General features: G+C 42.1%; 7 protein-coding genes across 10 annotated transcripts in view; 1 reads left to right on the forward strand and 6 right to left on the reverse strand.

Moving 5' to 3' along the window:
• pias1b (protein inhibitor of activated STAT, 1b) overlaps window positions 1-5,823 on the reverse strand; it is a 10,946-nt gene extending 5,123 nt beyond the window's left edge. The window contains exons 1-8 of the mRNA XM_070972664.1: window positions 5,777-5,823; window positions 3,046-3,478; window positions 2,749-2,833; window positions 2,531-2,578; window positions 1,595-1,685; window positions 1,362-1,496; window positions 1,129-1,234; window positions 826-899 (exon numbers count right to left, since the gene is read on the reverse strand). Of these exons, the coding sequence (XP_070828765.1) occupies window positions 826-899; window positions 1,129-1,234; window positions 1,362-1,496; window positions 1,595-1,685; window positions 2,531-2,578; window positions 2,749-2,833; window positions 3,046-3,478; window positions 5,777-5,800 (996 nt within the window). The 5' untranslated portion in view covers window positions 5,801-5,823. The remainder of the gene's footprint in view (window positions 1-825; window positions 900-1,128; window positions 1,235-1,361; window positions 1,497-1,594; window positions 1,686-2,530; window positions 2,579-2,748; window positions 2,834-3,045; window positions 3,479-5,776) is intronic.
• A 1,000-nt stretch (window positions 5,824-6,823) lies between these two features.
• skor1b (SKI family transcriptional corepressor 1b) lies at window positions 6,824-14,253 on the reverse strand. Of its 2 annotated transcripts, none has more exons than XM_070972232.1 (8): window positions 14,143-14,253; window positions 11,903-13,644; window positions 11,456-11,549; window positions 11,254-11,358; window positions 11,067-11,126; window positions 10,605-10,679; window positions 8,124-8,198; window positions 6,824-7,446 (listed from the first exon to the last, which is right to left on the reverse strand). In XM_070972232.1, exons 2-8 carry the CDS (start codon window positions 13,625-13,627, stop codon window positions 7,352-7,354), a joined length of 2,229 nt encoding a protein of 742 aa, XP_070828333.1. In that variant the 5' UTR covers window positions 13,628-13,644; window positions 14,143-14,253; the 3' UTR covers window positions 6,824-7,351. The 2 variants fall into 2 exon arrangements, with proteins under 2 accessions (XP_070828333.1, XP_070828332.1); XM_070972231.1 differs by having other exon boundaries at window positions 6,824-7,449.
• A 31,503-nt stretch (window positions 14,254-45,756) lies between these two features.
• c10h15orf61 (chromosome 10 C15orf61 homolog) lies at window positions 45,757-50,527 on the reverse strand. Its single transcript, XM_070972234.1, has 2 exons — window positions 49,828-50,527; window positions 45,757-49,736 (listed from the first exon to the last, which is right to left on the reverse strand). Exons 1-2 carry the CDS (start codon window positions 50,168-50,170, stop codon window positions 49,609-49,611), a joined length of 471 nt encoding a protein of 156 aa, XP_070828335.1. The 5' UTR covers window positions 50,171-50,527; the 3' UTR covers window positions 45,757-49,608.
• A 1,302-nt stretch (window positions 50,528-51,829) lies between these two features.
• iqch (IQ motif containing H) lies at window positions 51,830-72,784 on the reverse strand. Of its 3 annotated transcripts, XM_070972447.1 has the most exons (21): window positions 72,734-72,784; window positions 72,016-72,138; window positions 71,814-71,911; window positions 71,587-71,662; window positions 71,326-71,445; window positions 69,162-69,241; window positions 68,888-68,994; window positions 68,508-68,704; window positions 67,826-68,365; window positions 66,165-66,231; window positions 65,156-65,239; window positions 64,861-65,042; window positions 63,634-63,906; window positions 63,335-63,523; window positions 58,562-58,682; window positions 58,037-58,323; window positions 54,673-54,831; window positions 53,264-53,386; window positions 52,734-52,795; window positions 52,170-52,278; window positions 51,830-52,030 (listed from the first exon to the last, which is right to left on the reverse strand). In XM_070972447.1, exons 1-21 carry the CDS (start codon window positions 72,782-72,784, stop codon window positions 51,947-51,949), a joined length of 3,132 nt encoding a protein of 1,043 aa, XP_070828548.1. In that variant the 3' UTR covers window positions 51,830-51,946. The 3 variants fall into 3 exon arrangements, with proteins under 3 accessions (XP_070828548.1, XP_070828549.1, XP_070828550.1); XM_070972448.1 differs by lacking the exon at window positions 65,156-65,239; XM_070972449.1 differs by lacking the exon at window positions 54,673-54,831.
• A 606-nt stretch (window positions 72,785-73,390) lies between these two features.
• aagab (alpha and gamma adaptin binding protein) lies at window positions 73,391-76,502 on the forward strand. Its single transcript, XM_070972206.1, has 10 exons — window positions 73,391-73,562; window positions 73,888-74,078; window positions 74,174-74,270; window positions 74,363-74,452; window positions 74,546-74,629; window positions 74,732-74,817; window positions 74,983-75,079; window positions 75,198-75,302; window positions 75,491-75,540; window positions 75,731-76,502. The coding sequence occupies exons 1-10, from the start codon at window positions 73,469-73,471 to the stop codon at window positions 75,806-75,808; spliced, it is 972 nt and encodes a 323-aa protein (XP_070828307.1). The 5' UTR covers window positions 73,391-73,468; the 3' UTR covers window positions 75,809-76,502.
• A 175-nt stretch (window positions 76,503-76,677) lies between these two features.
• smad3b (SMAD family member 3b) lies at window positions 76,678-88,076 on the reverse strand. The gene is made up of 9 exons (XM_070972125.1): window positions 87,606-88,076; window positions 82,511-82,704; window positions 82,286-82,420; window positions 81,869-81,943; window positions 81,721-81,771; window positions 80,225-80,437; window positions 79,991-80,128; window positions 79,745-79,889; window positions 76,678-78,431 (listed from the first exon to the last, which is right to left on the reverse strand). The coding sequence occupies exons 1-9, from the start codon at window positions 87,806-87,808 to the stop codon at window positions 78,308-78,310; spliced, it is 1,278 nt and encodes a 425-aa protein (XP_070828226.1). The 5' UTR covers window positions 87,809-88,076; the 3' UTR covers window positions 76,678-78,307.
• A 25,215-nt stretch (window positions 88,077-113,291) lies between these two features.
• Window positions 113,292-133,804, reverse strand: smad6b (SMAD family member 6b). Its single transcript, XM_070972245.1, has 4 exons — window positions 132,310-133,804; window positions 129,199-129,255; window positions 128,431-128,508; window positions 113,292-114,182 (listed from the first exon to the last, which is right to left on the reverse strand). Exons 1-4 carry the CDS (start codon window positions 133,106-133,108, stop codon window positions 113,641-113,643), a joined length of 1,476 nt encoding a protein of 491 aa, XP_070828346.1. The 5' UTR covers window positions 133,109-133,804; the 3' UTR covers window positions 113,292-113,640.
• Window positions 133,805-144,179: the final 10,375 nt, after the last annotated feature.

Here is a 144,179-nt window from a genome sequence, read left to right on the forward strand (position 1 = left end):
AGGGACAGGAGGGAGGAGAGTTAAAGGGAGTCATACAGACTGTTCCCAGCAGTCCAACAGGGCTGACTATGTGACACGTCCCCCACGCTCTCGCTGCCTGGTTGATTGCAACCTCCCTTCACACAAGGTAAACAATTAAGTTATTATGTTTTTTTCTGACTCTCAGTTAATCCCTGCTGTGAGACTTAACAACAGAGTTTTGTTGCTGTGGCGTAGGTTTACTTTCTCTCTGTCCCAGCGGCAGCACAGCCATACCAGAACTTAAACCTCTGTAACTCTTTACTTGCTTCAGGAACGACAATCTAGGAGTTAAAATATAATACAGCGAAATGAGCAGGAACAAAACTACTTACTGTTGGGCATACTCATTTCAGTCACAGGTACTTTTTTTAGCCAGCAGCAACACACTATCAACATGATCTCATGTCGGAAACGCAGCTGAAGATGAGGGAAAAAAAACAGACTCCCTGTAGTGACAAGGTTGTTTCGGCAAAGAAATTCAGCTCAACTAAAACGTCTGACGTGTTGTTAAAAAACTGAAATGGACACGGTGACAGATAACGATCGTTAGCCTACTGTATATGCACTGTTTGCTGTTGCACTTAGATGGGAACGGTAACAGAAACGTGCCATGGGCATTTCAAAATAAATGCACATCTTAGAGATGATGATATGGATCGATGTATTCATTTTGCATTGATGATATTAGATCACTGATCACTGAACGGATACATCAATATAGAGATTATACCCATGCTGATTGACATAACTAGTCACAGTAACACAGGCCTTTTCTTAAATCAAGTAGAACAGTGGGGTATTTACAGGACACAGGAGAGAGACTCGTAGACTGGTGGTGGCGATCTCACTCTCTGGATCGGCTGTTAATTTCTCCTTGACTGTGAGAAAGAAAGAACAACACACAAAGATTAAGCGCAACAATTACAACAGTGAACTTCAAGTGTGAGGTGTGTCGATTTGTTTAACAAGATCACAAACTTCTTCAAAAATAATCCTGGATTACTGTATGAAAGACGCTAATTTGTGTGATAGTCTTCTCCATTTCCTGCTCCCTTATAGATGTTTACATGTTCCACGTTTTTACAACAAAATCTGGAAGCAACTTACTCAGAGCTCTTGAGTGGTCAGGGTTTCTAATTCCTTTGGCCCGTAGTCTTTGCAACAGCACTGCAGACGACTGCTGTCTTACCAAATAAACAGCCATGGAAAAACTCTGACAAAACAAAGGTTAAAATAATGAGCGCAACAAGTCACAGCGAGGTGACTAATGTTCTTTTTACAGCATCACTATGAATGGGCTATGACACTTGATTCACACAGCTTTGCCTGGATCTTCTTACCCTTCCAATTTCTGAAGTCCATGACACCACAATTGCATTGGGGACTGTGGTGGACAGGCGGACAAGAGAGGTTATGTTGATGGGGCGACTGGGCCTTTTTGGTTCGACTCCATTTTTGGTTGGAGGAAGATATCCCTGCAGATGACACATCAAGCATCAGTGTCTCAGTAACTGTTGGTACAATACACAGAAAATATGACAGAACGGACTAACCATAAACTCTCTGGACTCACCGGGAGATTACAGGGTTTGCTGTTGACCTTCACACACAGATTAGGGGGGAAGTGATCCTCCTGGGGACAACTTGTCTCTGATAAACAAAATCTGAAAATGAAGAAAAAAGCGTTGAGGGAGCCCCTACATTGAGCAATTTGTTTCTGTTAAGTTGCCACTTAAACAAGGTTAGCTTGCTTGCTTATTTTATCATTTCAGTTCTGTCAAGTACAGCCATCTCCATCTATGATATAGAAGAGCACTTCTTAAAGGATGGCATTCATCCATACAGTGAATAATTAATTAGACAACTAAGGAAAAACTGTTTTTATGTATAAGTATACTTTCTGAAGTAAAATAATGGCAACAAAGTGTGCCTTTTAGGCTGTAAGGTTTTACAAGAGGTACATGATGCACTTCAACTTGATCTGCAAAAATATTTTCAAACATATTGGAGAAACCGGCACAACTGCTTTGAATCAATGTTTTGCCAATGCTGCACTTTGCCTGTATTTTCCAGCAAAATATCCACATTTCCATCTCAAGTTCATTGTGAATAAAAGCATCCAAGAGACAAGTGTCCCCTGCTGCATCCTTCATTCCACAATTCAGAACATGTTCACGTGGTAATTCAAGTCCTATCTTTATCATCCTTTATAACTGTAAGGAAATAACTCAATTAGGTTTAAGTTAAAACTATGGCAATTGTTTTAATTTTGTAAGTCTGAATCTGAAAGCCAGACTAAACCATAGAGGAGGTTCTACAACATGCAGATATGTTTCAGGACTAAAGAAAAAAGGAAACGACAAGATCTTGACAAGAGACATGGCTATTTCTAGTTCCTTCAGAACCGAGAGGAGCTAAACACAGAGCTAACAGTCATTCTATGCAAATATGCTTCTTGGCTAAAACAAAAGAGTTTTTTCTGCTCTGAAGAAAAGTATGTCAGGCATACCTTAACTGGACTTGAACAGCAAAATCACATTTGGTCCCAGATATGTCCCTAAAAATGAAGAGAGGTCAGGCCAGGCTGGTCAAAACAGTCTATGACACATGTCAACAGTGCACTGAAAAATGATTTGGTAGTTGCAGTGCTTTCACAGTATTATTGCTTCTCCCTCTCATCTCTTTGACAGCTGAAGACTGTGTCCACAAGAGAGCTTTCACACTTACATTGAGCTGCTGATCTGTTGAACTTGCTGTGGTGTTAATGCAAAGGCATAACATGCTTCCTGGAACCGCTGACTGTTGTCTGAGGCTACGAAAAAAGAAACCAAAAACAGTACACGACAGTCAGAGGGGCACCTACACAAATCACTAGGCACTCGTCACTGACTTATGACCTTTAACCGAGCAAGGTTTTGACAAGTCATGGTACAGATATCTGTGGTGGCAATGCTCCATCAGTATGTGCACCAGGGACAAGTGTTATCACTACACACACAGCTAAGCAGGAAGGGGTGGACTTACCCAGGCTGGTTGGCTTAATGAGCTCATCCAGCACGTCATAGAATGGCAATCTCTGGAGCTTGACATCAGGGTGTACAGGGTGCAGGGCGGAGGGGAGGTGAGGCAGACTCAGCTCATGCTTTGGCCCAAGTAAGGAAACAGGCAGCAGAGGCGACGGGGAACCATGGCTGTCAAATCCCAGCTGGGCTAGGCCAGCAGGCAGACTGGAGGCAGAGTGAACACCGGGCAGAGCCAGGTCCACTGGCGAAACCATTTTGATTGGGAAGCGCCGTCTGTAGAGCTCTTTGATCTTCATTTGCACAGCAGGACTGCAACCAACCTTGAGTAGCTGGAGAGCTTTGCTCAAAAGTTCGTGTTTACGGCCGTGCTTATTCCGTCCTGCATATCCCAACAACACTTGGAGCTCCGAAACTCGAAGGCTCATTACCATTTGCTGGTGAAAATTGAATAGAGGGAAAAAATGCTTTATTACACTTTGGAAAACACATTTTCCTGTTCAGATGTTAAGAAATAAGTTTTCTTTCGCATATTGACTTCAGGGTTGAAAACATTGTTATTAAAGCCTGCCTGCTTAATTTCTTTAAATCATGAAAGTCCTTCATTAGCTTGCTAACTGTCCACACCCATAACATTTTCATTTCTGAGATATGCTCTGAGCAGGAACATTAACATAATTTCTTTGGCCTTCGTTCTATTTAACAAACACAGCCACTCTTGGATGACTTTGGGAGAGCTAGTCTTTTGGCTGGAAGCAGACACCGCATATCCATAAAGGATCCCAACATGCTGCAAGCGGTAATACAGGGTGTGGACACAAAACCCATGCATGCATCTGTACTAAATAATGGAATACAATATACTGAAGGCATTTTCTTGATGCAGCTTCAGAGAAGTGTTCATTCAAATCTGGCAAATTTTGAGAAAATTGTTTATATTGAATTAAACTGCATTATGCAATAAGATGGTCATGTTACTTTGTAGTAGGAAATTACAACATAACAGAAACATCTTACAACATAATACAATCATATGAGAATTAGGGTTTTTTTTTTTCTCAGCAAAATAACAACCATTATACATTGCAATGCAGTCAAATACAGCGACACTGCAATCCTTACTACATTAGCACTGGATCGACTCTGACAGAGAGAATTGAGCTGAGCAAGTAATTGAAATATTATCAGAATTGCAATATGATCAACTAAGGGCAATAGCCAAATCGTAGAAGCTGCAGGTTCTTGTAGATAAAAATAAAATGTGTGACACAAGAGCGTTATAATGAAGCATTGTAGTGCTGTGGAGATGCCCTGGCCAATAAATCCTGCTCTCCAGATGTAAGGAAACATTTTTGTTTGGTACAGACCCCAACAAACGTGATATCATTATGATTCCAAAAGTTTTGCCAGTGAAAATCAAATTTGTGATGAAAAAAATAAATAAATAAATAAATTCACCATCATACTGCAATTCCAGCATTTGTCAAAAGAATTACAATATCTCATAACTCTACAAAGGAAGTGTTTCTTCTACCATTGCATTATGTCACATTATACTATGCAGATAATCATGTCCTTATGTTCACCATATGTACAGTAATCACTTGTGAATAACTGTTTAAAGGGGCTATGTGGCATCACACGAAAATTAAACACTCAATTTGGGCATTAAAAAGACAATCTGAATTATTAAGGCATATGAAAATGTACCTGGCAACCCACTTTGATTTTCAATCAAGGTCATCTGTGTGTTTATTGACAATGAGCACTCTGTGGAGCCGCAAAAAGTAAACCTTAAATTAACTGTCCTGACAGCCCTGACGACGCTTGAAATCTGGCCTGAATAATAAAATGCAGCGGCTCATACCGCCGGATATAAGTGGTACATTGAGCTAACCTGTAGTGAGTATGTGTTAAATTCCTTTTATACTGTGCAACACTCAAATGTGTCCACTGTCGAGAAATAATACGGTTCATATGAGTGGGCAAAGCAGGTGGGTAAACAGGGCAGAGATTGGTTTATGGAAGGGCCAAGTAAACGAAAGCGTTTCACAGCAAATTCTGCCAACTAAAAAGTAGTTATCGACATGAGTGGAAGGACACAGCGTAGATTTAGCATAAGCTAGCTAACAGCGCCTGTACTATGCTGTAGTATGACTGAAAGAAAAGTTCATGTTGCAGTAACTATACTTTTACATGTGTTTGAACAATAGTCGCCCAGATTAGTTACATTAGAGTTAACCACACTTTGAATACTGACTATATTTCGTTGACTACCGTCTCACCTACTCAGAAATAACGCTAATGGAAGCTAAACTGCGCTTTCTTTCCAGGGAATAGACAGAGCCCATTTTTAAACATACATTTCTGTCTGCCCGGCGAGCTGCTGATAATGTCAGGTTTCTATCGCTACAGTACTGTAGGGTTCAAAACGTTGACATGATTGTCGTTTTCATCTTTTATAGAAAGCATTATCTGGCCTTATCTGCAGGTGAGCCGCACAGTAGAGGCACCCTAACGGAACGTCGGCAACAATAACAAAGCTAGTGCTACCGAGCTAGCCAACCAGCTAACAGTTTGTCTGGTCTCCGCTGCTCTGCTTTTTTATGTTAAATACCTTGATAGCAACACTGATGGGGTCTCTACTGTCAAGTAACAAGGGTGCTATGATTTGAAATTCAAATCTCACTGTGTGAAACGTCTATTTGTCAAGCTAATGTAGGGGCTCGCTTTACCTTCAGTTCCGCACACTCCGCCATCTTGTTACATTAGGTGCGCAGGCGCAACAGCCATCCTCAGGGGACAGTCAATTCAAAATTGTCTGACGCTACTTCACCGATGACAGCAGGGGGCGCTGTCGCAACACAGAAGATTTCGTCAAGAGAACGTTAAGGCGACATACTGTAGTCAGGCTACCACTTACACCACATTTCATTTGTTTGAGGGATTTTGTTCTGCTCGGAAAAACACACAAAAATAAAAGGTTACGAAGACTCCAGATATAGTGTGTCTTCCTGTTTGTTTATATTCTTCCTCGGGCTGTAATAATTAATTGATTGATTTGTTAGTTGACAAAAAAAATAATGACCAATTATTTTGCTAATCAATTAATCGTTTGTCATTTACCAAGCACAAATGGCAAACAGTTGTTGTTTCCTTAAATTTGAGGATCTGATTATGTTGTTTTATGTCACTGGACATTAAAAATATAGGGTATTTGTGTTGTGGACTTTTGGTCGGACAAAACGCACAATTTGAAGATGTCGCCTTGGGCTCTGGGAACTTGTGTTGAATTATTTCCCACCATTTCTGACAGTAATCAAATAAATGTTAGACAGAGAAAATAATCATGAGTTGCATCTTTCAGGAAAGTTAAATTAAGGCGTTTTCTCGTCGATATATTCTTCTTTTTGCGTCTAATCCAAAGAGCAAAATAGTCACAGCCCTCAAACACACAAAGGTGAAAGTTGCACTCATAAATTAAAAGGCGCAGCAAACTGTTTGCTTCTCCCATAAATGTGTAAAATGAAGAGCTCTGTGAATATAATTCATAAGAAGGAAATTATTCTGAAACACTGAGGGCAACAATCCACATTTCTTTTAATAAAATGATTTATTCATTAGCGATGGAAACAAATATTACATGGACAAATAGGCTACTCTTAATAGAATATGTCGGTACTTACAAGGTCGCGGGTGTACTAATTTAGCCTACTAACTTCTGTGTTTTGTTTTGTTTTGTTTTTTGTTTTTTGTTTTTTTTTTTGTAAGTCTTCAAAAAGGAATAGGCATGGTTTGACGGCTACAAGTAATTATATTGTAGGCCTATTTCGACACACAAGCTGTTTATGTTAATTCCCATCACTCGTTTAAAGTGCAAAACATCCAAAATAAGCTGTTGGCCTGCAAAGACAAACCCAGCCAAAGTAGTAGGCTAATTCACAATATTGAGAGGATAAGGAGCAATGAATTGGCTAGTCAATGCTGCTATTATTGATAACAAAAAAGAAAAGAAAGAACGAAATAACAACCTATAACTATTACAAGATACATACGCTTTCATTGCACTTTGCCACAAATAATAAATATCATCAATGGTATCATTTCAGTAAAACAAATTTCACCGTATGCAGGATGGTTACGTAAATGGTGAGGGTGGGGGGGATACACATTTTAAAATATTACAAGTAATTACAAGTTTAGTCTTCTTTCATGTGGGTTTCAACAGCGTCCCAGGAGCTTTTCCGCGGTTTGACAGAAGCTGATGCGTCCATTGTTTCTCTGTCCTAGAAATGTGCTGTGATTATGGTTCAGGGTGGCAGCAGAGGGGATTTGAAGGAGCAGGATCCGGTGCAGTGGCGAGGGGTCAACATCTTACACGAGAAATGGTGTAAAGCGTCGTGAGCTTCTATGAAGAAGGAGGTAAATCAATCATAGTGCACCTGATTGCAAAAAGGACTTCTTTTTTTTTTTTTTTGAAAATGATTTGCCGTACAAATATAATATTCTACACAGTACATCACACGATAGACTTAAGTACATCAGACATGTTTGAGATCAACGGATGAAGGCCATGCTCAAAAAGAAATGTGACACAGATTTGGATTTACGTTGTATCGTCTGGATGTATGACAGCTAATTGTCTGTTTATGAGCATCTGGGTGCAGAGATATTATTTTCACATCATCTTAGCTGCTGTTTCACACTTTACCACAATGACTTCTGCAGAAAACTGGTAATCAAGTCAAACAGCTGAAAAATATTTGCAATTTCCACTCTGTTACAGGTCCATGACTGCGTTTAATTAATATGTGAAAAATAATAAATTGATCACAAGTAAATGGTGGGAAAATCAGGTCCAATTTGAAGCGTTTCCCAAAGTGGTTCACGTGAATTTGACAGGTTATATTATAGCTGACAGAAAACCCAGACAAATCCTCGATATCTTGTGTGCACAGACCATTTTGAGCATCATCCATCACGTCGGGAAATGAAGCGACAGTAAATGTGTAAATCCGCGGCGGAAAGTGAGGGCATGCCGCAGCGCTGCTGTATCCGCTCCCTCTGCTTTATTAGTCTCACCTCTGACGATGTGGAGCTGCTGAACCATCTCCTCCCTATAGGAAAGTTCCCTTTTCATTTGATCCTGAAAATTATCTGAGGAACAAATGGCAGGCAAAGATTTGAGTCAGTTATGCGGTAAGTGAGCCTCTGTTTAAAAAAAGAAAAGAAAAGAAAGAAGCCGTTTCTATAAAAACTTCATTTCACAATCAAAAAAGCATTAATTTAGCCCGTTTAACTCCACAAAAGACAGAAAATACTTTGTGATTTACATGTGATGGTTGTTCTGATATTTGGCATGAATATTCATTTGAAGGTACAAAACAAGCAAAAAGCTTAAAGTGAGGTTAAGATGAAATTCTTCCCCCTCATTCAGTGCTTTGGGGGGTCGATAACGCATGAATTAAACTCGTCAGGTCATAAAGTCGGCGGCATCTAGAGGGCGCTGTTCTCAAGCTAAAGCGATAAACCAGGTGCCGGCTGGAACACAGACTCCAAAACGCCGTCATACCGCCGTGAGGTTACACTTAAATTCATATTTTATGGTACAGATTAAGAATTAATTTTTTTTTGTAATTCTGTGTAAATTATCTATGACTCTTACAAAATTCAGTCTCACTGCTGGTTTTCAGAAAATTTGAATGAATGAGAGTTTCAATGTGTAAATGAAAAAATAGTTTTCAAAAGCAGCCTGATTCCTTTGTATTTAAACTAAACCACGTGAGAAAAATCTACTTGTCAGGACTTGTATTTTTGTTTTTCCCAATCCCCGGGCTTTCCTTGGTATTTTAATTGTGTCTTGTTTGCAGGCAGAGATTGGTCATGATCCTTCAACAGCCCGCTTTACTGGTAATTAACAGTGTATCAACTAGAATAAAAGTGGACTAAATGAAGAATGAAGGCATTTGCACCAGGTGTCCAATGCTATGGATAAACCAGTTGTGCTCTCTTCTCATACTTTGTGTTCATGAAACTCCCAACAGCTGGATCCAAATACCACCAATGAATGCGTAAAGAAAAATGTGCATTTGTACATTCAAGTTAAGTCCAAGCTAAGATTTAAGTAAGAGGAATCACTGGAACTGACATCAGATTTGTTAGAGAGTGATGGGAGGATAATACCCAGAACCCCAAAATAATCTGAAAGAGTGAAATGTTGAATCATTTTCTACTAATGTACATTTCTAGAGAACCCAATGATGTGCACAATTTACGCTGATTTTATAGTTATGAATTGATTTCTAAGCCATCCTTCTTGACATATGTGGCACCAAATAAATATAAATTTAAGCTATTTCAGCTGGTAAAAATGTATCTGTAAAATCAGGATCCATAGTCTATTATCCACCAACAGTAGTGGAGGGGCATGAAGTTTATTTACACCCTAAACTGATTGAGACCATATGGTCTAGCAATGTAACCATTTTGATAAAGACTTCTTAATTACCGTTGTATTTCATGACAGAGTCTTATTCTTCCATTTCTGGAGATCTTTTGCACAATGAAATGAAAGTTTGAGTCTTTGGAATATACATCAGATTTTTTTCTTTTTTCATTCACTGTGTATTGCTGTTGAAGACTCCTATGCAGGGCAGACATTCTCCATTTCAATATGAGATTCTCAAATAGCTCTCTAGCAAAACAGAGTGTGAAAAGGTGGGTCAGACATTTTTAAGTCTTTTGGAGAGAACGTGAAGGATGTTTATAGGAGTCATTGCCAGCTGAAAATACAGCAGCGGTGAGAATGTGACTGACGTTTTGTCCTGCAGTTCAGCTGAGATTCACACGAGCCAGTTGCTTCTTCTAGTCAGGGATACAGTTGTATGATCTTTACAGCAGCAGTCTGGAGTTTATAGCTAAGGTCACATACACATTCTGTGTACAAAAACAGATGTTCTGAATGTGTTCGCAGCGGACGGACATTTCTGCAATATTTTTCATTGTGTTGCCATTCAAAACAGCTTCTATGACATCTAAATTTAGTTAAACTGACATACTCCTCAGCTGTTACATTGAGTATTAAACACTGACATTTCTTCACTCTAACCATTTCAATATTTCTATATGTCCATATGTATTTAAAACATGTTTGTACACTAAATTGAGCTCCAACATATCTGCAATTCCACTTTCTTTGCTGCAGAGATCTATTTTCTGAGGACGCATGGATGTTTTTGGACAGAAGGTTAAAATCATAACCCTCTCACATCGGTGTTAAAAGAGGTTTTGAAAGCACCTCTTCCCAGGGGAGCGTGTCCCTGAACCACTTCGCATTTTTTGGAGGAAAGGTGCCCTTTAACACATTTCTTACTCTGTAGAGAGAGGACATGCATGCTGCTGGTGAGCTGGATGTGGTCATGGCATGGCCAGGGGTCATGTTTTGGCCTAACTCACAAACACGCACACTTAACATGCACCAGAAAGACTTCTTAGTCTCTGTCTTTGAATTCACTGATAAAAGCTGAAACAGTGGAAAAAGCACTGCCTCAGAATTTAGCTTACCTTTCAAGTTCTGAAATTCACGTTCCAGCTTTTTCCTCAGCTCAACTTGCTCTAACAGCTGCTTCTGTAGTTCCTCTAAAAAGCAGACAGAAATAGGTGATTTTTGAGGAGGAGAGGCAGAGGCTTTCGTAGCAGCTTCCATCTAGGACACTTTTCTATTTTAATGACAGTGATGAGGACATCATCATAATTTACACTGACAATTCAGAGCAGGTCTTCCTGGGCCTGTGGTGGAAAAAAAAAAAAAAACACCTTTCCCTCATGTTTTTTGGGACAAATCCCAAAGAATCTGCCTCAAAGCAACAACAGAATTATAAAAATAGTTGAAGGCATTGTCTCATTTTGTACAAAACACATTTTCTTTATTATTATTATTATTATTATTATTATAAATAATAATTATAATAATAATAATGTTCGTGTTTTTGAGGAGCCTTGTCATCTGTTTGGCCACTGTCTTACCTTTTGCCAGACTTTCCATGTTTCTTTGTGCTGGCAGAGCTCTGCCTGGCGCGTCCTCGCCTGAATGCACAGAAAATAAATGATATTCCTCTATATGCATGTATATCTATATATCTTCAAAATGTAGAGCCGCATGTCTTAAAGCAGACCTCATATCGCTGAAGGAATCCTGACCTCGGTGACTTACCCTCATCTGGCTCCCGCTGGATCTCCTCACTGCTTTGTTCATTAAAAGCTTTCGTTTCGATCTCCTCCACTGTGGAAGACGGCTCTTCTTTACTTGAACTCTCATCTTAAGAGAAAATAAATCGATGTGATTTCTCCCCTTTTCTTTTTCTTTTTTTTTTTTCACAGCTACATGTGTTAACAAAAGCAGAAAAAAGTCTAACCATTCGTTGTAAGTACTCCAGTCTGGTAATTGGCAGGTCTGAACTGATACGGACTGCTCCTTTGTTGCAGCTCACCCCTCTCCGGTGTGTACACCTAAAGAAGAAAGAATCACCACTTCTTTGAGCTCTTAAAATTACAGGAGGATAATTATAATGAATTAAAAAGAAAGTGTAAAATTAATAATCGAAAATATACTGTAAGTTGACGTGGATATATTTTTATTTAAAGGTAATGGTGCTTTTTCTAAATGTTGTGGTCATGCTGTCTGTTGCTGCTGTTACACTGTTTTAACAAAAAAATGACAAATTTCCCCACAAGAGCACAGATGATTTATCTGTTTAAAAACACACACACAAGCCAAGGAAAAGAAGCCCATCTGCGGAAAGCTCCAGAGAAATATTACAGCTTGAATCATCGCCAGTGTTTCTCAGTTAGAAGTCACTCACTTCAGTAAAAGACGCGGCTATGTGGGTCTCTGATAACTGCTTGCTCTGCAGTTCTCTGTCAGAGCACTGGCCCACGTGTTGGCTCATTTTCTGGGAATCCACCAGGCTGCTCTCCTGCATGGCCTTGGAGTCTGAGTCGTTTGGTGAAACACTGTGAGCCAAGCCGGGAGGAGTTCGAGGACACACCGAGGGCAGAGGCCGGGAGTCCTGCTCCTCCTCCGGCGTTTTATTCGTCTCCACGTCCACGTCCGGCTCGCCCTCGCTGTCCACGCACGGGGACATGGAGCGGTAGCTTGAACTCTCGCTTAAAAAATCGGGAGACAGATAGCCGGTGCGACACCCGTTGTAAGCGCCTCTGTTGCCGTATAGCTTGGCGATACAGTCGGCGTCTTTAATGACTGGTCTGAACGCGGAGACGTAGCTGATTTTCCGGGGCGCAAGGGTCATCCCCTCCAGCGGCCTCGCCTCGTCCCCTGACTTGTCGTCGTCGTTACGCGTGGACTGCGTGCTGGAGCACCGGTCGTTTTCGACCATGCTGTCTTTTGACGTGTTGGTGCTCCGGTCGCTGTGCTCAGATATGTCCACGTCGGTCTGCCTCGGAGGACACAGCAGCTCTGTTGGGGGTTTGTGCTGAGTCTGGGGGTACGGAGGCATAGGCAGCGCGCCCGCCGCGGGCCAGAACATGGGGAAGGAGTGATAGGCGCTGTCCTTGGTGCCAGGCCACAGGACACCCGGGAGGCCCGCCTTGCTCTGCTCTCCCATCAAACCGTCTTCTTTCTTCTGGCACAGGCCGAAAGCCGGGAAGCCGTACGGATGGGGGAAGAGCGGCGGCGGGATCTTTTGCAGCATCCCGAAGCCTTTACTGGGCACGGGGATGACTGGGTAGCTGCGCGTGCTCGCCATGCTGACCCGGTTGTCCTCGCAGCTGAGGATCTTTGCAGGAATTTCGGGTGATTCTCGGGGACAGTTGGGTCCTTGCGGTTTCAACGGAGAGCTGGACTCTGACCCACTGCATGGCAGCGTCCTCTTGCGACTGCCACCATTGAACATGGCCTTCACGTCTTCCCATGCGTGCAGTATATCTATCTGGCCGTTTTTATCTGTTAGTTTGAGATGCCGCCTCCAAGAATTAAAATTAGCTGCATCTGGCTGCGTGTACTTGGACTCTGGCGTGCGATGCGAGTGAAATATGAATTTGTTTGGAGAAAAATACATGTTGCAATAGGAGCACTTGATGCACTTGGCCCTGGAGCTGTTGTATCTGGCCGGGATGAAGTTGCCTCGAGACCCCCAGGCGCATTCGTGGGACACATCAAAGGCAAAATTTTCTGGAAGTTTGGGAGGCGAATGCGCCCCTAGGAACGACTTACACAGTCTCTCGGCCTCGCGTTTAGTGATCATCCCGCAGCGCCTGGAGGAGATTGGCATCGCCCCTGCTCTCCGCAGGATCTCCAGCTGGACAGGAGTGCACTGGACGCAGGTGATCCCCAGCGCAACACGCCGGTTGTGTATCTCGTTATAGCTGTAATTCTTCAACAAGGTGTTAGATATCTGTGCCAGGCAAAGTCTCTCCTGGCCATCTATCACCAAAGACACGATCGGTATTCCGTACAGCACTGTCTCTCCGACCTGATTGGGCTTTAGGTTCTTGGTGCCCGGGTAGGAAAGTTCTTGTTTGGAGCTTGGCGAAGAGCTGGAGTCTCGCCCCGCAGGTATGGAGTCCATCCTTGGAGGCCTGGAGGCTGCAGAGATGACGTTTGACGTTATAAGCGAGTTTTTGGTCACAGAAATAGCAGCTTCAAGTAGAGCTTAATCATAAGCATTTCATATAGTGTTTTAGGCTATTATTTCACAGTTGATAGTTAAACCTGCTTAACATGGAAATAGAGAGAAGAGGCAATTACAGGCCCTCATAATAAAGTTGCAAGAAGGCGCTTTTTATTTTTAAAGACCAATCCTTCAGAATAAAATCAGACCCGCATAAATAAATATTTTTCATATAATGCTGATGTGCAAAAGATATATTCCTTGCACTTAAAGCTCCATTTAAATTATTCAAGCTCTTTCTTCACTGTTAACACGCGACTTCCCGCAGCAATAAATTCTGACTAATTCCATGTTGTAATTTCAACCGGCTGAGCGTAAAAAAAAAAACAAAAAACAAATAAAACGTTGTAACGGAGTCCGCGACACAAACACAGACTGTATCATCCTGTCGAAGTCAGTTTCCCAAAACTCACCTTTAATGTTCCCGCAGCTCCCCTCCGTCGTGAATGAGAAAGCTGTGATCAAGTGAAAGTCGAAGGGATAAGAAGTCAGCTCAGGGCTGGAGGAGGCAAAGATGTTTGCGGTTCGGAGTGGGACGCAGTTGTCCGTACTGCACCGCCTCCTTACTGCTCTCTCTCTCTCTCTCTCTCTCTCTCTCTCTCTCTCTCTCTCTCTCTCTCTCTCTCTCTCTCCTCCGCTGTCGGTGTGTGCGGATGGTTTGTGTTGCTTCGGCAGCAGCAGCGTCCACATGGCAGGCAGACTGTAGTACAGCCCCCCTCTACGACACCGACAGCAATCAAGTGACGGCGAAACTTATGGCAAGGCACTCCCACTCACACAGGCAGTCTGCATTAACTATGGATTCATGACCAATGGAGACGGTTTGAGTGTTTGGATTTCAGAGCGGCCCGCGCGTCCGCACACACGCTGTCTGCAAAAGTGGTGAAATTATGAAACAAGAAAAGCAACCATTAAATATTTCGTATAATGCAGCTTACAGGTTTAAATAAATTCTGAATTAAAAAAGAAAACATCCACATTAATCATTCATTGGCCAATTGTGTCGCCCATAATGCATTTAATTAATTCTTTTGCACTTCTCCTGTTGAAGAAATGTTTTGCATGGAGGAGGCTGCAGTGGGATTTGGCATTCTGCTAAAAAAAAAAAAAAAACAGCAGGGACCCACCGACACATTGTTATGTGCACGGAGCCGGGGCCCGCTGATGAATACGGCGTGCAAGGCCTTCAACACGTGCTGCGTTCCCACGGATTCATCGCTTACAAGCCACACATCGCCTACATGCGTTTTGACAATAACCAGCTGCTCCAAAGGTCACTCTCTGTGATCTGCGCTTAGTTTTTTCCCCTCACAGCTGAAAGAAAAAAGATCACACACAGGAACAATGCGGACAGCCTTGCGCCATAAGCGACGGGCTATTTAACTTTTTAAAGTCAATAAAGCTTTGGGTTAATGATTTTCATCTGGCACACGCGCGGCGCGCCAAGCACTGATGTAATATTGATGAAGGTAACAGGACGCGTTGCTGTTGGTCCTACTGACTGCAGTGAGACGGAGCTGTACTGACAATCTGTCCATAATGGTTCAGTTATTTTAAGAGAGGAACACGCGTTGTTAATTTCAGTACAGGCAGCATACATGTGTTTGGGGATTAATTTCCAAATGATAATAATAATGTAATAATAATAGATCAAGTTTAAAAATAAACTTGATCATAAGAGTTAAGAATAGAAATGGAATAAAAACAATATACATGTTATTAGCTTCAATTTATTTTGGTCAAAACGCATCTAAAAAATAAATTAAATTAAATCACAAATTGTAACTTTCTTCTTCAGCTGGATTATGTCCCGTCATTATCAGTATCTTACTGTATTTGTCTAAAAGACAAAAAAAAAAGTTTTTTTTTTTTAACTTTTTTTTTTTAACTGAGATCAGTGTCAGACTGCATTTTGCTTCAGAGCAGAAGTCCACAGAGGTGGACAGACGGTCGTCCAACTTGAGGCGTCCCCTCACGTCAAGTCGCTATCTCCTCCATCTGTGCTTACCTATCGATCATTGAACGGGTATGGCCTGTTAAACCTCAATTGTCATCAACATAAACATCTTAATTAAAGGCCATTGTTGTGATGGGATGCATCCAAAGCTTTATTGACACTGCGAACAACTCCAACTGGAGTGAAATGACCCAGAGTGCCTGTTAAGCTGCGAGTGAACCCTTAAAGTTGAACTGATTTATATGAAATCCACATTTTCAATTCTCATTCACTATGGTAATGAGTAATATGAGTGCGTTTCAACCAAACCTAAGAGAGGACATGAGAGGAGTAGCCAAAAAGTCGGTAAGGTCATTATCAGGCTCGTGCTTATTCTACCTTTTTGTGCAAGAGAGAACAGCTCATTTAAAAGTGTGTCTGCATTAATCACAGTGCTGCATCAAAGTATGATAATCACCTGAACACTCTATTAAAATAAAAGTGCCAGCCCAGGGGAAATCTTACCTTACTCTTTAATTGTTTTGAGGCTTTGATAGGCTTTTTAATCTAAGATTAATTTATGCATTCTTAAATAACTCTACATATGATTAATAAGCTTGAAAATTAAAAGGAGACTGAAGCAATTATAACAAGTGGTTGGTCATCACCTCATTAGATGGTATTAGAAAGATGCAGTTGTGTGTGTGTGTGTGTGTGTGTGTGTGTGTGTGTGTGTGTGTGTGTGTGTGTGTGTGTGTGTGTGTGTGTGTGTGTGTGTGATTGGGTACCACAAAAATTAACAGTAAGAGCAGAGCAAAATGTGGAGAGACTGTTTGATGACAAGCACGGGGGAAAAAAAGTGCTGCTGGCTAATTATTCTGGATGTTTCTAATATGCTCTGTGTAACTGGAAAAGTCACACTCATTTATTAGAGGCTGGTACGATACATTGCTTATTTTAATAGACTTTTTGTCAGTTATAGCAGCACAGAATCTAATCAAGATCAGCTCAGATTGTCCAAATCATTCAGCGTTGACCACAGTGTTGATCCTGAGCTGGAAAGACAACAAAAGAGAAAAGATCAGCTGTTTGTGAGGCCACCGGAGAGACTGGCGAAAACAGTGAGACTTGCTAAATGGTTGCTAATGTGTAAACAAGACATCACTCCACTCCTGCTCTGATGTTTATTTGTCTCCTAAAAGCCCACCCCTGGGTCCTGACCCCCACATCCTCCACCGCTAAACGGAACATTTCTTTTCGCAGGAGGTGGTGTTCAATGTGTGTGTGTGTGTGTGAGTGAGAGTGAGTGAGTGAGTGGGGCGGGGGGGAGTTCATCACTGCATCAAATGAGGCTGAGCACAGGGACCCTTTTGTCACAGACAGGGACTCATCTGCCAATGGTGGGCTGTGAGGTCCTAGGGGAGGGGAGGAACAAAGGTGCTAAAAGGCTGTGTGACAATGAGGGTGCGCCGAGGAGAGCCTTCAAGTGTGGGACACAGGCTGCATGGGACAAGCTGTGCCAATCACTCTGCAATTACCTTTTTGTGCAATCCAGAGGCCTTGTGTGGGCATTCATGGAGAGACGCAAGGACACGAGCAGCCATGGCGAGGTCCATGCCTCTCTGCGCTTTGCTTCTTATATAGAGTTGACCCTAAGCTCATCATGGCATAAATGTATAGTAAATCACCTGCTCCTCTGGTGATTTGACTGTGGAAAGCCAGACAAGAACATCTCTGGCAATTTTTTTTCCCTCACTGCAGACAGTACACCCATCAGAGAAGAAGAGGTGGATGATGAAATTTTGCAGAGGAAGGTTCATTGGTCACATCCATGAGTAATATCTGTAAATGTGGCATACTTCTTAAGCTGCGCTGGTGTGAAAAAGGGTAAAAATTCAAAGTAAAAATATTCTGAATCTATGCAAAAAAAAGTCAAATATGTTATAAGTGCAAATATGCAATGAGCAGGGCAATGCAAGGACGAGGACATACAGACATTCAACATCCCGATGGCTGGAGGAAAGAAGTATTTTCTGAGTCTCTCTTTTCTGTACACAAAATGACAATAAAATTTGTGTTAAATGCGAGAACTTTGTGTCACACTGTGTAAGATGAGATAAAAATATTCACATGTGTAAAACAAAATACCAGTAATTAATTTTGTGAAGATTTAAAGCTCAAGGTCCATAGTCCACTAATTTTGCTATTTTTTTTTATTACAGTTTGGTTGAAAATATTAATTAGGACAAGAGAGTTTTGCAAAAATAACAGGATAAAATTACATTGCCATGTTATGATTACATGGAAGTCTTAACTTATTATTTAGCCCTATCTACAACAAATACGCACACAACACTAAGCTGCACAGGCCTCTCTTCTGCTAATTCACAACCATTCTAATGCTTAATTGTCATTATACCAACTGCCGAGTGCCAGAGTATTTAGGGAGTTTAAGTTTTGTGTATGAACACTGTATTCTACAGTGTAATAAAGAAAGATGCAGGAATTTGTCCATATCCAACCCCGAGCAGTTTCGATGGTGTAATGAGGAGTCAAGTGAGAATGGGAATTATCGTAATGATAACAAAGGTCTATGCACCATAGCTTGGGGCTGTATTGTAGGGCATTACCATAAAGATGTGATGTGTTTGTATTGCAGGGTTTTTGTGAGGGAGCAGGCCAAAGAGATAATAACTATTAGTAGATGACAGTGCTTTGTGGGATTCCAGCTGTGGAGCCCAAATTTCCATACAGATAGAATGGCTCTGGGTGGATGATATGCACGTGTGGGGGGAAGGGCTGGGTGACTCAGTGGACTCATCTGCGCGCACACACACATATCACAGTCTGCAAGTGGCAAATCTCAGTGTTGGACTCAGTCTTGGTGTCCCCAGTCAGACTCTAGGGTGAGGTGAGAGCCCCCGCTTTGAACACTCTGCAGGTCTCTGGAGGAACTGTCCAGAGTACTGAAACAGCCCGATGCTGCTCTGCTGACAGCTCTCAAAGTCAGGAAGTGCAAATAGCTAGGGCTTTGTGTTACTGTGTGTGTGTGTGTGTGTGTGTGTGTGTGTGTGTGTGTGTGTGTGTGTGTGTGTGTGTGTGTGTGTGTGTGTGTGTGCGTGCGTGTGTGTCTGTGAACAGAAGACCAGAGATTTCCATCAAGACTACATGCAGGTGAGACTGTGTGCAACACACTTGTCGACACCAGGGATTGGAGGAAACCTTGCCTAACAAACAAATAAAAGACCCCCCTCCAAAAAAACTGCACTTTCAAGGTTACAAACTTTAAAGCACACACATCCCAGAAATACAAGGCGTGTCCAACACATATGGGAGTAAAGATGTACTGTTCGAGGGAATATCTTCAAATTCAGCATTTTGGAAAATATGCATATCTGCTTTCTTGCTGAAGGTTGGTGGATGCGTATATTTCAGTATTAACTGATGTTTGAAAATTAAGTTATTCAGCGGCATTGAGGTCTTCCCTCTTCATTATCTGATGTTTGAGTTTACTGAAGGGAATCTGGTTTGCTGCAAGACTTTAGGTTGTTTTTTCTTGTTTTCACATTTAAACATTTTTGCACTGATTGCATTCAAACCCTGGAGATGAGAGAGGGTTTTTTCCAAAAAAGATGAAGGTGAATTAATAAAGTAACATGGCAGGGTGGTTACCCTGCAACATCTGTCTCTTTGCGGTACAGTTTTATTCATTTTTCAGAGTTTTGTTATGTGTTTCATCACTAATGTAGACCAACTATCAAGGCAACAAAAAACAAGCCCACCTCTGGCTTTGTCAGTCACGTCACCTTTGCCTTTCAGGTTTTAGTGGCCTGTCACCCAACTGGAAGCAGCAGGAAACAGCTCGTCTGGCTCGGTCCACAGCTAAAAAAAAATAAAATTTGAAAATATGTGTGTTTTTGTTAGAGAGCCACTCGGAGAGCACAGATCTCTACTATAGTCCATTCTTCTATGATATGGAAATCTGTGAGTGCAAACTTTGATATTATAGCTTGCTCATGTCAAACTGAAAGTTCTTACATTTTTCCTTCATACCTCTGGTTGAGTTTATTGCAGACAGTTTCCATTTTGATGTGAGTAAGAGTATAATTAGTTGCATCATGTCTGTATTGTTTTATCACTGTCGAACTTTACTACCATCTACTGGATTTTAAGATGTGGGACATTCATTTCGCCGGGGCCAAATCTGCTTCACGATTCGTATCCTCTTTAGAATTCAGTAAGTTCCTCCTTGGGGCCCGCTACACCCTTCCATCAAGTTACATGAAAATCCAGCCAGTAAACTTTCTGTAATCCTGCTGACAAACAAACCAACAAACTGAAGACTGAAACCATAACCTCCTTGGAGGAGGTGAAATGGTTTTATGAGGGAGAAGTCACTCCAGGAAGTAAGTGTGCCTGACCAAGAATTAGTCTCTCCTAAATGTCCTGTCATTACCTCTGGATAGAGCCAAGCTAGCTGTTTCCACTCTTCATGCTAAGCCAAGCTAAACATCGCCTGGTTGTAATTTCATATTCAAAGGACAGTTGTGAGGAGGGGTATCGCTCATCTATGCTAACCTACAGCAAAAAATGTAGGTATTTCCCAAAATGTCAAACTATTCCTTTAAGGGTCTAAAGTGGAACTGGTTTTAAATAGTAATTAATTCAGCTGTGTGAACATGAAGAGCAGCTTGTGAGAGTGTGTCATTATGACCCAGAAAGGACACGTAGATGTGAGGATTCAGGGTTGAGAGAGACAGAAGAAATGAGACTGGAAGGTAACTGTGATGAATTATCTATGGGAAGAGGTTAGGTTAATAATAGTAGTAGATGTGGTGGTGGAGAATTAAAATCTGCTGTCTCCTGAGTTCCAGTCAATCCGCTGGTGTAAATAAGTCCACAAACATCTGTAAACAATGGTGCACATGTTTTCTATCAAACAAACACAGCTGCTCAAAACGGGGCCCCTGAGATCGAACAGGTATGGTGGCTGGGATCCCGGGACTGAGCGGCTTTTCTGGTCGACTTCCAGTGCCAGACATGCTGTGTGCGTTTATGTAAGGGAGAGGCTAACACAGAGGAGACAAAGATAGTGAGAGCAGAGAGCGTGAGGACACCAATCACCCTGTAATTATCCCCCTGGTGTGTGAACTGCCCAGCTCGCCGTCCTTGATAGATTCACCTGACCCAATAACACAACACACAGCCACAATGGACTGGAGGCGGGATAAAGACAACACCATAGATCAGCCAGGGATCGGCAATGAGACAAAGACCTAACATCTGGGAGCTGCAGTGAAATTAAAGAACCGAAGGACTGAACCAATCCTGTTACGGCTTTCCATTAATAGCCTAGGAGCTGCTTGAGAAACGGCACAAGTGAGGTAATGCAGGATTCAATTTCATCTGATATTAAAGAAACACCCCTTGGCATCTCTCTCCCTCTCTTTCTCATATTCTCTCCCTCTGCTGCTCACATCACTCTGTTACCTTAGAGTGATGTATTAAGCCATTTAAATTAACAATGGAATGACTTATTCTAATACAGCCGTCCTGAGGAGACCCTGGGATGCTTGGTGGAGTGGGACATCAACACCACACACCACCTCTGAACCTCAGGCTGGGCAGCGATGCATGTCGCTCCTTCCAGATAGCCCAAACAATCTGGCCAGCACTCCATCCAAAAGGCAGGCGTTCGTATGCTCATTATGATGTGGAGCGAGGGTGAATAACACCACTGAGCCGGTCTTTACTGCGCCCGAGAACTACATCTCCCAACGACGAGTGAATACATGTCGTTTCTCTGGTGGAATTTAAAGAAAAAGAAATCAGTAAATACACCCAAGTCCTTTAAAGAAAATGACTTTTTTTTTTTTTTTTTTTTTGAGTTTGAGGCAGCAAAGCAGACGCTGCAGTCTTTATGAACTTCAGCAGCTTGTGAAATCTCACTTTACTGCTTCTCATCCAGTCTATGTCTGATTCAGACTTCTAAATCATTCATAGTAAGGCCTTGGTCAGCTGAATACAAATTAGGATACAGTGGGTGCCCCGTCTGTCCCTGAGGGGGTGTACAGAAATAGATCTGAGAAAAGCACAGTTTGATTGATGCTGCTACACTCTGAATAATGATCGGTTCAGAGGTCAAACTACTTCGGTGGCAAGCATTATATCATTAATTACAGACATCAATAAACAATAGGACACTGTCCATATGTTTTAAGTGTGCTTATGCCTCCACTTTTCCCGGCTGGATCATTTCACAATTAGTAACCATTACACTGTGACCTTAAAAACACAGAAAAAAAGGACACTCATCCGCTATTGATCGTCTTATCCGAATATCACTGTAGACAAATGTGGCTTAGTAATTACACGTGATGAGAGAAGCACATTTCGAGCTCACAGTTACATATGCAATTAAAATATTATTCATTACCTCTTAAATAAAAGCCTGGTTCTGAAATCCCATTAAATTTGGGATAATTGTGTGTGTTTAATTATAAGCCATGGCAGGAAGGAAGGAAGTTTCGGAGAAAGTAGCAGAATGTGCTGTGGCCTAGATAGCGGAGGAGACATTTTGTTTTAAAAGTGACCTTGCTGTGAAACCTCAGCTCAGAATAGCTCAGATAGTTTTCCATGGACTCTCGGTGCACAGGCCTATCACTTCAGGTTCTGGTTAAACAGAGCTTTCAGCAGTGAACGGGGCCATCAAATATCTCATATTCATTTGCTGATTGAAAGCGTATAATCTCAGTCAGAAAGCAGCACTGTAATACTGTGCTAAAGTTAGAGCCTCAGTGCCTCTTTCTTACAGCTTGATGTGCTAAGAAAACAAATGCTGCTGGACTGTTGAACTGGCAGGATATAAACGACAGATCCTGGCTTTTATTCTGTGGTGGAATGTAACTCAGTGCATTTATTCAAGCGCTGTTCTTAAGTACTGTTTAGAGATCATTGTGCTCACTTATTGGAGTCCTTTACTTTTATTCTCCACATTTTTCTGACAGCTATAGCTACGAGTTACTTCACAGATTTGAATGATGCCACATTTTGGGTAATAAACTTGCGCACTTTCACACTTTCATAGAGTTAAACATGAGGATTGAGACGACTCTCATGTCTGTCCAATATGCTAATATGAAATCGAAGCTGGTTGTCTTAGTTTAGCCCATTTTAGCATATAGGCTGAAAACTCTCTGAAGGCAACAGCCACACTGCCAAGAAATATGACAGCACATAACTAATTGTAAAAACTGCAGCATTTATTATTGAGCATGATTATTTTCAAGATCTAACATGCTAATAAGTGAGCTGTAGAGAAGCTGGTCATGCTTCAGACAGAGCCAGACGAGCTGTTTCCCCCCCGTTTCCAGTTTTTATGCTAGGCTAAGCTAACCAACTGCCGGATGTGGTCTCATAGTTACCATACAGACATGACATCCTCTTATTTAACTCTTGGCCATCGAAAAAATAAGCATGTTTGCCTCACTGTCAATTTACTCCTTTAACATTTAAGAGACAGTTTATAAACCATGATGCCTGATTACAGATCAGACTACAATATAGATAAAATTAGTTTCCTTTCACCCACCTACAACATGAAAATGTCACTCACAAGGGCCAAATTCTGCATAACAAGTACTTTTGATATACAGTACATTTTGCTGATAATACTGTTGGGCATCGACTTAAAGGCCCAGTGTGTAATATTTAGGGGATCTATTGGTAGAATATGACAGAAATGGAATATAACGTTCACAAAATTTTTCATTAGAGTATAATCACTTGAAAATAAGAATTGTGTTTTTCGTTACAATAGAATGAGTGCTTTATATTTGCAGAGAGTCTGCTATGATGAACCACAACATTCCTATGGCAGTCCAGAATGGACAAACCAAATGCTGGTTGTACAGAGAACACCTTTTGCGTTTTTGTTAGGCAAGAAGTGAGGCAAGGGGTATTCAGTTGGGTGAAATATGAAACATCACAACTAGACCACCAAATCCTACACGCTGGTCCTTTCAGCAAATAAACACATTTCCCTCAAAGTCAAAGTAACCTCCTTTAACATTTAATAAAAACAAGGTGTCACTCACATATTGTACGTAATGGGTACTTCTACCTTTGATACTTTAATTCCATTTTGCCGATAATACTTTGGTACTTCTGCTTCAGTAAACACTGCTTCAGTAAAAGCTTTTGCTTCTTTTTAAATTGCTGTATTACTGTTACTATGCATATTTTGAGATTTTTGCTGTGGCCTGTGCATGAGTTCTTGTGTATGCTGTGTGCTGCCCCGGCCCAACATCCCCTGCTGGCTCCCTCAGAGCAGCTTGGCTCGGGCCGGTGGCTTCAACCTGCAGGCAGCCATAGAACAGCCCAAGCGGAGCTGTCTGCCACTCCTGTGCTTCATTAGGAAACAAAATATAAGGTTTCCACTCCATTAGGGATGACTTTAGGACTGAAAGCACATAAGACGCCGACTCACCTCATCAACAATGCATTGCAATAACGGCTGAGGATGAATGAGAGTGAGCAGAGAGGGGAGAGAGAAAACAGCATTAGCCTGTATACAATGTCTTTACAGCAGAGTGGAAAGGGAAAAAAAAATCATTAATGCAATAAAATGTGGTCAGATTAATCAAATGCCTCAAACTCTTATGAAAATATTACAGGGAGAGAATTTTCTATTACATCTAATGGTATCTAATCTAATACTGGCAGTTAAAGGCTTGGGCATCTATTTATTGTGAAACACAATTTAGGAAGTTTAAAGGGAAGCAGTGAAGCATGCGTGCAACATAGCCGTCAGGAACATAGGCACAGATCTTTTTCTGTTATTTTCTTTCCTCCAACTCATAAAAGCTTACCATTAAAGACGGTGGGTCTCTCTCAGTTTGGGGGGGAAGAATACACAAAGAGGAAAAGCAATATGTAATTAGTGTGTCATAATCAAAATGACCCACTCGGACACTTTATGATCAGCAACGCAAAATTACTGCACCACTGGTGGCAATCTGTGGGCATGTGTTAACACCATTAACATAATGAAAATACACAAATGTTAATAGCCTGCCTCTTCATACGGACGAGGAGCTGAAGCACAATGTTAATTTCACAGAGCATTTTCACTAACCTGCAGGTTGTGGGGAAACAGCGGGCTGAGAAAACATACAACCTTTTTGTAAATGGCTTGAAAGATGAAAAAAAAAAGTCTCCTTGTCTCTTAAAACAATCTGTGAAAAGTATCATTCCCCTGCTGCACATCTCCAGTGAGAGACTCTATGGAAGATCTCATTTTCAATTAAAATCTCATTTGCTCTGAAGTTGAAATGAAATCATGTTGTGAATTAGCACATGAATTTACATACTGGGACGGCTGCCAGTGTGCACAGAGACTAATTTACCTTAAAGATTGATTTTTTTTTTTAAAAGAAAAAAAAAACAACAAAAAAACAAAACAAGGATCTCGGTGATGGTGTGAGAGCAATGATGCGTAAGTGAGATCTGAGAAAACATTTACCAACATCCAGCAGCAATGAAAAACTGGATTGTAAGATGTAACTAGTGAGGAAAAGCCAATTCTGTCTCCACTGATGCACAGTTGAAGAGCTTCTCTTAAGAGAGGAAAAGAGTTTCTGCAAAGTTACAAACTTTTGAAACCTACATGAACATACATTGGTAGATTACTGCTTTACTGTTAATAGCTGCATCGAAATGGATCACTTGACAGTAGAAAGGACATGTCGTAAGTTCTCTTTGACAAATCACTCTGTCGCTCCTTCGCACTGACGCTAACCATCCATGGAAGTGCTTATCCCTGTAATTTGCTTTTAAGATACCCACCTGCATATGCCTACACTTGACGGTCTTACACCCAGACCGCACTCCTTCAATCAGCTATCCAGTGGGCCTCAGATTGTCCACAGTAAATTACTTGCTCATTTCTCAAGGCCTTCTCTGACAAAGCACTACAGCTGTTATTGATTCATTCTCTCAATTAAATAAAGCTTTGCTCTCTCTACTCCTTGTAAATACCTGGAGACCCCCTATCCAACACAATATCCATTCTTCTTACACTGGTAACATTATCAGTCTGCACGCAAAATTAATTCCCCCACTATTGCTGAAATAACTATAATTGCAAACTACACAGAGAGAGAAATTGGAAAGGGGTTTTAATATACATTTCCAGGTGTATTCTCCATTTGTTCAAGTCAATAACATTTTTCATTAACATTTGTAATAAAAAAAGCAAGTTCTGTCCCCTGCTCATTTCCTTTTTAATTCAGAGATGAATTCACGACACACTTTGCAAACTGTTATGTGCTACACTTTCTCATTTAATTTGGTTTAAGACATCCAAATGAGATTAATGTTGGCTATCAACTATAAAACATTTTAATTTACATATTTATCAGTTGAATGAGCCATGACTCACAATAGGTAAGATGTATTAACATGATTGCATGTTGATGCAACACTTTAATATAATAGAAAATCAATATGTGGATGATAATGGATAGCAACTGTAAGAGTGCAATTCTTGTCATTTAAGATATTCACTGAGTTATTTCTTTGACAGACTAAGCATTTGTAAGGGTGCCTTGAAAATTCCATTTGCTACTTTAAAAGTAGCACATGCTTATGTGAACAGCTACATTCTTTTGAGGAGGAATGAAGAAAAGCAAAGAAAAGATGGTCAGTGTGCAAGGACATTCATGTATCTCCACAGAGGCCAGGAAGAAAGGTAAAGAAGAGGAGAAAGAGGGAGAGAGACACCTGTCTGTCCCCTCGCCTTCATTGTTATCCCACTGACGATCCTGCAGGTGGGCAGAAATCGGTGTGGCTTGGCCTCAGCTGTACTGGGGTCAGCTCTCTGCTCGTCTGTGCTGGAATTATGGGCTAGCCTTTTGCTCGCGGCGCGCAGATTTAGCTGTGACCCCGAACACAGCCTCCCCCAGAGGCTGACAAATTTTATCACCACATTTTCCCAACTTTGCTCAGAAAACCAACCCAACTCACCAACCCACAGCCAATCCAGCCTCACCAGTAGCTTCCCCTAACCTCATATCTCATCTCAGACATAATGGGAAAATCAGACCTCTGTGAACAGGAATCTTTTAAGATTCATGGAAAAGAAGGGCACATGCTGGAATGACAAGGGACAGTGAGTGCTCACAGCGTTTACTGCAGAAAATTAGTAGAAAGACTAAGAATTATCATGTTGTAATTAGCCCAGTTACAGAACACTTTGGTCACTGTTATTCAAATTATTTTAGAGAAAATGTCAAAGTGGTAAAAACTTATAAATCACTTTAAATTAAAATGTGCCAGTATCTTAAATCTCGCAATAGACAAATAGTTCTACATTGATAGAACACAAAATACACAATATCTGTTTAAATAATGCAGAGAATAATGTTTGCTGAACACGTAAGGTGACTGTATGGTGAGCAGGAAACTACAGTTCCATTACAAATGTCTCAGTTTTGGATGTAAATCTAGTCTGCAGAATAATAATCATGACAAATATCTCGGGAGTCTTCACTGTGTTTGCACCTCTCCTCTCTCCAAACCATTTGAAAGCACGTAGTCCTACCCCAAGACAAGGAAGAGGGGAAAAAATGAGCTAACACAAGAGACATAATAAATCAGAAAGCTCTTTGCTAGCGGCTGCATGCACATTAGACCACATCTTCAAGATTTTCAGAGCAAACCGTAGAGCAAAACTCCATTACCTCCTGACACAGAATGCAAATGAATCACAACATGGGGTGGGATGGAATTAAAGACCCTTCTCTAATCAATGACAAGCCAGGATGAAACCCTCTCTTCCATGGCTCTGCCATAGGCAAACTTCAAGCCCCCTGAAAAAAACACACACACACACACACACACACACACACACACACACACACACACACACACACACACACACACACACACACACAAATACTCATGTGTGCATGTGTGCATGTGTGCACATGCTCAAAGACAGACTGACAGACACACACATGCTCGCATACACATTTGGCATGATATCTCTGGCTGTTTTCCAGCTTGACTTTTCCAGACTGGTAGTGAGGACGTGAGCTGTTTGCATGATGGGAGTTTTGTCTTACCCTGCCACCGCCTTTATATTTCACTGTATTTCAGACGTGTGATTTCGTCAGGTGGATGGTGCCGGACTCAGGCTGTGAGGTGAAGGGAAGAGCTGTCTCTGTTCTGTTGTGTTCTGCTCTGCTCAGACAGATGCACAGGCCTGTGTAAATGACAGCCTGAGCCCGAGGATGTCTGCTGGCTGCCGCGCGGCCTGCTACAGCCTGCAGGTGAAGTGTCTGTGGCGCCATATGGAGCAGGGAAAATTAACAACGAGAGGAAATTCTCCAGAACAGCGGGAGGCCTTGCTAGTCTCTCCTCCAAACAAAATTTAAAGACGTAGAGAAACAAGAGAGGGGGAGTGATAAAATTAATGGGGTTCAACATTTGAACACAACACCGACGGCAATGTTTGCACAGAAAAACAAGAATTCCCTTTACAGTTTAGTCACATTGCACTCCTGCATTATAAATCAGTGCCTGGCTTAAGTAGTTTGACCTGTTCTATAAATGTACATTAACCCTGCTGGTGCTCCCTCCCAGGTTCTAGCCTGCTCCACAAGCCCAACACAGTGGCTGTTAGTGCAGGTGAGCTGCCTCCGTCCCTGGTGGCTCCTTATGCTTGCTGCCATCATAGTGGAGGCGCCCCCCGTGGAGCCTCTCTTGGTTTGGGTCATTGATTACAAAGAGCCTCCTGGTTTTGTCTGACAGATGTGAATCCATGCTATTTAATTTGGAGAGTTACCCTCAAAGGGACCACCATTAGCTTTCCAATCTGACCACAAATAGTGTTCCATTAAGCCAAGAGTTTGAGAAGCTCTGGTGGTGCGTCTCCTGACAGCATGGTGGAAGCCTTGGCATATTACACTGAATGTTAAATGCTTGGTTGTTTAAACAAAAGGGAGATCTTACTTTAAAGAACGTCTTTGTTTTAGACATACATAAAGAGTCCCCTCAGCGGGATTCTTCAGGCATATTAGAGCTGAAACTGTCCTTGTTTAGTGTCTAAAGAGGGTGGGGTTGGTAGTTAAAATGTTAATAAGTGCAATTCAGTTTTAATTTAACAGCCCTCTGCATTCCTAATTACTCCACTAGCTGTGAATAAATGAGGAAGAGAGCTCATCTCTTGCCCTCTGCTTTCACCACAAAACACATTCTTACCATTTCCGATATGGAGCTAACGAGGACTGTGAGGAAAGTGATCTCAACTCATCGTCTCCTCATGAGCAAAGCAGCATGGCTCAGTCGGCGTTTTTAGCTATTATTTTCTCAGTAGGCAGAGGCCTTCAAATCATTGCCAGAGCTTTCACAGATTTTGTTGATAAAGTAAGAAGACAAGTGTGAAAAGTGCGAGAAAGCAAAACAGATTCAAAGAAGGAGAGACCATAAACGGAGTCTGATGATCATGAAATGTTCTTTTTAAAGCATTCAACAATAGGAGCACGTATCCCTGTGCAGCCATGGAATAGAACTGTGCATAAATTACTTTATGTAATCATACAATGTAGATTAGCATGATAATGGTGGGTGTTAATAGATGCCAGGAAGCAGGGAGTGACAGCACTTTGAAATGAGACATGCTTGGGGCAGTGGGCTCACACACACTCATGCATACGCGCAGCAATGGGGAATAGCCAGTGAGGCTCTCGTGCCATTACGACAAATGTGAGTGACAGGGAAGAAAGTCACATCTAGCCAGCTGCCTGAAGGCTGCTGCAGTATTTCCACAAGTCTATAGGCTCCTGGTCTCATGGGGAGCTCTATTAATTGTGAGCAAAATGGTCCACCATTAGATCTAATGCTTTTAGAGACCAGAGGACATCTTAGCCAGCCACATGGGCCAGATTCAAAAGCTTGCTGAAATAATTCCATCCTAGATTAGCCAAAATTTTTATCTTCAATTGTTTTTTCTAAAATTAAACCAAGACCAAATACATTTTCAGTGAATATTACCTTTGAATTTTGTGTGACTCTGGGGTTCGGCTTTGGAAAGAGGGAAAAACATGGAATAAAAAGTGGTGAAAGCAAAGAGGATATGCTCAAAACGCATCTTGTATAGCCTTCAGTGAGCAGATCAGGTGGACTACAGGTCTAATCTCCTCCTAGAAAGCCAAGATGAAGAGCAACCCACATGATGACAAGACTTTGAAGACAGCTCTGCAGTCATCCAAAAAACCCCATTTCTAACAACACCATAGCCATTAGTTAATCAGACTAAATTTAGCCCCCCACGGAGACAAAAGAGGGGTAACAAGACGACACGGATAAACCTAAGAATGGGTCAAGGGCACTTATTTAAAAAGCCTCCTTGAACACAGTTGGCACATTCACCAAAAATAACTAGTCCCACTTCCTTTCATCCTCCAAAGCCTCGACAGATCACAAAGCCTGGTGGGGGTGCAAGATGGAAACATAAGGACCAATAGATTTACAGACCAAGCGGGTGTGACCACTCCTGTGGATTAATCCACATCAGAATGGCTTTAAGACAACAGCAATTTGATCAACTCTGATCCGGCTTATCCACAGGCCGCCCAGATTTGTACTCGCGCATGGCGAGCGGGCGAGGGCGGCACGAAACTCTTCACTGTGGAGTCTTAATGCAACTTGAGGATGTTCCCATACATGATGTCCTCGTAAAGCTTAAGAGGTTGATTGCTTTGATGGATAACTGATGCAGTTACGATTAAGACAATTAGCAAGGCGACTGGCAAAATAAAGGCTGAACACTACGCACAGCCTTGATAGTCAGAATCAATACTGTCTATCATGTTTAGTATGCTCGTATGCAAGTCCAACCGAACTGGCCTTTCCCTCACTGACCTATTCTCAAACACATGCACCTTCCTGGTTAGGATAATGGTCACAGCCTCCTGAGTCCAATAATATAGAAAAAGGGTCTCCTGCTCAGAGAGCCTGCGCTGCTGACCTTCTGACAGCCAGGGCTGAGAAGAAAGCTACATTCATGAGCAGATCTGGGGGTCAAATCACCACACGAGCACTCCGAGGAGAGCTGACTGAAAATTAATTAAAAACGCTAGTGTGCGGTGAATGACAGGCCGCTTTTGTTGGTCGTCTGCATTGACGGAGGAGGCAGGACGGTCCCGTGTCCCTGGTGCTGGTGAGCCCCTGGTGGCCTCAGCCATTGTCTCGCTGCCAAGCTCTTGCCTTATCAGCGGCAGCATATCAATGAAGCTGCTGTCTTGTTTGTGCAAATGGTAATTACAACATCCACATTTTTGTGCATTAAGACGATCACATCTTAGTCAAGAGTAAGGAGGGTTAGTGGAGAATGGCGGACATTTAAACAGGCCTTTGGGAGACGTGCCGAGGTAAACAAAGAAATCTCATCTTTGTTTCCACCCATGCATTCAATAAAATAAATAGACATGCAAGTTGGCGACAGTTGTTAATCCACATATCATTCAAATATACAGTTCAAATGACAATCCAACAGTCTCATGGATAAACCTTCTGCAGTCTGCGGTCCTCTGACAGCAATATTGCGGAGAAGATTTAGAGTGCAAAAGCATTTAAGCAGGATGAAGCTCAGAGTTTAATGTGGTCCATCAATCCCATTCACACAGGGCTGCAGCCTCTACATCTGTCCAGTGAGACCATCAGAGTAGTTTAGTGGCATGTTGCAGTTTAAAGGTGCAACAGAAGAGTCAGGTAACAAGGGACAAAATAGTCTCGCCAACTCTCAGTTTTAACTACCCAGGTTCCCTTTGGCCCACACTCATTAAATGCAGAATGCATTTGTCCTTGTAGCTTTTCACACACGCACATACACACACACTCACACATACACTGCTGTTCACAACTCACCACATTCAAAGGCAATGGCCATTAGGTGTAAATGGATGGTGTTCTGCCCAAGTCTCAGCTGAGCACATGTTTCAGGAGCAAAGAAAATGCAAAGGCCAACGGATCCATTAAACTCCATCCAATAACACAGGGTAACGTCTCCGTCACAAAGGATACTACTTTGGCAAAATAATGCTGAAATGAGGCTCACATGAAATATCTCAACAGATGAAGGTAAAAACTAATTACTGCACCAGTGAGTACAATATTTTGGTAATTATGAGTAGAAGCACAATTTACAGTCCATGTAATCACAGCAGAAAATAACTTTTTTATTGTAGAGCTGAAACAAGTAGTCCTGCTAATCGATTATTCAATTGACCACAAATTAATAACCAACTATTTTGACAATAAATGAATGATCTATGTACAGAAATACCCACAATTGTCTAGTTCCAGCTTCCAGTGTCAGTACTTGCTGCTGCTTTTCTCTGTTTTATGTCACTGAAAATTAAATATCTTTGAGTTTTAGACTTCTGGTTGGACAAAATGGGACAGACGAATTCAAACTGGCAGCATCATCTGAAGTATGAAGAGCTGTTTCAGAGTAAGATCAGCACATTTTGGCTTGTAGCCTCAAGCAGGGTCACCGTCATCTGTGTTTGTCTCACAGTTATCTTTATAAGTTTTGCTGGAGTTTTGAGCAAAGCTGTGCCAGATATCTCTACAGAAAACACAAACATGACATTTTAAGATGCCACCTTGGTCTCTGGAACATCATGATGAGCATTTTTCGCCATTTTCTGCCATTTTATAGATGATTAATCAATAACTAGCAGAAAATCCTGGCAGGTGATTCAATAATAAAAATAATTGTTTGTTGCTGCTCTATTTAAATGTGCAACTTACATTTCTATTGACGAGACAGATAAGAGGGGAGCACGGGAATTGGATTGATGAATTATTTAGCAAGATACTAAATAGGGCTATCAGGCCGCGGCGCCAAGGAGATCGTTGATACATTAAGATGTACAAACAGAGCAGATTTTAGACGAACTACAGGACACGTGCACAGATTCTATATGTCTGCTGTCTGGAAAACTTGCAGCAAATCCTTGACCTGTAGAATGATTTTGAAGGGTCATTCTCAAGAAAAGTCATGCTGCACTCACAGATCTGTAAACCCATCTCAGACCTAAGACCTGAGCACAAAGAACTAATAAACAAGAGATTAATGTCCTTTGGATGGCACAATAAAAACAGAGGGAGGAGAGCGCTCTGCTGCCGACACCGGGGCAGGCTGCAGGGTCAAAAGAGCCACAGTAAGCTCTATAGGCACAGTCAAGTGACTCAATTACCACATTTGCTCTTTGTGTTGACCCTTCAATTAGTGTGGAACTGTAACAATCTGCCCACCAAATACAGTCATTCATCACCAACTGCCCAAACCACCACGCTGCTTCTCTGAGCCACCTCACCAGAGAAGAGGGCAGGCAGAGGTCAAATTAAAGTCTGGCCTTTGCAACTACCCCCTTTAATATCCTTTGTTCAACAGGATAAGCTCTGCTAGGTCCACAGTCATTACACACGTGGTGCAACAAGCCACTAGGCATTAGGGGAACATAGAGGAGACATGACTGCATGACTTCAGGAAAGGCACTACATCTTGGAGGTTGGGGATTTAAGATAATTCGCTGTCTGTCAGCAATATAAAGGCTTACATAGGTTTAAGGATATGAAGGTAATGTGCAGGTTAATAACTATATTTGCACCCTCCCTCTCAAAGGTAATGAAGAATGTTTAAAAGGAGTGCGGTAAGTAAGGGTAATGTAGGAGTAACTAAAAGAGAGATAGCACAGATATCCAGATAAGGTCTAAGTGGGTGTTAGGTGGGTGGCTGTTGCCCCACCAGCTCCTGCCATGCTAGACCATTCAGAGAGGCTCTCAGCTCTTGGTATCACTGTCATCACTGGCCAGCGGAGCCGCGCTCCTCTTACCCCTCTCCTGCTGTGGTTAGGGTTGCAGACGCAGCAAAAGCGAAGCGCTGATGATTTAATTATGATACTGGTTCATTCAGTCACAGAGGTTAGGTTTCCTGTCAAGGGTGAGCTGATATGAGCCAAGTTTGGTTTACGTTTACAGGAGGACATGTTGGATCCTAAGCAGACAACATTTAATCTCACTGGGAAGGCCAGCCAGAGGGTGTGGGGTCTCCGGGGGGAAACGTCCCATCCTGGCGCCCCACTCAGCTCTGTGCTGTGTGCTAAGCCTGTCGCTCTGCTCTCGGAGGCCTTGTTTATTCATGATATATAACTATCCGCTTTCTTGGTACCTGCACCGGTTCATCCCCTGCCCAGCAAAGTGAGTGACGCACCGCACTCTGGGGATTCAGTTACCCAGAAAAATGCTTCACAGGTTCCTGACAGACTGCTTTGATTAATGGCTGAAGTCTGCACCTCACTGGTAACTATCATAATTGATAATCAACTCAACCCTGACAGCTGGAGTGCTTACGTGACCTCCAACTTCCTCTGAGGTTAGATATTGCAATGCAACCATCCAGCTAGTGGTTGCCTGTCCTTTGTTTCTCAGAGCAAATCCCTCCTCACACAATGGTTCAGCCTGTTATGACTCCAGGGTCCTCTCTTCACTTTTTAGTTTGATGGCTTGCTCTTCCTTTAAAATGCAATCAATACCTTTTAAGCAAAAACTGCATCTCTTAATTAAAGCAAGGGGGAGATATCAATCTGGAGCTATTATGCACCAGACCTTATGGTGTCTGACATTTAGTTGTGATTACACCAGTGCCTGTATACTGTCATCAAAGTCATTAGACTGCTGTCATCTCAACATGTTTTCCTGGCCTCATTAACACTGCTTTCATATTGCAATGTGACTCTTACCTATACGATAAAACTTACAGGAGTGGTTACTTTTGCTATTAGCATTTTTAATAGGGAGTTATTTTTGATGAGCAGTTTTTAGCCCTGCTCGTGGTTTGGCTCTGGGGACAGCAAAGTCGGCCTGTCAGTCAGTCAACTGTTGGATGGATTGCAATGAAATATTGTGTCATTCACTGGCTCCAGAGGATGAATCCTCCTCACTTTGGCGGTCCCCCAGCTCTAGCGCCATCATCAGATCATAATGTCCAATAATAATTTGACCACATGTCTGCTACACTAATGAAGTTCCGATCAGCCTCAGCTGTACTTTGCGTTTATTGCTAATTAGCAAATGTAAGCATGTTAATATGCTAAACTGTGAGGGAAAAGATAGTAAACAGTGCATGCTAAACATCATCATGTTAGCACTGTCACTGTGAGTGTGCGAACATTAGCATTAGCATATTAGCACTCAGCTGTCTGAACACAGCCCCTCGGAGCTGTAAGCATGGCTATAGACTCTTAGCAGCAGTTAGATCAAAATCAGCCCTGCGTAAAAAGAGCACAAGCGACTGCGTGGTTTGTTGCTTGAGACATGAAATTCAATGCAGGGAGTCCAGTTTGAGTAACACATGTGCAAGTTTGAAGGGTTCTAAATGTCAAATTACTGGCCATTGAGACTGGAAAAAACAGTTAAAAAAAAAAGTAAAAATACACAAAAAATACACAAAAGTTGAGTCTGGTTCAACTTGCTTGCAGGGGGCAGGGAGGTCTCTGCATTGGCACCCCCACTGCATCAACAAACTGGTTTCAGTCAACCAAATGAGAGGACTGCATGTTTTCACGCAGGGCTACTGTTGGTTTGAACGTGGTGGTCTTGCTTCTGCAGGGCCTGCGGGAGACGTGCAAACAGCAAAGCCACATGAAACGGAGCTGAGGTGAGCCTGACTCTTGAAACGGTGTCCCAGTCACCTGCATCTTATTTACATTCACGTCTGGGCTGCAGTGAACGACATGAACTATTCATGGTGCTTTCTAAAGCACCCATCAGATGACAGTTGTGACGCCAGTGAGAACAAGGGGCTGTGTTACAAATACTGATGTCCCAGCTCAATGCCACCAAGAACAGAATCTTATTTCAATTCCCAACCCTAACCCTTTTTTGCTTTATGTCATTCTTTTAATTTTTTTTTCCTTTTGTAGAGCCCTTTGAGGCATTCTTTCCTACACATAAATAAACCTGACTTGTCTTCAGTTGAAAGGAACACCATCTGCTGAGCATTTAAAGACCATACACACTATTCTGTTAAACACCACCTCCCTAAAAGCTGTTGTCTCACACTAACCTGTGAAAGAGGGAGCAGAGAACACAGATCAAGAGCTTGACACAAGTGCCACACTGGGAAATTATTTACAAGTAGCAGTGTGAGTCCTGAATGATTGAATTTACGTTAACATTAATAAAATGTTCAGTTGAAACCAGCTTTTAAAATAAAGCATCATATTTCTTTCATCATCTGAGGTGCAGCCTGCAACAGTACATATTCTTTTGCAAGCACTAGTGCTCCCTTAGCTGTTTTTTGTTGTTGTTTTAATTAAAAAGACAGATGGGTGAGTAAAAAAAACAGGGTGTATTTGTGTGCATTCAAACTGTTCTCTTTCTCTGTGTAACTGCACGCGATCCAGCCTGGCAGATACACAGAGAAAAGCCCAATAGACCACATGGCAGAATTATTTTCTGGGAAAGCAATCTAATGTAATATCCCCCATGACCTGCTCCACACAAATAACCCAGGCGTATAGCGGTCAACCTGGTTGGGTTTTTACAGGAGTCGCTGCATGTACATGAGGTGGAGCACAAAACAAATTATAAAGCAGGTAAATGGCCACAAGGCTCAGCATCGCATGCTGTACTGAACACATAGTGTCGCACACTGGCCGCACACAGAGGATACATCCCACACGACATCCATTCTGTGGAGGCTGCTGGAAGCTAAATGATATTGCTGGTGTTAATAATCAATTCTGTGGGATTAGTTAAAAGTGGAAGGCAAAACACCAACAAATCAGGTGTCTCTTTCTAAAACAGCGCCATAAAGATATAGAGCAGCCGAGCATATAGATTTTCCACAGGGCTCAATTGTGTGAGAAGTTGTTGGGCTTGCATTATTGACTTTCTCAGTATGGTGGAACCGTGGTAGTTAGGTGCCTTTCCTCAACTCTAATTATGGTGTCATAAACAGGGGAGACCATTAATGAAACCCACTCATGGCTTTAAAACCCGCAGATAGGATTTGGAGACGAGAGAGGAGGGGGGCTAAGAGAGGTCTTAGAGTAGTCATGGTATCAATCACAGCAAACTACTCCTCTGTTGAGTAACGAGCATGAGAGCTGGTCAATAAGTCAGCCAAAGAGCCAACAGACTGTAATAGAGACACAGCAGAGGAGGGGAAGACAGAGGTATTTGACCTGAGACTGCCTGTCATGTTCACGAGGCTGCAGTCGTGCATCATGAAGGAGAAAAAGTCAGCGTGCCATGTGCTTGTCTGCAAAAATCAATATCATACAATAACACTGCCTGTCATCTCTTTCCTACAACATCAGGAAAAAAAATCTCTGAATTTTCTGCCTTTCAGTTTGCTGTTGCATCAACTTTTACAGAAACGATGCAACTAACAAAGGAAATTTGCAAAGCTCAGTCTGCAAATCCATCTCCAAACACCCCACCTCCAAACATGCCAGCAGCACAGCAGGTCACCTCAAGTTCAGCTCAAGATCAATAAAACATTTGCTGTACAATAAAAGAGAGGAGAAGAGGAGAAGCTGATGGACAATCTGTCGACAAATTTGTTTGATCAGATCGATTGTTGCACCTGATTTTGATATAAAAAAAATAAAGAATTATCACAAAAAAGGTGTTTATGGTGAGTGTTCAGTCAGGTTAAAAGCTGGTAATCCTTCTCTTTGCTGTTGACAAAAAGCAGAAAAGAGCAACGACAGTTATGAATGAACTTTGTTTCTTCCACATATGAGGGCACCAATAAGACACAGCCATTTCCCACTGTTTCATGGCTACATTTGTACGACTAATTTGTCAGTAGTGTGACTGACACAGTGCATTTGCTCAAGCTCTGTACTTCAAGTACCACTTGATAGTTGATAAAAGCAAAAGCATGACACTCGGCTGTACTGTAGCCAGTTAGAGCGATTAGATCTGGCTGCTCATGTTTGCTTCCCTTCTCAAACCCCACAAACATCTGATCAGTTGTTATGCAATGGTAAATGTAATGTTACTGTGCTGGCACGCATTACCATTGCAAACACTATTAAACAGTAGCCATGAAAAGCGACAACTGTAGCTGGGTGTCATCAGGGAAAGGTGAGGTAAATATTAGCGATCTGTATAACAGTCTGAGCTTAGCTGTGAGCAGAAAAGTGTCATTTATTTCAGCCCGTATTCAGGTGCGTTCGAACCATTTTTGCCCCTCTTTCAAGCTGTAACTTGTGTTTGCTGTAGAAGGATCTTAAGGCTGCGTGTTTCATTATATCCAGTAGAACATCATCACACAAAGCTTTAAGTAAACCCTGAACTACATGCATTTAGTGCAGTAACGTTTCATGAAGGGATTTCTAGTTTTACTCGTGTAAATGGTTTGAAATACCTCCTCCACTGATGGTGTGCCACGTAGCACGTCTACATGCATTTACAATATGATGGCCACAGTAAAGCCATTTTGATTTTCTGGAGTCAGAGGCAATAAAATGTAATTACAACATGTCTTACTATTGACTTCAAGATGGACTCGCAACAGCCAAAGCAATTTCATGCTGCCAGTAAAAACAGTACCCAACGAGAAGGAAAGGCAGAGTCATGGCTGAGTGGCAGAGGAGAGAGCGAGGCGTTGATAGTCCTCCGTGGGCTAACCATAGAGCAGACCAGACACACGCACCGTATACCTAAACTAGACAAATCTATTTCAGACACATATTAGATAAATATTTATATATCATAAACTGTATCAGTAAATCCCCTGGGGAGGGGAAGCTATTCCACAACATGTCAATAACTGATTTCTTCAGCAGATAATCATTTTTCTCTCAATGGAGGAGCTTGATATGACGTCGATACATGCTGTCAGGGTTCATTTTGGCTGGAGCCGTTAGAAAGAGCGTCGCTGAGAGGATGTGGCAGCTTTCTATTCAGGTCCATTGATTGGGAGGCAGTGTGTTAGTGGGGGGAGAGGAGCTGGCTGTCATGTTTTATGTCTTATGTTGTGTGCTGTATTAAAGCTGGAGGGATACCACAGGCTGTGTGGAGTGTCTGTGGCTCCATCTGACCGCAGTGTTACAGGGGACACAGGGGAGTCAGGCCTTTTAATTGTCTCATTGAGACTTGGCTGCATGCAAGTAGGCAGGCTGCACAGGAGGGAGAGGGCAGAGGAGGGTTCGTGGGTCTGAAATGGCAATTGCACAACAGTACTCTGATACGATGAACATATACAATCAGTCAGGATAAAGATCTCACCCTTGGCGGCATGAAAGGGGGAAGTGAGCAGCTCTCAGGAAAAATCAATACGGAACCGCTCATTTTGGAGGGACATGTGTGTCACAGTCAATAGGAGTTAATAGGCAGGGTTGTTCAGTGAAGACAGGCGGCTTGGGAGAGCAGCCCACTCTGACAGCTTAATACATACTGAGTGGCAAGCTGGTTGCATGTAACAGTCACTATGGACACATCAAGTGTGGAATGGAACCTGATGGGCGCAGGCAAAAGTTAATTATAGAATAGAGCTGAAGGTCTTACATACAGAAGTACAGAATTACCCATTCAGTAATCAGAACAGACACCTGCAGCTGACCCGCAGTGTAGACATACAAGTGTTTATTCTCTATTATTAACAGTGGCTGTAATATACACGGTGGAAGAAAGTTTGTTTAAGGCTGCCTTTCTGATCGATGCTTCAAAGCATGACCTGCACCGTACCGCGTGGATGGCCGAGATGATTTCTACACGGACAGTTCACCGTGCAGGACCTTGTGCTTCGGTGCACACATCGGGGAACAAAGGCAACAGATAACAGCTGAATATTAACTTGAGGGCTCCTCCACAGCATCATGTGTAGATCCCTTCGCTGCTCTAATTAATCAGCGTTGTACCAACAGGCTCGTCACAGGTTAATTGGCTCAGAAGACGGGTGAGGGACCTTGTGGCAAAACAAACAGAAGCACGTTTTTCTCGAGTTTTGTAGCATATTTGGCGTCCAACTGCAGGAGATCCAGATCAGCCAAACACAGGGAAATGGCTAATAATAACTTAATTAATTGGGGTCTGCGGGTCACGGTGTTTGGCTCCATAAAGAAGGATTCTCCTCTTAATTAGTACCCATTAAGGCCTAATTTAGATTATTATCATCTCTTAATTTTTTATCCAGCTAATTAATAATTAAGTACAATTTCAGTATACAGGAGAGTTCAAATTATCTGCTACATTTTTATTTTAACAAATGACAGGAAAAGCGCAAGTCATGGATTAATTCACAAGCATTAAGAAGCTCATCTAAACCATTACAGTTCTGCTGAATTGCTGGTAAATAATGTCTGTGAGAACAATCACCACAACAATAAATACTGTCTGGGATTAAATATTATCAAACTCCATTTTATTCTTCTGGCAATGGTTAGGACTCGGACAGGGAGGGAAAGGTGAGGCAGTCATATTGAGAAAGAGAGAGAAGAGAAGTAAAAGGGTCTTGGCTCCAATTGACATTTCAATAAGTGGAACAGAGCGTTAGCAATCCATTCCCAACTTTTCTGAAACAATTATTGAGATGGTACCTCCAGGCGATGTATGTTCCTGGTCCCGGGAGTCCTGCTGGCTGAAACAGTAATTGACTAAATTGTAGAACACATCGGGGCCATTTACAAATTTGCCAAAAATGAATCGTTTAAAATGAAATGAGGGTGACTCTCAAATTAGCAAGGAGTATGATTGAGATGTGGCTCTGGGAATTAAGAAACATGATTTAGAGCTCTGCAGAAAGGAGCATCTGTGAATAGTCCAGTGTTACTCACCACCCTGCTCTGACTCGTATTTAAATATCACTGTGGGTTAACAGATGTTCAGTAAAACACGACAATTCATATTTAAATATTTAACAATTCATATTTAAATGCTCAATTGTGTCATATAGATAGATAGATAGATAGATAGATAGATAGATAGATAGATAGATAGATAGATAGATAGATAGATAGATAGATAGATAGATAGATAGATAGATAGATAGATAGAGGTCTTATATATGTAATATATATGCAAGTTACAATTTATGTATATGAACTGTATATATGTGTGTATTCAAATGTTCAGTGGTTTAAGAATATACACACACATGTGCACGCACACACATATATATACATGTATGCGTATATACACTATGATGAGTTTTTATATGTATTTCTAATATATAATATGTGTTTTGTATACTCCTGACATCAACTGCATGACTGACAAAAATAAAGCAAAACAAATAAGAGAAACTGCTGAGCTGCAACACTGAAAGAAAAACCAGGGAAGAAACGTTAACATTCAGCCACGCAGTGCAGTGTACTATAGGAGTGACTTCAGGCTTGAGTGGAGTAATCGGAGCTCATGGAACAGTTCTTTAGCTAAAAATAATTTTCTCTAAGAGCACTGTGATAAATCATGTGACACAAATCTCATTGGTTTAAAAATATTGTGCTTCAAGGTGTTTGGGAAAGTGATCTTAGCTACATTTTACAAGGTGTACTCATTTCTGAAAAACACCAGCAAATTACTCTGACGGTTAAGGGCCTGACAGTTTTGATTGATTGTTGTGCAGACATTGTGGGTTAGGGTGTTGATTGTTGCCTGTTGTGCCATTCCTGTGGCTCCCAGCAGCCACTGCTTTCATCTCACCCCGGCTAAACTCTTCCAACCAGTGATGAGTAATTACTAAGTTCATTAGCAACGCTAGTGGCCTAGAGATTTATTAAAACAAGATTTGTCATCAGTTCTCTCCACTGCTTTTGAATATCCTGACTTCCTGACTGCATTAGGTATTCAAGAAGGCATACACAATACCACGATAGATAGATAGATAGATAGATAGATAGATAGATAGATAGATAGATAGATAGATAGATAGATAGATAGATAGATAGATAGATAGATAGATAGATAGATAGATAGATAGATTTTTCAAGGAATCATTTATTTTATTAGACGTTTAAAAAAGTGAATAATGCTTACTACAAGTTCTGAGATGTACAAGGTAAAGTCTTAAATCTCGTTTTTTGTTTGACTCAGTCCAAAACTCAAATTATATTGGATTATATCATAAATAATGTTAAAGCAACAAATCCTCACAATTAACAAGCTGGAATTGTCACATATTTGACATTCTTGGTTGATAGTTTTTGCCAAATAATTTTTCTACAAATCAATAAATCAGTTGTTTCAGCTCTAACGATTACAAAAATATCATTTATAGTAAGAAATTTGTTCCATTTGCTCATATTATGTGGTGTTTGAGATAGATAGATATAATATTGGATGTTATATTTGTTATGGCATAAAAAATATGTACAGAAAAATGATTTATTGCAATAAATACCATCCAAGTTCTCTTTTTCCCAGTAGGATCGGGGGTGGTGGGGGGGGTCCAGAATTCCTCTGTCAGAAAAGCAAATAACACCTCAGTAAAGATAAAATTACACACTGTACGTCAAGAAGAGAACTTTCCTCCATAACTGGTGTGAAGTGAAAGAGCCACGAGCTATCTTAGTGCAATGTCCAAGTAATTTTTCTTTAATAGGAAAATTGTTACTTATTGATCTACACTTTGTGAAGCCTTCCAGCAATGCTCCAATCACCACAGCTGTCAAAACCATGGAAATACACTCCGTTCCTTTGCGGTTTGATGGCACACTGATTCCCATTACTGGCACATTTCCAATGTTAATTACCTCCAATATAACATCGTCTCCCTCAAAAGAGTCTCGTACAGGCCACCAGTGTCCCACCAGAGGACAGCGGGAGGTAAGAGTGATAACACAAGTGTGGAGATATCGTGCTTTGCCTGTCTAGAGCTTGTGTCGAATCTGTGCACCACTGAGTCTGGCCATTAGGCAGCATGATGGGCTTTTCTTTTCCAGACCATTTCCCATGGTCAAAATAGCATAAAAACACCATTTTGGTTCAATAGCAAAGACTTCAACTGAATAATCACAAGGGTGAAACTGTAACTATTACAGAGGCACCTCTGGGATAACCATACATAACAGGGGTGTCAAAAACACTGTAGGTTTTCTGGAGGGCAAAGTGTTTAAAGTGTATGCTGTTGGCTCTTGCTCCAACATCTGCTTTTAATTACTCAATTAGCGCAATCATTTAGTCTCCTTGACATTCATCCAAATGGCAAATCATAGCCGGAAGTTGTTCTGTTTAAACAGAGCGTTAAGAAGAGTCATGAAAAATGCATACACGATAATGTATATGGATACTTAACTAATTGAACCAATTAAAGGGAGTGAACTGGTTTGAGTGAGAACAGCGCCGGCATCGCCCTGCGGGAAGAAGCTTTGACACTTCTGATCTACAGCCTCCGCTCTCCCTATTCACAGACCTGGGCCTCAGGTCATATTTCAGCAGACAAAAGGTTTCTGACTTCAGTCATACAGCAACAATGAAGCAAAAAATTTAAAAGCCATGCAGATTGATAGCTGTATCAGACAAGCCATTATGGTACAAAGTAAATGCATATCGAGATTCTTAAGAAAATGGAATTTAGAACATTGAATCAGTCCTCAGAAACTAGAGAAAAACATCTTCAGAATTTTCTAATGCATATACAAATGCTGTGCCTGTCCTCATCTATGTGGAAGTCAAGGCCATTGCTACCACCGTAGTGAGATCCCGCAGCTGTGACATGCACATTAAAGCACAATCCCTTCTTCGCTTGTACTTTCCAGACTTTTGTTTGCGCTGTAAGGATCATAGTGAGGCTCCTCTCTCAGACATGAATGTACGTATATTCCGGCACAGACATACCAACAGATCAATTTGAGGATTAAATGAATATCTGCTCAGTTTAAGGCGAGCTAGCTTACCTCCTCTCAAAGTTAAACCAACGCAATCCCCCATCACAAAAAAAGAATGATTGTACCCCTGCGGTGGTGATTTCCTGCATGCTATGGATGCATAAATAAACATAGGCATAAATACACAGAGGACACTGACTGGGACTAGCTGGCCAAGTGGGGCAGCTGTTATTAAAAGGGCTATTTATCACTGTCACCCCTCTCAGGTTCCATCCCTCTCTGCCCTCCAGCGATGTCACTAGGCCGCACAGGAACAATGTGGCTCATCCAACCAAACCTACCCCCTCTATCATACATACACAAACACATGCAAACACACACACACACAAGCTTATGGTCACAGCTCCATACACACAAAGTAAACATGTATAGCTCTGCCTGCTTGCATGTGTGCACCAGTATCACCGTGTCGTTTGATGACTTGGCTGAAACAAACACAAAAACAAGAACCTCGCTCCTTTCGATTCCCATCAAATATCTACAACGCAGCTACACTGCACGCACCGTTCATTTTCCGCTCTGTTACTTTATTGATTGTGGCCACAATTATCCACTTTTCTGAAGCACTGCATTAAGTGAATTCCCCCTTTGTTGGACAATAAGTACAGAAGGTTGGCTAAGTCATGCTATTCCTCAGCCTAAGGGGACAGTCTACTTCTCCTGCACCCTCATCATCATTAGCAAGCCCAGATAAAAACACACCTCAATTAGTCCACCTCTGCTCGGGGAGCCACATCAAGCAAGGCAGACGCTTCCAACTGACCCGTGCCATAACTTCACTTACAGCAGCTCACGCCATGTCCACACCAAGGGCCAAAGATTACATTATCGAAAATCATCTATTGCTTGAAGGTGTCACCATTCAAAGGCAGCCTTTAATTAAATTAAATCCCTAAATTGTCTGTGTCTTGCAGTGAAACAAGAACTATATGTGTTCACAAAAGACCCCCAGGACAGTATGTACAATGTACAATCAGCATGTTATATTGTAGATATGCAGTCAGCAAGGCTCTGAAAGAACCACAAGAGTCTTACTTTCACACTGACTTACATTTATGTTAGAAAACAGATACATCAATGTCTTGTAACTTTTGGAGGACATTATATTAGGGCTGCTGCAGTTACTTTCAGTATTGATTAACCTGAAGATTATATTTTCAATTCATCATTTAGTCTATGAAGCGTTAAAAAAAAAAATGGTGAAACAACTGTGGTCAAGCTTCCCTGAGTCCTGGGTGACGTCTGCAAATGTCTTGTTCTGTCTGACTCAACAGTCTGAAACCCAAAAGGTGTTCAGTTTACTGTCATTTATGACAAAGAGAAGCAGGGGATGCTCCCCGTTGAGAAGCTGCTACCTGAGAAACTGTAGCATTTGTGTTTGATAAACGACTGAAATGATTAATCACTTTGCAAAACAGTTGCAGATTATTTTCTGTCGATCGATGAATCGTTTCAGCTCTACATTATGTAGCTTACTCGCTATGTCTTGTCTACATCTGCTGAGCACCAACCAGCTTTTTAATTCAGAACTCCCCCTTTTCTTCCATCTAAGTATTACTGGTCTACACCACCTATAAACCTCTCACACACAGCAATCCACTCACGATTAATGAAGTGCTTACTTAACCAATTTAAACCCTTAATTCCTATTAATTCAACATAATAGCCACCCTCCCTGCCAGAATTAACAACACTCCAGCAGAAACTTACAAGTCTCTGCAGGCCAGAAAGAGTCAACCCAGCACATTCCATATTCTTTGATAAATATGTAACAGTATGTATATCACTGTTAAAATGCATAACCCTCGTGTAAGACCCCTATCAAGTCTGCTTTACACCTGTATTACATTTCCCCCTCAATCAGCAGCTTTTCTGAGACACCGGCCTCCCACGAGGAGCAGAAACCATTACGAGGGACTGCAGCTCATTTGCAGAAAGATTGGAGATCACGCTGCATCAGAAAGTATGTGAAGCATTTCTGAGAACAAAATTGATTTATTCCATTTCTATGTTTGTATGCAGCATCAGTATCAGTGTATTTAATGTAAATCCCCAGTCTAGCATTGAGTTGCTGTGTAGGTTGCTGCTTATTGTGCAGGTAAGAAGCAGGGCAATCAAATACCACAAGAGGCCTGTTGTGGTGCAAATTGAAGGTACATGCAGTATTTTTTATGCAGGATATTTTATTTGAACTGAATGATAAAACATATATGCAATGCAACACATGATATCAATCAAACGAAACCATGCATTATGCCCCTCTTCAGATCCACTGCTGCCACTTGTTTAAGCTAAAAAAGACAAGAGGATGTTCGTTGGTGAAATAAAAGGCATAAGCAAATAAATAAATATCTCTGAACATTTCAATTTTCACTCAGGAAAAAACAGATCAAGCAGAGCCTGTGGCTAGAGGAGCCTGACTGCATGCTGGTAGGGGGTAAAAGACAGCCTGGGGGGGTTGTGGAGGGCGTCTGTTTTTTAATGAGCTGAAACTTTAAATACTGCATAATATATAATAAAAATGGATAGTTCATTTAACTCTCCCGATACGTTGCGGAAAAACTATTAAAATCCGTTACTCTCTTAATGTCAACAGAGTAAGCATTAAGTATGAATGAAGGGAACATGATACCACATCGCCAACGAGAAAGAAAAACAAAACAATAATCAACTTGAACTGAAAGAAGAACAAGATTTGTGCATAAAGTTAAGCGCACATAGCTTACAGGCAACAACTAAACACAGTAAAACAATGACAATGATAAAATATATTAAGCTATATGAATTTGGATCCACTCTAAGAATACAAGATTAGCATTTTTATCAGACAATAGACTATAAGCAATCTTGATAAAATTGTCCAGTATGTTTATTTACTGCAGCTTAGTCTTAATGTCAGTTGGTCTTGAGCCAAAAAAGTCAGAATATATGACTGACAGACATTTCAGCCACCCACTGACTGCAGCTTCAGCAACACTGATTGGCACAGCAGGCACAGCGTTTCGATGGTCCCCCTTCCCCCCACACCCACACATATACAACACGTCATGAGATAAAGAAGGACGGGCGATATAAAGAAAAGCATTATGGCGCCCGTTGTCATCCCTTGGGTGAAGAAATCCAGCATAATAGATTTTTAATGGCTTCAGCATGTATCCCCCCTCTAAAAGAAAAAGACAAGGTAGAGATTCAAGTGTCAATAACAAGAGGTCAGCAATTATTAACTACTGATAAAATCTTTTAACATTAACAAACAACATTTCTGACGCGTCTCACTCTGTTTAAGTATCACTCTGATCAAAGCGTGCATATGTCTGCAACTGGAGACGTTTCCAGGTGAAAAGTAATGAGCTTAATGTTTCAGTTGTCACATTATAATTCCAAAAGTGCCATTGCACTGTGAATATTGTGACAATGACACCTCTGCATTAAGATGTGTGATCCTTATAGTGATCTGAGTGATGGCTCTGGTACCCCTGCTGCTTGTGGAGCAAGCACGGAGACGGCGCTGGTGGCCGATCCAGAGGCTTAATAATGATAACCTCGCCAGCAGTAGCTGCAGGGGTTGTTCACACAATAATTGTTTCTGCCAAGCCATATATCTATATGACAGAGAAAAAACTGGTGTGACTTTCCTGCTAAATAATTGATTTAAGCATCGGTTGCATCAACAATTTCAAGGAGATGAACGTGGTTTGTACTTTTTTTTGGCACTGAAGAAACTGAGAACTTATTAGCTAATTAGAAGATAATTACAAGTCTCTGCAAGTTGATTAGCAATTTCACTGCTGAACATTAACAATTTACAGCAACACTACACTCAATTTCAGCACTTGTTTTGCTTTACTTACCTAAATTCTAAACAGTACAAGTATTTAAAGATTTCACCTTGACAAAACTTATTACCAGCTTCAGCATGCAATTAAACTTGCCAAACGGGCATTAATTCTTTGTTCATTACCACATTAGATGTGTGTTGGGTAATTTAGACACTTCAATACAGGACAGGACTAGTTCGGCTATTAAAAGGCATCAATCGTGCACAAAATGCTGATGTATTTTGTTAATTTACAGCCGCTCCTTTGTGGTCCAGATACCCTAGACCTGCACTGGTGGTGCCTGAGGTTCCACATGTAATGCAAAGCCTGTGCCCGGAGCTGGACGGGGTGCCCTCCCCTGCAGTTTAGAGTGACTCAAAGGTGAAGCCCTGAAAATGAATACAATGTACTCACATGCTCCGCAGTTTAGATTTCACTGACTCGCATCATCCTGTAATAGCTGTACACAAAGCTGCAGTCAGTTGTGTCTGGCTGTACAGTGGTATCAATGCAGCCCATGGGTCAAAGGGTCAATGAGTAATTAAGACATGGTTGCCTGAGCATTCCCCATGCACACTTTCAGCCCTGATGAAAGGTTGGAAATGAAAGGAGGGGGATTTAAGTGCAGCCTGATACTATGGATCAGATTTCAATAAGTGTGTCTAAATGTTCCTTGTTCAAGGCAATTAGTATGATTAACAGAGAGAGCGGTGGCACCGTGCTGTTTAAGAGGATTTTTGCACATGAATTGTGCATCAGGTTTAGAAATTTTGTACATGCAAAGGTCACGTTACTTACAAAAAAGCAGATTTATGAAAGCCTTCTTTGAAATGTGGTCGAGCAGTTGTGCAAATCACTCTGCAAATACATCCAGAGATGTTAAATATTTGCTTAGTGTCTCATTCAGTTATTTGTACACTTGCTTCAGCAAAGTAAGGCAGTTTTTATTTGGGGGGGTGATGGTGGTGCTAGATTTAGTGTTAATGTCTAAAAATGAATGCAGACTCATCCTGAGACAATGAGGAAGGAACTTCTGATGATGCATGACGTTCTCTTATGTTAAATTCAATTACCGGGCTAAATGCTCCTGCATAAGACGAGCGGCTTTTACAAAACAGGACACTCATGAAGAGGTTGCACATCATGAACACCATGCAGGCCGATACTGTTGCCTTCAAGTGCAGAGAAGGTCAAAAGGTGCATTGATTTACATGTACAACAAGAAATTATTCGCTCACTTTCATTGTTGCTAAAAATGAGGAGGCCAAGGCCAGAAAATTGAGGTCGCTGATAAATGCTATTAGTAGGAGATGCTGAGGGGCGAAGAAATCAATATGGCAGTTTGTCAACCTGCCTCTCAGAGGGAGCAGGACTCCACAGCAGAGGTAAGTGTGCCCTGTCAGCAAAGCACATTACCAGAAATCAAAGGCCAGAGAGGGCCTGAAGGAAGGTTTGTAGATGTCCCTATACAAAGGCCACACTTTGGTAATTAAAACCTATTTTATCAGACCTGTCTTGTCACTGGTTTTTCTCTAACACTATTGACTATCTGTTGCATGGAGAGTGATCACTAATTTACCTTTAAATAAATGAGCCAGGGTTATTTAAATTCCTGCATTTGTCACACAAAATGAAGCAAAAGGCATGGTAGCATCAACATGAATTATTAATTATTCTTAAGACTTGGTCTCATTTACTACAACATCTTTTCAAGAGACGCAGATGTTGAGTCCATGTAGCATAAAAAAAGAAAAAACTTGTTGTCATTTCGTATACTTGAATATTTACTGAAAAAATATACTTTTACAGTGTACTGACTTTGAAGACATATGCACTGGAGGCTGATGCATCATTCACAGACACTGCTGTGAAGACATCCGGGAAAAGGCGCAGTGTCAAATAGTCCATTCTTCAAGAAATCCTAAACTTTACATTAAATTTTAATGGAAAGTCACCTTTCAGAATAAACACCCTCAGTATTGTGTGTCAGTGTAATAACATGCATAACTGACTCCTCCACTGCAACTTTTAAATCTTAAATAATTAAACACAAATGAACCTGTGCAGTCAGACAACAGGAGCACTAATGACACAAGATGGCACTTTTGTCAATAGGTCCTCTAGAACATCACCCCGGGAGCTGCTGAAAATGCAGCAGCTCAGCAGACAAGCTTCCTGAAAACAAACTGAAAATAGTGTTTTCTTCATGGTCTAGTACTGAGCGCCTTCGTCTTCTTTGTAGGCAAAATAAACTGTGACAGGTCCAACACTTGTCTGCACTGTTTCTGCAGCTCCCACCACCATCCAGCAACCAATGCCATAGGCCAAACAGGGGATGCCTGCAATAAAAGGACAGTGATCATGTAGTGCCTGCAGTATTATAACCATCTGTATCTGATAGGAATGAGGTAATTAAATGCATTTACTGACCCAAATTGATAATTTTCAACATAGTGAAAAACTTGTCCTCAAAGTCCAGGTTCTGCGGCGGCGCTTTGGTGCAATGATATTTTATAAAAGGGAAGCAGCCTGTTCTCAGTATTTGGTAGTTGGATCCGTGCACTCTCCAGTTAAAGTTGGACAGTCCAAACTGGTCATTGTGGACAGAGCTGTAGCGGACACAGTATGAAGTCCACGGCGGGAGTTTACGCTGCAGCAGGTGGCAGGTCAGCACCTCGGAGGCAGCCGGCCGCGGGCCTGTCCTGCCAAACGTGCTCGGAAGCAGGGCGACCTTTAAAAAGATGCTGTGTATCTGCTTCAGAAACTCCTTCATGACTTCAGCAAACAGCAGAAGCCCTCAAACTTTGCAGCTGCTTCTGTGTTATCATCTGGATTTCACAGAAAGAGCTCCGACTTGATCAGATGTACCGACATATTAAATGAGCTTGTACATCTTATGATCCAGGTAAGGCTCATTCAAAGCAGCGGACAGTTTAGGTGAGCAGCTAATGTCAGCTAATGCTAGCTAACGCTAGCTGACAACACGCTCCCTGTTTGTGAGCTAAACACGAGTTACTCTTCTAAAGAGACCCCGCGACATTTCTGGATACACATGCCGCAGACAATTATTCTTAAACCGCTAAGAAACCTGGGAACAGCGCAGCTCTGTGCGGCTTTACGTGCTGTGGCGTTTGCTCTGACCTGGTACTCCCGTTAAAGTCATCCGGACGGAAACTCAGCGCTGCGCGTTTGTTCCTCTTTGAAAGAGTGAGCGACATCTACCTGTATTTTATTGACCTGTACTCACCTGTTGACCGGATATCAGTCACGTGTCCTGTGTGAAGCGAAGCTTGTCCTATATTCATACCAGACCACCCTGTAAAACAAGAGCCAAACCAATAGACAGAGGGTGTAGATCCTTCTGAAGTAACTGTACAGAAAACTGTCTCTATAAAATTAATTATTCTTTTAATTATTATTATTATTATTATTATTATTATTATTATTATTATATTTCATTTACAATTCACAACTTAATTTCTGAAAGAAATATGACTAACTTTGTCCATATGTGCTCACCAGATACGCATACACACAAACACACACACACACACACACACACACACACACACACACACACACACACACACACACACACACACAAATATATATATGAAACATAATACAAAACATTCATTATTACGGAGAGAAAAGTCACTTCAACTTATGTCTTTGCAAAGAGTTGCAGCAGAAGCAGTGAAATCCAGGCTAGATTAAATGAAAAACACATAAATCCTTGCTGTAAGTGTTAATATTATATCTACATATTTATTATAATGTATTTATTTGCAATCGACTTTGCTGGCTACTTTGTACCACTCACTATTTGCAAAACATGGACTCAGAAAACAATTACAAATCATAAACACTGGGAAGTTAGCATATTCTTTTGTACATTTTCAGCAAAAAAAAAAAAAAAAAAATTCTAGAAAATATTATACTTCATAATGTAACATATGATAAAGAAATATATATTGTCAATTTGAAGGAGTTCCGTGACAATAAAATTACAGTCAGTCATGTGTCATGTGTGACCACAGGTTAATAAGGCAAAGTATTACATAACGTCTCATGAAACAATAACACTAAAGAACATACTCACTTATGTTGTAAACATCTGGATACACAGTCAACATGCTGTGCAGTGCACGAACACCACATATTCATTTCATGTTACGCTAGTGGTTAGTATGAGCATGATCAAACTGCACTTTAATCAACACAAAATACAAACGCTTGAAATGTGAATGCACAAATGGAGCCCTCTGATTCCCCAGTGGAGCTGCCAAGTGCATGGTTTACTGTCTTTGATAGCTGTCATTTTACAATATTTAATCACATTCAAGCAGCTAAAACAGATCACGAAACCATTATTATTAAGGTTCATGACAGGTTCATGACGGCGCTTTTCAGAAATTTATTTGCCTATTTGTGTTTGATCAACATCGATTCATCTATGTACTCACAGCGTAATTTGACATCAAAGCTGGTAAAGACATGCTGACTTAACTTTGCAACAGTAAGGCAAGTTTCCAAGTGAAGCAGCTGTCTAAGCAGCAGGTTTATCCTCCACCGCTTGCATCTTCTTCTGAACAGTCATCTGCAGTACATCCTCTATATCCTTGATGAGCTCCTCCAAAGAACAAAAGATAAAAGAAGTGAAATTAATGAAGACCCATTCAGCGAAAGCATTCCACCTGACCAGGGCTTCACTGAATATGCAAGTTTCATTACATAGATGAGGAGAGATCGTTAAGTCATTAACATGGTACCTTAAAATTGGTTTCTCCTTGCGTTTTACAGGCTGATATTTCCTGATGGATGACTGACAGATTCCGAGCAAAGGTCACCAGAGCTCCCTGGAGATCTTCGGAGACTGCTCTATTAACGACACCCCAAACAAACGAGCTTACTAATGTTCCCCATGATGCCGGCTAAGAAACAATCACCTTGTTCATCTGATGGTGGTGGTTAAATGAAACTTTCAGCAGACACCATCTTGAGTCTTTAGGGGGATGAGCACAGCTTGATTTAACTGTTGCAGCACTGTGTAAGCTAAAGGATTTGAGTGATAAATATGGTAAATAACCCTCTGCTTAAGTTTGTAACAGCATTTACAAAGCCAGAGGTGGCATCTTAATCCTCTAAAAGAATTGGCTTTACTCTCAGTCTGGAGAAGTCTTTTCTCCGCCTAATCCTCTACTGTTTTTTTCATGTGCTTGTCTAATTGAACAGAGAAGTAAAGCAAACCTAAATGTGCTCAGAATTCTTTCCCCTGGCAATGAACCCTAAATTTCATTAATACAGTGCGCATATGAATTTGATGAAACACTTACATCATTCCAATCCTGCATCGCTCACTGCTGTCGTAAAGAGCAAACACAGTGCCCTGCTTCCTCTGAAATTTAAGTCACAAACATACAGTCAAGAGAAAAACTGCATCATCACATAGCACAGACTGTCGTCCCTGTCAAAACATGCTGCCAACATTACCCACAATGCAACTTGAAAGACAGCTTGGTTGGAGATTTGGCTGTGTTATGCTAGTAACAGCTAATGTAGCCTCGAGGTGCTAGCCTCAAGCAGAGATGAGGAGCTGCTGCAGAGTTCTGGTAACTTCACTTCTTTCTAGATTCACACCTCCAGATTTTAATTTATTTATTAATTTTTCATTTTCAAACTTAGAATCTTGAGCCCCAACTGACACTGACTCAGCTGACATCACTCAAGGCCATTTATCAAAAGGGTCCATACATCCTATACATCAGTAGAGTCCCTCTTTAAATTAATCATGTATTAAGATTTTAAAAAATTAACAAGATCTAAGGATGACATGAAGGCAAACAAGCAAGTTTTGAATTTTTACCTTCAGGTTAAATCCTATACCATGAGCCTTGCACATTTTGAAGAACACATTATGGTATAACATGGAAAGGTTAGAGTGAAACAAGTGGCTCCCAATGACTGCATACCGATTAACCACAGGAGGCTGTAAAAAAACAAGACAGAAAGTGTATGATGGTTGGCATTAGCCTCTCTGTTAACCTAAAACAAGACAAAATCATTTTATGTTCTATTATATTTGGGAAGAAAATGTTATCGGTGGTGGTGTGTGTAAAATGGGAAGAGAAGAGATGGCTGAACCCCATACACATGTCCTTAGGGTCACTGTTGAGTTTGGGGAGTGTGTGTGATTAGCAAACATGATGAGTGTGGGGCACATGTGGTAAACTGTTGGGCCTTTCTTAATTAACTGCGGGGAGGAACAATTAATGTTTAGAAGACATGCCAAATAAAAGACGAGCTTAATTGTACGATGCCAATCAAAGAAAGTACAGTTTCTGGACTGAAAATGTTTGCATTCAATTTGAGACAAAAGCACTACCGAATGCACAAAAGAGCCACTCAACGCGCAATACATACGATCATAATAGAGGGGTTCTAAGCATGTGAGTGTCATAAGTAACACTAGAGAGGTTGATTACTTAAAAGTGGCAGGGCTGAAGAGGATAAAAATGCTCCTGGTTGTCAGGCGCCTTTGGGAGACAAAAAGAGGAGGCCTAAGCCCCTGTGAGCTCAGGAGAGAGCCCATAACTCGCTGTGATGGCTGTTGTCAAACACAGGACCCTCACACAACAATAAAAGTGTCCAACAGGGATTTAATTGTGTTTGTAATATGCAGGCCCCTAATGATGGCCACTGCTAAAGCCATTAACCACTGCGGTGGCTCAACTGCCGTACTCAAGCACCACCAACTAAATGAATGTTTGATAAAATAATACAAGTCGCAGATTAACAAGCGTAAACTCAGGCATACTGCTAATAAAAGAACTCTATTGTTTAAGGCCTGGCACCAGGTTGATGAGGTGTTCAAGCATGCATACACATGCATAATGAAAATGGTATGAATTATTAATGTGTTGATTATTTAGGCTCATCTATCAAAATGATAATGAATTCAGCATCTAAACACCAATTGAGCTCAGTGCGTAATTACAGTATTTTGTTGTATTTAACAAAAATGAAGAGCAAAACACTGATCTATCTTTGTGATTACTGTAGTGGTGTAATAATATCCTGTACAGTCTCAGCCTGCTCTGGAACTGGTGGCTTCTTTGTTGTGACGGAAAAAAACTGACAAGATAATTTGAAGGAAAGAAAGAATCATGGTAAGAGCATGTAACTTCAATGGCAGCCTTAGAAATCGACCTGCTCGTGCTTAAGAAAAATGTAATATTATCAAAACTGTTATTGTGAGCAAATATAAAAAGGTACTTTGGCTGCAATCTGGTGTTCACAGCATTTCTCTCTGACTGGCATTGGCACGTCTAAATAGCTTGTGCGGCAATTCAGCGTTCCTCCAGTCATCATCAGAAGCATCTGGGTCATGGCCAGCTGGTCACTGTATGTGAGGTGCAGATCAATAGCCCACACCTGCAAACAACACATCACGAACTCTGTGTCACAGCAGAGGAAGACAGACACTATAAACTTAATCATTCCAATTTAATCACAAAAATGGAACATCAAAGTATTTCACCCAGCAATTCTTATAAAGAGAAGGGTCAGTACCTTTTAATCCTTACAATGAAAGGCAGGGGAAAGGAAAAACATGGTTAATGGTGTGTGCTCGACAGATTTAGGTAATTCAACTGTAGACTGACACGAGCACAAAGTAGATCCTTCCCTGCCTATTTGGATTCAGTCTGCCCTGGGCTAGTTTGTTTGGCTCAGGTCTGATGAGAAGCTAAGTTCAGATATGTATGGTAAATGGCATCATTATAAGTATATTAAGGGGTCAGGTATGGTCGTAGCCTTATGCTTAAACAGGGCTAATTTTCCCAATGATAACCTAATAGCTATGCCCTCTCTTCAAAAGTGGCGAATAAATCACCAGTGAAGGAGTTGTTAATAACTAAGTGGCAGTCGGCTGCCTCCTTTTGCTGTTCCTATTTGTCAAAGTAAACGCTCCTGCCAGTGAATGCAAATCGCTGCCTGTCTGAAGCCCGCAGTCTCTGCAACCTGAGCACTTTATCTCCACTAACACATTTCTTATAGGCTATGTGTTATTGTTATTAAATTCAAACATGCTGTGAAACATAGGTCACAGTCTAGGGCTGCAAAAATTATTTCGATTATCGATTAATCTGACAGTCACTTTCTCGATTCATCGTTTTTTCAACGAAATGTCAAAAAATGAGGAAGAACAGCTGTCACATTTTCAAAGGTGACGTCGTCAAATGTTTTCTTTTTGTCTAACCAACAGTCCAAAACCCAAAGACATTCAGATGACAATGATGGAGGACAATGACATTCAGCTAATTTTCACATTTGGGAAGCTGGAATCAAAGAAAGTTTGGCATTTTTGTTAAAAAAGAAAATCAATTAAAAAAAAGATTAAAAAAATAATGAAACCAATTATCAAATATCACAATCGTTGCAGATTCGTTTTTTTGTCAATAGAGTAACTGAATTATATCTCATAAGTTCTGATCAAGTTCAAAACCAAATGTATGAATCTTCTTCACAACACCTCCAGAGAACCACGTGAGGAAATATCCAAAATAATGTATTCAAATATTATAGTGACGTTTTTCTTTACAATCATTTTAGGCAACCTGTCATCTGATTAATAAGACTGGAGTTATGCATTCGGCTACAATGATGCAGTTAGTGATATGAAACGTTTTTCAATGAGTAAAAAAGCCAGTGCTTATGATTTCTAATTGCACTGGTAAATATTGTAATTTCAACATTTTGACCAGTCTTCAAAAGTGTTATAAATGGCACACGTCGAAACAATCAAAACCATTGTAACTTGTGTACCATTCAGTAGTATGTCCTGTGCTTTTACTGCCATACAGACATACTGTGGCCACCACTGGATGGATGCTAGTCTCTATGCATCAGGTTGGTACCTGGACATGGGCGATGGACACACTCCACCGCACCATTCACCCGACTCACTAAAAAATCATACTCCGATGTCTCATTGTCGCTCTTAACAAAGCCGTGGGAAATGTAAGCCTGGATTGTACCTGTTTTCTATTGCCTTGCATTTTCATTAAAAACCCTGATGCTGCAGCTGGGGCCCCACCGTTCCACAATGTGAGGAAAGACTGCAAGGGCAAACATATGTGACCCACTTCTTCCCATCAAATAAAGTAGGCAGCTTTTAGCAACAGGTTTGAATCTAAATTGATGTTTAAATCCAGACAGGTTTGCCCATGTGGCTCTCCTCTGTCTGAGCACTGTGTGTGGGGAGATGGTTAAGAATCTGTCTTTAATGTTCCTGCCTCTATTGAAGCACATGCTGTTTATAGTCTGTTCTTAATTATGCTGTCAGTGAATCCCATTCAATTTTGGGTCAACACTGAACCTGAAAATTAATTCTAAGGCTGTCATTATATCAGTCTAAGCAGTTAAAAAAGGCCAGCCTCTGTCCCTATGATGAATTTGAGAAATACCAGTTTTTCTGATTTGTGTCACTGAAATTACAATTTCATTGACTATATTAAATCCTGAAATGTCATAAATACTGTGAGATATCTTTTTACCTTAAAATGAATACAATGCGGTAAAATCCAGTCCATGTAAAGACTGCTGACAAAAAATATTTCTGTATTTTAAAGGAACTAAGAAAACCAATGCACTAAAATAAAAAATCACTTAAACACAAAATATTACAAAAATATATAAACATTATTCTTTAAGTTTTAAAATACAAACTGCATTGTCTGAACACTGCTTTGCTCACACTGTGTTAACATGTAATCCATAAGATACTACCCTCTAGTGGCAATCATGCCCTCAGCTCATGTCTAATCCAAATCCATTTTTCTGAGATTCATGATGAATGCAGCACAAATAAAACTTGATTTTATTTCATGTGTCACTATCTGATGCATTTTTAATTAAAGAAAAAGAAAAAAAAGAAGGTCTGTGTTCTTTTTCTCTTTTGTAAAACTATAAAGTAGTAATTCAATTTTGAAGGTTTAGTATTTTATAGACCATATTATAAACAAAGCATTTCATTTTACAGCTCTGGATCAATAAGCAGCCAGTGTAGCCACATGTTAGGAGCAGAGGTTAAACCATCATAAACCAGTCCATTTCCAATATCATAAATCAAGAAGGTTTCAACAAAACTTAATCCTGACAAATGAGATGAGGCTTCCATGGCGCCTTGCTATAATAACGAGAGAAATTTTAGCAGACCACTGCAGGTAACCAGCTAGGGGTTAAACACTGACAGGGCATCCCCGAGAAGCTGCCAAATCACTTTAGAATGACCTATTGTTTGAAAGATAGGAGCCTCTGAGTTTCTCAGTGTTGTAAGGTTAAAGGGCAGGCCTTAAATGGTGGAATCGGTGTATCGACACAATAAGACCTGACAGTTTATTAGATGGCCGTGTGACACATTTGGTCCCTGCGTCCACTGTTTGCCTTGCCTGTTTTTCAAATCCCAAGGGAGCAGTAAGGGAGGCACCTATCTGCTCATATGATCCCTGATCCAGCCTAAAAATTGATCTCTTTTACCAATAAAGTAAAATAAAAAGCTTTGACACCACATGTTGCAACAGCCCAGAACATAATTATCGTGGTAGCATGAGCCTCTCTTGCCCTGCCTGTGTCTCACCTTCTGCTCCATGGTGTTGTGGTTCAGAAAGGTAGCCAAGTCCACGGAGACATAACCTACGATAAGGCGCTGGATACAGGCCTGGCCCACACACATGCAGATGGAGTGCAAGGTCTCTGGGTGTACGGAGGTCTGAGGAACAGTGGAGCCTATAGTTTCCAGTTGACAGGAGCCGTGAAGCTGGTCTCCACAGGAAAGCATGGTCACCTCACCCCCGGGCTCTAACAGCAGATCTACTGTCAGACAGGTGACACTGTCTGAAGGGGGGTAGGCCTCCACCACACCGCCTGGACACACAGTGAGAGCAGAGGAACGGCTACAGTACAGACGACAAAAAGTTACCAATGACACAGCCAAACTCTCCTAGCAGCTGTTTAACAACCAGCAACAGTAACATGAGAAACGTTTTATTTGTCAGTTCACACAGGCAGCATCTGGGAATGAGAGCGGACATAGGAAAAGGCTGTTACAAAGGGCTGAATCTGCAGGTGAACAGGCTTCAGTGCTTGACATTACATATCTGACCTTGCCTGAGGAAGGTCTTCAGGAAGCAGGCCCAGTTGGGATAGACGGAGGTTTTAGCAGGCCGGGCGTGACGGGCAAGCCACTCCGGGATCTCATCTAAATATCTGAGCAGGACAGACTCCTGCAGAAAGAAAGTGAAGGTGCATGCATTAGAGATCTGCTGAAAATAAGCTGGTGACATATCTGAGGATATTATGTATGTTTGTGTACTCAAACACAAGTCAGTAACAAGTCCTGGCTACTTTATTTCATCCCATTATCAAAGCTTTCTCGGTGTCGACTACATTATTGGAAATGGCCTTGTCTGATCCGGATGACTCCAGTGTCTGCTTGTTATCCTTGAGACCTTTGGTGGCTGCTTCAATTTCTGTGTGAGTGTCTGATGGATACTGCGGGAGGGTCTATCTGTGAGTGACAGCCTATTATCAGAAGGCCTCAGGAGTCTAATGGCTTTAACTCACAGCCACAGAGACAGCACCTGCCCTCAATAACAACTCTCTCCACTGGGCAGCTGATGAATGCCTAAGCTAGGCCCATCTATCTGGGGATCAATCGGGGCTCGACTGGGATCGATATCACTCTTGTTTCTGTAACTAGGAAACGCCATAATGGTTTCACCACTTAATTATGCTGTTAATTTCTAACTTTTGTTTTAGGTGTTTCTTAAACAGTTTGGCAACTCATGTACACTGTTTCCTCTGGCAATGCTCTGATATAGTTAAAGTAACAACAGTGACTGTACTAAACCTTTAGCTGTCATTTTATGCCATATATATTGTATTATACAACTACAATTGATGGCTTATTATGACTGTTGAAGACAGTCAAAAGACACAAGAAGTGCTGAGTCTTCTTTAAATACAGGGTTCTGTATGTAATAATGTCTGTATATGACTATTAGACAGGAATTTAATTTGGTCATACACGATAAAATGTGTGAGACGTGTCTGAAAGATGAGTAAATTCTGAATGGAAATAATGTCTTTGTTCTTTCGTTGTTCTATCCAGGGCATTACTTTGTTTTGAGTACATGCTGTCTGGCTTCACTGGAGACAGGACTGGAGATTATGCTGTTGATATTCCAGTCATGTAACAGCCATCATCATATTCAAGTACTGTAAGAGGCGAGGTCAAATGCTACACAGTGATTCCCCTTACACAAACCATAAAGCACACAATGGTGCGGCAAAAAGTGTAAGGGAACGGTTGTCATTTTCAACGGAAGAGCAAGCTCACCCCAGGACTTTGCCTATGCAGTTCACAGAAACAGCAGGACAGGAAGAAAAGAAAGAGAGGTATTTTGCAATAAATTATTTGGACTTAAACTGCGTACAGTACCCTGTGATAGGATTCAAGCTTTGCTTGGTGTCCACATAAAGCCAAGCAATCTGGTCATAAATAAAATAGATGTTGCCCTGTCTCTGATTGCCATTTCATCTCTCCATTACATAGTGAAACAACTGAGAAGCGCCAGCAAGTCTCAGGAATAGAGGGATATAATCTGACTAGTCACACATTTTGTACAAATATTCAATATCTAACACTGTCCCAGCAGAGCTTCAGCCTCAGTCTACTACAGCTCATGACTAATTTCATTTGTAATATTAAATGAAATCTTAGGTTAGTCTCTTGCTCTCACATTATTTTCATCCCTGGTTGAATTTAACATTAGTACAAAGACAGCAACATTTCCTCTGCTTAAAGATTGCGCAAAAAGCACTTATGACCTTCAGTGAAACGACAGAAAACACAAAACAAACACTTATCGAATGACGTTTTGACGTCTTAGTGAGGAAATTCAGGTTAATTATGTTCAGGCAGAACATCATATATTTAAACTCCTTTGTGCAATCACAGACTGCACAATATTTAGACATAAAACATCTGTATAAAATGTGCCTGTACCTCTTCAGTGGTAGTGATTATCAAATGACCCATTTCGTTGACAAACTTAACCTAAATAAGGTGTTGCTCAAGATCTGTTTGTACACAGCGTGACAAAAAGAAATACTCCATCTGTTGACGCTATTAGGTGTAATTTTTACCCTCTTGTGCCTAATGATCCATATGCAAGCTGTGTGAGCGCTTAAGTGTGTGTGTGGCCCCCTTCAGGCATTGCATGGGTGCAGATCTACATGTCTTTAACCTCTCTCTGTGTAAATGCTAGAAGATACCCGGGGGCTTTCTGCTGGCTGAAACATTGTGCTAGAGGCTGTGGGCCTCACAATATTCAGAGAAACACACCATCGACTAGACCTCTGTGGTGACCTGTAGTGCTGATGCAATCCCCATTCCTTCATTTTGTAGCCTTTTAGGCTTACTTTGGCATAGCCAGAAGGGATCTGATTGTTGGTATTATTCTGAAAGACCACATGGCATTCTTATGAGTCAGACTCCTTCATGCTGCGCCCTTCAGAACAAGCAATAATTAAAAAAATATGCACACAGTCTGCGTAAACTAAGGTCAAGTATACTCTCTAATTCCCTCTCTACTTTACGGTGATTATAAATGGTATGAGACATTCCACTGAATTGTAAAACATATTTGTATATAATATGCACTTCAATCATCACTTATTTGTTATTTTTTGGTGAACAATAATCTTGGTGAGGAACTGTTACATTATGAATTAATATTTAAAATGCTTCATTTGATAATTTGTGCTTCTTTAATAATTAAATTGCTCCTATTTTCATAAACATCTATTGCTTAAATGATTGCAAATATTCAGCATTGTGAGTATATATCCTATTCACTAGCTGTCACTGACACTGCAATTAGGTCCACTTCTTTTCAGCAAAGTGCTTTGTTAATGAGTGTTATATCTCAAAATATACTGCCATGTTCAAACATCCATCTATGGTTTCTGCTGTGAGGAGAGGAAGGCGAGGAGATGCGCTGATATAAAATATTCATATGCTTCTATCTAATCAACAACGATGTTCTGTAATCTTTCAACATATAGAGCCAAATTGCCATCTTCAATATAAGCGGGTACAGCAGCAGAAGGACGATGTAATACATTTAGGGGGCTGACACATTTTAGGGGAAAACAATGTCATAACAAAAAATCATGCAATGAGGAGCACAGGATGTGGGCTTTGCTTTGATTAAAAGAGCAAGGTGTAGAATAAAGGCCAGTTAAAGTGTTGTGTCCATATGGCCCAGAAGCCCCGGGGCTGTCGGCCTACACTGGGGGCCTCGGCACTCTTCCCTCTCCATGGGACCCCAGCTGGTGAAACAAACCCCATTTACTTCTCTGTGCTGCCTCAGCCACCATTATGGACCTTGGCTGTGGCTCAGCCATTCTCTGCCATAATTAACAGCACCAATGCCACAACAATTACAGCCCCGCACCGCACATACACTATGAATCAAAGAACGAGCTAATAGGAACGAAACAGAGTGAGCCATAAGAAGCTTGAGATGACTGCTGTTCTTTCAAATGGAATAAAAAGTAAAATCGTTGTGCTCCAAGCCCACAATCATTAGCCAGTAATTAGTTTACACAAAGCTCCCAGTTAAATGGCAAAATACGGTAATTAAGACATGACAGAAAATCAAAGGCTACTTTGTAAGCATATGAGAAATAAGAGCCAGAGGCTCAGAAGCTGTGTACTGATTGCATCTGTACTAAATGAATGGTTTACCAATGATAAAGTACATTTTATGTGTTTCAAATAGGTCTAAGACATTCTATTCAATTTAGTTTTTAAGAAGAAAGCAAATGTTAATATGTTCACAATGTTGCACTTTTAACCCTACAACCCCTGGCATTTATCCTAAAATGTTCTCTTGACAAATGCTCAGATGCATCCCATGAGTGTTACGGACAGACAGACAGAAAACTGAATGTTGTAATGCACGAGCAGCGGATGAAAGCATCAACATCAGCTGCAATTAAGGGTTAAAGTGTTCAGTGTCATTTCTACTCCCAAATTCTTTCAAGGCATTTCTAATACATATCAAATCAGGTGTGAATCTGTGTGACATTAATAGTTTAATAAAAATATATACATGTGTACAGAGAAAAAAAATGCTCTGTTGACCAGAATGTCTGCATTGTGATTTAATTGTCAGGTGAGTTAGGGCATTCCTACCACTGGACAGGCTTTTATTCTCTTCAACACACCGACACTGGTTGATGTGTGTGCCTCAGAGAATGGATAATGGCTGTGTGTATAAACAGATATTTTATGTACTAATTTAATGTTCTAGGGACAATGCTCAAAACACTGTACTACAGGGACCAGCCTTGTGACTGTTACATGAAGACGGCCCACTCTGAGCTAAATGATGGCATCTCTCTGACCCCACTGTGACCTATGCTTTTGCTCCATCAATGACAGAAGTGGCTCTAAGCCTTTTTTTGAGCTGCCTTATGTCAACAAGGAGCACAATCTCCATTTTAATATCTAGCTGTTACTGTAATGTTATCTGTTAAGCATCTATTTGTTACCATGTTAACCTTAAATGGCCGATTCCTCATTGGCATGAGTGTAATAATAATAGCAATAAACTTTATTTGTATTGCACTTTTCTAAAACCAGTGCTTTGCAGGGAACCATAAAAACAACACATAATAGTAAAAAACCTCAATTTAGAGAGAGGTAATAAGGGAAATAAATAAAAAAATAAAAACACAAACCTAAAATTCAAGCAAATTCAATAAAACATTGCATAAAAGTAAGTGTAGAAAATGTGCTTTAAGAAGTGGTCCTATAGTTTATGACAGGGAGGGAATGACGCAATCCTCCAAGTCTCATTTTTACCTGAATCCGTTTTGTGTTCCATAGCTCAGCACCATAACGATGGTATTCCTTCAGGGCCCAGTCATGGCAGCTAAGATGGCATATATCACAGTATGCTGTACCACGGCCGCCATGCTCAGAGTCCATCCTGAAGAGCCAACGCTTCACGTCCATGTTTTGAGTCATGAGCTCAGCCAGTGTTTCATGGAGCTAAACCAAGAGACAGACACTTGAATTACAAACTTAAAGATTTACAAGTTACAAGTGAAAGTTAAAGAGAAAATGTGTGTGTGCATGTGTTTGAGTTTTTGATCTCTGACCTGGTTTAGCGAGTAGATGTCTTCTTGACCAGGAGGTACATCAACCTCTGCCCCGGCGAAGATCCTCCTCCCTCCAGACTTGGTGCTGTAGAGCTGTGCAATTGCAGGTTCTGGAGCCAGGACAGGCACTCCTAGCTCCTCAGCCACTGCCAGGTCATCCACATGGGCCACTCCACCCACAATATAAGTCTGCTTCCCCTGGATCAGGTTCTTGATGCGCTTCAGGGTACATGGACTGTACTTTAGCAGCGTGGACAGGCACATGTTGTGGGTCTGGAAGACAAGAGGGGAAAAAGATTACTGCTGGAGCTAAGAGTTCTAAGTGTGTCTTCCAAGGGTTGTTCCTCGACCTGATTTATCACTGTGTACACACAACAGATCTATTATTGTAATAGCCAGCAGGGTTTTGACCTCTTCTGTATTCTAGCAGGTTGAATTGATAAAAGCTGCCTGTGGGAGGCCTCCCCTATCCTTCACATCTTTAATGTGTGCTAGCAATGAGCTCCTTGGGAATATAACTAATTACTTCACATCTGTATTTATTTGATCCACATGGAATTATCCCTTCTGTCACTGGCAGAATGCGCTGCCAGCCATGGGTAGCAGTGATTCATCTCAGCAACACGTCTGGTACAGTTTAACAACAAAACAGCAGGAAAATCAATAGAAAGAAATGAAGAAGACCATGTCATGTTGCACATTCAATCTAGTGCAAAAGGAGGTAAAAAGATGGATAGAATTGCTGGATGTAAAAAGACAATATCGCAACACCTTGCTTTTATTGCACTGAGGTAATCAAAACAATTCAGAATGTTTGAAAGTGCTGCAGTTAGATGGAATGAACAGATAATTAAAGCAACTAATATAGAATTTAATTATTTACTGAACACCAGCTAGAGACCATTAAATGTATTTTAATTAAGTATAACTTGCTATAGCTTTAGTGTGTTTACTTCAAAATAACACATATGTTTAATTTCAGAAGTAGTAAAAGGGAATGAAAAACAATACAACAGACAGAGAGTGTAGCTCACACAAGACAACTGTGCAGTAACAATCTCCTCTAGTACCCTCTAGAGGAGAATTTACAAACTACAGATGTACCTCCACAGTACAATACAATCGATTTCTCTTCAGCAATTTCTAAGATCCTACAGAAAGCGTGCATGATCAAGGTTTTGTTTAAAGTTTAATTTGAGCACAAAAAGTGGAAGTGATTGATCTTACTGGGAAATAATCCACAGCCTCAGGTGTGAGGATGACAAAACGTCTGACGGAGGATGAGGCCTGAGTTTCCCCGGTGTCAGCTCCATCTGTGGCTCCATCACACTTCAGGAGGCTCGTGTAATAGTGCAAGATGTCTTCCTCCAGATGACGCGGACATATGTAGATCACTTCCACATTTTTATCTAAAAAATACACAGGACTTTACAAACTACATGTTTACGATAAAGCATGCAGGGAAAGCAGACATGTGTGTATGAGTGTGTAGGACACTGGTGTCACTGTGAAAAGCTCCGACCTCTAATGTCACACAGTCTGCTTATTTGGATGTTCTGTAGGATGTCAAATCCCCTCAAGCTCAGTCGCTGGCTCTGAGAGTAACCTGTCAAAACAAGGTCAAAAGTATTTGCACAAGACTTTCAAAGAGAGATCACATCTTCTGTAATTGGCTTTACTAAAAATATGAAGCTCTGAACAGCTGCCCTCAGACGTGTGGGCTACTGGACTTGGGGATGAGGCAGGTAAGTCTAATCGCACAGTAGTGCATTCTGATGATTAATTTATCTTAATAATTAGCAGGTGCGGTGTCTGTCGTGTGCCGGGAGTCCTGTTGCATCATGTCCAGCCACCACTGAGCTACATCCAGTGGTACCTCCAGGATTTTACTCAATGTCTGTCTGGATATCTGCCTGAGAGAGAATCCTCAACTGAATCAAGGTAATTAAATGATTGGATTCATGCTAATTAACAACAATGGGGTTCAACTTTCTAATTATCCTTGCTCACACAGCACTCTCTGTAGCCACCCCAAGTGCAAATAAAGCATTCCATCTGCTAGTAATTAGGCTTAATAATTTTAGACAATCGCTCAATGATTTACAATGCACATGCCTGATTACAGTCTAAATTTGAGTGCCATGGTGAAATTAGAACAAGAACGGATCATAGCTTGCATTCTGTGTCTAGTTCAAAAACACAGCAGCTTCTTTCTCTTTTGAGTGTTTTTTTTTCTTTTTCTTTCATTTTTTTGCACAGCAATAAAATAAGACCTTTGTGCCTCTTGCAAATATTCAACATAATGGCTTTTCATTTGCTTAATCTGCAAATTAAATGGCGATTGAGACTAAATTGTTCAGTTCCCTGGCATGGGGACTGTCATCATCCTGTGAGTGCTTTCCTGCAGAGAATCATTTGAACGAGACAGAGTGCCTCCACCAGGGCCACAGACTGGAGCAGCAGAGTGGTGAGACAGGGGATGACTGCTGCTAGATCAGATGTGTGTGTGTGCACCAGGCAGAGAAAGCTACCTAATGAAGGGATGTGGATAATGGTCCTCTTGGAGGACTGGATGTGTTTCCAGTTGGCTGCCAGATGCTGGGGATGGAGAAAAGGAGTGATCAGAGAGGGGACTGCCTGAGCATGTACACACATACACATAAACACATGCGCACACACACAAATCATCACATCACTGCATAGCTAAAACACATCAAGGCAATATCTCTCTGGGCTAACAGAAGCAAGCCAAGCATAAAATACCACCTTAATTAAATTAAGCGTTTACTTTAGAAACATCTTCTCACAATTAATTCAATCAGCAAGTGTACATGATGCCACTGCCAGGGGAAGATTAGCAGGCTTAATTAACAGGGTATGAATGTTTAAAGAGTGAGAACATACATTTAGTGCATGTATACTCACACAACGATGTTAAAATGAAATGAACTTGTAGGCACTAATTAATATTGTGTCAGCGCTTCTAAAGATGTACAACCCAGATGACAGCACAGACATGACATCTATGCTGAATGGGAAAGAAATTTACAGAGCACTGTGCATACAGGAAAATTGTGCTGTCACACTCCTCTCTTGAAGAGCTAAATAGGAGCACATTTTTATTTCTTGAGCTTTAGATTGCAAGGTTCTGCAGAAATGTTTAAAATAATTTGAGGTATTGGGTATAAAAGTTGTGACACCTTGGAAAAAGCTGTAAAGTAGTAAATCGGTCTTAATAAGGTGTAAACCCCAGAAAATCCAAAATTTATTTACCATGTCAAATAAAATCATGGCAATTTTAACTGCGTTAAATTAAATCAGTTTTGGCACACTTATATTTTGTAAATTTCCCATTCAAATCAATCAAACTTTCATTATACCACTGCATTCACAATAATTTTCCTTTACAGTCTGTTTCCATTTTAAATCCTAATATCACCACAACATATTATTTAATTTGTATATTTAAATGATCTATAATACTTATAGCATGAAATTATATATTTAGTTACTGCTGCATGTACTGTAATTGACCATCAGAACGGATTGGGTTTTGCTCTTGATCTCCAGCCCCCATAATCACTATTTCTCTATTTGTCTCTTTTGCCAGCAATGTGGCTGCAGTTTTATTGTTCATCTGTCTCGGTCTTTCTTTCTGCTCTTCCCTTCTGTTCATCTAAATCCTCCGTTTTATGTTTATCTTGCCTCTTTCTGTTGTTCTACTCTGTCTCACTGCTCCCCTCTGCTGTTCTGTGTTTCTGTTCATCTCAAACCAGAACTACTGCAGCTGCACATTTTAGTTTAAGTTACAATGATTAATGACTCTGTATTCTTATAGACAAGGGATTACCCCATTTCTGTTTGTACTTTTACAATAATTTATTCCTAGTAGCAGAGAGTCTTGGCACATCTGAAAGGATATCACTGAACCTTTCATTTTTTCTATAGAGTACATGATTATAAAAATGATTAATGATTAATGATGATTAAAAAAACCTCAGACGGAAACAAATTTAGGATTTGTCTTATTCAATATAATTTAGAAGTCATAGATGAAAATCTGACTGTTAATTTGGAGAAGCTGAGAAAGAGGAGAAACAATGGAAATATTTGAAAAGGGTGGGAAAGCAATATTAAGTTAGACAGAGAGAGAAAGAGAGAGAAAGAACACGTTGGATATGAGCAACATCACCTGGGCTCTGCTGCGGTAATTCTCCAGTTGTCTGAAACGCCGGGCCTGCAGGGCCTTTCTGACACGACGCATCTGAGTGCGCATCAACCATGAGATGGCGATTGTCCCTGCCGCCCACTTGCGCTGACAGTGGCGCAGGTAGGCTGTCCGAGCTAGGTAGCGCCTCCAGCAGGACTGGATGTGGATGGCAGCTGCCTCAGTGCCTCCCACTCCCTTGTAGCGCTGACCTGGGCGTAAGACAAGACCCAATACCTCCTCCCGGTTTTCAAGCACTGAGAGGAGGCTGATCGCTGGAGGAGCCTTTCTCCAGCCATTATCCCAACCATGGCTGAACTCCACCAGCCGTTCCCCGCTCACTTTAGCTAGAGGCACAGCAAAGTCCCTGAGCAGCTTTTCCAGGGCCTCCAGAGCATCTACCACACTGCTCCAGCACAAGCTAAAGCTCTGCTTGAAGTGAAAGAAATCTGTCGCCACTGGGTTGATCTGTCCCTTTATGATGGTAAAGGAGTATTTGCTGATGTTTACAGGAACATGTAGATTCTACAAAACAGAGGGACACAAGTGAGAGACAACCAAACTAGACATAAATAACACAAGTAAATGAACTGAAATATTGTCTTTGATGACCTTATCTTTCTTTATCTAATTTAACATCTATTTAAAACTATTAGAGTATTCTTACTTGAGGGCTTTCAGGGATAAGACCGTTGGTGCCTTGCGTCATATCCCTGTGGTCCAGGCTCTTGGAGGTTGTGGTGGGAGGTGGTGTCTTGGTGGTCCAGAGGGGTGTACATTCTCTGTCTATTCTTTCACAGGTGGATCCAGGTTCTGTTTCCCATTTCAGCTGCTTGAGACACCTGGACTTCGTGCCTGTCAGACCTAAAGCCACAAACTTGACAGGTTCAACTGTATTCTGTTAGTGTTAAGCATTTTCTAAACTTTCAAGACTGCACAAACCCTATATGTTATTTGAAAGACTATAGATGTACTTCAAATAAAATTTGTGATATAGAATCCAGTGAATATGTCTGTAAATATCTTCTGTAGAGTAGAAGCACTGACCAGTCTTAGAAGAATATGAATTGCCTCTGGGGTGAAGAGAAGCAGCCTTGTGTTGGATTGACATGTGAAGCAAACTTGGATCTGGCACTGATGAAAATGAAAAATAACTTTCAAAACAATGTGTGACATAATAACTGGGGAAAAGAAAGTTAATTTAAAAAAAGAATCTGAATAATTTCCTGTAACAATGTAGTTAGTAGCAGCTGACAGACAGTGGTGAGGAGTGAGTGGTGAGGTATGTGTCTGTTTACCTGTCCCCATCTCCTCTTCGAACAGTGCCAGATTATGGCGGCCCTTTTGTTCAACGGACTGAAGACTAACGACAGGGCCAGTGATTATTCTGTGATGTTTTGCCTGAACAGAACATGTTTATAAGATCAGAGTTTGTACATTCAATATAAATAAATTCAAATCCTGGTCCAGTGGTTCCTGATCTTCTCCTATAACACTGTTGCCCTCCGTAAAACAAGCCAAGCCTTACCTTCATCAAACAAAATGCACCAATGACACGCTGAGCACTTGAGAAGTTTAAATTGAATGTTTTTTCTTTAGATTTTGTTTCTTTTTGAGAGACATTTGTGTAAGTATAGGAGGCAACCAGCCACCAATAAGACTCATTTCAGTTTTGTGATGTAAGAAAAAAATCACTGTCAAGTAGAATGAGTGTAAAGGAGATGGCTGCATGATTACAATAGATTTTCTGTATTCATTAAGAATTTAGAGGAGTAAAAATCCTGGCACTGGCAAAGTTTTAAATTGTCCTGTAATCTATCTCCTGCAGCCATTAATCAAAAATTTAAAGATTAAAGATCTGTTAGGCTACATTTTTTCTGAGCACGCATTATTGCATCATAATAAAATTAAAAGTAGATTTAATGGCCTAGTTCAATATAAACAGATTCAAATGTCTCATTACTCAGAAAACACAAAGTTTGTGTTGCTGATCCTTCAAACTTGTCACCTAACGTCCTCTCCTTCGTTCTCCTCAGACCACTGAGCTCTCTGACAGACCACAGGTAGTAGCCAGGTGCTGGGAGAATCTTCCCCTCAAAGGCACACATCTGTTTCAGATGGGGTTGGGAAAAGGTGGCACCTTTTGTAAAATTGCTAAAATGCAAAAGCTCATTCCCTGGCATGAGTATGAAGTAGAGAAGAGCTGGCCTGAGTAGCAGGAGGAGGAAGCAGGCAGGGAGCCAGTGGTTAGCAGTTGGAGAAGCTACGGCTGTCTTATTGGCATGCTGGACCAGGTACCCACTTCTGTCCTGAGACAGCTGTAAACCAGTAGCCCATAGCACAGCAATCAGGCGCCTGTTTCTTTAGAAGAATGCTGATGTGCTGCAATCTGCTGCTTTCCGCTTTCTGCAGCCAGCACTTCCATCTCTCCTATATCAGAATGACAGTCTTGGCCACGATTTCTCGTGTCAGGTACAGATTCCCTAAAACATATTGGAGAAGAAAGTGTGTAAAATATATCTAAAACTAATGCCGACCTTTGCAAAGATTAATTTGTTTTCTGTGATAAGTGCTGGCTGTCATCACTAAGCCAAGTGACCTTTATGTCACTGTCTCTCTGAGCATGAGATTTGAAGTATCTATTAATGCAGACCTGTACCATCACTCTTCACTCCAGCATAAAGTGTCTATTCTGGGGATTAAGGGAGTGAGTATCAGGGAAAGGAACAATGATATCCAATTCATCTTCATTGTAGCAGAATCTCTTGTAATGCTTCCTAATCAAATCTTTCCGGAGGCATGTGCTGTATGTTACAATTAATATCAACAAAGACTCAGGACACAGGAATCTCTCACTGCACGGAGCAAATAACTGGAGGACATGGCATTATTCAGATTATAGTTTATGATTATAGTTGATTATAGTCTTTTCCAACAGTAAGACTGAAGTGTGATGAGAAAATCTGCTACATACCTAAGAAAGCCAAAATACCTGATGTGGCCTGATTTTCACAAGATCTCCTGGGTGTTGGGTTTTACAAAGCCACAACTGAATTAACTGTCATCCACTCCATAACTTTCAGGTAGACTATTCAATCTAACAACAAATTGCAGTACATAATTATGGGAGAAAAAGTCAGCTATTACCTTTTTCCATAAAGAGCCTGAAAGGCTCCAAGGCAGACTCGAGTCAAGTAGCATTTTTAAGTCTATCGTGTTCACTTTAAACCCACCTGGAGTACACAATATATCATTATGAAGTACCATGCTTTTCATAGATCTCTTGTGAAAATCACAGTATACTTTTAACATTATTTCTGACATTAATAAGTTACCATGATACCAACAGCCCAAAAACCATGCTGTATTTTCAAAGTACCTCATCAAACCTCTCTGTAAAGTGCAATTCTGTGGAAAACATGCCAGGCATAGAAAAATGTAATCCTAAAGTTAAATGTATCTACATTTCTAGCCAGATTACTTACTGCATTTGTACTCCTCTTGTGGACATTAGGTAGTGATATCCCAAATTTCTGGTGCATAATGGCTCTGTTGTTTGGGTGAGCAGGATTATACAGCAAGCGCATGGCTAAAGCTGACTTGTGCTGTACAAGACAGATAGAGGAAAAGTACAGAACTTTGATTATATAAACTGTTTAAGTCTAAGCCTATAATAAGACATCTTGTACTACATATTTCTGAGTAAAAAAACGAGCATTCCTTTCTGTGCATGAATAATAATCTACCTTTTCCCCAGGTGAAGCCCCTGGAAGGTCTTCTCTGTGTGGATGCATATCTGGGATACTTTCCAGTGCAGGTTTCCTGTGTAATGAGTCTATTTATGATCATAATACCCATCACCAGAATGTATGCAATTCTATACACATTTCTTCAAAGTTCTAACAGTGAGGTGGGAAACTTTAGAAAATAATTCGGTAACAACACATGACAGCTTCTGCTTACCAGGACTTACCTTTTAGGAGGCTGCACTGTCTTTTTTTGTAAGTCTTCAATGCTTGGAAGAACCAGAAGCTGCTTAGTCACTGTTTTCAGATAATCCTCTGTGTGTTTCTATTTACAGTTAAAGAACATAGAAGTTGTCTGTTTAATTCCACCACATTTTTCTGATGTATATTCATTGATATCAGTGCTTATTCTGCATAAAGCATCCTTACCCTGATGCTACTCTCTGTTTTGCGAATGGCAGAGTCCAAGGCTTGAAGGTCCAGTGTTTTTCCCCTTTCACTGATGGTGATTTTCTCAAGATTACATCTGAGTTGTCTCAGATCATCCTGAACCTGAAACATACAGTTCTGTGATGTGGATTTTTGAACCTTGTCCAGCAGTCGATTGAATATTAAAATCAATACACTTTTTTCTGCCATTGCTGTTAAAGGCATAACTGTAAACAAACCCAATTTTTTTAAAGATATCAGTAAAGAAAAGTGTAATGCATCCGCCGACCAGAGGTGGCGGGGCCTCTAACAGGCTTAGACAGTGGAAGCTGCGTATAACGAATAAGAAAACAGTGGGGCCATGCTTGTAGTTTTGTTTCTGAAAAGTTGGGGCATAGTTGATGGATATACTAGATGTAAACATTGGTTTTGGCCCGGGCTACATGTGGGGCTACCAACAACCATGAATTGTTCTTGCATATTAGGAGCTTATCTAAGTTTGTATGTCTAAAAAGATAAAGAACGATAACGTTTAGCTATTGTCTGCACTGTGGTCATAACTCTGCTCATGATAACATTAACTTGACCTTAATCTCTAAAACTAGCTAGTTAGCCAAAGACAGATAGACTAACTAGCTAACGTAGCCTTTCTCTAGGAAGGCGTGAAGTTAGTTATTAACTTTGCTGACATTAAGCCAAGTTAGCAAGACAACATTACCTGAAATAAAACTGCTCCCAACTTATCTTCGTTTTTAAGCGTATCAGACATTTTTCTTATTATTGGGTACACTATGACTTGAACATGTCGCGATATCACAATGATAGCTAACATTAACTACTGTTATCAACCAGTTAGCTCGCTAGTTATCCATGAGAATTCTTCACACAGTACTCGTAACCATAACAACAAGATGACACCCAGAGGTTCTTTGGTTGTTATTTTTCCCCGAGTTTAAGCTGTCAGACTGTCAAGTTCTGTCTGTATGCACACCACCGGAAAACCTCTATTGCAGTTAGCAGCAGAAATGTCAACTGTGGCTCTACTTTAATCCTACTGTAAATAAACCTACACCTACATTAAAGATTTATTGGTGGAGTTTTCCGGGGTGGCGTTTTACCTGTAAGGCAACCTAAGGAGTATTACTACAGTCGATCAAAATGTTTCTAAAAAGCTTCGGTACAGGAAGCGTATTTAAATTAAACACGAATCACCTTTTTAGTATTTATATTATGAGGATAAATAATGTAATGGCAACGCACATAAAATTTATCGAAAGGCGTTATTAAAACAAGCCGTGAGCCCTGTTTTTTTTTTTTTTTTTTTTTTTTTTTTTCCAACCTAACGATGCACCGGAAGAGACCGTCGCAGCGGCTCAGAGTTGAAAGGTTATCAAAGTTGTTTAACGTCACGCTAAGCTAGCAGCTGCAGAAGCTTGTCCGAAATATTGTAAAAATGTCGTCCTTAGAAGAAAACACAGAGATTACAATTCCATGTGTGCTCATCACCAGCTGTGACAATGCTTTTAAAGAAGAAGAGCTGATAAAACGTACGTTTAACAAAGCTTAATGTGCAGGATTGGCAAACAGGCTAACCTTAAACGAAGCTAACTTACTCTTAGCATGATAGATACCATTTGATAGCTACTGTATGATGCTAATACGGCTTAATAACCCGTTTGTCTCAGGTTGTCAAGTTAGTTCAATGATTTCTTTTTGTGGTGCTGTTATAGAAACAGCAATGGTCAGGCTAAAGGAGGTTTAGTACATTTCTACAGGTTGTCGCCGTCACAGTGAAAGCAAGCAGTGCACCTTAGCCTAACGTAATGTCTATGTTTGTATGTGTGATTTTTTTAACATGTGTTTTTACCTCAGAGATCCTCAATTCGAAGACTTTGCCTGAGCCGATCAAGAGAGAAGAATCAGTAGCTTGGTACCCATGGACCATCAACAACAAATATTATACAGCAGATGTCAGACTATGTGTTGTACCGAGCACTTATCAAATGTCATCGGAGATCGCTCAGTCCATGCAGGCTTTCATCGCTTATTTTGACAGCACAGTGGTAAGCGACTTAACAATAAAGCATAGTTTGAAAATCTCAGCAGTATATCCTGTGGTACATGTGTATCATTTATTACACCTGCATGGTGTTTGCAGAAGGATGGTCTGGAAAAACTGCACCCTTGGATATCGGTGGTGGAAGATCTGGCTCCAGAGGTGCTCATTCTGGTGTGTGACAGAGTCTGTGAAAATGGTAAGTTGTCCCGCTATGTGTGAAAGCAGAGATCCCTGGAATATAATTTTGCAGGGTATTGTATGGCAGCTGAACTTTGATTTGTATTCTAGGGGTGACCAGACATGAAGCACAACAGTGGTGTTTGGCCCATGCCTTTGAGCTGGTGGAGCTCAATCCGCAGGAGCTGCCAGATGAGGATGGTCAGTTTTCCAATGACATTGAATACATTTAGGTTTTCACTGTTCATGTTTTGCTCATATTTGTGTCCTCATTCTCTTTGTTGCCTTCATCAGATGACTTTCCAGAATCCACAGGAGTAAAGAGGATTGTCCAGGCCCTCAATGCCAACGTGTGGTCCAGTGTGGAGATGAAAGATGGTGAGATGACATCAACATAGTTACACATTGAACTTTCCTCTGACTGTTTAATTTATCTCTTTGCATATATGGTATGTGACTGGTTATATCTGTGCTTCATAGGGCACAATCAGGGCTTTGGTCTGATGAGTAGTTTGGTGGCCTCCAGACACAACAACCCACGCCCACACAGCTGTCAAGATCCTCCAGTCAGTGGCAATTTTGTGTAACCATTTTCATTATAATAATTAAAATTATCGTTCAGTGTTTTATTACTTTTGTCTCATGTATATCAATCCATGTTTTTCTAAATGGGATTATCAATCTGACTGTTTTGGAGGAGGTATGTTAACCCTGCTCCTTTTCTGCTGCAGTCTTCCAGTTTGCCAATAGAGGGCTCACTTGTTAGTGAGGAAGCGAACCATACAGAGAGCAGTACAAACACAGACACACAGGGAGACACAGTAGTTGGTAAGTGAACTCCTGATGAAACCTCTTTTTGCTACTGAGGTTGATCCTGCTGGTACATTTTCCTCAGTATGCGCACCCAAAAGATGGATATTTTAATTTATTGTGTTGATTCTCTCAGATGCAATGACTGATTTGGACATTCAGGAGCTCGCTAATCTCACAGCTGGAGATGCAGATGTGGATAACTTTGAGCGCCTCTTCACCAAATTAAAAGAAATGAAAGGTAATTTAGAAATGAAAAGCAAACATGTGAATTTGTCTACAAAACCCCCCGCAGCCTCTGATGGCCCCCTTTAAAGCATTATGATTTTGGTGTGTTTGTACCTTGCTCTCATTGTTGGTGTGGAGGTCAAATATTTGTACAGCTGATGTTGTTTGATGTTTTGGTTTTCTCTGACTTTCAACCTGCAGACAAAGCATCCTCATTACCTCATGAGCAGAGAAAGGTTCATGCAGAGAAGGTAAGCAACTTTATTCATCCCCAGTTACAAGACACCAAGACTTTTGTTCAAATCTAATTTGTAGGAGCAGTAGCTTGTTTCAGTAGCCATGTTCCAGGGTGAATCCTTGATTGGCTCTGTGAATTGTATATTTCTACTTGGTGAACATGTTTATTTATAGTCCAATATCAACACTAAATCTGCTTTCCAGGTAGCAAAAGCATTTTGGATGGCCATCGGTGGCGATGATGATGAGATAGACGGGTTATCATCGGGCGAGGAAAGCTAAAAGTATCTACCTGTGACTCGGTCTCTTTTCTCCTCATCCTCCTCCTCTGCTCTCCTGGGGCTCCCACAAGATCCAGCGCCCTTTGACTTGCTTTTTGCACCTGGAAGGTGGAGATGCTTACAGATGTCACTGTAGGCATAGTCATATTTAGAAACTTTTGATCCTTAAATGATTGCAATACTGATGTATAGTGAGAAACAGTTGAATATCTTGATTAGGGAGAGAAGAGAGCCAATGGATGGCCCTCACCCTCAGTCTTCTCCCTTGGGCCCATTGCTATGCTTCAAACCCTGAGTGTACCTCAACACATAATGGTGTTGCAGGTGGAAAAACAATATTAAACTATGTGGGCTTTGATTTCTGTATATGTCCTTTAGGTACAGTTGTCACATATTTTAGCAAGTGACATAATGTGCCTTATCCTTAGAAGAGTTGAAAAACATTTAATGCACATTCTGTTTAATCAACATAAAAACTTGTGATTTTAAATTTTCTGCTCTGTAGTGTGAGTGTGGCGTATTTATGTGAACACAAGACTCTTGCGCTCCATGGTTACATACAGCTAATTCATTCTTATAAAGAAAAAATATGCAGAGCAGAAAAATAGGAACACCTGTATGCTCCAATGGAGTACCTCTCCAATAAATGAAATGTTCATTCCCTGTGCTGTGTTGGACACACTGAAGGGTGAAGTATTTTGTCATTTGTCGTTTACATTTGCATGTGACGCTTACAATATGCCATCCAACAAAATACCACCACAAAGTACAACCTCAAAAGTTGCCTTAGGGTTGAATTCTCAACTGACAGTTGCACAATGACACCATTTATTACAAGCCATGCTTAAAAAAAACATTGGCTCAAAAGTGATTTTTTACTCAGTTGCAATTTATTAAATTTTCACAGATAACAAAACAATGGTCATTTGAGAACAAATATTAGGCTACATGAACAAACATGTACATAAGACTTGGAACTGAAAACCACCAACTAAAAATACCAAGGAACATGTACTGATACAGATCTACCAACTACCTAATGCACTGCAGTACACAGTATTTCGATTTAGCACCATGTAACAGTTTAAGTGGATTACATGGTGACTCAGACTTATGTACTGTAAGTAAGTGCAGGATAAATATGGTGGCTTCATAGACAATGTCCAAAGACTGCAAGCGTATTACATGCCTTATATTGTAGCGATGTACATGTGATATACATTATTTACTGGACAAGCAAACTACCACGAGAACTAAAGCTTTACACTGATCAACAAACTAAGTCGGAAGTGCATCATGTACCCACGAAGAGTACAGTGTACTACTGGCTAATAGTTGGTAATATGTGAAAAGACCTGCATTTACCACAGCCTCAGTTAGTGCGAGTGAGGACCCTTCACGCTGAAGTCACACTGTGCCTAAATTCTACCAGTCCCCTATGATCACTCATACTGTTTTTCACACTATGTTTCTATTATGAACTAACAGTAATATCTGGTACGGTGGTTCTAAGTGTCACAGCAAAGAACCAGTTGACCAAGTCCTTTTGTGAATCTACTCATGCCAGAGGTCAGTCAGGTCCACTGTTTCAAGCAATGCATGACTACAAGAAATCACAAGCTATAAATATTTATGTACAATTATATTGAGGCATTAAAAAAAATATATTCCCATGCAGGACAGTATGCAAAAATAACTTATAAAATGTCTCTTTCACTGAGCAAAATAGTTTTCATACAAGGGTTCTTTTCAAGAAACAATGGTGCTAATGTCTATATTTTGTTAGATAAAATACCAATTACATGATCAATCAGATAACTGACACTTTCATCAATACTGATAAATCAGTATGGGCAAAGTACCTTGTACTTAAAATATTAATTAAATATATTCTATTTAACAACGACTCAGAATTACATTTTTTATGTTAATTTATGGTTCAATTGATAAATAAGCCTCCCAATTCAGCGATTACAAAGAGTGGTACTGGGACACTGAAAACACCACTGATGACAGCGTATTTGTAATTTTAGCTAATTCATAGAATCAAAAATGTTTTGAAACATGTAAAAGGTGACAAAGCTGAAACTGCACCAGAACTTCAACTTGGAAGATAAACATTTCGATCTCCCTTATTAAAAGAAAAAGAAAATACACCACTAAGCATAGACATGAATAATGTCTGAATGAATAATGACGAAAATGTGGTTAGTCTTTTGAAACCTATTGAAAATACCCTGTGGCTGCCGTTGAACACATGAAAACAAAACAATGTACAAGTCCTAAAATTACCATCAAATGCAGACACTAAATGGTACTAAGGAAAGTGCTCTAGATGTGAGGTGAAATGTTAGAGACAGCGAGTGAGGAGAGGGATTCGTTGATCTGATGAATGGCATCTCTTCCTGTGTCGTCACTAAGAGACGCTTGAGTTTTCCAATGTGGTTTGTGTGTAAGTGTTTGGAGGGGAAGGAGGGTTTCTGGAAAGCATGTGCTGCTCCTACGACACACTGGAGCAGTGGATGCTGGGAGAGCCCATCTGTGTCAGGACCTTGTCCAGCCACTGCAAAGGGCCGTTGAGATGCAGCTCTATCCAGCAGGGGGTGCTGGTCACTGTCTGACGTCTGCAGGGTACAGAGAAAGAGCGGGTCAACGGGGGTTTGTCATTACTGATAGCTTTTCATACAACATCATCGTACCATCCATTTAACATCCCTGAGACATGTCACTGTTAATGTAACTTCATTGCAGTCAATCCAAAGAGACAGCCTTCTCAGTTTCAGCTGAATGAGAGGCAGCACTGAGGCCGACTGTACAGGCTATTTCTCAAGTCATTCAAGTTTCTATCAGAGATGGTTTTCTCCAACGTGTTCAGTGCCAGAAATTTAACACGTGCCACTAACAGTCCCGTGGGAATCCCCCTTGCAAAGGGTGTCTGAAATGTGTTCACCTCCCACTCCATGTCCCCTGCATTCTTCCTCCGTTACTCAACCCTCTCTTGCAGACTCACAGCAGCTCCCTCCCCCTTCACCCTCTCTCTACTTTCCAAGTGTGCTCCCATCTGTGCACAACACTCCTTAATTTCATAATTACCCTGACCATCAACATCAAGGCCCTCTTACTTTTTCTGGGGTCTGGGGCAAACAGCTTAATGAAACAAGTGTGTCCTACATGTGTGCGTGATGAGCTCTTAAACCAAGACACTTAAAACTTTAGTTTACTAACAAATTTAAACAGGCTCAAACAAAGACAACAGCATATGGCCTGCGTGCTTTATTCCACCTTGGAAAGCTGATATAGGAACAGCAAAGTGAACAAACAGCAAAGTTTACACAAGAAGCGAGAAGGGAAAGGTACACTGTGTGCCTGGTCTTGGCTTTAAATGGCTTTATGTGCTGTTGTGTCTGCAGCGTGATGTCTTCCACCAAGCGAGTCGCCCTAAGCAGAGAGGGGCCGGTTCACTTCAGACCGCCTTAAATTCTCTGCCCCCCCCTTCTCACACTCTGGGGCTTACTCAGACCTGACAGCCTCCAAGTTTATCCAAGTACCTAGCACCGTATGAGAGAAGAAAGGAAAAAAACAAATGTGACAGAAGGAGGCTGTGGTCACTTATTCAGTCAGTTCAATGTAACTCGAATCTGACCGTCAGATTCTATATGCTGGTATTTTCGGTGGAATCTCAAGTACTAAATTATAAAAAATAAGAAATACTTTTAACAGAATTAAGAAACAATGCCTCCTTTTATTATACTGGATGTTACCTCACTGGAGAATGGCCTAGATCTATGTCACTTTAATATGGCATCTTTAGCAAACAGCATATTATATATTTGTCTTATTAACTTCTGCAGGCCCTTTAACTGTTATATACTGCATAAACACACATTTAGTCAATAACAAGTACATTTCCAAAGCACGTTGAAATGTTTTTATTTACCTATACTCAGCTCCCCAACCCTTGACAAAACTCATGCGAATGGTGCACATCCTGGTGAGCTGGTAGACCGCCTCGAAGCCCTGGTTGACTGACTGGGCGAGCAGAGCAGCAAACTCCTGGTTGTTGAAGATCTTCAGGTTGCAGCCTGCAAAATAAAGATTTATTAGGCTTACTGGAACACAATTATGCTCTTGTCATTTTGCCTCTAATGGCTTCATGTGTTTGTGTGCATCCTGTCATGCTAACCTGGCGGTATTTTGCAGACAGTGGCAGGATGCCAGCCATAGCGCTGGTTGCAGTTGGGACTCTGCACAAAGATGGCACTGTCACTGAGACACTCAGCAAACACCTCTCCCCCAATGTAGTACAACCTCACGCCCCGTCCTGGAAGGGGAAGAGAGAAGGTTTTCCCTCAGCTCACAAATAAAAAAGGCAAATCACACCAGAGCTTATGCGGCTCCTCTGAAATAAAATGAGTACCTATGTGTCTGCGTGTGAGCTCGACTGCTGAGTTGCGGTTGACGTTGGACAGCAAGCCCAGACAGAAGCGTTCAGAGTTGGAGGGGTCTGTGAATCCATCTACTGTGAGGGAGGGCTGGGAGGCATGGAAGGTCTCTCCTACACGCTGGTTCAGCTCATAGTAGGAGATAGAGCACCAGAAGGCAGACTCGCAGTACGTCACAGGTTGTAAGTCTGCATGAGCAGAGGTTGGGGTGGGGGGTGGGGGGGTAGTAGATGGAGAGACATTACCAGAAATACATGCTCCTGTTAGGTCCATGAAAAAAGAATTACGAAGATCATGAGAACAGGTAAACTGCTTTGTAGTCGAACAAGCAATTTGACTGTGGAGATGCTCACTGCTGATAAAGTTTCCCTTTGATTTCTCTTCAAGAGCTCTTTCCCATGACCCTCATGGCCCCAGCCATGAATGGCCGAGACATGACGTGCGTATTTATTTTTCTAACGATGACCTCCTGGTGGCTTTCCACATAGATAGAATAACCTGGCAACCGGATATTATTATTATTGCATTACCTTGAGCTTTCTGTTGCTGGCTTTTCCACAGACATGGACAGACCGTAGACAAAGAGTCCATTCATAGCACTCTTACTCTGTTACTGCCCTGAGGCTATGCCTCCCAGACTTAGTCCACTGCTCTTGTAAATTGCTCATCTGTCTCTCACAGACACAAACACGCTCACCCTTACAAAGATATTCAAATCTGACTGTCTGCGCACTTTAGATGAACAGCACCATCAGCTATTTTTGATTTACTGACTTGTTCTGACAATGGTACAGTAATCAGGTACAGTCAGGTTGGGATGGGTCCTTTGTTTCAGGATGATTCAGATTAAACAGTCTCCAGATCTGCTCCTACGTATATACTCTGACAGTCTACAGTATATGTACATGGTATACAGCATGTGTCTTAGCCAGCTGAGCCACCAGGATGCCACCACCAAAGCCATGTCATTGTAGTGCACTACATTTACTGTCCACCATTTTATTTTAGTGTCCAAATTTTGAGTGTGTAGATGAGTTCATGATGTGGTGCACTGAAAAATCCCACAATACATTGCGCTGCATTTTATAGATGACAAAATTCCAGCTGGTCAACTCAACAACTGTCAGTGATGATGCAAAATGATGATGATAAGTAAGTGTTTGAAATCTCAAGTTACTGTGTGAACTATTGAGTGTCCACTATACAGAAAGTAGTGAAAGAGTGAGGAGAGTCATATCTGACATGGCCTACATTCAATGATGTATTAAACAGAAAAGCAAGAACAAAAATCAATAACATAGTAAATGACTGACTGAGACATGTAATTTGATTACGCACGCCAGTTTGTTGGGAAAAGGCCGCAGTATAGGCAGTATTATACCTTACCCAATGTCATTGCTATCAACCAATTAACTACACTTAACAAATGATATGCTCTGCAAGCAGAGCTGAACCCTTTGGTTTTGCTTACCAAGATTACTGTTTGTGGGTGACACAGGATTGGGCGACAGGCTGGGTGAACCTAAAATAGAGCAGTAATAGAGGACTCGTTCATGATCCCGATAAGGCATAATTAGAACAGTATGTGCTTGAATTGTGTGTACCGTCACGTGACTCACCTGTGTCCATGCTGTGATTGAGCTGGTGATCATTTGTCTCACCATCCTCACTCAGATACCCTGGTGGGGGAGTTTCTATAACAGACAAAGATTAAGCTCAGCATTCCAAAGGTTTGGTGTGTTTTCAAATGCTGAAACAACTTAACGAATGCTTTACCGCTTTTTGTTTTTTTGTGTGTATTAATTTTAAGCCAACCTTGAACATTGGAGGCAAAAAATATCAAAGCAATTGAAATTTACCAAGAAAGGTTTTTCTGTTCCATTTTGTTCCCCAAGTTCCTACAATAACCAGTACTAATTGTAAATGCTGCATTCGGGTACATATTTTTCAGCACACGGTAAATAATCAATTGCTAAAAAAAGAGTTTACGGACTTTTAAGTTCCATGCACAAAAATAATGGAGCTGTGTTTCTTACCAGGAATATAGTTACTCTGGGGCTCAATGCCAGCAGGGAAGTTGGTGTTCTCAGGGATGGATGGGCTGTAGTCATCCAATGGTGGAAACTCTGCAGGGATGTCTGTATGTCGTGGAACGAGGACAGGAGGCAAAACTGGAGACACAGATATTCATTACAGATTGTATGCAAAAGTATTATTTTAAATACAGTCATTTGGATCATGTAGCAATTAACTGCACTTACTTGGTGTCTCCACCCTCTGGTAGTGGTAGGGGTTGACGCAGACTTCATCCTTCTTGGTGTGGAAGGCAAATTCACAGTGGTCGACAGCCCTCAGCTCATGGTGGGACTGCAGGTCTGGCCAGCGCCATAAGCGACAGTAGATGACATGAGGAAGACCTTTTCTGTGGGAGACCTGGAGACGCCCATCTAAAGATCTGAAACACACCACCAAAAAGACTGTAGCAGTGCATGCACGTTCAGTGTAATCAATCAATGTGTTGATTTGCTCTGTGCCCTCACTATGATTGAAGTTGTGTTTTGGAATTATAGGTTTTGACCTTTAATATATTTCATAGTTCCAAATAGAGAGAAGACCACAAGCATTTTACTGAAGCAAGACCAGTTCAAAATAATCATTTTTCCAACACTGCTTATGCCGTGTATGCTTTTTCTTTTACTGTATTAAAATACTTTAAGTATGAAAGACAGCATTTTTGCCAACCCTTCCCTCAGCTCTTCCCACACAGCAGCATGGGTCAGGGAAACATCGGCTGTCTGAACCACAGTAAGATGCAGACACCAACAACAAATAATCATTTCAGAATACAAACAACAGGCTAGCAGCAAAGTCTATGGAAACTGATGGCAAATGGTGGTGGTGATGTTCAAATACAAAAGCTGTCTACTACAAGTCAAACATGGCCAAAGTGCATGTTTTAATAAAGGCGTAATACAGTCCAACTATGAATTTTGTAGATTTCAGTGACCATAGAAAGAGAGCAATGTGATGGAACCTCATATCCACAGTGTTTTGTACCTGTGAAGTGTAGCCATATACCAAACTGAAATGACTAAAAAGGGAAAGGAGGGACTACAGATGTTGGATATCTCCCCTCACATAGAATCCAGTGTGGTGATGGCTTTTTTCCAGCAGAGCTCAAAAACAGTTCAGCTCATTGTTGCACTGTCAGATAAGAAACATATGGCTCTCATTCTCTGCCACGGGCTTGGCCTCCTGCAAAGTATGTCACAGAGGACTCGGGGGTTCAAATCTGCAGTTGGTAAGATCGAGAGGAGAGCAGACTTAGCCTGAAAGTTTGAACCAACACAAGTTCGACGTCACTCCCCCTCCCTCTCCGCTGCACTCTTGCCCTGCCTCCAAGCCCCTCCTCCCCACAGCGTCTGCATGGCTGCCGTGACAACCAGTAACGTCAGCCTTAGCATCGGAAACAAGCTAACTCTGACCAGCTGCTACATAACATACAGTACGCGCTGCGAAGTCTTACTGTAACAATCACCATGTTAGCTTTATGGTTATTTGTTGTCTTAGCCGTATCTGCTGTTGTTGGCAGCGGCGGTATGGACAGTTTCTCCTTTGCAGGTGGCTGTTGCTCCGCCATAGCTTTCACTAGCCCCCTAACACTGATCACAGAGCTGTTTGACCAAGCAGCAGTCGGCAGCATGAGCGGAGGGAGGGGGCGGTTCGTGGCTTGTGTGAGTAGTGATTGACAGATGTCAGACACTCCCTCAGACGCTCCTCGGGCTCTGATTGGTTGTTTTGTGTCGGGCGCAGTGGATTCTTGCAAATCACAGTGGGAGCACCAATGGAGCCAGTTTTTTTTCACAGATTACATGTTTCATGTACTGCTGTCTGGACATTAGGACAGTTTTAGCAAATATGACAAAAAATTACTTTTATACAAGTTACCTGCTGCAGCTTTAAGGCAGACAAGTTAAAGCATGCTTGGTGCCTCTCTCAAGGTGACCAGCAAAGCAAATTAGAGTTTAACACTCAAAATATTATACTTGATAGATAGATAGATAGATAGATAGATAGATAGATAGATAGATAGATAGATAGATAGATAGATAGATAGATAGATAGATAGATAGATAGATAGATAGATAGAAGTTAGGCTATATATAAGCTGATGATGAGGTCAAACACTTGGCAAAATCTAGAAAACTCAAGACAACGTTAAGCCTTATCTGTTATTTTAGTTTCAGACAGAATGAGATGTATTGCAACTGAAATTACACTTTAAGTGCAGAGCTCTCAGACCATCTCATCTCAATGACAAGAGACACCTGCAATAACAAACTCCCACTGCCACTTTCATACAAGGTAAGGGGAAAAAGGACCGGCAAAATGTTCCAAGACAAAACACAAACTCCTAAATCACAGGTTTAAAGCTCAAAATATATACACAATTTTAAATAATATACCATAATTGTATGTCATTTGCATGGTCAGCTGTTGTTAGATATTAAGGCTGTCCCATTGTGGTTGGTGTTGGTGTCTAATGCACTGCTATTCACTCTGATAGCCCTGAATCAAGCAATGGATTTAAATGAACAGGCTTTGACACAATTTTCACCAAAATAAGAAAAAAAATCATATTTACCTCTAGCAAGCAAAGACACTACGTGGGAAGCACACCACAGACCACCACCACCACCACCTCTGCCAGCTATTCAAACAATTCAAGCTTTCAGACTGCATCAGAGACCACCCCAAAAGAGATGGGTTCAGACTCATCTTCTGGCACTGCCTCTTGCATAGAGGGTGTATTTGAGGGGTCAGCTAAGGTCAGCGTTCCTATGCGTCTGCTGAGGTTGGCCTGGGCTATGTCCTGCCTCTTAGATTTAGACCTGGCACTCTGACATGAGGACCACTCTGACACCCAGCTGTCTCTTATTCACCAGAAAAAACAACAACCGCACAGCAGCCAAGGATTCACAGGCATCTCAACACCAATACAGCACCTCTTATCCTGTGATTATCCTGAGTGGGAAAGAAACCACTTCCAGTTAAAGAGTTTCTACCAGCACTTGTGTGTACTGTCCTGTGCCTGAAAATGAAGAAACATGTGAAGAATGGGAAAACCAGCAGTTAAAACACATGCAACAGGCTCTGATTACAATGTCCCTAGTTTCAGTCCAGCTGGAAAACCTCTGTTGCTTACTGTTCCTGTTTTCTCCATCCCCTCATGTTTTGTCATCTCCCTGCTGCCCATTTTCAAATAAAGGTAAAAATGCACTCCCAAAAGTGTTTTTAATAACTTTGGTTCATTTGGACCAAAAAAAAAAAACTATTGCTTTGGTCCATCAATTTAAAGCCAGTAAATTATCCACCATAGATTAAAACAGGCAGTTATGGAAAGTCCATGCTACATGCTTCATTACATTCTGTAGAAACTGCAACACTGGCAAAACATTTAATTTATATAGACGTTTTACTATCAAGAGTCAACACACAGAGCTTGAAACAAGAATATGCATGTTTTCCTTTTCAACAAACAAGTCAAAATGTTCACTGGTGTAATAAATCTCTCATACACACATACTGCATGAGACACAGAAAATTGATCTGCTCTCAGTTAACACAATGCAGATGTTGTAGTACATAATTTTCTATTGGCTGAGTACACTCTAGTGCCTCAGGCCCGCATTTGACCCCTTTAAATGCTGACAACCCCTTTCTCCCTGAGCCACATAACAGGAGGTGATGAAAGTACAGCACACAGTGGGCCTGCTGTAGCACACAACCACTGTATCTCTGTATCTCCAACAGATAGCAGGACAGCTGTTATTCTGTAAACCTACAGACGCTGGACCCACCGACTGAACCACAATCAAAACAGTGGCCCACGCCCTCCCTAGAGCCCGGAGCACATTCCCATAAAGTGAGAAAAGGTTTTTAATGTAGGTTAACACCCATGCTCTGACTTCTATACACACCATCATGGGAGACTCGGTCTTATTAGCAATCAAACCTACAAGCTACCTGACTGAATATTCATTGGATAAAGATACTTAGCAATTACAGAAGTCACTGAGGAGTGTATTCTAGTTCCTCCTACAATGCTTTATACCAGCATGGACGAGATCTCCCCCTACCTCATTTATTTTATATAGGAACAAAGGGTAGAAAGAAAAAAACATCAATAGACATGAAAAGAGTGTGATGTTATCACTGTCGCTTCTGGTGAAAAGTCTCATTTTCATTTCAACATTTTGAGGTCTGTCCAGGACAACAGATGGAAACAAGAATTCAAGCCAGTCTCATTTACAGAGTTACTGCTGACTGAAGACAGTGTCAAACAAGTAAACAAATTCAACTGCACAATATTTTGATTGAACATCCAACCCACAGAAAACACATGATCAACGTTTGTTGACTCATCCAGACCTCTGGGAACACAACTGTTTGTATGCACAGCTCTGCATCACAACCAAAAAATCCACCTCATATGTCAGTAAACTACGAGTTTCTGGTCTTAGACAGATGGGTGTCCCATATGGAGAATCCCAAACCAAGACCTCAGTCCAACTTTTCCCAGAGTACACAAACTCCAGTCTAAACATCCTCTATGAGTCAGAGATCTGCTTCGCCAAGCCACCCCTTCTCCTCTTCATCACACGTGTGAACTGTGGACATACTTGTTTATGTAGCACTAAATGTCCCACAGCTGCAATGTCAGTGGGTGAAACTTGGTTAGACCTTTTTCTAAACTTGCTTGGATACTTGAGGGACACTAACTATTCCTGTCGGTCACATTCATACAGATTCAGCTGTATGTTACCGTTGGTCCACCGGCAATGCTAGCTGATCACACGAACGATAGAAAACAACATTATGTTAATAGATATGTCTGAGCTGACTTACAGTGATAAGTGAAATTCGGGACAGTTTGCCATGTACCGGTATTTCAGAGTAATAAAATGCTAATTGGCTGCTACTCGTGTGCACAAGAAAATTAGACAAATAACGATAAGCCGCAAAACAGGTTAAGTTTGTACTCTTCAGCTAATATTAGCTCTACTGTGTACTACTGGTTTTACTATGGCAGCAAGAGCTAACCATCAATGCAATCAACCCCCACTGCATAGCATCAAAGCAATCACATCCACATCAGTAAATCTAGTCATTAACTTGCCAAAGTTAGCGTTAATAAGTTAACAAAGGAAACAGCTTCACTTACAAAGCACTGTGCTTCTAATATTTGCTCAAGCTAACTAGCAAGCCACCTGGCTAACGTTAGCTGTCATCAACTCCTAGCTTGCCAGCATAGCTTACTACAAGGCAGCTAGTTAGCTCCGTGTGTGTCGTTACCTGGGTATGGTTATGCATTTCGTGTTGACATTCTGTGTTGTGATGGCTTTTTCCAACTCGTCCAACTGTCCCGTCTTCTTCAACTTCTTGACAAGACTTTTGACAGCCTTTTCGCACCATTTCTCCTCTTGCCCGTTTTGCTCTCCCTTCTTCCAGCCAAGGAGCCTCTTCACGATTGGAGGAGTGAACGGTAATATAGACATTTTAAATTGAAACTTAAAAAAATATTACAGTACTCTGGTTTAATTCCACAGCCTCGTTTTCTAACAGCACGTGTGTCGTCCCGGTATAACAAGGACTAAGTCAGCTCGTTAGCTTGGCTCGCTAAACTCCCAGACAGACCGGTGGCTGGTCGCTGCCGGGGACTCCGCAGCAGCGGCTTGCGTCGCAGGTTCCCTCCGCTCAAGTTGGCCGTCTGTCGGAGCGGAGCAGCTCCTCCGCCAGCCGGGCTGTCTGCCTGCCCCTCCTCCTGCTCCTCAGTCAGCTGGTCTGTCCTCCACCTGTATCAAACAAGTGTGTAGGACACATGCAGCTTATGTCTATTTTTCTGCACATTACAGCACCGCCACTAAATTAAACATTGTAACGTAGCTGATATAAGGAAGCAGCTTCTTTTCAAGTCCATGGTTCTGATTAAGCTGCAGGGGAAAATAAAGAGTAAAACAGTGCAATGATAAGAGCCTTCTATCTAATAAACTACCTCTACACCACTGGGTTTGGGCTATTTGCTTTTCTTCCAAATTCAGATATGACTTGCACTTTGTAGAAGAAAGTCTCCTTCACTCAGTTTTTCTTTATGCTGAGTTATCTTTGTCATATCAGAGTCATTAATCAGACTCAAGAGGCAAGAAATGGAAAAAAATGTTGTAATCAGAGAAATGTCGACTCTGAAAAGTGATCCAACTTTTGCATTTACTGTGTCCATGAATAGAAGACCCACAGGAGTAATCCCTTTGATCCCCTCATAAAAGTGATTTCATTTCACCTCAGATGCATCTTTCCAGACATGGACGAGGGTGGTGACTCTACATTCAATAGTATTTGGAATTTTATGGTGTTATTGATAAGTGAACCCCTGTCTGCTGCCTCCGGTAAACAGCAGTGTGTCAGTGCTATAAATATCCCTGTCCAGGACCAGCCCCTTTTCCTTCCCTCTATTTATAACCTCCATCAATGACTGCTGTCTATTTTTAAGCAAGTATTTGGCATGGCTTCTTACTTCCTTCTGCTTAAATAAATATTATAGCAATCTTGGCAGTGGCACCTGAAAATTAGTATTAAAGGACCCTTCATGGCTCTCTGCAGGGCAGTCAGTTGGCAACTGTGTGTATCTAAAACTATGCCCTATTCAAAGTGATGATAAACACCAAAGGGCCAATTAAGCAAGCAACCAATGATTGTTTTCATTATGGATCAATCACAATTATTTTCAAGAATGACTGAGTAAAGACTTAATCAGTTTTGTAAATTAAATCAAACCTTGCAGTTTTGTTTGTTTTTGCGGTCTGAAATCCAAGGATATTCTACTCTTCTACTGTCACATAACACAAAGAAAGGCAGCACATCCTCACAGTTTTAAGGTGGGTTTTGGCACGACAGCAAAATAGCTGCCAATTATTTTTCAGTCAATCTGCAAATTGATTTGTCCACTAATGTTTCAGCTGAACTTCAATCTTGCTTATGCAGGATAAAATTGTGCTGACACATTCAGATACCTAAACACTATAAAATGCTGACTTTCTGTTCACAGTAGATGATTCAAGTTGCATATGTGGTAGACTTTCTCCCATATAGTGTTGATCAGAAGTTTGTGTATCCTCATGTGTTCATCTTGGTCATGCTGTTCAGATAATTGTAAAGCTGAAAGTGGCTTACTTAATGTTTAAAATGTCATTGTCATTGGTGAAGGAAACAGGCTGGAGAGCGGTGAGCACTGCTTTCTTGTGTACTCTGATGGTTTGCCTCAGGGCCGGCCGGCACCTTTTACTGCCAGGGGACATGAGGTGGACAGCTGGCGTGGAGAGTTTTTGCATGTGTGTGTGTGTGAGTGAGAGAGAGAAATGGGGGGTTCGTGTGTAGTACGTGTCAGACAGGGGGGCAGATGGGCCGCAGCAGGCAGGAGAAGGTCTTGGGGACAGAGTGAAGAATGATTTTGGACAAAAGACACGACGGCTGGCTGAATAAGTAATGACTGCAGACAATCTGATGGATAACAATGGCATTGTGATGGACCACTCATAGGTTACGTGGGAAACAAGCGGGATGTGTTGCCGGGGCCTGATCAGCTGGGCCGCTGTCACAACAATACTTAGACGAGGATGGAGTGGCAATTAGAGTAAATATGCCTTATGTGTGTCCATATGGACAAATTGCCGTGACATCTGAAGTGTTTTAAGACAACTTTTAAAGCAACTGTTCATCCAGTTGCGATAACAGTTCTGCTATAAATACACATTCTGTAGGATGAGTGATATCTTCCAGCGTATTGTCTCATAAAAAAAAAAAAAAAAAAAGTCAGAGTAGCTCACATTTACCCTCCACAAACCTGTAATTGCCTCAGCAGCTAATTGCAGTGTGTCAGAATCAGACGTGGCTGTTCAGCACAGCCCCAAATGGGTGGGGTCTGGTTCTCCCTACAATCTATGCCTTTTTTTTAATCACCCTTCACACTGCAAGCTGTTATCTGTTGCTTGCAGCCATCAATCTCTCCCCAGACAGTGGCACCTCCAAATCTGGGGCAGGAGTGACCTCCCTCATTTCTGCCTCCCTCTGGCCTACACCAAAGCACCCTCAGATGCGCTTCCTCACGGCTTCAGACTCACAGAGGTGATACACCACTGTGTTTCTCTATATCCTATATATTTAACTTACTCCTCTGACATACAGATGTTAGTTAGTTTTAGCACTTTCTAATCAGGCACCATTTATAAAGGATTAACAAGTCACTTATGGTTTTATGAGTGGTTAATAAATCATTCACCAATGTTTTATGTATCAGTCATAAGACCATTAAGACAAACAACTTCAGGTTTTATCAGGTTAATCAATTTATCAGGCAGACCTCTCCGGTGGATTGTTAACTTCACGGAGATATTGGCAGACCATGTGGGCCAAAAGCCATTCATTTACAACGTAGCAGTCACATTTACATATGCCAACATGGCAGCCTTTTACAAGGTGAAAATCCATTAATTATTAAGGATTTATTAATGGATTTCCTGCCTAATAACCAAAAACATTTTATTTTTATTGGCTTCTAAAGGACCTATAAAGCATTCGTGAATGATTTATCAACCAATAACAGTGACTTTCGTTGGTGAGTTTGCTTTACCATTAACTCTTAATTCCTAAGAAGAGTGTGAGCTACAAGCTAATCTAATGTTCTACACTGATTTTACATTATTATCTAGAATATTATCCCAATGATTTATTTTCCAAAGTTGCAGGGAAATCTGTGGCATATACTGTAGGCTTGATTTGTCACACCAATCCTTGCACTGGCTGAAATACAAGCATCTGCATCAATAAAATAGATGATATATCACCACCTAGTGGCGTTTAAGTATTACTACAGCAGCCAAAGCCGTATATTCATACACCAAGCTGATTTTTGCGGTTATACTGCAAATATTTTCTGTCATATATCCTACCTATCGTCTTAAATGTGTGAAGGAGCATTATCCTTTCACATAAGATATTTTGGCATGTCAAAATAGGAAAACGCAGGTGTAAATACATGACTGATGGCTGAATTCCATTTAGCTTTATTCCTCCAGATGTTTAAGATTGAGCTCAACTTTTCATTTCAGAAACATCAAGTTGCATAAAATGGAAATATTCAAGTGAAGTACAAGTACCTTGAATTTGTGTCTAAGTACAGTACTTGAGTAAATATACTTAATTACTTTCCACCACTGCTTTAGTGGGACACTTAAATAGAACAAAGCCACTGTCATTGTTATGAGGGACACCTGTGCTTTTCTTTATTATGACAAGTTGAAAAGTGAAAAAGACCTATTCTACCATGAAAATGCACAGTGTTTTCATAGTTTAGTTTTATGAACCATAGGACATTCTTTGTGTGTGTATGCTTTGTGTTTTGTTTTGTTTTTTTGGCCTATGGTTAGGACTCACTGTTATAATTTATTTGTGAATCACTGAAATTGATTTATATGCTATTCCATAAACACAATTTACATGTTTATTGTGAACAATGGCCCATAACAGCATTAAGTTGATTCAGAGGCTTTGCAGAATATCTCATCTTACATATGGATGGAATGCAGCACTTGGCCATGATTCATTAATTTCACCTCCAGGCTAAAATGGCTTTCTGTATGGCCTCCACCTCAAGTACTTGGCCCAGTATTTACAAAGGATCCCACTGACTGCGGCTCTGTTTTATGGGCGGACATTGATATTATTAGTGATGGACACTGGATAATTTATTATTTATTTGTCTATTTTTGTGTTTGGAAAGGAAAAGTTTGGAACTGAAAGCAGATTTCCTTTAACAAACAGACACAGCACAGTTTCTCTTGAAAAGCATCACACAGATCAGACTTTCATCCTCACAACTTCCTCCACAAAGCTCGTGGAACTTGTCATTTTCCGAGATCTGGTAAATACACTCTGTCACTCACACCACCACCAAAACTAATGATTGTGAAATTAGTTTCAGAGCAATCAGGAGCTCCCCTGCTAAGACCCACTGTATCCATATGCATGAAATTGCTTGTGTTAATACATGCTATGAATCGTGGGTAATGCAGTGAATAATTCTGACTGCATGCAATAATGCTATCTTCTATTAGATTGGGGACTGTTGTGAAGCTGAAGCCCTGTGGCAATATGCTTGTAAATGGCCATGTATGGATAATTAAGCATTACACTTGAACATTAAAACTTGCTTATTTCAGAGAGCTGCAGGCAGCAGAGAGCTCTTATTGGACTCATCACTATTTTTGGTGTTTCCCTATAATGTGTTCTCATTAGCATTAGTATGCGAGCAATTGTAAACTTTTTGATCTCTCTTTTACTGTATCCCTGAAAATGGGTTTTCATTAGTGGGAGTATATTAACAATTGTAATCTTTGTAAAACATTTTTAAACATACATTTTTCAATTGCACACTATGGCGTATTAGTACCACCTCACTGAAAGGATTGATTCAGTGATATCTAATAGTGCATGAAAGCAGTTTTTAGCTCATTAAACTTTTTATTTTGTTGGATGGTTTTCCAAACTTCTAAGAAATATAATTGTCCAAAAATGTCATAAGCAAAGTGCTGTATTATTTTGCACATTTGTGACAAATCATATCAAGATATATAATTATTATATTATATATAATATTATACCTATAATACTGCATTAATAGCAGTGTTGCATAAATACATTTTATGCTTCCAAATCATATTGTGACCAGTACTTCCAACGAGCTGGTGACCAACCTTCAGGTAGTTGTTACCGAGAATGACCTGCTTTAAGTCCTGGAGGACATGATTCAGGGAAGTAAATGGACACATTCCTCAGGACTGGGCGATGACAGCAGAGGCCGCTCCTGTCCCTCAGCTGTTGTTTTTATGTAAACCTTGTTTGCATCATCTGTGTCCTTTGCTGCAGCCATCCCCATTCTGTCTACCTGCCATCCAGTCCACAGGGGGTTAATCATTTTAGAACTTGACAGCGTACCTGCAAGCCTGGACTGCTGGGACTCGATGAGCAAGTGACTTAGCAAGGTCAGAGACACGCTGTCTATGAGAGAGAGTTTACTTTACTTCTTTTGTCAAATGTGTGTTTGGACTGTTTCTTAGACTCATAAGCGGATACATACTGGGAGCCACAGATGTTGGGGATAAAGGGGATTAAGTTTGAAGGGGAGGGGGGCAACCAGATTAGGACCAAACTGCCTTAATTATGTGTCACATAAAATAGCATCTTTAAAAAACTCCCACACACAACCGAATCACCTCTTTTAATTCAATGGTTGAAGTGAAGAATGTCTGTGACACCAAGGGGCTGCCAGTAAAAAATGTAATTACACAAAAACAACACTTAAGTCATCTTGATCAGGTTCCTGAGAAGATTTTTTACATGCACATCTTTCCCCTCTTTAGATACGCAGTCAAGTTTTAAGACATTGTCTCATCAAAATGAAGATCTGGTCAATCACATGCAATTTTAAGCAAAACAGAGACAAACTTAGTCTAAGAATTTAGCTCCTGCAGACCAAGCTGCTTGATCAAAAAAGCTAACAGACATTTTAGTCCAACCAAACAGGCTTTAAATTAGTCAACTAGGACTAGATGTAAGTACAGATTGATTGGAAAATACGACACTGATGCATTTAATACAGACTTGAAGACCGACTGTGACAGACTGATCGCAGACTTAACAGCATTAAATGTTAGATGTTAGATGTTAAAGACTTGCAGTAAGTGGGCTAACACACACAAAACCATCAGTATGGTCTTTAATGTCATGAACGCTGTCTGATTTTAGGAGATGCTCATTTTCATTCCAAGGTTATGTCGATTTCACAGTTTCTTTCTCCTTTAGTTTGCTATATTTTATGTTCAGATGGATTTTGTCTTCTTCCAGGTACTACTTATCACTAATTAAAACAACAATTTTATTATCTTTGTAATGGGAAAGGAGTTTAATGTGGCTTAGAAGATGATTTAATGTGGCTCCAGGAGAAGAAAGCAATCAGGCTCGTTGTAGTCCTCAGCAATTTATCTGTTATGCATTCTCACATCGCCTCTGGTCAATCCGTACTTTGCTAAGCTTAACAGGGAGTTTAGCCACAAAGATGCTATAAAATAAATCTCAAATTATTGGTTTAATGCTGGTTCCTCTGAAAAATGAGATGTTGTTCTAAGTGACATATGATCTAATTCCAAGTATAGTAAAAGAAAAGAACATTTTTAATGACATCAAAGTGACAAGCACACTGGTGCTTTTCCTTGATACAGGCCTCTTAAAAGTGTATTAACTAACCTCATTTTTGCAACAAATGTGAGTGTGGAAGAAGAGAGTTAGAGCGGCAGCAGCAGTGGAGGGGGACATGTGCACCAGGATTACTTTGCTTCATTAAATACACAACATAGCTGTGATGCCTGTGCTCTTTCAAATCCATATGTAAACCATTTCCTACCGCCTCCTCCTCCTCCTCCTCCTCCTCCTCCTCCTCCTCCTCCTCCTCCTCCTCCTCTCCCTCTCTTAAAACCTCCGGCTCATTAGTGTTGCCTTTATGACATGGCTTTACCTAAATGCCGTGGATTTTTCCATTCCCTCTCTGGCCCATTCTCAGGCGGCTCAGGCTCTGCTCGGTAGCTAAAAGAGAGAGCAGGAAGGCATTTTCTTGTTTCAGCAGCATTCCTCTGCAGCGACTGCTTCTTAATAAGCAGAAAGACTTGGTTTTAAGCTTTGTTATGCACTTAGACTAACAGGTGAATTTACTCCGGATAGACTGGAAGTGATGGAGTGATTTTGTTATGGTGGATGCTACAGAGCTTTGAACTTTGCTGCATATGTGACACTCAGTTATTGCACAAATGACAAAATACAAAAGTAGTTATGCTGATAGGTGTTTAATGTGCAGTGCCTTACCAGCAGACATGCAGAAATATTATGAAAGCAATGCGGTGACAATCAGCTTTTTGACTCACTGGGACTAAAGAACCACCTCTCACACTCATCACCCAGCGTTGGAAGTGTTGGAAAGTCTTTATGTTCAGTTTTTAGGTACTTTTAATTCACTTGAGTGATTCCATTTTCTGCTTCTGCTCCACCACATTTCAGTATTGTGCGTTTCACTGCGACAGTTACTACATCGCAGTAGGATGTTTTTGTCATGTGTCTGTCAAAAGGCTGATTTAGATGGGTTCAATTAGATACCTGCTCATGGCCCAAAGATGTAAAATGTATTAATAACTCACCAGAATATTTGTTGTTGTATTTTTCTTCCCTATTAATCAGATTTCCCCCTCAGATTTATGCTGTCACCCACTGACCCCAACTAGACTAAACTACCAAACTGTATATAAAGGAGATAAAACAGCTCCACCATAACTAGCTACAACAGTAATATGCTATTTACACATTGATGATCTGTACTGACCATCTAATATTGTCATATATAATAATACCACACTCACAGGAGCCATTTTCTGCAGAACGAATGCTTTTCCTTTGATACTTTAAATAGATTTTTCTAGTACTTTTACTCAAGTAAATTTTAAATGAATGACTTTTACTGCAAGTGAATTGTTCGACCACTGCACGTGTTAGGCTGAGTGCTCTCACATGCATGTAAAGAAAACCCACAGACAAAGACACATGAGGTGCACACAGCTTCAGCTCATCTCTGTAAGTTTAGTGTTTGGTTTTGAAGTTAGTTCCGTTTTGGAAAGAGCAAACTAAAACGCTGGTTTATGCCAACAGGACAATTCAATTAAAGTCCACAAGGTGGCAGTGTGACATGGGTTTGCATCGCCACAAAAAGGTGAATTAATAGTGTAATTCCCCTCAGTGGCTGCCTGTACTATTGACACATATTCATATTGTTATGATGAGACACATCCAATCAGCAGACTGCACAATCTATGAGGACATTCTGATTATGTAGCATGTTTTGTGTGATCATCTCTGATCATATGTGACAATCCCAAATCCAAACATGCCATGTCTCTGATATTATTATATGAAGTCAAACACATGCATGGCTGTCAGACAGAGAGCGGGAGAACCAGAAGAATCACAGACTAAAAGCTGGAGCGGTGATGACTGAAGGCAGTGCCGGAAGGGGGGTGAATGATCCAGTTTTCCAACTGGCTCCTGTGTTTTACAGAGACTGGTTTAGGGTGAGAAGTTTTTTCCTGTTTATCCATTCAGTGGAAAATAATATCCTGTAAAAAGCCAATAAGTTTGTGTCTTTGAACTCACTGAGAGTTTTTCTTCCCCACTGGCTCGGGCTCTTTGGTAGAAACGAGGGTGAGCCGTTTGACGAAGGACTTCCCATCAGCTGCCTCCAACCCTCCACACATGTTTCTGATAGACCTCCACAAGCCCCAGTAATCCGAGGGCAGCTCATTCAGAGAGAGAGGGAGTGATAAAAAACAGGGGTGGGTGAGAAGGAAGAGAAGGAGATATAGGGGGGAAGGATGGACTAGAAAGCAGAGCGGGAGCAGGCCAAAGGGGAGGGAGGATGAAAGGAAACATTTTAGAGCATGTTATTTGCTTCTCTTGAGACGGTGCTGTAGACTTCTCAATTTAAAATGGCAGGGTTGTTTGTTCCCCTTCTCCCAAATCCTTTGTCGCAAGTTCACACTGTATATATTTAATACACTAGACGTTATCGAACCCCTGCATTTTTAATATAATTGCCTGCTTTTTTTGGTTGCTTTGAGGTGCCAAAGAACAGATTAAAAGAAAAATGGTACAAGAGAGAGAAATGGACATCTGACAACACCATACATCCCATAAAACACCCTCCTCATTATTGGTATGACCCGTGGCATCACAAACACCTTAAGACAAGTGTGCTTCAGTACACGTCCTTTCATAAACATGCACATTGTGTGTTTATGTGTGCAGTAAATGATCCATAATCGTTAAAGGCTGGATCGTTCTATCAGAGGACTCCCATTTGCAGGCCAGCAGCCTCTCAGAGAGAACACACACTCTGCAGGACCTGCCAGTGTCTTAAACACAATGTAATCCGTCATGCTTAATTTCCTCCCGTCCCTCATAAATCACCCTGAAACCTGTGTGGACAGACAAGCGAGTGTAAACACCTGTTGTGGTGCGTGTCGCTATTTTAACATGTGAGAGTAAATGTGAGTGAGTATCAGTGTGTAGTATAGGGGTGGTAATGGAGGGAGGTTGGGGAAGGAGGGGGGTTCCATTCTGAGATGCTGGCTGCAGAGGAGGGGGGGTGGACTGTGAAATCAAAAACAGCTGCAGCAGGCTACAAAGAAGCCTCAGCTGGAATAACTCACTCACAAACGTTACTCTGCTCTCCTGAGTGCAGGCAGCTTGGCGCATCCCCAAACACAGGAGACCAGATCCATCCAGCAGCCCTCCTCTCCTCTCCATCCGTCCCTTCAGACACAAAGGAGCGTACTCCTGCTATAAAACACAGTTGCAACAAACTTGCTTTTCTTACAGGAGAGGACAGAAGGTGAGCCAGTCATTACATGCTGTGCAGCAAAACATTTCTCAAACCCACACAACTCTATTTTGTCTTTTAGTGGAGATCCAGAAGTTTATGCAGATACCAGATTTGTCAGGCAGAGTTTGGGGGAAAAGTGTATAAATCTACAATCTATAACATAGAAATCTAATATAGAGCATCTAGAATATGTCTATGAGGTGGAACAGTACAGCCATAAAAAACATGGTGTCCTATATTTCAATATTTCACTCAGTGTCAGCATCATATCACGTCAAAGAGGAGCTGGAACAAGCTGATACTGAATATACAGGACACTGTGAGACTTCAACAACCTTTAAGGTGCTTACAGGGAAACAATAAGAAATTGTTCAGAAATAAGAAAAGGATGAACTCTCAGACATTTTGCCACCACATATCTATCGTGGTAGCTCTCTCTGTAATATCTGTGACTGTATTCACAGCTCCGGTTTTTGCATCAATGTGATAAAGAACCTTGATTTGTCAGATGGGGTTTACTTTATGCATACCATGAGGAAGGACAGTCCTACGATATGCTGAAGTGTTAAACACATATTTAGATGAAGTCTGCAAGTATATCTCTAAATGTTTTGGACCAACTGACAAATACTGGTCTTAACTGGAGAATGATTTAACACTAAAACAGCATTTTACATATTTTTACAAAGACCTTTTCACATTTTTACATATTGTTCTGTTCTGTTAAGACTGTTTTTGGAAGATGCCTTTTACCATTTTTTAAACTGTAGGTCTCATTTGTTTTTTCCAACAGTGACCCCTCTCAGTGTTATATTACTATTTATATTGGATTACAGGTACTGATGCATTACTGCGTATGCTGCATTTTCATGCTGTATCTGGTGGCTGGTGGCAAGCTACAGCTAATATTATATCACAAGGCATCATATTGTATTAACTGTTATTTTTGGTATATACAATCTTAATTTGTAAATAAGTATAGCTGTCAGACAAATGTAGCAGAGTAAAAAGCAGTTCACCTCAACAACTAACTGGCCTGGACTGACAGCACAGATCAGGGCCAAAGTCGTCTCCACCTGCTGAGAAGACTGAGGTGTATGTAGGACACTGTTAAAAACATTTCATGAGTCTGTGGTGGCATCTGCAGTTTTCTACGCAGTGGTCTGCTGGAGCTGCAGAAGCTCTGAGAGGGACAGAAAAGACTGAACTGTTCAGGATAGCTGGCTCTGTCCTGGACTGACCTGTGGACACCACCGAGGAGGTGGGTGAGAAGAGGATGTTAGCAAAGGGGACATCAATCATTGACAACCCGTCTCACCCCCTGCAGGAGACGGTGGGGGCCCTAGGCAGCACCTTCAGCAGCAGACTGCTGCTGTAAGAAGGAACGCTACCACAGATCAGACTGTTCAACTCCAGCATTGTTTAGTGTGGCTCTGTGTTTACATTCTTACTGTTTTGTACTGTTCCACACAACTGGGTGATTTTTATGTGCAATTTTCAATCCTCATGCAATTTTACATTTTTCCATTTACAATATTATTTTTCAATGCCCACCCCTTCGATGCACACATATATATAGTATGTATTCCTGATACTATTGCTGCTGCCTGTAACACCCCAATTCTTAATAAAGTGTTATATTATCTTAGTAGAAGTATGAAATAAAAATACTCAAGTAAAGTACCTAAAAATGTACTTAAGCACAGTATTTGGGTAAATGCTTTTGGTTCCATTTCACAGGTGGATTGCATTATATTGTTATGCATTCCAAATATTTCTACATAAGTGTCAATAAGGTGAATAAAAATAGTAGAAGCACCTCTCAAAACTGGCCCACACTTGGCTGAATTTACTCACAAACAATATAAGAGATGCCACAATCTGTTATGTCAGTTATTGCAGCTCCCTCTGACAGTTGCTGGCGACGCAGTGTTATATGCATAATAATGTGCAGTAATGCTCTAATTAAAATGCTACAGCACGCAAAGTATGTCAGTGCTGGCACAGTGAGCAGGTCAAACGCCGGCCTCTGAGTTAGAGATGGAGAGCGAGGTGATTGACTGCGGCACGGAGTGACACTGCAAACACAGATACAGACAACACAAACAGGAGACTGACACTGTTGCCTAAGGTAGGAAATAAGTTATCTTGAGTGTGTTCAGATGTGCATGTGTGTGCAAGGATGGACGAGTGTGTGCGCACATGGCTGTGTTCAGGGCCCAGAGGCTTGTTTAGCTGACCTCAGTGAAAGCAAACCTCATGACAGAAGGTCTGGCATTGTCTGTGTGCCCGGGCTGCTCTGGAGCCAGACGGTCTGCCGGCCGCCAGCTTTGCTTGCTTATAACGGCTGAGAACATCCGATCCCCTTGGGGAGGACAGGAGGGGAGGGGGTGGGGGGGTCTACTGCACCGCTCGCTGCTTTCCTCTCTGTCTTTATCTCTGCTCTTTAGACAAGGAACAAGCATTAGCTAGGTCATCAGCTAGTATGTTTATTATGCATGTGCGTGAGTGCATACATGTGTGTGTGCGCATGTGTGTGTGTGTGTGTGTGTGTGTGTGTGTGTGTGTGTGTGTGTGTGTGTGTGTGTGTGTGTGTGTGTGTGTGTGTGTGTGTGTGTGTGTGTGTGAGAGAGAAGAAAACAGCCCGTGGGTAGAATGAGAAAAGGACAAGTTTGGATACAAGGACTTGAAACACAAATGGAAAATTTTGTCCACGAGAAGACAGAACACACACACAGTGACGAAAAACAGACCCAAGAGATTTTTCTTAAATTTGATCTGGCCATGGCAGAAAAGCATTCCAGCGCAGGTAATCACCCAACGTCTCGGTGTCAAAGTATCTCATTGATGAGTGTGCCCCCTTTTATCCTTTTATCCAGTTCACTTCCACTAATTCATCTATCACACAGAGAGAAGGCTGAAGCTTTGTGCTCTGACAGAAACAAATGGTCTCTAATCACCACCAGACGCCCATGTTCAACCATGACAGAACGCTTCCACTCCCTCCCCGAGCCGTGTGCTCGCTGTGCCCGTCCAGCAAACCCTTCATGGGCTCCACACGTGGCCCTCGACGAGCCTTGGCCATTCTTGAAAAGCCCATGAAAGAAATATGGAACATTTTTATGTTTTGCAATTGCATAACTTCTGGGTGGAGTATTTTCCCCCCTCAAGTGGCTCAAAATAGTAAGGCTTCATTCTCCGCGCGTAGTGTAAGGTGGAAAACAAACAAGCTGGTGGGAAGGTCGACGAGCAATACCTCTGATGCCTCAACTCCGTGCCCACAAGTCAGTGTGGGAACAGGTAGCCGTCTCTGTGACCGCATGGAAAAAGGGAAAAATCGAAGCAAGAGGAGGGCAAACTCTCCAAGAGCACAGATTCACATGCTGGGAGACCTGAAAACAGTGAAGGAGGTGCCACATAGAGCAGTGCAATGTTTACAACATTACAGCTATACACCCACAGTCAGGATTAAAAGATGAAGCACACTGGAAGGAATGAGTAAATAAATTCATTTTTGCTGAAAAGGGAATATAAGAAGGAACATGAGAAAAGTAGATTATGATTTGATTTATAATTTTGATTAACCGCAGCAGTTTGGTGCAGGTGTGTGCATGTAAACCCTCACAGAATTATCACCACAGCTCGCATCTTGTTCCCATTTTAGCCTCATTAAAGATGGGAATGTGGGGTAAATAGTCATGACATGATGACATTTCTGTGCACTGAAGATAACATCCTGTTCATCTTAATTTGCTGTAGTGAACAAGCACGTTCAATATAACAGCAGGCACACATATGCTGTAGAAAATGTCTTTATCCGATGAATTTGTTTTAGTGTGATTTGATCAAATGGAAGCCAAAATCAACATAAAATGATCCTGATTTGAAATATGAGCTGTTCATTTTCACACATTATCGTTTAGCTGTTTGTTTTTCAGCACACACATCTTTTTCTCTCACTAACCAAGGTTTTCTTTTGGCTAATATTTCCATGTTGTAAATCCTTAATAGCCTCCAGTTTATCTTACACACCGGGAACAGTGAGCCGTCATCTGCTGCCCAGATCCCTCAGTGTGTGTCCGGTAGCCGACTCCGCGCTACACACTTACAACACAGGACATGGCCCAAACAACGGCGCACATCTGGGGCCTCAGCTGGCCACCAGCCACAAGCACTCCCTTCCCCTTCTCCCCTGGTGTACATTACAGCTCACTGTAAACGTACATTTTCATACCTACAGCCTGACCGACAACTCATAGGAACGTCTTTGTGGACAGAGGTCAAACAAAGTTTACACATAGCATGGGAAGAACATCTTGCCTCAGTGCAAATCCGAGTGTTTTTGAAGGTGTGTTTCAAGCAAGAATAGCACTGATATCCAGCACATCTCGGATGTCACAGGTACCATGTCGCAAACATGAACAAATACTTCACAGAGATTGAGCTCAATGCATTCTGCTGTGGTCACATGGCAGGAGTGACCTTTGGCAGGTCAGCGATCAGATAGAGAGGATCAAAAGATCGCCGTCTCAGCCGTGACTCCATCCTCACCGTCTACAACTGTGGGAACAAGCTAAATATCAGTCCTTAAATCAGCATGAAGATCTTTGTCGAGCGGCTCATCAAAGCTGGCACGAGGTCGCTCACATTGCAAACGGTAAAATAAAAGTACCGTGCTATGTCACAAGAGTTGAGGGCATTTGACTGTTTTCATAGTAAAGTTCCAGTTCCAGTTCTTTGGAAGATGAAGTAAATTCATAACATTTGTGATGATGGTGGCCGTCTTTCTCACCCTTGACTGTAGACCTGCAACAACACTGGGCTGATTATAGTCCTTAATTTACTGATCAGTACTGATTTACTGATCAGTGGTGGAGGACGTATTCAGATTCATCACTTACAGACATAATATGTAACATTTCCACGCTAAAAAGGACTAGACCTGTGTTATTGTGTACATTTTGTTGAGTTGTGTACTTACATCATCCCAAATTTTTTCTCATTTTTTTCTCGACCGTCTAACCGTGACCAAGGAATGAACACCAGCCAATCAAAGGGACATTGGGCAAGTTTGTCAGTCTATTGGGATTTTTTGGAATAACGGGCCTCTGAGAGAATAGAAATAGTTGTTGATGCTGCCAGAAAGTTTTTGGATATCGTGGGAATTTCTGGAGAGGGGCTGTTGTGAGAGGCTTTCGGGCCCTCTCAGAGCCTAGATTGAGTAGGTTTATTATGAGGGGTGGGGAAGAATTCTTCTTTTCTTTTTTTTAATTTAGATTAGATATGAGAGTCAAGTAATTTTCAATCCAATAGTCGGCAATAAAGCAACGCTTTGGATGCAAACCACCTCTAAAAACAAACAGAGGAGAGGAAGCAGGAGGAATAATGGGCTGCTGGAACAATGGGCCATCCCTGTCCTCTTCTCATGTTGCAAACTGTGCATTGAGCTTAGTGTTAGTTTCATTTCATTTAGGGTAAAAAATAGGCGCAGACAGAACTACTCCCTTACTTATTAGCACACAGAGACCTCACATAAATCCCACACCATTCCAACCTGGGTAGGTCTAATCATACAACATAACTGACAACAGCTGCAGAGCCTTTAGTTCACGATAATGCATCATATTTTATGCTTTGTATGTAAAATCAAAGCAAGGCGTGTCAACAGGTGCTAAATAAATGCAGCAGAGTGACATGAAACGTAGTGGAGCAGAAGTAGTATAAAATGGAAACAATTCAAGTATCTCAAAATTGAGCTAAAGCACAGTATTTGAGTAAATGTACTTTCCACCACTGCTGGATATACAGTACATAACCTCAGCATCAGATGACAAGACATTAGTGTAAATACCAGTCAGACTGATTAGTATTATAGTATTATATTTTCCTTGGCTGGGGTTGTCCTTCTGTTTTCTGGCAAAGTCTCAGCTGTCTCCCCCCTCTCCCACAGACACAGACACAGAGAGAGATTGTGTCCCTATTATAAATGATGATATTAAATATATGGGGAATCTGAAAAATGAATAGTGTTTTCATATCTACAGCATGTCTGCTCCTTAATAAGATGAAATTAAGTTATTCAGTTTCATACCCACTGCCAGACACCTAAATAATCTCTTTTGTAAGTTGTAGAAGAGCCAATTCTGTCCCAGCCCTTTTCCCCTCTCTTCATCTTCCTTTCTAAGCGAACAAGGGTTGACAAGTTCTTGTCGTTCCTGGCTGGTCGGAGGGAGACCCAACAAAAGAGCCCTTGTTTGAGACTTACCCCTGTCAGACAGCGCACTTTGATATTAAAAACTCTGCTGAGGGGGGAGGAGAGTGAGAGCGGGGAGGGAAGAGGGGGGGCAGCGAGGGAAAGATGAAAAGGATGAAAACAAACTCCTACTGTCTCCTAAGCCCGTGTCTGTAGGTGTAACCTCATAATGGACTCACAAATATTTGTCCAGTCAAAACAAAATAAAACAGCTCTTTGACTCCTCGTGTAGTAAGTCTGATCAGCCTCCACCAGCGTGTCTCTGGCTTGTCCTGCTATAACAACCACCTGCCTATTCTCTTGTATTCTCACACAGTGATCACATTGACACAGGGGGCCTCTCTTTAGATGTGAACAGGCCTCTTAGGGTGGACTGGAGCCATCGCCGGGGGAAGAAATCCCCTGATACTGTACCTCACCAACTGAGGCTGTGCCAAAGACTTGAAATACTAGCAGATGCCTGGTTGTGCCCAAAAACGTGCGTGTGCCAGCAATAATAAACCAACACCGAGGACCAAATTTATCCTGCCCTCAGTTTAAACCTATACCAGAGACTGAGAGCTTGGCATGACAGTTCAAGGCTGCATCTTGGATTCCTGGAGAAGAACTGAACTTTCACACCAGAGCGCCATGGGAAATAAAACACACTACAAGAAATATGAATTTCATTACATCCCTCACAAACACGTAATTCAGCCAGATTCAGGCCTCCTCCTTCAATTTGCAGCCTGTTCTGGGCCAGGGGAGGAATGAACGGCAGCAACACAGATAAGTTTGTACACTTTCCAAGCAGGAGTGACAAGCTGCAGCATGTCGGCCATTCAGGAAGAATGCAGAAGCAAGTGTAATGAGGATTTTCTTTTTCTTTCTGCTTGCAAGGCGCCTGCTATTATCCTGATTTTGAGTAGTCCTGAGGGCAGTTATTACAGCATTTATATTAATTCCCCTGGATTGCTTCATTTTGTTCATACAGGCCAAGGGAAAAAAAGACCCGAGCAATTAGAAGAATGCCAGCGCAGAGAGGAGATGTGCTCAGTGATGGCACAGAGGCTGCATTGATCTGTTGCTTTATGTTCGGTATTGTTGTCCTCCTAACACCAATAAGAGTTGTGTGATACACCGGAGACCACTGCACTGCAGCTGACCTGGCGTCTGCAGCTGGGGGCTCATTCCTATTAGCGATTGTTAGCCATGTTAATGGCTGTAAGAACATCATCAGGCCCGTCAGCCCTGACAGGCTGCCGCCACTCATGCCTGCTGCCACAGGCGAGGGGATGGGCGTTCACATAAATCTGCAGAGGAATCTGTGAGAAACACGCCATCGTGCACGACAACAAGCTGACAAGAGCAGAGATAACAAAGCAAGTGCACCTGGCTTGAATACCCCTCCACGCTTATGAGCCACAGAGATGGCAACATAGAGGGAAGAGCGATCAGAAAATGAACGCATGTCATACACTCAGGTATTTGATCTACAGCAGGAGGAACATAAATATCTGTGTTGTGGGGGGGTGGAGGGGTGGAGGGGAAGCCAAAGGCAGCACTGACTGAAGAGAAAAATAGTGGCATTGAAACCTGCAGACAGTTTGCTACGTTTGCTTTGTTATTCATCTTTTCCTTCCTTTTTTCTGCAGAAAATGTGCACAGCACATGCAGTGGTGGGAAGTAACTAAATAAATTCACTGAAGTATTGAAAGTGCAATTAAGGTATTTATACTTTAGCATGTTTTAGTCTACATACACTTGTACTCCACTACATTTAATTTAGAAATATTGTACTTTTTACTCCCCTATATTTACTTGACACCTACGATTACTGAATACTTTTCAAATTTTACATAAAGATTTTACATAAAAACAACAAACAATGAAAAAAGATGACACTGCCTCCCTGCCATTTCGACTTGTGACCCATGCGGGTGTCTATCAGTTGTTAACACTTCCACCTAGCAGTGATTTCCTCTCTAACCTCTCATGATATCCTTTAAACAACCAAAGCAGTAAAACGATACAAGATTTGTGTAGCAGATTTTTGTTTTTCATCTTTCCTGCCACTATAATCATCTAATGACCCCTCCGATTTGTCTTGGGACCCTTTGAAGGGGCCTGACCCATACGTTTGCGCCACTGGACACAACCCACATCTTCACATAAAGTGGCTAAAATTAGCTCCACCTTGACCAGCTACCTGAGTAAAATGCCACTTATGAATTGATTGATTAATGACTTTTAGTTTTGATACGTCTGCACAGAGGACTCTGAATGCAGGACTTGTTCTTGTAATGGGGCATATTTACACTTCTGTATTGGTACTTGTACTTAAGTAAAGGATGTGAATAGTCCTCCCGCGACTGAGCAAATGTGTACTCTCTCCACTCGTCTGCTTTTCTAAATCCTCCCTTCCCCGTCTTTCTCCCGTCTGTTCCTCTCTCTGTCTCTCTCTCTCTCTCTCTCCCTCCACCTCTCCCCTGCTCTCTTACAGCCAGGTGCTGACAGAAGTTAGCATTCACAATCTTTCTGTTAAGGCTTTAACAGGAGCCAGATGAAAGACAGCAGCAGATTAAGATGTTAAACAGCCTCATATGGGATGGCACGGGACGAGTGAAGCAGTTGGGGCTGGAACGCAGTGGAAATGGAGGCAAACAAAAGCCCAGGAATGTCAGATGGAGATCATGTTGCACAGCCCTCGAGGAATAAGACATGTTATTAACACTGGCTGGGAAGCCCTCAGGGGATGCTTATGTTCTCAAGGGACCCCACAAAAGCACCGAGCCCTGGGACTGAACGCCCGTCCTCTGGGCAGAGTTCTTTTGATGAAGTTCAATGCATGTTTTTTTCAATGTCGTTTGACAACCCTCTACCAGGAAAACTCAAAAATTATTAAAAAATTTAAACGCACTGCAAAATTTTCAGGATATTGAGACCATGAAACTACTGCTAGGAGGTACTGCGTTGCTGATCCATAGTATTGAGCCGATGAGCCAACAATTCCGGGCCAGAGGCTGCCTCGTCTGCTGCAGCTATATTGGCAGAGAGGTGAGTATTGAATGTAAAGTTACACTTCGCTAGCATCATGAATACTGCTTTTAACATCCAAGAAGATGTCATAGCCCATAAAACTTTTACACAGGGTTGGACTAATGTAAGTTTAAGTGAACTTTTTTGTAGTTTAATTGCTGGGGGGGGGGGGGGGGGGGGGGGGCTTACAGCTTAAAGTCTCAGGACCCAGAAACAATCCATGCAGATCTGAGCACAAGTTTGTACCAGATTTGCCTTGTAACTATATTTGCAACAAAGAAAGCAACACTTAAATCTAATTAGTGATTTACTTTCCCCTCATGTTACTCATAGAGGCCCAGTTCAAAGACAGTGAAATAAACACTATTGTTAAAATAATGAAAACCATTGTGTGCGGCTGGACTGGTATTCATATCCCTCTTCCTATTAAAATCACAACAAAATGACTGAACAATTACAAAGACAAGTCAGTTTTGTTTAGCGAGGCTTTTACATTGGAATAAAATGCTGCAGTGCAGCAGCCCGGTAGGCACCACGAGCAGTTAAAAGCTGCGGCGGTTTCTCCTCTCTGGATTCCTCCGAGCTTCAAGGGCACCAGCTCTGCAAATGAGACTAGAAGGAGCCCTGCACTTTTTTCTTTTTTTTTTTTTGCTCTTTTGGACTCCCATCCACCCTCTAAGCTGATTGTGAATGGCGTGCGTGGCGTAATGAGTGCTTGGTTTGATTTGGTGAGCCAACTCCTCTCTACATCTGTGTGTGTTTTTCCCCCTGTATCACACATGATCGGGAGACAGAGGGAGGGAGAAGAAAAAACAGCTCTCTCCTTTGTTTGCTTTGATAAGTTTCTGTATGTATGTTTGATGATGTGTGATGGAATGTAACGTGTTCATTTTGACACATTAGTTTGCATGAAAAGCACACACTCCACCACGTGCACGTGTACACAAATGCACGCGCACACACACACACACACACATTCCTGGCCCCTCGCTGGCACTCATACACTCAGCAGGTATGTCAGTGTGGAGACAGGCGGTGGTGTGTGCCCCAGGAATGCGAAACCTGACCTCTGGGCTGGAATTTGAGCCTCCTCACTCATCTTCACGCTTCTCAGAGATACGCTCTCATAGCTGGGCTCCATGCTGGCCAGCAGAGTGCTTGAACAGCGACATAAAGTAATTTCCTACAACTGAGGGTTTGGTTTAAGATCTGGCACCGGCTAAATGAAGATCTCACAACACGTTGCAAACAAAATGAGCATCATGGGGAGTGTTTCCCGTTTAAAGGATAAAGGAAAGGAATAGCTTGACATTTTGAGGAATAATCTCGTTTGCTTTCTCGCTGAGAGTTAGATGAGAAAAACTGATACCGCTTTCATGCCTGTGCTGTAAGCATGAAGCCAAAGCCAGCAAAAGGCTCTGAAGGTAACAAAATCTACGAGCACCTGTAAAGCTCATTAATTAACACGTCATATCTTGTTTGTTTAATCTCTACAAAAACTGTGGTTTTACAGGGGGTTATGTGCCGGACTGTTTCTTTGCTGCGAGCTGTAACTTCCTGAATTCCCAGCTCACGTTGTATGCAAGGCTTCAGGAGATCCAATGTGTTAATTAGTGAGCTTTAGAGATGCTGGTTAGTGGATTTTGTTACCTTCAGACAGAGCCAGGCTGGCTGTTTCCAGTCTTTATGCTAAGCTAACCAGCTGCTGGCGGTACAGACGTAAAAGTGGTATCAATCTTCGCATCTATCTCTTGGCAACAAAGCGAATAAGCGTACAGTATTTCACAAAATGTCAAAATATTCTCTTGAGCAATTCTGCATAATGAGCCAGAATGATTCACCTTTGAGAAAGTTGCGGTGGGCAAACAAAGTGAGTGGGCCAGAAACAGCGTCATTAATGTGCAGTCTACATGAGCTGGGGCTCCTCTGCAGGCAGAGAAACATAACAAAACAGAACCAGCGACGTGGACATCTCGGCTCCTGAGGAGAGGAGGAAGAAAGCCCACATGGCTGAGCCTAACCGCCTCGGCAGCTCCAGCCGCCCAATCAGCCCCAGTCCACAGAACCACCAGCACTGCAGGCCAAACCTCAAACTGGAAGCTTGGAAGGCAAAGCAGTGTGACTGCATTTCCTGAGTCCACCCCATTTAAACTCACAATATGGAACATATTAGGAGCCCTGCAGAAAAAAAAAAGGGGGGGCCGCGTTCCTAGATCTTCTCTTTTACAGCTCCTCGGAAAAAAAAAAGAGAACAACTCAGACTTCTAAAAGGACAAACTGGAAACGTGGAAAAAAGTTGTTGAGTTCTTGGTGAGATCAATGAGCAAGACATACTTTAATATATAGGATTACTTCTCAAAACATGAGACTTGGATGTACTTTGTATAACTTAGTGGAAAGCTGATTCGCGATTGGTTCTCACTTTTCCAAAAAAAAACAAAAAAAAACCCCACAGGCAGGCACAACCGCAACCATGCAGGCATAAAAATATGTATCTCAGCACGGCTGCAGCGCACTGCATTCATGTGCTATTGCCTCACAGTTTCAATGGAAGGATCTGGAGGGATTTGATTATAGCCCATAAAGGAACTCTATTAAAGGTTGGTATAAATTCTAGAGATTCTTGAGACAATATACAGCAAACACATCTTTTCCTCTCATCAGTCAAACCCCTCATGCAGGCAGAAGAGGAGAAAACTCTGCCTCTCAGAGAAAAATGGGACATTAAAGAATGTAATTTTAGCAGTTTCTGCAGTGAATGAAGCCTTGTCCCCTTATAGGGGTTAATTGAAGGAGGAACTCTGATTTGGAGCTGAAGAAACATCCTAGTTTAGGCGAGAAAAGCTGAGCGGTGTCATGCCTGTGTCCACTTAAAGTGTGAATCCACTCTGTACTCTTAACAAATGGTGATCGACAACAGGATTTACAGAGAGCCTCTTGAAGTGAACATGCTAATTCAGATATTTTGACTATAACTGAACGCCTCGGGAAGGAAAACTGTGCTCCTATGATTTGAGTTGGACAAGGGGAGGCGGCAATAGGCTGTTGATAAATGCTGTCAGAAATGAGCCTACGGGTGTATGTGTGTATGTATGTGTGTCCATGTGCGTGTGCTCACACTGTGGCATTCTTTTAACCTCTGTGGAAACTCACTAAAATAAATCCTTTTCGTACGTCAGAGAGGCCCCTGTGCACCCTGTAATTACCAAAGGGAGGGTGGGATCTGCAGAGGAGCATCAGGACCGGGCTGCTTTTGGCTTCTGAAAAACCACCTAAATGCTTACTCAATGGTCTGTTCCAGGCTCAGTTAGAGGGCCTCAGCACAGTAGCAGAATCATGGTTTGTCATTGGGGAGATACAAAACAAAAATGTCACTTTGGAAGCAAGATTTATCAGCATGGAGTTTAAAAAGTGCTCGGGATGGCTGTCGGGACACAATGCACACCTGTGCAGGCAAACAGGCATGCAACCCACACCAAAGCACAGACGCATCAGTCACACCACTTCTCATCCGCTGTCTTAAATTCAGCCTATTAAGGTGGAAAAACACCCAAAAGGAAAAGTCTCCCTTTCTTGGCTAGCTCTGCGTGCCGGCCCATAATCCCCTCTGAGAGCGTGGATCCCCTGTGCGCTGGCAAGCGTCAGCACGCCCAGTAAGTGGCGAGCATGGCAGCTGCGAGGAGCCGTAATTAACACCCTCAGTCAAGGTGAGAAGACTTCCGTGGGTCGGCGCTCATGAGAAAGAGAGGGAGACAGAGAGAGAGAGAGCAGGAAGTGTTTCAGGCGCTCTGTGTAATCTCTCTTCGTTTCAAAAGGTGCTATTACCTCACTGTGTTTTTACTGGGGCCAGATGTGCAGGACAGGCTCATCAAATGGAGGGAGTAGCGGCGAGCTGCGGTAGTTCCACATCTGTCTGGCTCAAATGACCTACTAACTCTTCAGTACTGACTTTTGTGTCTGTTTTAACTCTCTAATCTCTTATGAGACCAACAGGGCGACATTATTAGTCGTCATTTTTCATTTATGCTCACATTTAACTGAGGGATGTTTTTGCAGGTGTGCTCACCTTTGTTAAAAGGGAACAGATGAGTTTAGTGACTTTGATTGGAAGTATCAGAGAGACCTCCATCCTTTGTGGCCATCTGTGAACACGGAGGACCAAGCCTTAGGAGAGGCTTACAGACAAGAATCTACAGTCTGAGGAATGCACTGAGGCTTTGGCAGGACAGAAGCCATAATAACAGGGTTTCGAAACTCCTTGCTTTAAAAAGCAGTTGTCCGCACACAAGCTCAGAGACTCATTTGTGCACAGAAACACAAATGCAGATACATCCACATGCAGCATTTCTGTATCATACCCAGAGTGTTTGCGCTGCTGTGAAAAGCGGCTACTACGTTGTTTTCTCTCTAACATCCGTTTCTAATCAATGCAGCGCTGCAACTACAGCTCAGTGTATCATAAACAGTGGAACAAAATGGCGGCTGGGTTTTTGGGGCCGGGAGCGACACAGACTTCTCCAAAAAATGATTGAAGGCTGCAGCCTGCTAATCAATACCATTCCTGAGCTCATGGAGCTCACAAAGCTGCTTACATGGCTTTTCCTTTCCCTCCTTCATCTTACCCAGAGTTAAAGTCCTCCTGCCACAACTATTTCAGCTCTGGAGCGCAGCAGAGCAGGCGCCCTTTGCAGAGATGCAGCTACAGTAGATGTGTATTGTCGCTTGGCCTCTCCGCAGCCCTGTCTAATTAGGCCCCCTCTCATACCCTCTGTGGTGGCTTGTGTAATCTGCCCACTATGTGTCTTAGCTCCTCGCCACCCCATATAATTGTCTGCCAGTTCCTCTCCAGTGGTGATGTGGGCCCTTTTCCCATAACAGAGACACAAAGGAGCAGGATAATGGCCCCCAGTTGTAGGGAAGAGAGCGGAGGCAGAGACAGAGGCGGAGTGGAGCCACTCCTCTCTGCTGTTTGAACTCTACACAGTCTTGGCTCCAGACAGACAGCAGGCCTGGAGGAGGCTGTCTGAGCTTTTATGGAGGAGGGGAAGGACGGAGACGCTGCACTCAGCAGCGCACGTGATTGGTAAGTAGTATTTTCAACAAAAAAATATGACAACCTGTCATAAAATAAAGAACCCCTTTCTGCTCTGCTCGCATTGTTCTCCAACTTCAAAAAGCTCATCCAAAGGTTTTGATGTCTTGAAGAGCCCACTTTTAAAAATGCTATCCTTGTAACGGCACAGTTCAGCACTCATTAAACCAGAAACAGTGTAAGTGAATGCCCCTATTGCTGAATGTTGGCAGAGTCCTCTGCCCCCCATTCCCCAGCCCCTCCTCACTACCACCACCGCCAATCTGACAACCCAACACCAGCAATTATGAAGGAAGCCAGCTAAACCACATCCACCTTGGCTGTAGTTTTTTAAGATTCCAGTAGGCTTGTAAAACTTCTTGGTTTCTCTGCATACATTCCAGTATCACTGTGGCGGTTTCAGGGTGCCGCATCCCTGGTCAGTTATAACAACGTCCATTGTGAGACGAGCTGGCTGTGGAGACCTGAGACCTGCCACAACGGGCCAACGATGATGTGCTGAAGAAGAAACACCTCTGCAAGGATCGCCTAACTGCTGAGGCTCAGTAGTTTCATCATTTCCTCCTACACTGTCCTCCACTACACCATCTCCTCTGGGGCCTCATTACTGGGGCTCCTTAGGACCTCAAGGACATGTGGATCAGCTGAGCTATCTTTTCTGGAAGTCTAGTTATGTGCTTGACACTGTAGATGCTACTGAAATAGAAATATCATCAATTATCTGCTGAGGTCTTTTAATTAACTCCTCTATAACCACAACTAGTGTAGATATCACGCTGCTCTTCCCTGTGACCACTCTGAATAAGCAGTGAAATCTGATCATTTTCTGCTTGGCAAAGTTGAGTTCAAGTTCAACTCTGATCTTTATATCATCTACTCCTGGTCTAACTAACCCTTGGCCTAAATGTCAAATGTGAAACAAGGACATACAGCTTTTAATAAGCAAGTATAATGGCGGTATACTGAGGGGTGTGATGGTTCGTAGTTTGGGTAAATTACAACAGGTAGGGTTAAATACAATGGTGTCAAAACAATATCAATACACTTGTCAGGATACCATGAAATTAGGTCAAACAGAAACACTGACTGTGTTGTAAACAAAGGGCTAATGATGCAGACCAAACAAAGAGAATTATTATGCGAATACTTTATTATCAATGTGTGAATGGTGTTAGCTTTTTGTCTGGATATTAATAGTATATGAAAACTATACACCAAATCCAGACTCATCCTAATTTTGCTGTATAATTTCTCAAGTTGGTATTGAAAGATTCTTTATCTTTATATATATTTATATATATAATATATATATAAGCCAAAGTGCATTTTCCGTTTTTTTCCTCTTGTCCATATACACATTGCACCATACATAAATAATTACATTGTAAAAATGACTCCGTATTTACAAGTATAATATAGATTTCATATAATATATAAAACTTTATATTAAATCTAGGTAGATGATATTTGGGATAGTTTGTGGGGTCCGTCTGTGTTATCTATGGTTGTTGAGGAGGATCTCCAGCCAGCAGGGGCAGGAGGTGATGAACTGTCTTGAGTAACAGGGGCCCCAGCCTTTAGCAAAGCTGATGCGCACACTGTTGGGGTCATAGGGTCCGTCCAGGAGGTCAGCCTCTGTGGTGTGCCTCAGGAGGCACGAACGATCATAGTCAAACACTTTGATGGAGAAGCCCGGCATCACCTTTCGCACCACCAGAGTTCTGCTGTTAGGCACGTCCAACGTAGGGGAGTTGACAAATATGGGGTGCTCACTGCGGTTATACGCCCAAACGCCGTCCGGCTCTTTGCTGAGGAGGATGCCGTAGCCGATTTTGCCTCGTGTGCGCTGAACGGTGCTGCTGCGGTGTTCCAGGTTGAGCTGGCCCAGGCAGAAGCCCGTGCCCTGAGGTAGATCATAGAAGATGCTGACGGAGTGCTCGTACACTGTGTAGAGGCGACCCACACGTGTGCGGTGCTCCCAGTACGCCACGTTACACCAGTGGCTCTGCTTAGGGGCATCAGGCGACATACTGGCATCTAGAGGAAACAGAGACAGAGAGACAGTCTTTAAACAAAACATAAACAAAAGCAAACAGAGCCAGTAAAAAGGAAGGCTTAAGTTTTAAGGGATTAAATATCTCTTTTTATTGTTCAGAGCAGATGGTCACACTATAAATACTGAAGGAGGCACTGTATTGAAATCTAAGCCTTGTATAAATACCACTGCATGCACATCCGTCCCACACACACACACACACACACACACACACACACACACACACACACACACACACACACACACACACACACACACACACACACACACACACACACACACACACACACACACACACACACACAAGCTACTATACATATCCTGGGGGTGGAGAGTGTAGTGAGGTCAGTCCAAATGAAGACCTGCAGTTTCCTTCCCTGCCTCAAGAGGGCACTGTGATGATTAAACACTGACCACCCGCCACTGAGGCAGTCACTGCTGCTCACACATGCACTTTCAAAGCAGATTATGTTTACTAAAATGAATTAAGGATTACACTCAGCGTTTCCACTGAAAATTGGCAAATACGTCCCTGCAGTAGTGTGTTGGACCTGCACCAAAAATCTACAAACAACTTTCTGAAAAATCTGTGTTTTGCCTGCACACACTTCAATAAGCACAGCTTATGACAAAAACACTTTTTTTTCCTCTGTTGGCATCTCATTCCTTAACAATTCTGTCCAGTAAATCAGCTTGTTAATTCAGTTTTCATGGCTGCAGTCTGTGAACTCTTTTCAGTGACAGCCCTCAGCACTCCAAAGTGAGTTAGTGCTCCCTAGGTGGATTTCTATCTTCACTGTACTGAAGACACGCAGCACTGTCGACTGCTTTCAGAGGCTGCTTCAGTCCACACTGCTCTGGGCTGTCGTGTGTTTATATTGCTCATAAAGACTGTGGTAGGAGGAGAAGAGGGAGGCTGGTGGAGTCTATGATCTCACATCCGTCTCTTCAGCCTTTACTCCTGGAGAATGAGGGTGCCTCCTTCTCCCCTTCCCTCATCTTCTTCACATTCCACAAGAGTGGGGGGTGACGGGAGAGAGCCAGGCAGGGGGTCCCCCTCCCCCTCCACCCTGCTCTTCCCCCTGCTGTGGGCCCAGGGACGGCATTCAGCTCCCTGACAACTTAGCACAAGCCCGTGACCCGCTGACCCCCCAGCCTTCATGCTATCAGCTCCCATTAACTCACACACAGAGTGATGCCATTATTTTGCTTCAGAGAGTCTATTGGCACAGAGGATTTAAAGCCTGGGCCTGTGGCCCCATTCCTTTCAGTCTCTCTGCTCTCAGGGCTTAATGACCGCCCGCCCCATTAACAAACGCCTTTAAGGTGGAGCATCACAGATCCACACAGCAACAAAATGCCTCGCTCACCTCCCACCCTACTAAACCTTTCTGCTGAGTGACCCACACTAGTAAAGTTTATACAAAGATTAGCAAAAACGTTGACCAGACTTGCACAGACAAAACGCCTGCTGGTTCAAGGCTCTCTGTGTTGTGGAGGGGGAGGAAAAGAGTGAGCTAGTGAGTAGGGATGTGTGGGGGTGGAGGGAAGCTGCAGACAGGCTCTCTGTGTGTTTGCGCACACACTGATGGCTGAAATGACCCCCTCTCTTCAGGGGCCCCAACATGCATGTGCCATTAGTGAATTCCACACTCCAGCTCCTCCACTCTGAGCTCAGCTTTTACTTCAGCGCGGCTCGGTCACACAAAGAACTCAGCCTCAACTTGTTTATGGCCCTCTATTGTCTCAAATCAAATGGAGCCCACACATCAAGGTAAACTCACTTTGAAACTGTGCACACAAACACAAAAGACCAAATGGCTACCGTCTCCTCCTTTTTAGATGGGAAGAATAAAGCAAAAACAATTTGGTCAACAGTGTCTACTTTTCACACGTAGCCTGGAACTAAGGTAGCCAGTAAGACTGCGAGGACCAGGAAGAGGAATGAGCAGGACAAAGGTTAGAAATGTATCAGATGTTAAGCCTGAGCCTGAGGGAAGACAATGAGCACACCATGAGCCAGGCCTTTTCCTGTCGCTCTGTTGTGTTAACCGTCTACGTGTGACTGTGCGCACATGTGGATGGAGGAGAAAATCAGCCAGCGTGTTTGTGTTGTTCTCCTGAACTTGTGTGTTTTGGCTGGGTGGAGGTGCTGAGGTGATGGCTCTGAGAGAAGAAGTCATTAAGGTCTCTTTAACAGAGCAGAGCTATCACCAAGCCGGAGACTGTTTGGACAATATCACTACAGCAACCATGACCCTCACTCAGAGATGTCTTCCGTCGCTCAGATTTTTAAGGATGCCTTGTTTCTTCAGCTATGTTTGGATGTTCTGTCTGCAGAGGGAGGCTGAAGCTAGGTTAAATTATTAGGCATTATTAGTATAATGCAGATAGAGGCCAGACCAAGACCAAACCAAACCTAAAAGTCAGTCATGAGGTGTTGAAGGGGGGGCGTTCATCTTCCTCCCCTCTGACCGCAGCAGAGACACCCAGCGCTCTTGGATCCCATGTTGGGCTTTCAGAGGGTCTGCTCAGGGCGGAGCCTAAACAGGCTGGGAGCAATTACTGGTGCTCTGCATCCATTTAACCCTGCCACCTTTTAACAGCTCCGTTTACCCATTAGAATAGTAGCGCATGTTATTATTGTTATTTTATTCTCAAAAGCCTCTCCTCTTAGTGTCAGTCTCAGAGTCGGGGGACGCAGCCACAGCATGACCGCTGCACTTCCTGTTCCTGCAGCCAGGGGCAATGATCTGAGCATGCGAAGGAGTTAATCACGTCTAAACCATTACATAACCAAGCTCAAAGTGCTGGTATCAAAAAAGGGGAGATACATAGATCTGTGGAAGCTGTTTGGTCTACAATGTTTTCCACGGCCAACAGGAAAGACATGGAATAAAGCAGATAGCAGATAGCAGAGTTCTAGCACTATGATAAGGATAGTCTCTGTTTGGCTTTCCCTTTTGCGTCAAGAAATAAGTAAACATTACAACATTCAATATATAAGCCGCTCACACTTCTAGTGAATTAAAAGTAGCCACGGACGCCCGTATTTGCACGTACTCCGTGTCTCAGTACAGTCACACAGTAAACAGAGATATTTAACCAGCGCTACTCCAACAACAGAAAGCATTTGGTCTGCAGAGCCTGATTTCCACAACAAGGCGTGAGCTCCATGGAAACCATGTGAATTGTTGATTTTTCTGTTTCCCTGTGGCCTGTCTGATTGGAGGAATTCAAAAGCAGGACATCAGATCTGACAATAAACACAAACTTATATCAGTTTGCTGGAACTCGGAAAGCCAAGCAGGAACACATGCGTGTCTGCTATAAGGGGTACTGGTTCAACATAAACTATTATTCTGCGTGAAAAGCAACAGCAGTGGAGGAAGCAATCTGATCCTTTGCTTAAGTGAGAGTAGTTGTGACACAAAAACACTCAATAACACATAAAATGAAGGAAGAGTGTTATACTGTGATGCTTTTGATTACTGTCGAAGCAGCTTTTTACTGAAGATAATACAGGCGACTGTGATTGTCACAGGCCAAAGAAACAGCAAACACTGATCATGATTACAGTTATTAAATCTTTTTTTTTTTTCCAACAGACCAACATGCCATTAGCACAAGCCTTAAATATGCCTATGTTAAACAGGACTTGCCCAAGCCTTGTCCACAGGTTTACATATGGAAAAAAGCAGATCACCCTGCTGTGAGTTCCTTGCACTCGAGGGCGAGTCTGGATAATTACTACTAAGTACACAAAAATGGGGGCTTGAAAGTTTCAATGGCAATCCTTGATGATCATCCAGTAATGCTTTTAAAGACAGCACGAAAAGGAGGGGGGGGCAGAGAAAGGGCAGAGGGAGAAGCAGAAAAGAGCTGCCCCGGGGTAAACACAGCTCCACAGCCTTGGAGTGAGATGAATGGGAGGCCGAGTGTCAGGGACAGGCAGACAAACAACAGCTTCCCCTCCGTGCTAACATCTCCCCACCAAGCTCCGGGGCCACCTCCATTATACTTCATCTCTCCTAATCCAAAGCGGGGAGCAGAGATGAACTCATTCCTCCAAAACTTTGCTGAGGAGGGGGAAAAAAAAGAGGAAAACACTGTTGCCAGTCCCTTTAAGCAGTGCAGTCGAGGAGAGGAGAGGAGAGCAGCAAGGAGAGGGAGGGGGAGCAGCGGTCTCTCATCCTGTGCCAAGGATTAGATTCCCCTCCAGCTATTAGACTCTACCAATGAACTGATAGGCTGGGGGGCTGGTGGTGGGGCGGGGGTATGAAGACTGTGTGTGTGTACATTATGGTTGTGTGAAATTTCAGAGCTAAATTTTTTTTGTGCATTCCTGCTCTCCCCCCTCCTCTTATAATTTGTTAGATTCAACTTTCCTTTACAATTACAAGAAAGTGGAACTAAAGCAAAAGCCTCCCCCTCCCGGAGAATGATATGGCTTTCACTCTGTAGACAATGGTTCCTACGGGCCGACTACAACCTCTGAGCAGGCCACATTTAGGCTGGCGTCTGGGCTATCGCTGCCATCAAAGTCGGCTTTATCAGACAGACACGCTAACTGGAGCTGCTCTTATATGTCTATGGATTTTTCTCCCTGAGGTCTGGCCTTTCTCTGCCGAGAGAGATAGAGAGAGAAAGATAGAAAGAGAGGGAGGGTGTTACGTGCCAGGAGAAAACGCCGTGGGAGCCGGAGAAACTGAATCCAGCCACCGAGCCTGGCTGGTCACAATGGGAATGCTTTACATTGTCATCCACTTCCTCTCCACTTTCCCTCCGTTTCTGTTTCGGGATGACCCCATGAGGGAGGAAAAGTGCTGAATCCTTGATAGCAGATAACTAACAGAGTCCATAAATTAAATCAATAAACAACAGAGGGTGTAAAAAGAACAGGAAGCTAAGGAGGCTAATACAGAGGAGCCGTCTGGGCGCGTGAGTAAGAGACCACTGGTTTGAGGGAGATGGCTCTTTGTGCCGCTCATTTCCTCACAGCTTCCTCCCAAGCTCTGCAATGGGTCAGAGGCATGGAGCACAGGGGATGCAAGTGAGGCCTGCCAGAGTCCTTCAAGGCATGTAAAAGCTCTGCGAAAACTGTGGGGGGATGTTTGTAGATGTCATGTCTACAGGCAGCGCTAAAGGCCAGCGAAGGCTGAGAGAGCACAGAAAGCAAAACACTGAGTGAACATCCTGCTGGGTGGCTGTGCCCTTTCACCTCCTCCTACAACCTATCTGTTTGTGTGTGTGCGTGAGTGTGAGTGTGTTTGTTTGTGAGAGTGTGAGGGAGGTTCGAGCCAAGAAGGCTGGAGCGTTTGAGTAGAGGAGACCCTGCACATTCCTGAACCCCCCCACCCCACCCCCCCACCCCTTGCTGTGCCTCCTAACTTCCTACTCTGGTTAGGACTGTGGGGGGTGGGGGTGCAGCAAGAAGGCTGCTTTCTTTCTTGTCCTTTAACATTGGGGGAATATTCTCCTCAAATCACACATCACGTGAGACAGGAAGCGTTGGCAGTGAAGTCTGACACGACATCACACACTTTGAACTCTTCTTTTAATTAGTTCAGACTTTTTTTTCAGAGATGAAAAGCAAGACCCTACACCGAGGGAGGAAACAGCCTTAAGCGGGCCTATATTCTCAGCTATGTTGGAGGCTTGGTTTCAAAAGAACAATAACAAGGAACTCTATTATTACGAGTTATATTAGTCTGACTAATTTAAGGCGAAAGGCAGGTATTTGGTTTCCACCGGGCCGGGAGGTGGACCAGCTATGATGGACAGAGTTGCCGTTCAAACAATGGTTTCCTATTGATCGGCCCAGTGGATCAGAGTCTGTGAGGAGAATGTGTTCTGTCAGGATAATGTGGCACCAGAGTTTCTGTTTCAATCACAACACTTGCTGGGCTGTAACCCACACTGCTCCACCGCGGGCATCCAGACACCAGCTCCCCAAACAAAGACAACTGTTTCCCCCATCTCCGACAAGTCAGGCCGTTCACAACAAGCAAGACATTCATTAAAAATGCAGGAGTGAACATTTCCAATAATTCACAAAGTCCTTCCCTGTCAACATCTGCAAAAAATCTCAAAGCTAAAGGGAATGGCAGGATTTCATTAAGTAAATTATGTGCTGGCAGTCACAGAGAGGGGAAGAGGGGGAAGCTACAGCCAGACCTCTAATCTAAACCGTACCCTGAAATGCGACAGGCTGACTGCACGTACCGAGACACACAGCCAAGCCTTCAGAAATGCACACAAATAAAAGATAAGTGAAACATGCATTACAAAAGTAAATATCATTTTCCATGTGGAATATAATCAATGAGAATTTTCAAATAAACATGTTTATGACCTGTAATAGCTAGTACTTGCAAAAGCTTGATCCCAAAGTACAAGTTCTGTTTAGAACCTGGGGACATACATACTTGTGCATGCACAGGAACTAAAATACCTTGCAATGCAAACAACATATTTTCGTGGGTGTTTTGCTGGACCATCACTCAAAATAAAGATTTTTTTTTTGCTTAGATTTAAAAGGCGTCATCTTTCAGGGAACAAGATCAAAGGCACCAAATTATGTCTATCATGCTTGGCCCCATGTTAGGACAAGGGAGTGGAATGAAGATATAGCTCCAGTAGATCAAGTTCAAGATAAGGAAAGAGGGAAAAAAGTCAAGTCCCTGTCTCTCAGTTTACACATGAAAAGTAGAGAGAAAATTAACAAGGCCTTGATACGCCGGGAGTTTACTGTTCGCCCATAAACAATGAGCTCCTATCCTTTCCCTCTGGCTGTAAAAGGCTTGTGTAGAGATGTCGAATGACACAGGCCCCAACAGTTAATCCACACACAGCATTCTGGAGGCTCGAAGAATGCGTCGGCTATTCTGAGTTTTAAAAATACTTACAGCCATAGGTTCAGGCACAACTGTCAATGCTCCTCTGGGGAGGAAGGGGGAAAAAATCTTAAATCTATTTTCGCCAGCAATCAGACCACAGGCCTAAATCACAGGAGGCCAAGGCCAGTGTCTGGATTTATAATTGTGGGTAAAATGGTCAGAAAATAAAAACAGCATCCACAACTGGCACATCCTTCACTGCTGCTTGCCAAGCGTTGCAAGGCTAGCACATTTACAGCGGCCAGCTCAAATGGAGTATTGTTCCCCCTCTCAACCTTGAGAGGAGGCACACTAAAACACTAAACTAACAGTTGGACATTCCTTACATTTTTAATGGCATTGCACACTCTTTATTTGTTGCTGTAACCCTGTGCCCTGGGCTGAATGAATGGAGCTATTGGTGGAGGCTGCTGCTGCGCTGCGGTGTGAAGGAAGAGAAGATGGTAACAGCAGCCCTCCTTAAGCACACGACAAGATTAGCTCACTTACTTTGTTTGCTAAGGTAGAATATGGGGCAAAAAATTATAGCCTGGGCACACCTCCTGTTACTTCTACACACTGTCCTTTCTATCTGTGTGGAGGGTGTAAAGGTCTATAAATTCATCCCCAGCCGTTCAGTAGAGGAATACAACTTCCTCGGTTTGGTACACTCTGTGATCCACACTATTACTGTCAAAATTGTGTATTTATGTTCACGTACTCCCATGTGGGGAAAATAAATTCTAGAGCGAAAGCGTTACCCAGACGGTCTTCAGCTGCAGCATGCTCGTCAGCTTAGCCTGGTGAGTCGAGCTCATGTGGTTTCGCTGCTTCACTGTGATGGAGCAGTGCAGTTTCCAGGTTAGTTACAGCAAAAATGGACAAACAGTGTCAAACTGTGTGTTGACACTGCTCAGCTGAAGTCAGATTTGTCCGTGGAAACACTTCATGTCATTTACGATGGCGTCACCTGAATGTGTGGATTAGCAGAACGAGTCGAGTCCTTCTCCCCACAGTGTTCAGGCAGCCTCTCACTGCACATTCAGACCAAAGCAACAACTAATGCTGTAAGTAAGAGTGTTTGTGTCTGTGGGTATGTGACCATAGTCACAGCATTACTCACATTTGTGGTGTTTATTTTTGTTTACTTTTTATCATTGACAACATCAACAGTAGTTGACAGTCTTAATTGTTACGCTTTGAAAATTATGGACAAAGAGCCATTTTTTTTGCTCCCCGCTGTACCAAAAATGTACAGAACCGTAACCTTAAAACCCAAGTACATGCCGAACCATGAATTTTGTGTACCATTACACCACTAATCTGTGTGGTGAGCCCAAAAATGAAACGGGTCTCCCCTATCCTGGCTGAGCACTGTACACTCTGCAAATTCAAATAACAAGCACAGCACTGTGAGCCCAGACACATGGTCATGTATGAGGCTATAGATTTATCTTTATCTGTGAGCCCTTCAGAAGTTAGTCAAACACCCAACAGCACTGGCACCACGCTGGCTTGCCAAGCAGAGACAGATAAATACTAACCTCAGCAGGCTAGTTTCTGTTGACATGTAAGGGGTTTCAGCCTCTCTGACTGCCTTAGATTAGCATGGCTTTCACTCTGCACGTAGAGGTCACATTACCTCACCAGGTCTAGGAACTGTGCTGCCAGTGTGAACTGAAAATCAACTCTTTAGAGCAATGACAACTACACCACCTCCTCTCCATCTACCGTAAACCTGCAGTGAGGCTTTATGTAAATGCTGTTCATCTTGACTTGGTTCACATCTTACAAAACTCCTCAAAACATCACAATCTAACGGCCAGAAGACCTCATCTCAATTTGCAAGATGGGAAACAAACTCCACTGTAATAACATCACCAACAGTCACGCACATGCAAACACACAACACCCGTCATACGCAACAACAAACACACTGTATTAAGGAGCCAGTAGGTCATGTGGCCTGCGGAGGACTCTGCTGAGGATCTTCAATGTCATAAGCCCTGGGATAAAAAGTTGAAAGTGCATTTCTGGCACACCACAGCCTAACAATGCTGAGAAAGGGAAAATGAAAAATGGCCTTATCGCTGTTATCAATGGCTCTTTTTCTATGTGTATGTGTGTTACGTAAGGGGAAACGGAAGCCAGCCTCCCAGGACAGGAACGGATACTTGAGACGAGGACTGTGGGTACAGGCCCTACGCCACTACAGAGAGAATAGAGCACAAGACCCTTCAGGATGTATAGCAACAACCCTCCGCCCCCAGCTTAAAATGGACTCTGCAAACTGGACATGACAAACGGATGAGGAGAGCCCCCTCATGTCTCCCGAGATGCTGGCCTTCTCTTCAACATTCCTCAGTCTCTCCCCACTGTCAAAGGGGCAATTCACCGCCCTGCGCTGCTACAAAACCCAGGCAGCTTTTTAAAACAGGATGTTTGTCTGAGGCCTCCTTCCCCTCAAATAAACAATCCGCAAAACCTGATTTCGGGAGGCAGGGTGGAAGCACTCGAGTCACATTATTTCCACATCCCGTATCCTGGAGCATTGGGGCTCCTGAGGGAGTGTGGGCGGCCAGGCGCTGGGAAGGCTCAGGGCTGCGGTGGAAACCTGAGGCCATGTGCCAGGCTGCAGGGGCAGATGAGCCCAAGCTGCATCACTCTGGGGTCTGTGGGACAGAACAGGGGGATCGTGCCTCGAGGTGGGGAGGGGAACATCGCTAACATGCTGATGCAGTTGTCACTCCATCTGATCATACTTCTGTCTGAGTCAGTGTATTGCTGCTACATCAAGACAGCTCGATGTCTGCACAGCGGCAGAGATTCAACACACTATATTACAAAGTAAGGATGACATTTATTATTAGTATTCCATTGAATATGATGGATCCTGAGCTATAAATTAATTATTTGGCTGAGGATTTGGGTGTGCAGTAAATGATGTCACCTACATTATGTCACTCAGCATCACTAAGCTCAGGAGAGAAAAAATAGAGCACAACATGAAAGAGCCGTCCATAAAATACCAAGGCCACGGCGATGAACTGAATAGATGATCTAATATGGAAAAACAGAACGAGACAATTCGGAGCAAATTAGAGGTGCAATCTATCTCAAATCTTTTCAGATGTGTACACTAGATATGCTATTTAATTACTTCCTCGCACAAGTGGAATCACATGCCTTCAAAGTCGGGTCAACAAATACGGGTCCAATCTAATCTACGTTAATCAAGAGAAGCATCACATGCCTTGATTCCACTGTCTAATTATTCCATGCATTTCCACTGTCTCCGATGGAGGGGATGGCTTGATGCTTAGTGCTGGCCTCTTCCTGACACAGACAGGCGGGCTGTGATTAGTATTGACTGCACAATGTAATTTGCTTTGCTCTTGCATGTAAATGTATGTCAGCATGGAACTGGACTTATGAGGACCTTGGGAAGAATTATAGACTTTTTTTTTAACAAAAGCTTTACTCTCTTACTCTTTTCTCTTTTTTCCTCCACAGTCCCAGCACCTGTGTGTTGGACACTATAATTTCTGTTGTGTGACTCACATGACGTCCTTCCCATTTATCTACTAACTGCTTTTGTTCTGCCTGGAAGAATCAGTCAATACCGGAGCGGACCTGACACAGCGCCTGTCTGCAGACGAGACATCCAGAGAGACAGCGCTGGCCTTTCCTCCAGAGGCAGGCAGGCAGACGGAGGAGAGCACTGTGTGATTACTGTGAGGGAACCCTGACTACCTGCTGATCCGCTCTTCCCTCCAGTAAGCGCAACAGCACTCTGTGTAATCCACGTCTAACAACTTTCAATCTTTCCGCTCCTCCAGTCCAACTTTCCTACGCTCTCAGGAAGGGGAAGAAAAGAGGAAAATAATAATGAAAAAATAAAGGACAGTGACTCAGGTCACTCTGCATGTCCTCTGGTCACCTGACCCAGCAATTCTGAGGGAGGCCCTCCATTCACATGGGTGATCTCAACTCACACCAACATGAGCGTGTACACACAGTGTTATGCTGACAAATTCCACTGGGCTGATTGAGGACACAACCTCTGCTGACTGAACAACGTAGGCAGACCGGAGCCACGATCTTACAATGGCTTAGATCAGACACTGCAGACCTGCATCATTCACTGCACATAAATATTGTTAATATCACTCCACTGACGCTTATCTCTCTGAAAAGGACCATATCTTCGGTGACTGAAATTCTTGAGCAGTGATGCAATAACATCTTGGCATGCCTCCTCAAGTTGAGAGCAAAAGCTGGCCAGCATAGTATTATAATGAAGACGTGACAAACATAAAGAGCCCCCAATGTCAGAGACAATATGACTGACATAATAAAGTCAATGCGTAGGGGGAAAACACCCCTCAGACAGTCATACAGGAAGCAATGAGACCTGCTTCAAAGGGCTACACTCCGATGTCCACACGTCGAGGCCCACGGAGTGAGGAAACAGGTGTGCGGGCAGACTGGGAGGTTCGCAGCAGCAAAGGCACATTCTCTCACACACACACAGTGCTAAGGTATACTATGTATGCACAGACTCGAAAGCTGGGGCCGCTCATGACGTAAACAGACATCAGAGACTGCCTGCTGGGGCTGTCTCTCTCCTTCATTGTGACACAGCCATAAAACACTGTGAACGATTCAAATGGCCGCACAATAACTGAAGATGTGAGCATTACACTAAGACATTAATACAAGAATGTGCACAGCCCTTTAAGAATGCATGAGTAGGAATATTTCAGTAAGTTAAACAACAGCAAGAATCAGCCAGAGGGACGAGAGAAATGTATCTGCACTTAAACATGACTCTAACATTAACTTAACAACATGGAGCGTATTGATTAAAAGACACATCCCTCATTAACATGGCACTAAATAGTCTAAAGCCGAAGGAGAGCTACTTTTCAGCTTCCACTGAATGCATTGTGAATATTGGTTGATGTGGTAGAACAAGCTTATCTACCAAACCGACCAGTTCCGATCTGTTTCTCTGCCATTGTGTGATGCAGAAGAATGCTCAGTGGGTATTTCTGTAGCCCTGGGCTGCAAACTGTAGTTGATTATTCAACTACACCCCACCCATCCACTCGGTGCCCCCCAGACTTGCTTTTAAGAGGTTTACTTGTTCCTGCATGAGAGGTGGAGTCTGGATCCCATACATACTCCGGTTACACACTCTCTCTACCTGAGATGCAGGGGGATTCACAGGGAAAGTCATCTCCAGGTCAGCAACATGTTCAACGCAGGATAACTTGACAATATGGATTACAGGCCTGTATGTTAAAGCAGAACTAAGTAGGAAGCCTTCAGGCTCTTGGTCTTATGATGGAATATGCTATGACTATCTAGGGCAAACACTCGGTGGAGAATCTGTATCTGTTGACAAGATGCTAGCGGTTTCTTTCGCTCTTCACGGACAAGAACCAGCATACAGCCCGAATGCAACACGATCAGAGACAAGCTGGCGACACAAATTAGCTCACAGCAAGGAAAATTATCACCCTGTAGAGCACCAGTCATACACTTTCCCAAGTCCAACTAACTGAGTGTGACACAGCCAATGCAGAGCGAACTGGCCCGGCCTGTACAAGCAGCAACACAGTTGGAAGAAACCAAAGCCTAGCATGTCTAGATCCTCCCTCCTCACCACAGTCTCTGAGGAATTGTGGTGCGCGCTCTGACAAGCCCCTCATTTGTTGACTCAGGGAGTGTCGCCGGGCCATGCTGAGGTGGTGACAGCATGTGTACTGGGGAGGAGGGGGCCCTTGCTGACTGAATACTTCACTGCCAGGTAGCCATGTCAACTGTTCAGTGTCCAGGCCTCTGAGCCATGGCAGACCCTTAAACAGGAAACGCTGCTCCCTGCAAGCCCCAAAATGACGGCTCCGACTCCCCGTCCGCATGATACTGCACATGCTGGCTGTGGCCCTAGCATGAGGGGGGAGGCATGCTCACTCTATGCCATGAAAAAGGAGTGTTTCATTTCAAATCAGAGGACAGGACTGTTTCTGCTCGCTTCCTTTGGTGTGGCCCCATTCACAGGAGCAACTCCATTTCCCTGAACCCACCCCTCCCTGCAGCCCACTTACAGCCAGGCTAGATAGAGTTGTACGTGTGAGTGTCTGCGCACATGCATGTGCACAACTATGTGTGTTTGTGTGTGTTTCTGAGCGAGCTTGGATCTTATTACAGTTTGATCCCACTCAAATATTTCTCAAAGAAAAACAGAGGAGGGGAGGCCGGCTCTGTGGCCAACGCACACGCCCCGCTGAACCTCTGCACCGCTCACAATGAAACCTTTATCTTTAAAGCTCGGACTGTTCGTAATGGCCTTTAATGAGACAGAAAAAAGTGCAACATCCAAATGAAATTACCTTCATGAGTTTGTGTATTCATCCAGGCTGCTATGCAGAGCAGAGCGCTGAACCGTCATTGAAGTACACTGAAAGAATTATACCTTCCTTTTCTTTTTTCCTCCAGACTTAAGTTAACCATTTCAAAGCCGGGGCAACAAAACAATGCAGAACACTGAACAGCATCATCATGAAAGCTCTGCGATTAATACCATGATAATACTGCCATTCATAGACTTTATTATTATGATTAAAAGCTGTATGCACAGACATGCAGCTATTTAAACATGGACAACAACATGCAAACCCATCAGCGTGGAAGACACTACACATCTCTTATTTAAAAATGAGCAAGTGCCTCAAACTATCTATTTTAATCACAGTTCAGGGAAAAAGCAAAGCCCTTAATCCATGTATAAATGATCTTTACTGCATGGATACTTTGATCATCAAGATTTTGTTTTAACCAACCAGAAAACCTACTTCACATGATGCAGAAAGAGGAAGCTCTTTTTATGTTATGCTTCTAGAGTAATAGAGTCATTCTTTATTCAAGCCAGTTAATGTGTCACTGTACCAGCCTTACTACTGCAAAGAGTCAAAAAAGAATCTCAGTTGATATCTAGTGTCTGATTCATATCATTAAGTTATTCGAACCCACACTCACCCTCACGTCTACGTCCTCTGTGTCAAAGCACACTTGTGCTGCAGACAGCATTTAATCATCCAAAACTAAACAGTATGTCTGCTGCACTAACAAACACATAATGTACAGCACAACAGAAAAACAAGGGAACGTTAAAGTTCTCGGAGAAACTGAAGTCCTTGTTTGACAAATTACTTTAGTATTTACAGACCGGCTTTTCTGGGATGATAAACTTCTGGTAATGATTAATTTCTAAAATCAGTGTAAGACATTTCGGATATAAACTCCTTATTTGGAGACTGACAGACAGTTGGAGAAACACACCCACCTGAGAATTCCCCTGGTGTGATGTTTGGTGAGCTGGCTGCCTCAGTTTCAGTGTAAGACAATGTGGAGTCTGACAGATCTGTGGGGAATAAAAGAGAAATGAGCTTTTCAATCTCCAGCTGGTGACAACAGCTACCCTCACTAATCACCAGTCCAAGAAAACGATTCCTATTTCGTGTCAAATTCACAACAATTAACCCCGTGTTTGCCTTTCATCTCATCGCGGACAATCTGGCAACTCCACTAACAGGCTTTACCTGATGACATCCCCCCGAATGCCGCCAGAAACCTCATCTGTACTCAGGCTTGCAGCCCCAGCTAGCAGCCAGGCTCCAGAGTCCCAGCAGCCCACAGTACATACTACCCACACCATACTACCCACACTGGCTCTGGTTGGCATGCGGATATCATGCCACATGCTGGTCTAGGTCTCATCTCAAAGCCACCATGCAGTTTGCCAGTAACTGGGCCCAATTACAGCCATTAAAATTCTCCACATTGCTTTATTCCTGTTTCTTCCTGTTAAACCAAAGCCTTAACAAAAGACTCATCATTCCCTTTGCAACCTGCAGGCTTTAAATATCTGTAATTATGAATATAAGAACAGATATTACGTCAAGTAATTAATGCTCTACAACTACCTGGTTACAAGTCGAAACACAGAGGATTAAATATTAACAGCGGAATTCAGACGAACACCAACAAGCAAGGATGAAATAGAAAGCAGGCTTCAGGTGCCACAGAGGTCATCTGTGTGTCTGTCACTTACCCAGTGGCTTGTGTTCTTCATTTGGGGAAAGCCTCGAATAGGGAGGTGGGGGTGACTCTGTAACACAAAACAGTCATGTCAGTAACATACTGAAGGAAAGAAATGCTCTTTAAAAGTAACAAAGGTAAAACTAACACCCTGCTGTGAGGTCACCGAACATAAGAAAGCCCTATCTGTGCAATTCAAACTCAGTTTTGGGGTCTAAGAAGATCTATCTGACATTTATGAAGCATACATGGACTGAAAGACTGTCAGACAACGACTGCGTGAATAAGATAAAAGCCTCTGGTGGAAAGTGACAAAGCTGCTCAGCAAAAACCTCTTGTAACACATATCTTGTGGTCTTGTAGTCTACACTCATCTAAAGATGGCAATATTTCAGATTACAGCAATTCAAAGGCAACCAAACAGTGTTTATGACATCATATTTTGTGTGAAGGTACAGTCATGAGTCAATTAAGCAAGTAAACATGCTAAGACAAGCCATCAGAAAGGCTTCAGCAAAATACTCTATGACCGAAATATTTTCAGATCCATCTCAGTAAACACCAGACTACAACTCTTACAGCTTCATGTCTGCACTACAGAATGAAATCATTTCGTTCAAAATCTTATTAAAAAGCTAATAAAGCCAACAGAAAACTACACATTTGTTCCTGTTATTAAATCTCATATTATTTAACCAAAGCCGCCTTTACAACAACCACAGAGACTAACCATAACTTTCAGTGAGGACTTTAATGATTCAGAGTAAGTCTCTGCTTTTTAACTACATTGTGTTTGCAGACCATGATTTTATCCAATAAAGAGCGAAGGAATGAAGAGAATAACTTGCACAAGAAGGAAAAGCACAGAGGAAAGAAAACTTTGTGAGCACACTGTGACCTCGCCTACAGGGAAAAGGGGAAGGAGAAAAGCATAATAGCAGCGGGTCCTTTAAGAGTGGCGGCAGTAATTGCTGGGATCTGAACTCAGTCACTCAGATACACAGCTAGTCAGTCTGGCGCCAGTAGTATGCAAACTGTATATTATCACCACTCCTTCACCTAAATAGCATGAGGGGACCTCCTTAGGACAAAAGGGCTTTTAAAGCGCAACTTGAAACTGATCTCATTTGAAAAGTATAATGCTGGGCAAAATAAAAGGAGAAAGTTTTTGTCCGCTTCAATCCAAGCTCTCTGCTACACATTACAAACGGGTTTAATCCTTAAAAACTCTCACATAAAACCTGGAGCGCTCATTTGTTTTCACGTCATTCGAAAATCAAACACACCTAGATTGAACTGCGGTGGAAACACGCTTCAACGTGGCTTGTTTTTAGGCATGTTTTGAGCATCTAAATGTTTTTCAGTTAAAATCTATTTCATGCACTGAATGACGTTCTCGTCTTATTTCTCACTTCCCCGTTGGCAAACACTGCAGAAACCTGTGATTAAGGTCTTGATTCAAAGCCCCCCTTCTTGAATAGCATGAAAGAAATACCAGCTCTATCGGGCCACGCATGAGCGCATGTGAGCTATGTCTACTACGAGCCTTAGTCCCAATATGGGGTATGTGCCCCACTCTCTCTTCTTACAATTTATCTTGCTAGTTTTAGTGGGAAGAAAATCACAATGCACAGCCTGACCTCCACTTCAGCAGGGGGAAACTCATTTCCTACTCTTCATATGTAACTATTCAAACCAACAAACACCGTGGTTTGTCAGTAAAGTTCTAGTATATAATCACTTCTTATTACGTTGAATAGTATGGTGGGACAGGAGGGTCAAATCAACATCAGTTTCCCTCATTTGCACGCTATGAATTCTGGTATTGTTGGACTTGTGACTTTGAAGTGCTTGTCACAGCCAGCTGGCTCTAGTAAACATGGATGTTATGGAAAATCCACCTCCTGTGCCAGTGAGAAGACAGAAATACTGACGCTCGCATCTTTACACATGATACCACGCCTTGTCATCGGGTCAGCAGGGTCGAGTGGCCCAGCGTCTAAGGTTTGCCAAATCGCAGGCCTGCCCCCTGCCAGAACTGAATCTGTTTAATATAGGTCAGGGAGGTTCTGCCATAGATAGCTCATTGATTGTGAAAATAAAGCTCGATCCTCGACCGCAAAACCAACTATACTGACCTATGGAAGCAGGTCCAAACCTATAAGTGAGTCTATACCTGTCATACAGTGTTAATGGATCGGCCTTCCTGGCAACAACCCTGCAAGAAACAGTGGTAAGAACCGAAAATGGCTTTATTGTCAAGGCATGCACACATTCAGACACATTAAAGGTGTCATGTATGTTGTGTTATTTGGGAACTAATGAAAGAAACCCTGGAAGTCCAAACGCACACTGTCCTTCACTGAAAAGCCCAGATTTCACAATGATGCTGTGGTGCAGCATCAACCTGCTCAAAAGCAACTTTCTAGGCAACTAAAAAAAAAAAACATACTGATGTAATATCTTGCATGGATTTGGGCATTTTCCCCAAAATATACATAATTTAATAAAGATTCCTCCAGAATATCTCCAAACTGTCAAAAAGCCGACTGTGTCACATTTATTGTTTCTCAGATCTACCTCTGCTCATATCCCTGGCTCAAAGTGATTTTATTATTGTTCACCTTGCAATAAGCATGACTTTAGTAATCATTAACTATTGCATCAAACGGTCAGCCTTTCTCGATCTCTCTGTGATAAAGTAAGCCAAACACAAGACAAATAAAACAAGGTGGCAGGGAAAGATTTTCTGGATTATTTCCAGGCCCAATACAAACTGTAAAGGGCCCTTTTCACCTGTAAAAGGGCAATCTTGAGACATTCATACCTGCAACTATCAATATGATCTTTTCAGTGCTCTATTTAATCATGTAGCAAAATGTTACATGCAAATGGACAAAGTGGCCTCATTGTTAAGATGTATCTGCAGGATTCACTTGAAGAGCATGGGCAGAAGGTAACACAAGAAAGCTGAGAAACGCTGCTCTGGAAAAACAAACAGTACAGACCCAGATGTCTTATCTGTTAATGGACCACCTGGTGACTTTAACTCAAAAGCAGCATGTGTGTAGGCCCGTAAGGTGCTACACGCAGACAGTTTCTGTGTCGTGGCAGAAGCTCTTACCTGGCCCACAGAGCCGGCTGTAGTGATACGGGTTGCAGCATACTGTCGGACTGTCCGGTGCCCCAAAGCTCTTACACTCACAGAGCGGTTTGAGCTGTGCAGGGTGCTGGAGGTCGGACCAGCGGTACAGTTTACACACAAGCAGCTGTGGGGATGCCACATGGCCGCCCAACCTCAGCTCTGTCCGTGAAATCATAACACAGTCGCTCGGCATCCCTCCTCTGGACTCCACTGCCTCTAGTAAGGTATCCAGCGCCTTTTCCTTTAGCCTCTTCAAAAGAGAGTATGTGGCTGATTTCAGTTCTTGCTCCAACACCGTGCGCGGCATCGCCTCCTGCGCCTCGGGAGAGCCGCTGTCCCGCGGCCCGAGGTTCCTCAGCACGAAGTGACACGACCCTGGATCCCTGGTACCCTGAGCCGTCTCTGGACCCCTTAGCTCGGAGTGGTCCCGGTCTTTAAATAAGCAGCACGTCACTGTCCTGCATTCTCTGTCCTGTATGGAGCGGGGGCTCCCCTGCTCCTGGACGCACACCGCACCCCCATCTTGGTCCGACGTGACCCCCAAGGCGCTGCTCTCCACGGGGCTCCGGGTGCACCTACGCCCTGTGTCCCCTACAAGAGACCCGCTAGGGGTCATCGGTCTGAGCTCCGTTTTGGGAATTTTCTCTGGGTTGTTTCCGAACAGATCGTCCCTACAGCCCTCACTAGTTTTGCCATTTCCATCTTCCCCTTCTGTATCTGGGATCAAACGGCTTCTCCAGAGTCGCCGCACAAGACCTGAGCGTTTCGTCCTGAACATACGACAACTTGAAAATCTATAAGGGTTTTTTTTATTATTATTCTTGTACGGATATCCGAATCTTACACACACTTCTACGGTCGTTGCAAAACATTAATGTGTGTGAAATGCCGTGCAATGCATGCACAGCCAACTGACGAGCATTGGTGGCAAAGCCGCAACATTCGAGTGAAGGCGATTTTGTTGCATCTACAACAAAATCGCGCAATAAATGCACTGCAGCATTCCGATCAAAATGCATTCATTTAGCCGATTATACTGTAAATACTGACGTGACTCACTATCCAGGATCGCTGTGGAATTGGCTGTTTATATGTTTGTTACGAGCGGATAAAACAAGTAGAGTACATAATAACATAACATACTTCGTAACATTATCCAAACGAACGCAGCCTTCAACCCGAGACGGCAACTCGCAGCCTCACACTGTTTCGGACTTTTAACAACCTCGAATCTACTTTCTACACCGGCACGCAGAGCATGAGGCACTTCGAGGCGATTTAATCCCAAGAAAATGCACTAAAAGTCAGTATCCTTGTCGTCTTCTTGAGATGTCTGTGCACTTCTTTTGCTTTTCTTTTTTTCTTTACAATCCCAACAAAACATCCAAGCGAGCTGAAATTACACGAGGAGGATCAATCCGAGGCTCAATCGCGCTCCTGCTTCTCTACTCAGATCTAAACCAAACTGCAGCCCCGATCCCTTTCTTTCTCCGTGTCTCTCTGCCCCCCCGCCTCCTCCCCCTTCCTCACACACACATACACTCACACACGCGCGCACGCACACACTCACACAAACACACACACACGCACACACGGGGCCCCCGAGGAGAGCGGTGGAGCCATTGGCTGACTACCATCATGTGCTAGTCTAGACACTTTGGCGGCTGTGAGCTGCACTGATTGTTGCGCAAACAAGGTTTCAAGTTTCTTAACTCTTAAAGGCGAAACACCCACCTCTAATTTTTAACTTAAAGTTACTAGAACTTATTTACATCTACGCTGCCGGTAGGATGTGATTGTTATGTGCAGAAATAATCAGCAACCGAGGAACTTTAATGCAAAGAATTGTTATTATTTTTATTTCCCCACTAAAAAGTAGAGTTCATTTTTATTTTTTAATGGGGAGGGGGCGTAATAGACTGCAGAGTATGAACATTCACCAAATTTGATTTAGTATTTTTATGAGGATTATGAAAATTAAAAATAAAGCAAGATCAAAAAGAGACATAAATAATAAAGAGACACTGCCACTCAATAGTCCACCCCCTCCTTTAAAAACAAAACATAAAAACCACATTTACATTACAGTGACTGTTGTGGATGACCACCCCAAGAAAAACAGACTTGTGTGACCATTGCTTTCAGCTTAGCATTTAAAAGTTTCCTGTGCTGGAGGAATTTGCAGCGGATACAACTTTACTCGATTTGCACGCAGCCAACAGTAGATTTAGACAAAGGAATGAACCAAATGAAAGAAATGCTGATGAAAAGACAATTTCCAGAAAGCACACAAATTCATCTTTGAAACGCCACAGTTTGAACCTCGCGTCACTCTTCCAACAAAGGTGGAACGCTGTCAAATGTAAATAAAAACAGAATGCAATCATTTGCAAACAAACTGCGTTCACAGACACACAAAGTGTTCCTGAGTCCATGTAGTAATATTCTTCATACAATCATGTGTTCACAAAGTTGCTTGTGATGGACTGAGCCTTTCCAGGATGCCCCTTTCAAACCCAATCATGATACAATCACCTGTTACCACTCAACCTGTTTACCTGTGGAATGTTCCAAACAGGTGTTTTTGGAGCATTCCACTACCTTCCCAGTCTTTAGTTGCTCCTGTCCCAACCTGATTGAAACTCGTTGCTGCATGAAATTTAGAATAAACATATATTTTCAAAAATCAATGAACTTAATGAGATTAAACATTAAATATCTTGTGTTTGTACTGTAAATTGAAAGCATGTCTTTCTTGATGTATTGTTAATGGTGTTCCAACTTTTTTGAGAATCAGGGTTACATACATGTAAAAAGCACCAAGAGTGTCTATCTGACTTTTATATGCATGAACATGAGTATAATAGGAGTCAAACTCTGACGTAGAACTGTGAACTTCCCATGTATTACACCCTCCTGGTGAAGCTAATTGCTTCATTTAGGGTTCAGTCCCTTAATTAAGGGGATGTTGCACATATAAATTCATTATTTTCAACAGAGACATGACACATGCCCTGTGATCGGCTGGCGACCAGTCCAGGGTGTACCCCGCCTCTCGCCCGTTGACAGCCGAGATAGGCTCCGGCCCCCCCGTGACCCCGAAAGGGATAAGCGGCATAGAAAATGGATGGATGGATGGACATGACACATGACAGCGATGCTATCGCAACACACATTTATTGCAATGTGTTTCATTTTTTCCACAGCTCAACTTTATCGAATGCAGCAAGCACACTGCAGGTCATGGAACAATAATTAACCAATCACCTCCACAGGACTTGCTTCACCCTTTCCATCCAAGGAAGTCACAACAACAGGTTTAAAGGAGAGGAGAGAGACACTAATGCACAAACATTATGGGCACCCATTGTAGGATAAGGGAGAAAATACTGGTGTATGAATTTTCTGAGGGACTAGGGTTTAATTTGGTCTTGTAAGAGGTAAAACATCCAGTGAAAAAAGTCATGCTGAATATTGAATTTGTGAGAAATCATGAATGAAATGAAAAACTATGGGTGATGTGACAAAAACACTGTCCCACCTACACAAAAGTCCTCACTGATGTTACTCATATGACAAATCTATGGATATATTGAAATAAGAACAGTGTATTTCGAAATCTTACCAACAAGCTTTATACTATGACATGTGAATCTTAAATGATATTCTAAAACACACCAATACAGACTCTGAGGGCTGCAGCCGCAGTGTGCCACAGTCTCAACTGGAATCAGGTTTCCCTGGCAGCCTTAGGGCTTTGGGGCAGAGGGAGGTTACTGAGGGTGGACATGGAGGCCCTCATGCCTGCACTGTGTTAGAGGCACCTGTTGCAAATGCATTCCCCGGTGTAACTCAATCACATGTCAGACAAGGAAAAGAAAACTGTTATTACAGAGTACCGCTTCATTTAAATCAGTGTCATGCAATTTTCAATTAAGTCAAAGGAAAAGCCAGCTGGCTCATAAGTCACTGAGGCTGTCTGCTCTGCTATCCCCGCTGCTGGAACTGATTCACGTGAGACAAATGTCCGAAAGCATCAGGAGCACGCAGACATATTAGATGCTTTGAATCTGGTGCAGCATAAGTTACATACGGATGATCCAGTGACCCTGTAAGGGGGTCTTGACTCGGTCACTGTTACAGTGAGTTAACTATAGAACCATAGTTGTTAAAACAGAACAAATGAATGACCCCCTGGAAAACTTTGCTCATACACCTTCCAAACTTTCTCAAATGATTATGTATCCTTTTACAAATCAAACTTTTTCCAGTGCTTATCTCTGTGGATAGAAGCACTACAGCAGAAACCAGTTACACCAGGTTAAAACCACAAAGAAATTAGATTTTAGACTATCTTGACATCTTAGTTTGATGTACCCTGATTAAGCAAATATTTGAGCGAGGTGCAGCATGAGGAGAGATTATCCATAGGTGTAATTCAACAGGATATCCGGCATGCAAGAGACTGTGGACCGACTGCTCAGTGTAGGGGTATATGATGACGTATTCAAGACACATTTTATTGCTTGTAAGCATACATTTTGTACATTTGAAGGCATTTACTGTTGCATAAGACTGTATGATGGCACATTAGGAAAAGAATTTTTCATTTTGCACCATATGTATTCAAATCCAGTAGCTTTGTCGTCACTTGTGACTCATCAAGTATATACATGCTCTTTTATAACATTCAGCTACACATTGAAGCATTTTAATAAACATATTTACCTTTATATTATGGTTGTTGAAGGTGCTCTCTATACTCTGTGGATGAGAAATAGCGATTGCATGTCAGTCTGGTGTCCTGATTGACAACGCAAATAAAGTCTGTTCTAACCAAATGAAGCTCATTGGCAGGACGTGAAGAACACATTGGTGTAATGTTTGTATCTGAATCTGAATGAAGCATAAGCAGAGTAATAACACAAATCTGTAACTGGAGCACTGCAAGATTTGAAATGGTTGGTTCAGTGCCACTCAGACTAAGTTTTCTGATTATTTAGCAATACCTCATATCTTATCAATGTATTTGAACGCAGCTATTGTGATCGCGGTTGTTGTGTTGTCTCGCACTGTTCTCCGTACAAGCAGCTCTCTTAATATTGTGTTCCCCTTCCCTCTAATGATGATGCAGCTTGAAAGTCTGCACGCAGCTCCAATGATATGTGTTTGAACTTTTACATGATGGAGAAAGGCTGTTGGAAGCTCCTGAATGGAAACATTTTGTGGTTCTCAGACAGAGCTGATGTTTTTTAAATGATTACTGTCATGCTTTTGAATTCCACTGTCACACACTTAACACAGGACTGTCAAGCAAACCATTGCTTAAATATGATTGAGGCTATCTTTCTGAAACGTTGCTGTGGCAGCTCAGTATGAATGTACAATCTTTTGTACCACATGATGACCATGTGCTCCAGTGTTACAGTGCAATGAAAACCACTATGGCTTATACATAGAACAATTTGTGGTTCTACAAAGAACTTTACTAGCTATATGGATTCACAATTGGTTCCCCTAGCAGCGAAGAGCCAAATTTTCAGGAGGTCTTCAGACTCTAATGAATCTATAAAGCGCCATTTGAAGAACCTTTGAAGATTCATCATTTTAAAAGTGCAATTTGAAAAGCCACCAAAACCATCTGGCTCTTTTTTAAATTGAGAAATCAAAGTTTAGGCACTTGAAACTCGTCCCATAGTTATATCCGAGACCTACTCTACTAATGTGTGCTGCATGTGTGAAAGTGTGTAAGGAAAGACTTCTTCAAAGAGTAAGAGGTAACTGAGTACGCAGATCTAAAACAGGGCACAGCTGTTCACACAGGCCTGTCCCCTGGCCCGACCCTCTCCCTGTGAAGGCCCAGGCCCATGCACCCCTGGAGACCCCTGGGTAATAATGCAGTGGTCACGCCAGCCCAGTTCTCAACTGACGTTTCTGACAATGTGGGCGAGCAACTCACATTAAACATGGCAGAGAGACAGAATGTACAAACTGCTGCAAGCCAGCCAAAAAACAATATATATAATAATCAGGCATTTTCTTCCCCTATTTTGTCCTCTTTCTGTGTAAACCTCCTCATGTCAGACTCCAGAAACCACAAAGAGACAACATCAAGATGTTTGACCAACTAGCAGTTGATTATTGATGCTTAAACCCCATTTGTGACAAACAGCATTCAAACCAGGCTTCTAATTCAAAATAAACCTGTTCACTGAAATACAGCATACCTCGTCTTAATGCCAACATGTGCCACTGGGAACTGAGGTGATGCAGCAGTGCAGCAATGCTGCAGTCACGATAGAGATTCTGGAGTCAGACAGTCAACAGGGCCATCAAAAGCATTAACCTGCGATGGAAGCTGTATATCAAGCCACACAAATTATCTGTTTAATTCAGTTAGGGGAACCGGTTTGGAGAGAACATTCTCAGTCCCAGAGCAAATTTGTGGTGATGAAATATGGGCATAATTAATTTGTAGTTTATTCGAAGGTGATCTCAGCTCATTGGCTCCCTAATTGATCAACTGTGTTAATGTACTCTTTGGAGAATACAGTAATGTTAGACTGCATGACTTACTCGTCCATTTTAACAGTTGAATCTTTGCCAAATGATACAGCTTAATGTGACATGTGACTGATGTAAATACAGTAGTTACAGTCATATTTTGTAATCATGATCACCGATGCCTCGTTTTTGTTGGCTTGCTGCTATTACCTAAATAACAACGTTTGTTTTCATTTTTATTTCAAATGTAAATCTGTAAATATGAATTCCCACACAAGGCATGTATGATCTGATCTGTTTCCTCTTCCTTTCCAGAAAGGTACTGACAAGTACAATGTGTGGCTATAATCAGCCTAATTTAACTAAAGATTTCAGGGTTGCATTGGTCATGATATAAATTCTGCCTGGTAATATTAACTCAAAACAGACTTGATTTGCAAACTGATACAGCTTCATGAACAAGTGTTTTACAGAGACAAGAAAGCAGACTACATAAAATGGCACTGCTCTTGAGGATCAAGGTATTGCAAAGACTGCAACGTGGTTGAAATCTCCAAAGTGCTCAAACTATGGATGAGTGGCAGTTTCAGGAGTTAAGGGCACTTAAGAGAGGTGTGGTTTGGGGAAAGTTAGCTTTCTAGATACATTATATATGTAGAAATCTAACACCTTTAAGCCCCAAACCAAACTACTTTAAGATCATAAGCTTATACTGGGATCATTGTATTGCCTGTTTATTGCAGAACAATGCTACGTTTCTCCAACACACATGAAAGAATTTATTTCTATTGCTTACATAATTATCCTAGTTATATAACCATTTCTTTGCACAAAAATCAGGTACAAACACTTGCATACCACATATGCAGTTCAATAATACTTGTGTAAACATTACAAAGTGTACCTACTGCCTGTTTTTTTACTACAATGATCCAGTGATATGTTTTTGTATCACGAAAGTGGAGGGAGAGAAAATGGAACAGCCGAGGGGAAAGAAGTATGGTTAAATCTTTAATTGGAAGCAATTTGATTCATTTAGCTGCGCTGGAGACAAGGAGTCCGGGGAGACAGTGCTTGAGGCAGTGTTTTTGTCATCTTCTTTTTGTATCAGTCAAAGTAATTCATGTCCCCAGGGGCCGGCTGTCAGTAGCAAGGCTCCATGAACACATTCCTTCTGATCCAGGCCATTATCGGCCCATTCAGCAGCACTGGAGGCTGCTTACATGGGCCTCTCTCCGGGCTGACCTCCTGGGCCCTCGCCTGGGCCTGACTCAACACTCCCACTAATCCACACCTCAAAGACTACAAACACAAACTTTGATTAAAGTCTGGGGATGGAGTCACAGCCAGCCACATGAGCATAACATGATCAGCGCACAATCTTGTCCACAGTCTGCAGTCTACACACACACATGCAGGTTAAGAAATAATAAAAATAATAACCTGCGCTGCTTACAATAAAGAGCCAGTAAGTGCAGTGACTATGTCGACTTTGTGTCACGATGAACCTAAACCTGCTGAATAATTTTAACCTTTCTATCAGCATTTTTTCATGCGATGATGGAGACAGACTGCATTTTACACACTTATTGCACATTTAATTGCATTGTCTCTGCAGTGTGATTTCGCCTTAATCACTGTTACATTCCTCTTGGCTGCAAATTAGAGGCGTGTCCAAGAGCAAAGGTAACAAGCTCTGTGGTGGGAACCACACCCTGTCTCGACCCAATACAAGCCCCACTCTTCTTATTATTGTTTTGGAACATCTCCATTTGGTTGGATGCTTTTATGTCAATGTGCAACATAATCATTGGCTTTCATATCCAAGTGGTGCCACAGGTTCTCTTGTGTGGGCGCCATCTTGCCCCAGGGGTCCAAACTATCCACAGGGGACTTTCCTGTTGCAAGCTGCCTCCATCAAGCCCACACTTACCAGCACACTCATTGAAATGTATTAAACCATCGCTGATGTTATGTATTTTTAATCTGCTGCAGTAATTCGCCTACAGTAAAGAGGAGCTGACTGCAATTATAAAATTATAACCACAGAATTATAATTGGCTGCACAGTTCACTGGAACTGTCTAAATGTGCCTAATGCATTCATAAACTTTGTGTTGGATTGCCCGCGGCCCTCTACATAAGTACAGTAAAAATGAAAGTACTGTTCTAGATGAGGAGTATTGGAGCCAAAACTAACTGGCAGTAAGTGGATTTTCTCACCTAAGGAAGATATCATACTCCCACATTGGCATTACATTCAAATGCAAATGCTCAGGAAAATTTATATTCTCTCCATCCAAGTTAGTCATAACTCATTATTTTCAAGTTGAAGCTTGACAAGAGGAGGTACGGTGCTTTGAGAACAACAAACTGTTCAATCGTTTCAGTTTATATTCTGTGAGGTTCTCTTGTATATCTGTTTTTACTGCTCCGCATCAACAGTGGCAGTATATTGCACGAAGTCAGGAGGGGGCTGGGGAAACACTACAGAGAGCACAGGCACTTAGTGTGAACCACTGCACTTTTTAATGTTTCCCGAATGCTAGTAAATCTAACCCTCCTAAAATCCACAGTGAAACATTATGCCAAGTATGACATCACTGTTGCACAGACACGTTTTATGATTTTTAACTTCATTTACAGAGCGCAGGGCAGGGCAGGCCACAGAGTCCAGTTTAAAACTCAGTCGCCACACTGAATGGCAGAGACTAGTTTTGCGAGTTGAGTCATTCACTCCAGATTTGACTGGCAAACTGAGAAAACCTCAAAGAGGAGGTGGGAGAAATCAGTTGCTGCTTTCTCATTGCAGTTTGTTGTGCATGTGTACAACATCTGCGGGAGTTTAAGTTAAGTTCAGTTGTGGTATGTTTCCTGCTTACGCAGCGTCAACAAAATCATGGGCGCCTTTCTCTGACTGTATGCTGTTTGGAGGTTATTCTGAACATTGTTGTTGGCCTTGTTTTGCTCCACTGACAGATGTAGGACTATTAGCTTCCTCAATGGTGAGGGTTTAAAACTCTGTCACCTTTAACCGTTTGGGAATACATTTGTCAACACATCTTGATAGGGCTGCAATAAATGATAATTTGCATTATCAACACAGCGACACATGCAGATGACAAGTTCTCTTGTCTACAATTTGACTGTTTTGTTCAACCAACAATCCAAAAATCCAAAGATATCTAATGACATAAAACAAAGAAAAACAGCAAATCCTCCAAATTGGGAAGGCGAAAGTATACTTTGCATTTATGCTTGATACAATTGTTAATTTAGTGAGTGAATTAACAGTGACTTCACAAATAAATAAGAAATTAATAGATTCCAAACATTGTAGGAGCAGCTATCCATCTTCAGAGAAGGACACATTTGAGAGTACCTGCCACTTGATGCTGCAGGCAGCTACACTGCACACTGTGCAGCATGCCTTGTGACTACATGCAGAGCCATAAAAAGTACATCCATGGCTTTGCTTAATTCCGGATAAGTAGGAAAAAACATATTATCCCTCTAATGGCTGAACTATTACAATACGGCTACTGGATTGTGTAAAGCCACAGGAAGAAAAGAGGCTTATATTGAGTTGTATCAAAAAGGACCCTTATGATATAATATGTAATCAAATATAATAGTTCAATTGACAATGCACTCTACTCTCTACTGTGCAGGAGGCAAAAAACATCTCTAAAAACATAATTCTTCTTCACAGAGAGCAAAAAAATTGAGTGTTCTTGTCTTTTTTGACTTCCTGAAGGCCACTATAGAGATATTGCTCAAAGATGGAGCATTTTGCAGAGTATTTCCTGTTCTGTCAGGACCACGGATAATAGCATTATTATTGTGCTCTGTGAGTCCCCCCTCCACTTCCCTGTTCAAGGATGCTCATTAGAGGACCAACCAGCTAATCTGGTGTTGGGGTCCTGATAACTGCCTTGCTTGGCGTCACTCTAGTAAATTGCCGTGGCTCCCTGTTAAAAGCCGGCAGTTGATAGCAGTATCAGGAGACAGGCTGCTTTGGGGAGACAGAGAGTCCGGCTCCAAATGACCTCCCAAAATAGACAAGTGCCTCAAGACCAGGGGCCACAGGCACCTCCAGCCGAAGCAAAGGAGCTCAGACAAGGCCAGGAAGAACATGTCATCAGAGTCATTGCTGTTAATGGCATGCAGATATTCAAGGGAGGCGGCAGACACTGAGTGACCCCCAACCCTCAGCATTTAGTTCTCCCACTGAGCAGAGTCTTGCCACACCACAGACAGGTCAGACATGGAGCCGCCTGTACAGAGTGGGAGCCACTCGCTACCACAGAGCTGATAATGATTATGGCCAATTCACTATCACTAACAGTGTAAGGCCTGCTCTGTCTCTCTGGCTGTGGTCAGAGGACAAGCACACTATGTAGCTCCAAGACCTGACTGACGACCCAAGATATAGAGAGCCTCTGCAGCCTTATGGGACTAACATCTTCAGACAGCTCCAGATTTCTGCTTGATTATCCATACATAGTCCAAATATTTTGGTGAGCTTGTTTAAGCAGATTATGCAAAGTTGAGACAGCAGCCATGTCCAAAGGAACATACTGTTTTCATTACGTAGGCTGTACTGTCTCTCTTCACCCAGCGATGGTATGATTTAAGCTCTGCTGGTGCAGCGGGGTCACCTCTGTGACCCTGTGATTCCCTAGTGCTGATTTACTCGTGCACAGAGGGCACACTTTCCGCTTTGCTCAGGCACTACCCTAACTTAGGTCCTCCCTGAAGAGTCACTTATAAGTCACTTTTTTGTTCCTTCACAGGAAGGCTAATTACCATTCTTGATGCTACACTTTCAATGCCCAGCCCCATGAAATAAATCAATAAGAGAAGAGAGCAGGAGGCATTGAATCATGGACTGAAAACAAGGCAGCCCCAGTATACCCTAGCTAGACCCATGCAAGCCTCAGAGTGAGGCAGAGTGAGAGGAAGTGAGCCAATGATCCCTGTGAGTCCTTTAAGCTTGAGAAGGAGTGCATTGTTGAGAACGCCAACAGTAGGTTTGAAAATTCCTGACGTACCTGCAGCACAGTTACACATTACAGCTAAGTGAAAGCCAATGTTCCATGGCAAATTACTAACTCAGCAGATCCAAAAAGATTATGGCCTGATTCCAAAAAACATAGCAAAAGCTGTAACAAAACATATGGAATTCATTCTTATGAATGAATTCCTCTGATGACAAACAAAAGATTTATACCATACCCCATCTCATTTGGTGCAATGCACATAACAAAGGATTATTAGCCCAGATTTTAGATTTGTTAAAGATTGTAAAGAAAGGCCTCGTCTTTACAGCCTGTTTAGAGCACG

The sequence above is a fragment of the Chaetodon trifascialis genome, chromosome 10 (assembly GCF_039877785.1).
Source record: "Chaetodon trifascialis isolate fChaTrf1 chromosome 10, fChaTrf1.hap1, whole genome shotgun sequence".
Taxonomy (NCBI): Eukaryota; Metazoa; Chordata; class Actinopteri; order Chaetodontiformes; family Chaetodontidae; genus Chaetodon; species Chaetodon trifascialis.

Coding starts and splice junctions, on each gene's coding strand:
- skor1b (XM_070972231.1), bottom strand. CDS start 13,627: ATGGACTCCATACCTGCGGGGCGAGACTCCAGCTCTTCGCCAAGCTCC. Junction 10,680..11,066: donor CATGGAAAGTCTGGCAAAAG/GTAAGACAGTGG, acceptor TCTGCTTTTTAG/AGGAACTACAGAAGCAGCTG. Junction 8,199..10,604: donor TGAATTTCAGAACTTGAAAG/GTAAGCTAAATT, acceptor TTTGTTCCTCAG/ATAATTTTCAGGATCAAATG.
- c10h15orf61 (XM_070972234.1), bottom strand. CDS start 50,170: ATGAAGGAGTTTCTGAAGCAGATACACAGCATCTTTTTAAAGGTCGCC. Junction 49,737..49,827: donor GTTGAAAATTATCAATTTGG/GTCAGTAAATGC, acceptor CTTTTATTGCAG/GCATCCCCTGTTTGGCCTAT.
- iqch (XM_070972447.1), bottom strand. CDS start 72,784: ATGTCTGATACGCTTAAAAACGAAGATAAGTTGGGAGCAGTTTTATTT. Junction 71,446..71,586: donor GGGCTTCACCTGGGGAAAAG/GTAGATTATTAT, acceptor TGTCTTGTACAG/CACAAGTCAGCTTTAGCCAT. Junction 52,279..52,733: donor CGATGCAGGATTGGAATGAT/GTAAGTGTTTCA, acceptor TGTCGTTAATAG/AGCAGTCTCCGAAGATCTCC.
- aagab (XM_070972206.1), top strand. CDS start 73,469: ATGTCGTCCTTAGAAGAAAACACAGAGATTACAATTCCATGTGTGCTC. Junction 74,818..74,982: donor ACAGCTGTCAAGATCCTCCA/GTCAGTGGCAAT, acceptor TTTCTGCTGCAG/TCTTCCAGTTTGCCAATAGA. Junction 75,303..75,490: donor CAAATTAAAAGAAATGAAAG/GTAATTTAGAAA, acceptor TTCAACCTGCAG/ACAAAGCATCCTCATTACCT.
- smad3b (XM_070972125.1), bottom strand. CDS start 87,808: ATGTCTATATTACCGTTCACTCCTCCAATCGTGAAGAGGCTCCTTGGC. Junction 82,705..87,605: donor AAATGCATAACCATACCCAG/GTAACGACACAC, acceptor GGTGTGTTTCAG/ATCTTTAGATGGGCGTCTCC. Junction 78,432..79,744: donor GGTTGGGGAGCTGAGTATAG/GTAAATAAAAAC, acceptor TGTACCCTGCAG/ACGTCAGACAGTGACCAGCA.
- smad6b (XM_070972245.1), bottom strand. CDS start 133,108: ATGTTCAGGACGAAACGCTCAGGTCTTGTGCGGCGACTCTGGAGAAGC. Junction 129,256..132,309: donor CAGCCGGCTCTGTGGGCCAG/GTAAGAGCTTCT, acceptor TTTGTGTTACAG/AGTCACCCCCACCTCCCTAT. Junction 128,509..129,198: donor TGAAGAACACAAGCCACTGG/GTAAGTGACAGA, acceptor TATTCCCCACAG/ATCTGTCAGACTCCACATTG.